We start from the raw sequence: 117,303 nt of genomic DNA, 5'->3' as shown, positions 1-117,303 counted from the left end.
ACAACCAGAAAGGGGGGGGGGTAAATGCATTATTGCTTGTTTCTTATGATGTTTGTTTTTATGAGAAGTAGATTAAACTAATCACAAGATCAACCACACACTCTTTGATAATATGGACACACCACAATTTTTTTTTGCCAGTGATCTATTTCTCAAGGTTAAAAATAAGGTTGTAGGTGATCTTGGTAAAATGTCAATAAAAGGACTATAGATTTAATACTCAAATCTGTGTTTTGCTCACTGCACCTTTGATACTTTTTAATATTTTATCAGTGCTACTTCAAGCACTGAAATTATTCATAAAAAAATTTGCTGTTGCAATAACTAAGGATAAAATAAATTCTTACCATAGTTCAGTGAATTTCTACTAATTTGCTATTGGCCCACTTAACACAGAGAGAATGAATAACTGTTGATACATGTATACATATTTACATATTTTCGTCAACATGACGCAATCCACTTTCAAGGACAACTATGGTAAATACTGAAATTCTTGCATTCACTGGTGAAGGCTTTTTCATCAGTGAAAACAACTGACAATGCTTTTTCATCAGTGAAAACAACTGACAAGCATTAACAAGATGATTTGAGAAATGTTTCCAATGTATGTACCTTCATAATTTGGACTTAAAGGACAATATTAAACAGTTGAACTACATGTAGATTCTTCATTTTCTTTCTTCATCCTGTTGGATTGAATAAGTGGAACTTATCTGGGTTTTATCGCTTTCTTTCTTTCTTTGATATATAGAACATTGTCTGAAATCAGAACTCAATATTTCATCCATTGCAAAAGCAATATCATCAATCCTTTGATGTTTGAAGTCACATTGGTTCATTATCTTCAATACATCATGCAGCCCTATTAAGAATTAAGAGGACAGGTCTATTTGAGTATTAGCGAGAGATGAAGTTCCAAGGACTGCTATTATAAGGTGGTTTTAGACCGCCTCGAAGTTTGTCATTTCCAGGTATTTTCTGATCGGGAAATTCACCTCGATCAGAAAATACCAGGTAATTTTGGCAGTGTGACAGCAAATTACAGGAACTTCTAGCCAAGCGTGTAGTTGGGCACGGGCACAACGGGAGGCTGCTGAGCTAGCGATTTTGAATCTCACGCCTTGCTTGCTTATGAGACCATAATGCGCATGATAGTAACTTCAAGAACTTATCCCAAAGGGTATGTTTCAGGGCAGTTTGAATGCGAGAATAATAGAATATTAAAAAAATTTCTTGTAATCAGAGATTCTTGTGATTGAGGGCTTCAAGGGCGGTTTGAAACCACCTATATAGGACCTCATAGGCACATCACGAAGAGGTTTACGGAATCATTATCAAAGAGTCTTCAGGGAGAGATTGATGGACTCATTACACTACAGATCATAGAGGGATTCATAGGCATCTTCACCAAGAAGTTTGATTTTCTTACATGCCTTCAACATGGCAGACACAGTAGCTTTTTTCCCCTGACTGCACTTCCACTTGTAGAGCATTTCAAAGATCTGCTGCTGGGTGTTGTATCTATTGTTCTCTTTGCACTGATAGATGACAGCTCTGCTCATGCCAAGGTTGAGGGCCAGCATTTCCCAGTGTTCCCCGAGTTCTTGGGCGAGATCTAACAGATCTGGATCATTCAGAACCTTGTTGGGGTGTCTAGGCTGACGGCCAATATCAGCACCACGTAAGGGTAAGATCCCTATGTGGACCTTCACATCTTGACTCACTGCACTGATCATATCCGGATCACTTGGCGGCATGCTAATAGAGTCAATACCCTCTGAAAAGTAAGAAGAAAATGGGACAAATCAATGAATGGGTAATAAGATGCTTAAGACATACCATGGAGCTACTAATGGAGTAGCTCCATGGACATACACTGTACATGTATGTATCTAAGTGCTTTCCAAATTCACTACTTCCCCGGTCACCAGATTCAATCAGTCATTCCTGCACATAATGTATGCATATCCTCCACTCCATGGGGAGTATTTAAATGATGCAATGTGCTCATAATCCTAAACAAGCTACAATATTCTTTACGTCCTATCAAGCGCCTATTTAGCAACTGGGTGTAGAGGGAGAAGGTGTAGATCGACGCCTTGCCAAAGGATGCTTGGCTGCAGTGGGATTTGAACAAACGGCACTCTAGTTACAATGCGAGAGTCAGAACAATCTAACGTTTACACAAAGTTTGTACTAATTGGGGCCCTAATAAGCCAACAAAGTAGGCGTATACTGAAAAGCATTTTCAGTATATCTATTTTCATTACATATAGTAATTGTTCCCGTGGAACATGTCATTTAAAAGAATTAAAATGAATTTGGCCATTCCAAAACTACAGCTCAAAGAAGACTTCTATTGCATACCAGATAAATCTTCCAAGCTTCACACATTTTGTAATTATTCAACCAACTGCTTCACATTCTTAGAGAAAGGTCATGACCAATACACACTGTTAGTTTTATATGACTGATGGTTCTTGATCTACATGTTAGACTCAGAAACTGAAAAATCAGAAAAAAAAACTTACCTGGACTTGCTGGCCTTTCATTTTCGATTTCTTCTTGACGCTGTTGTGCTATCACGTCTTCACATTTCTTCAAGACCTCATAAAGATGTTGGCTTCCTTCTATTCTTGCAATGGCGTTCGAAAGAGAGACGTATGCTCCATCCCCTCTCATTGGTAGGAGGTCCAGCAGGGATGCTACTTTGTCCCTTCTTATTCCCTTGGCACCGATTCTCTCAACATCATTTCTCGTTAAAGCTTCATCACTCAACAAATATGGTAATATATCATCGCAATCAAGATCATTTAAAAGGTCAGGACCAGCCTTATCCAGAACTCTTCGGTGAAATTGGGTCATACTCATAGACATTGTGCTCTAGTATCTGTGACAATGATAATATGACAAAGAAAAAAAATATGTTCATAATCTATCAATTCAAAATGGCTTTATACATAGGCTAATGGCTTAATACACATAGGCTTATGGTTTCACAAGGTGTTGATAAAATGAAACTCCCTGCATTCGCAAGCACCTTGTAGGCTAAATGGGAGGTTCTCCTGCAAGGACCAAAAGTAAGAAGACTTGATCTGATCACAGACAGAGAAGGACTATAACACCGCAAGTGTTTAATACATCCTGACCATCCCCCTTTTTATGGTTCTTTGGTGGTAAAAATGCTATCTAGCATGGCCATTTTATCTTTAATAAAAAAACCTTTATACAGAACTACATGTATGTATTTGAGACATCCATGTACATAATATACTCTCATTGATGAAGTATACATATGTATATTAGCAGGCTGAGGATTCCTGCTAATATATACAACACATAGCTACATTAACTGCATTCATGCATACCAAAAACATGCATGCATTTAACGTCTTCTACCTGACTGGCATGTTTTTTAACCAACACATGCAGATCAAATTACATTCCCTTTTACATCCTAGTTACTGGGTATCTATTCAAGTCAAAACATCGTGCTGAGGATATAGCATGCAAATCAACATCTTTTCTAGTCATTCTAGAGCTATTCATTTTCTCAATATTTATTCATTATTAAGAAGACAATTGGACTATTAACACTTTATAGGCAAGTTATAATATTTCAACACAAAAATGCCAACTTTTAGTCTTTTACACTTTCAAATTAAAGTTTTTTTAAGATTTCATTAGAATCCAAGGTTGTGTTGTGACAGTCATTTAATCTCGAAATGAATAGTTGACATTACAGCATAATCAATGGCCTTATCATTAAATGCTAATATCAAAGTATTGGTTCGTTCAGAAAAATAGCATAACAGTATGAGTGCAATTTTCCATCGGCAGAATTATATTTCAAATGTAAGATAAGTGTATAAATTAATCCTGGGAGTTAGTTCCTGAAATACAGTTTTGTAACTGCCATAGGTTTATTCCAGGGAAGTGTTACAGAACACTTCCATGTTTATTCTTATGTGACAGATTTAGTCTTTAGAATTGACTGTCAGTGTATGTTGCCTATGGTTTGGAATTATGTCAAGCAACTCATAGGGAAAATTCTGGTTTGATGTAACATTATTGTTGCAATTCAGTTTTAGTCACGAAACTACATGTACATGTATGCATGGGTGGAAATTGGATACATATTATTGAATTACATCCAAACGGGTCATGTCACACTTTTTGATATTTAATTTAACACAGACACCTGTACATTTTAACCATGCAGCTTGCAGGGCACAGGCCTACATGTAGCTGCCTATAGGCCTAAAGTAGATTATGATGATGAAAATTTCACATTTAACTATCATGTAAAGTCTATTGCTAGGAGTTCACCTACATGTAAAGTTTGACTAATCCAGGTTTCAGGATACAGTATTGTTATAAAATAAAAATGCCTACCGGTACATAAATTTCTGATTTCATGTTCTGAAACTGAAAGTTTGAAACTGATGTACATGTATAGATCTATTTAGCTTATACATCTATACTTTAATTTCTTAGTTTCAGATAATTTACAGTTGAGTTCATTTTCAATAGATTCTTTTTTACCATAATGGTTGAAAATAGTGCTTTGTTGGAGTCTTGAAACTGAAGTGAAGCCACTCACTGAGTCACTGACACTGACTGACTCAGAGAAGTGTAATTGTCATGTCACAAAAACAGTGAGTGGGACTCAGTGAATGCTGTTAAACCCTTTGCACGCTGATGTTGCAATTTTGCACATTCGTACAATTAATTTCAACAATTATAATAATTATTTTTCTCCCTTAACTTACATGTATTAAAATAGCTATTAAAGAAACCCAATGCGTTTAAGCCCAGGAGAGCCCTGCATACATCCAGGTCCAGCTCTAATAAATGGCATTAGTTTTTGGACAACATCTTGATCTAGGCCTACATAATAATTATCAGTATCAATGGTTCAAAATGAAAATTCTTGCGCTTGATTATGGTACAAAAATAACATCATGGAAACAATAGTCAATTATCCCCCCCCCAAAAAAAAAAAATAAATAATAATAATAATATTATAATTCAGCATGCAAAGAGTTATGAAGAAAAGATGAGAAGCTGAAGAACAGTAGTAAAGATCGAGGAGAAGAGGGCAATAAGAGTGGGCTGAAGGACTGGGGGATAAGAAGAGTTAGATCGAGGGTGCTGTATATATGTAAGTATAACAGGAAACAACTCACTGTGGGATCAGACGGACGTAGACACGAAACCAGCGCAAGCGTCAGGAGCTCACTCACTCAAACCGACCTCGCCCCAGTGGCTCGGGGAGCCTGTACGGTACCGTACGGTACGGTAAAAAACAGCAGTCGAGCAACGTCTCTTCAACTCGAGTTCCTAAATGATTTGGTCCTTTCTACATGCTTTTAGTGAAACTATGGCACATATTTAGTTCCACAATTGATTAATTTATAAAATCTTAATGAGAATGAGTGAATTCACGCAGTCATCACCGTACAAAAACTGAAAAAGGGAAGAAAATCCTAGCAAGTCGATCTATGATGCGATGTAACCATACCAGTAAACGTAAGCGCAAAGCAAACATACAGATTATGAAAAAGGGGATTCCCATTAACCTCATTGCGTCATCGTATTTTTGGTCATATTTTGTTGTTGATGTTTTCGTTAAATTTTTTTTGCGGAAAGGGGTGGGGGGGGGGGGCTGGTCGATGTGCTTTTAGAAGAATTATCTAGGCGATCGCTTCTTGGAGATTTGACCTTAAAAAAGTTAAAGGTCAAGTCCATCCCAGAAAAGTGTTGTCTGTTGATTTGAATGAATAGAGAAAAATCAAACATTTTCAAAAAACCTGCAAATTAAGTCTTCCAATCATGATGATCTTATTTTATTCACTCGTCTTCCTCCTATGTTTTCCCTTCTTTTTCCTCCCCTCTTTTCGCTTCTTTTTCTTTTTCCCCCTTTTTTATTTATTTTTTTGCTCCTCCAATAGGGGGAGGGGGCCCGGACCCTATTCGCCTATATGAAAACCGTCCAAAAAAATGTAAATTTCTGACTTTTTAAAATACTTTTGCCCCCCCCCCCAATCAGGAACATGCTGGATCGATGCACCTGATCACTAACAGGGTGTGTATATCTATTAAACAAAACTAATTGTTTCATACCCCCCCCCTTTTTTTTTTCTTTTTCTCTTTTTTTTTTCTTTCACACTTTGCGCTGCAAATTGGTCGGCTCCTTCACCCTGTGCAGTGGATCCGATTTATAGGCCTGGGGGGTGTTTCACAAAGATTTAAGTATGACTTAGGTCGCACTTAAATGTCGACGCGTACATTATATGCAACCCGCAATCTTATTGATCAATACGCAGTAGTGCGCGTCCTCTTGGCATGATCTGGCCAATGCTGTCATGCCTTTTATACTGCGTGCAACAAGACATTTAAGTGCGACTCTAATACTTAAATCTTTGTGAAACACCCCCAGGCATGGTTTAACCAATCGGATAGTGCTCAAGGTCTCCCCAGAACATAATTTTCAAAGGCCTATTACAGAGTAAAAAAATTATATAACGCTGTTTACTATGAACTTACAGTAATTGTTTAAACAGTTTAAACAAGTGTTTTAACCTTAAGCAACAAAGCTAAATTTTCAATATATAATCTTCAATAAATCAAACATGATTGTTTAAACGGTCAAACAAATACTGTAGGGTTCATAGAGTAAACAGCGTTTTTGTATACCCATATGGCCATGCGTGAAACAAATATCGTCAGGAATACTTTTTATAATGACCCTCGACCCCCCCCCCCACGCACACATTAGGCCTATATTACTGCCATGTGTCAATATTGTTTGGGGGTTACCGTCATAAAAACCATACATCAAATTAATAATGAAATATGATAGTTTACAGGATAATATGAAACAGAAAATAACAGAAATGCTAGTCGGGTCTGGTATATACCTTTATATATTATATAAATGCTCAAATACAAAATATTTGTTTTGTTGAAAAAAATAAAATTAATATACATGTACACTTTGTATGCTCACATAATTACAGACATAACGATACAAATAAAATTTATATTATTGGTAAGAGTGGATTGACGACTATGAATACAAATGTACATGTAATTTGCGCGCCATTAATTAATTAATTCATTCATTCACTCATTCAATAGAATGAAATTTTTAGTAAAATATTAAGCATCATGTTTATGTCAATATCTACGCCCATTTTCAATTTTTACTACAACTTACAAATAGGGTATTGCCTCTTCACTATCTGAATACCCGATAATGTCCAAAATGCTTATAAAAGGATTGCCAGATCGCTTGTCTTTCGACCATTCTTAATATTGCAGCTGAATATACAAATTGTCTGAGCTTCTGAGGGGATTATTAAAGGGATGGTCCGGGCTGAAAATATTTATATCTAAATAAATTTAGTAAAATTCGTAAAAAAAAATCATCAAAATCGGATAACAAATAACAAAGTTATTGAATGTTTAAGTTTATCAATATTTTGTGAAAACAGTTATATTCATATATGCAAACCGTCATGAACATTCATTAGGTTGGCTGATGATGTCACATCCCCACTTTCTTTTTTTATGTTATTACATGAAATCATAAATCTTTCATTTTTTCATACATGACTTGTGTAAATGATGTGTCTCCATTATGATGAAATAAGTTGCGGCACTAATGCACTTAATCAGTTGTCAATCCAATTGTTTCAGTTCTTGGTAGAAAATTTTTGAATGAACCTAATTTCATATAATAAAATACATAAGAACAAGTGGGGATATGCCACCAGCTCTAGGTGACCAGATTTCACAAAATGAAATACGGGACAATCGACAAACATATTTCAAAAAAGAAGGCCACACACAGCGTTAGACTTGTGAAATAAAATATAATTCCAATATAAATATTGGAAGGGAGGTTGAACGAAAGAATGAAGGAGAGAAAGAAAATAGATGAATTGAGAAGGAAAGAAAATGAAGGAAAAAAATGAAAAAAAAATAAAAAGAAAAAGTTAGAATAAAAGAAGGATGAAAGAAAGGATAAAAGAGATTAAAAAAGGTTTCCATCATTCTTTGAAATGAAGAAAGAAAGAAAGGAAGAAAGATGAATAAATGTGTGAAAGACAAAATAAAGGAGAGAATTAAAGGGAAACGGTAAAGGAGGAAGAAAGAAAGAATGAAGGAAAGAAATATGTTTCCTTCATTCTTTGGAAGAAAGAAGAAAAACAGGAAGGGAGAGAGGGAGGAAGGGAAAGAAAGAAAGAATAAGGGAAAAGAATAAGAAGGAAAAAATGAAATAAAGAAAAGAAGAAGAGAGGGAGGGAAGAAGAATGAAGGGAGGAGAGAACGAAATAAGAGAAAATAATGAAAGGAGAGATGGAACGAAAAGAAACAGGAGAGGAAGGGAAAAGGAAGCCAAGGAAATTTTAAGGAAAGAAAGAATGAAGAAAATAAAAACTGGAAATTTTGATAAAGAAGGAAAGTACGAGAAAGAAGGAAATAAAGTAAAATAAACAGAGAGAGAGAGAGAGAAATGCTCAGGATAAAGAGATGGAAATAAAGATAGATGGAACAAAAAAGGACAAGCAGGAAGGAAAGGGTAGAAAAGAAAGAGGAAAAAATTTCAAACTTCATGCAAACAAAAAAATCAAATTATCTAACAAAAATCATGTTATTTTTTTAAATGTATTTAAAAAAAATTAAAAAGTAAAATATTTTAGAAATTAATGAAATTTCAAAGTGAAACATATTGACAACTTAAAAATTAGATGAAACATCGCGGCATTGTACACACCAAGACTCAAAACGAAAGCTGAAACAACTAGATCTAGTTAGGAAAAATCGATAATTTGTTTGTCCGATTACATCTCCAAAATCAAACTGAGAATCTATAACATAATTATTAGAATTTCCCGCCGAATTTGTGATTATTTTGGTTTGAAAAATTGTTTATCAAGTGAGATTGTTTGCACTATTGAGAATTTGCTCCTATCCTACATGCCTATCTAGTAGCCTGCCACACACAGGCAGGAGGCCAGTCGAGGCCACTTCGCTTGCAATGTAATGGGTTAGCAAGAAAATCACCGCAGAACTTGCAAAATTTACAGTTATCGATTTAATTGTTGTCTCTGCTTCGTCATCTGTTGGTTAATTATTTAATAAAAATTCCTCACTTTTGAATGTATAAACCAGGCGCGGATCCATGGGGGGGCCGAGGGGGCCTTGGCCCCCCCTTCGGCTAAAAAAAAGAGAGAGAGGGAAAGAAAGAGAAAAAAAGGGGAAGAGGGGAAAGAAAAGAAGAAAAAGAAGAAGGGAAGAAAAAAGAGAGGAAGGGGGGAAAGAAAAAAGGAAAAGAGAGAGAGGAGAGGGGGAAAGAAGAGGGGAAAAGAGAGAGGGAGAGGGGAAGGAAGAGGGGAAAAAGAGAGAGGAGAGGGGGAAAGAAAAGAAGAAAAAGGGAAGAGGGGGAAGGAAGGGAAGGAAAAGAGAGAGGAAAAGGGGAAAGAAAGAGAAGGAAAAAGAGAAGGAAAGGAAAAGGAAAAAAAAGAGAGAGAGGGGAAGAGGGGAAAGGAAGAGAAGAAAAGAGAGAGAGGAAAAAGAGGAAAGAAAAGGAGGAAGAGAAGAAAAGAAAGGGGGAGGGAGAGGGAGGAAAAAAGAGAAGAAAAAAGAGAGGGGAAAGAAAAGAAGAAGGGAAAGAAAAGAGAGAGAAGAGGGGAAAGAAAGAGAAAAAAAGAAGAGGGGGAAGGAAGAGAAGAAAAAGGGAGGGAGAGGGAGAAGAAAAAAGAGGAAAAGGGGGGAAGAGAGAGGAAAGGAGAAAAAAGGAAAAAGAGGAAGAGGGTGAAAAGAGAGAGGAAGAGGGGAGGAAAAGGAGAAAGAGGAAGAGGGAAGAAAGAAGAGAAGAAAAAAGAAAGAGAGAAAGGGGAAAGAAGAGAAGAAAAGGTGAGAGGAAGAGGGGAAGGACGAGAAGAAAAAAAAGAGGAAGAGGAGGAAAGAAAATGTTTGAACCAAAAGGGCGCTGAAATGATGTTCGAAGGAATGTCAAAATGCTGTTCGAACTGGGGGCAGAATTGATGTTTGAACTGGGGGGGGGGGGGCAACTGATGTTCGACGTAGGGGCGCCAAATTGATGTTGGAACTAGGAGCGCCATATTGATAATCGAGCTAGGGGAGGGCCAAATGGTATTCGAACTAGGGGCGCCAAATTGATGTTGGATCTACATGTAGGGGCGCTGAATTGATATTCGAACTAGGAGGGCGCCGAAATGATGTTCGAAGGGATGTTAAAATGAGGTTCGAACTGGGGGCCGAATTGATGTTCGAACGGGGGGGGGGGGGCCGAAGTGATGATCGACCTACATGTAGGGGCGCCGAATTGATATTCGAACTAGGAGGGCGCCGAAATGATGTTCGAAGGGATGTTAAAATGATTTTCGAACTGGGGGCGCCAAATTAATACTCGAACTGGGGAGGGGGGCGCCACTTGATACTCAAACTAGGGGCGGGCGCCGAATTGATGTTCCCAACTAGGGGGGCGCAAAATTGATACTCGAGCTAGGGGGGATGATATTCGAACTAGGGAAGGCAAATTGAGTTCGAAGGGATGCCGAAATGATGTTCGAACTGGGGGCCGAATTTATGTTCGAACGGGGGGGGGGCGAATTGATGATCAACCTACATGTAGGGGCGCCAAATTGATGTTGGACCTACATGTAGGGGCGCCGAATTCATATTCGAACTAGGAGGGCGCCGAAATGATGTTCGAAGTGGGGGCGCCAAATTCATACTCGAACTAGGGAGGGGGGCCGAATCGATGTTCGAGGTAGGGGGCGCCAAATTGATACTCAAACTAGGGGGCGCCGAATTGATGTTCAAACTAGGGGGCGCAAAATTGATACTCGAGCTAGGGGGGCGAAATAATATTCGAACTAGGAAAGGCAAATTGAGTTCGAAGGAATGCCAAAATGATGTTCGAACTGGGGGCCGAATATTGTTCGAACGGGGGGGGGGGGGGGGGGGTAATTGATGATCGACCTACATGTAGGGGCGCCGAACTGATATTCGAACTAGGAGGGCGCCGAAATGATGTTCGAAGTGGGGGCGCTACATTGATACTCGAACTATAGGGAGGGGGGCCGAATCGATTTTCGGGGTAGGGGGCGCCAAATTGATACTCAAACTAGGGGGCGCCGAATCGATGTTCAAACTTGGGGGCGCAAAATTGATACTCTAGCTAGGGAGGCGAAATGATATTCGAACTAGGGAAGGCAAATTGAGTTCGAAGGGATGCTAAAATGATGTTCGAACTGGGGGCCGAATTGATGTTCGAACGGGGGGGGGGGGCAAATTGATGATCGACCTACATGTAGGGGGCGCCGAACTCATATTCGAACTGCCGCCTTGTTGTTGGCTCATTGTTCCATATATTGAAAGTTTGAAATTCCTTGGCCTTGAGGTGTTTAGGCCTTGGGTTTCCATGCCTTGGCCTTGGGGATTAAAGCCTTGGTCTTGGGTATTAAAGCCTTGGCCTTGGAGGTTTGAGCCTTGACTTACAACACTGATGAATATATTGACAGATATTATTTACAGAAATTTTGAAGTTTACTTGCACACACTAAGAAATAAATGTTCAGAATTGAACCCCGAAAGGTTGATGCAAAATCAGCACCCTATGGGTTCAAAAATTGAACCCCTGATTTGGGGTTCAAAAGTTGAACCCTGCGGTTGGGGTTCATTTTTGCACCCTGCGGGTTCAAAATTGCACCCCTAGGGGTTCAATTTGAAATTTAGGGGTGCAGTTTTGAACCCCAACCGCAGTGTTCAATTTTTAAACATAATTCTAGCAGGGCCTACTCTGATGAGAATTTAAACGAAATTGAAAGCATCAAATGGTTAAAATAGAAATCGATCGAGTTTCCCGCTCGCATTCATTATTTTTTAAAGTGATATTACATTATTCATGAACACATCATTTTAAAACCATTATTCAATTGCCTCTTCTTCATGCATAGGCGGATCCAGGTGGGGACCCGAGGGGCCCGGACCCCCCTATGGGTAGAGCAAAAAAAGGTGGGAAAGAAAGAAAAAGGAAGGAAAAGAAAAGAGAAAAAAGGAAAGGAGGAAGACGAATTCATAAAATAAGATGAGAGGAAGACTTGGACAAAATATTTCATGTCACTATATAAAATTTTCGCTCGCGCTTAGCGCTCGCATTGCCTGTTAAGTGATCCACATATCTTGTTCAACACGGAGCTTAAATATCAAGTTTGGAAGTCAGTATACAAAACATATTTCTCCTTGGAAATCGAACTTTCATTAATTTTTTTGATTTATATATTGATTTTTAAAAAGTGCTCTGTAAAAATGTCAGTTTTATGGTCTGAATATTAACATTTTCCAATTGCGCTGCGCGTTCGCGAATTGTGATGTATCAGGTACCTATTAATTTTCATGTATTCCATAAAGCATTCAAAATATCCCTTTTCAGGTCTGATTGTCAAAACGCATCAGCTAGCGCTGCTATGCTTGCATTTTGATTGGCGGGTTATGTATGTCTCAATATTGATTGTATAACAAACTACTTAAAATCCCCTTTTCATGACAGTTTATCAAAAAAAATTTCGGCTCGCGATTTGCGCTCGCATTAATGGTTAAAATATATCAACTAATTAATGATGCATCCTATTCATAAATAAAAAGGTGCTTGAAATGTTCAGTGTTCAGGCAATAATATCATCAGATTCCGCGCCCTCATTATGCATTAATACTAATATATCAATTTGATAATTAAATTGTCACTTTTGTGTTATCTCGCGCTTAGCAAGATGAATAGGAAGATATATAGTCATCATATTCATATGATAACATATCCTAAGGATGTCAAGGTCCTATGTCTCAAAATTAAAGTAATAATGAAACATATCAGCTCTTTATCAAGTGTGATTTATATCCACCTTACAAGTTTCCTACAAAGTGTTTGAAATATCAGATCGGAATATCAAATATTTTAAGCTCGCGCTTCGCGCTCGCTTTTATTTTCATGATAAAAGATTGTTTAGAATGCCTAGATTCTAGGTCTAAATCTGAAACACGCGCGCGCATTTTCATTCAGTTATCCAGTTTCAGATCACAATATCAAAAAATTCTGCTCGCCCTTTGTGCTCGTATTATTAATGTAGGAAGATCCCCTTTCTCATCCCTTTCATGATTTACAAAACATGAATAGAGTATCCCGTTCAAGGTCGAAATCTCGACTTTTTTTACGTTCGCGCTTCGCGCTCGCATAATTTGATTGTGAAATATGTCATGTCTTCATGGCTAAATGCAAGCAGTCCTTAAAAGGCACTTTTCGATCAGTTTTTTATGTAGAAATGTCAAAAAAATTCAGCTCGCGCTTCGCGCTCGCATTATTTGATTGATGAAATATGTCACGTCTTCATGGCTAAATGCAAGCAGTCCTTAAAAGGCACTTTTCGATCAGTTCAAAACGTATATAAACATTTTCTGCTCGCGCTTTGCGCTCGCATTATTACTGTAGGAAGATCCCCTCTTTTTCATGATTTAGGAAACATGAATAGAGTGTCCCGTTCTAGGTCTAAAACTAGAATTTTTCCGCTCGTACTTCACGCTCGCATCAATTGTTTAGTTATATCTATCTTGTTCATGATTACAAAAACTGATTAAAGTTTTCCATTCTTTATGTAGAAATGTCAAAAATTTTCAGCTCTCGCTTCGCGCTCGTATTATTTGATTGTGAAATATGTCATGTCTTCATGGCTAAATGTAAGCAGTCCTTAAAAGGCACTTTTCGATCAGTTCAAAACGTGTACAAACATTTTCTGCTCGCGCTTTGCGCTCGCATTATTAATGTAGGAAGATCCCCTCTTTTTCATGATTTAGGAAACATAAATAGAGTGTCCCGTTCTTGGTCTAAATCTAGAATTTTTCCGCTCGCACTTTCGCGCTCGCATCAATTGATTTGATTTATTGTTTTCTTCTGCATGACTGCATCCATAACATTCGCATAATACATTTTTCACAACATATTATGTTTATTATGTTGTGAAAAATGTATTTTTCACAACATATTTGTTAGCATTTTTGGCATGAATCATAAATAAAGAGTACTAAAAAATAATTCCAGACAAAAATAATTAACTATATGATATTCACAATTTGCAGGAGGATTGTCATCATAAGCAGACTGCTTGAAAAAATGACAATCCCAAACTTATACTAATTGAATTAATACATACATTTATAAAGCAGAATTGGCATATATTTTCAAATACGAAACATGAATTCATGCAATATTATAGTATGAAGATGAAGACGGTGATATGATGATGTTGATGATGATGATGATGATTATGATGATGATGAAGGCCATGGAGATGATGGTGGTCATGATGAAGATATTGGTAATGACTAAATCGAAGGAGGAATAAATTCACGATAATAAGGATACGACACAGAAATTTTACTTCAAATATTCTGATAATAACATAGATTTAACGTTTGCCTTAAATGAGTGAAGAGACGAAGATTGTTTTACAGACTCTGCTGGTAGAGAGTTCCACAAATCTGGACCATGGTGTCTTATGGATCTCTGCGCAATAAGCAGTTTTGGGTTGATTAAATGGAAATTTGAAGAGTTACGGGTAGGGTATGAATCAATAGATGTATTCAGAGAATAAAAATTGTGGAATGAAGGTAGGTGGGAGCATGTTATTTACGTACTTAAACATAAGTAGTAAACTTTGATGTTAGTCTTTACTGTTAGTGTCTTTAGTTTAGGAATAATGGATTTGTTTGTGAATTATATTTGGGTTTCATACAAATTCGAATTTTTTTTCTGTAATTAAGTAAATTGTATTCAAGTTTTCCATTCTTTATGTAGAAATGTCAACAATTTTCAGTTCGCGCTTCGCGCTCGCATTATTAATTGATGAAATATGTAATGTCTTCATGGCTAAATGCAAGCAGTCCTTAAAAGGCACTTTTCGATCAGCTCAAAACGTATGCAAACATTTTCTGCTCGCGCTTTGCGCTCGCATTAGTAATGTAGGAAGATCCCCTCTTTTTCATGATTTAGGAAACATGAATAGAGTGTCCCGTTCTAGGTCTAAATCTAAAATTTTTCCGCTCGCACTTTGCGCTAGCATAAAATTGTTTAGTTATACTGTATAGCTATCCTGTTCATGATTACAAAAACTGATTAAATTTTTCCATTCTTTATGTAGAAATGTCAAAAAAATTTCAGCTCGCGCTTCGCGCTCGCATTATTTGATTGATAAAATATGTCATGTCTTCATGGCTAAATGCAAGCAGTCCTTAAAAGGCACTTTTCGATCAGTTCAAAACGTATGCAAACATTTTCTGCTCGCGCTTTGCGCTCGCATTAGTAATGTAGGAAGATCCCCTCTTTTTCATGATTTAGGAAACATGAATAGAGTGTCCCGTTCTAGGTCTAAATCTAAAATTTTTCCGCTCGCACTTTGCGCTCGCATAAAATTGTTTAGTTATACTGTATAGCTATCCTGTTCATGATTACAAAAACTGATTAAATTTTTCCATTCTTTATGTAGAACTGTCAAAAAATTTCAGCTCGCGCTTCGCGCTCGCATTATTTGATTGATGAAATATGTCATGTCTTCATGGCTAAATGCAAGCAGTCCTTAAAAGGCACTTTTCGATCAGTTAAAACGTATACAAACATTTTCTGTTTGCGCTTTGCGCTCGCATTATTGATGTAGGAAGATCCCCTCTGTTTCATGATTTAGGAAACATGAATAGAGTGTCCCGTTCTAGGTCTAAATCTAAAAATTTTCCGCTCGCACTTTGCGCTCGCATAAAATTGTTTAGTTATACTGTATAGCTATCCTGTTCATGATTACAAAAACTGATTAAAGTTTTCCATTCTTTATGTAGAAATGTCAAAATTTTTCAGCTCGCGCTTCGCGCTCGCATTATTTGATTGTTGAAATATATAACGTCTTCATGGCTAACTGTATGCAATCTTTAACAGCACTGTTAGGCCTAGCTTTCCGATCAGTTCAAAACGTTTATCAAAAATTTCTACTCGCGCTTCGCGTTCGCAGTAATTATTGCAGGCACATCTTTTTTCAGAATGTTCAAATTTTAAGAAAAAATAAATACAATTTCAAAAAAAATTGCTCGCGCTTCGCGCAGGCATTATAAAATAAGGATTATGATAGTATACATTTATGTTGATTTAAAGAATAAAGCTAAGAAGTGACTTATAGGACTACCCCCTTCAAAGAAACAAACGAAAACAAAAACATCTTCGAGCGGCCGATCGGGGAAAATATGGCTGAAAAAAAATCAGAAGGCTGGATCCGCCCCTGATTCATGTGCCTATGAAATAAGATAATTTAACATGCATTTAAGGCACATATGATTGCCTGGGAGAGGGAGGGGCCGCCATTTTTCCGAAAAGTACACAGGGGCGCCAAAATCAGGTCGAATTTGGGCCCCCCTCCCTACGAAATCCTGGATCCGCGCCTGGTATCACCTACATCATGTTCAATATTCTGAAATACGGGACAAACAGGCGTCCCGGGAAGGATTTGTCGGGATCGACGCCGGGACAAAGGAGAAAAATACGGGACAATCCGGGAAATACGGGACGTCTGGTCACCCTGTATGCCACATCAACCCACCTAATGAAATAAATGAATATACCTAGAACTGTTTCCAACGGAATAATGCAAAACTTTAAAATTCGATAACTGTTATTTGTTATCCGATTTTTATCAAATTTACAGCATTTAGTTCTGTGAATTTTATTGTATTTATTGAGATAGATATTTCCAGCCTGCATGGACCATCCCTTCAAGTTCACGCCGGAGTTTTAGGCCTACTTTGACTGCAAATGACAAGTATTATTGAATCGGATGCATTTCTTTCGAAAAATTCCCTTTATAACATTGGATGACCTATTGACTCCTTCCTCCAACGGCATGCATTTACGCATTATACAGTGCGTCCCAGAAAAAACGAAACCGAGATTTAGCGATCATTTATCATTACTTAATCATAAATAAAATAGACAAATGACCTACCAATTTAAAGCTTAGAATCTCCTCTTTCATCTGATATTACTTAGGTTATTTCTTATTTACGCATGAGTGAGCAAAAACAATTTGAAGAAAGGATACCAAAAATTCATTTGGCGGGGGGTATCTGGGTTTCAAAGAGAAAACCACATTTCTGAAAAGTTCAATATCTGCTCTTTAATTTGGTACCTTAATTACAGAAAATGGTCAAGAAATAAAAAAGTTCTGGTCATTTGAAATAAGGCTTGTATTTCCATAATTTCATGAGATAAACGTGTTTTCACCGGTTTCCTACAGAAGCTTCCGCATGGTGAACAAAAGATTTAATGCGTGGCTGATCGTCAACAAAACGGAGTGTCGAGTGAGTTTGAAAGCCAGCCTGGCGAACCTCTTCATTTTATGAAATTATTGAAATTCAAGCCTTATTTTAAATGACCAGAACTTTTTTATTTCTTGACCATTTTCTGTAATTTAGGTACCAAATTAAAGAGCAGATATTGAACTTTTCAGAAATGTGGTTTTCTCTTTGAAACCCAGATACCCCCCGCCAAATGAATTTTTGGTATCCTTTCTTCAAATTGTTTTTGCTCACTCATGCGTAAATAAGAAATAACCTAAGTAATATCAGATGAAAGAGGAGATTCTAAGCTTTAAATTGGTAGGTCATTTGTCTATTCTATTTATAATTAAGTTATGATAAATGATCGTTAAATCTCGGTTTCGTTTATTCTGGGACGCACTGTATTGCATTCAATCATTTTTCCTATAGAGAGAGGTCATTGCCCCTTTCCTGCTGCTCTTGATCCCGTCTTGACCCACCTTTGGCATTTTACTTTTCGTTCTCCCTTTAAAGGACAAGTCCACCCCACCAAAAACTTGATTTGAAAAAAAGAGAAAAATTCAACAAGCATATAGCACTGAAAATTTCATCAAAATCGGATGTAAAATAAGAAAGTTGTGACATTTTAAAGTTTCGCTTCAATTGACAAAACAGTAATTATTATGCACATCTTGGTCGGTATGCAAATGAGGGAACTGATGACATCACTCACTCACTATTTCTTTTGTATTTTATTATATGAAATATGAAATATTTTGATTTTCTTGTCATTGTCATGTGAAATGAAGCTTCATTCCTCCTTGAACACGTGGAATTCCATTATTTTAACATTTTGTGGTTCAGGCAAGGAGGTCCTAATCGTCAAATTCATAAAAATTGAAATATTGTATAATTCAAACAATAAAAAACAAAAGAAATAGGGAGTGAGTGACATCATTGACTCTCTCATTTGGATGTAATACTGGCTCGTTAATATATTTATTTTGTTAAAAATAAGCGAAACTTTGAAATGTCATAACTTTCTTATTTTACATATCAATTTGTTGTGTACAAAAAACGCTCCTTTTATAAGGCATAGAAATGGGACGTTTATCGCACAGTCACTAATACGCGCCGCTGTCTTCGCATCGTGCAGGCAGTCTACGTGTATAGTGGCGGGCTGCTACATTGCGGTGCAGGGGTGTTCAACTTACATATCGTGAGCGCACTCAGCTGCGTGTTTTCACTTCTTCTCCTTTCTCTCCTTTTCTTGTCATTTTTCCTCGCATTACTTGTTTTCATAAATTTCCCTCTCACTTTCCTTGTTTTCTCACTCCCTTCAGTTTTGTAACTCTTCTTGATCACTTGCATTCATTGGCACACCCCCCGGTCAAAAATGGTACGGTCCTATCCAACATACACTCAAGTCGTCGCTGTACGAATAAATGAAAACGTGCAAAATTCTTCACGCGCTGCGTTGCCTAGCTATGCGTGTTTACTGTGTACACACAATGCCATCGGCTGAACCCGCCAAACTATAGTGACCAATTATTGCAAAAGCTTTTGCAAATGTGAAAAGTGACAGAGGTTTTTTTTATCCAATCAAAATCATTCTTAGGTATTGGCAATCTACAGCATTTTCTGCAAAATGTCTTTTTTTGATAGGGTCTATTGTGACGTATATATTTTTTTACAACAATGTGAAGTCGCACCAAACGTTTCGTTTCCCGCACTTGCCCATTGGCTCATGTACAAATGGATTTCCAAAATCATCAAGAAAGGTTCCACAAACCTCAAAAGTGACAGAACTTAATTTGACTAAAATTAAATGAAAATCATATCATGTTCAAGGTGAGAATCTGCTCTATTCTATTCTGTTTTGATAGATCACCTTGTTGACGCGTTTGGGAGATATCTTAGCAAATCCCTCAAAAACGGCGTATTTTCTATTATTCTCCATAGGGAAATAATTTAACACGCTACGCACTGCAAAAAAGGAGCGCAAACAAATTGATATGCATCCGATTTTGATGAAATTTTCAGCATTGTGCTTGTCTGATTTTTCTCTATTGATTCAAATCAACATTTTCTTAGGTGGACTTGACCTTTAAGGACGTTCCAAAGTTAATGTGAAATCCATGTCATGTTCACGAATCTTTGCACATAATGTTCAAAACATGCAAAAAATTGCATGTGCTTGATTTGTTGTTATAAAGCTTAAAACTTTACTCGAATGGATGCTCCTTACGCATTCAAAAGAAATTGGTATTTTTAAACCTCAGGCTCACGAGACCAATACAATGAGATTAAAGCAGGGGCGGATCCAGGGATTAAAAAATAGGGAGCACATTTTTCCGAGGAAAATTTTGACAAGCAGAAAAAAAAAATTAATAAATGGATAACGGGCCGGCTGTGCCCCCCCTCCCCTGGATCTGGCAGTTGTTTCATTTCATTTCATTCGTTTATTTCCATTTTCAACAATTACAGTTTCTTCTGTATATACATGTTGACATATATAAATAACAAAACATATTTCAAATATTCCTGTACAGAAAATTTATATATTTAAACCGTTACTCGGTAAAAATCCATAAAATTCAACACATTTCGCAATATAGTTAATATGTATCCTTAAGATAAAGAATCTATTTATGAATTTATTATTGCTACCAGGTATATTAATTTGTTTGCTCAATTAGGCCTAACCGCCTGTCATTTCTTTAAAAAAATAGCGTGAAACTAACATAGCCCAATCTAAAAATATGAAATTTTCATAACAAACTTGAGAAATACAATAAATGCTGCACTTTACCCCATGTCATTTTCTCATAGGCGGCGGAGCAGAGGATCTTTTGTGTTGGGGGGGGGGCGGGGGGACGCAACAATAGCCGTCTACCCCCAAACACAAAAGATAATCCTCTGCTCCGCCACCAATGCATTTTCCCTCAACTTTGTAAAGTTGTAGAGGAAAGGCGCAAGCACTAAAAAATAGGGGTCCATGTGCTTGTTTTCAAAATAACTGTCAGCACTTCATGCGCTTTTTAAAACACCCACAAAAAACCGCGCCAATATTTTGTATCTAATTTATGTAAGGAAAATTCTAAACCACTCTTTATTCAAACTCGGGGTCATATTCGTCATACTTTGCAGCACTGCAGAGTAAAGTATTTTGAAATTGTAAAGACTAAAGTTATTAAAAAAAAGGTCCATGGAATAATTCCATTAGCTTCATAAGATTTTGCAACTTTTATTATGAACAAAACGGGAGATGGGGCTATTTGCAAATTCATTTCAAGAAAACCGGTGCTTACGGGTATCCGGCAACTTGGTAACGAGATGCGAGATTTCTGCGTTATCGCATTTTTGTCGCAACTTGCCCATCGTATCTAGCGTGAAAACCTCCCCGGCTGGCTGGCGTAGCTAGCCGCATGACACCGCTCAGCTATCCGGCGTTAGAATCCGCAAGCTAGTATACGGTTGAGCCCCCAACCTCAGCAAGCTTGAAATCTTACAAAAAATAATCAGATAGATGGTGAGTTTTCCATGATGACAGTGCATACGTTATTCTTAAGTTCATGTATCAAATAGACTGGATCTAACGTTACACAGATCTGTCTTAATTAACTCTAATCCGAGGCATAAAATAGGCGTAGGCCTAGGTCGAACAGATCATTCATGACATTCACAATGCAATTTCAGTTGTGTGTTGAGCCCAGGCAAGCTGGAAATCTTGCAAAAATTTTATCATAATTATAGAATCTAGAAGGTGAGTTTTCCATGATATTGATAACGATGCTTTCATTATAATACCGAATGTTATTTTTAAGTTTATCATGTTTATGATATGAAATAACTTAGGCAGTGTATACAGCCACACGCGTGTGTCTTTACCATCCAGCCACACGCGTGTGGTTATATCCAGAACACCTATCTGTGGATACCGCCACACGCCGCCAGTAATAACAGTAAAACACGTATGTAGGTCTGACCGTTCATTAAATTCTTACATTCTAAACCCCTTTGATATCCTTAGATCGTTTCAATTTCATTCTCACCGTCTTCTCTCCTTGCTTTTCTTGTCTTGTTACAAACGGTCGTCTGTTTAACAGCAAATTCTCTTTTTCTACTTGTGTCGATTCTGGCTTCCTTCGCGGTGGCAGACCCATACAGCGTTAGCGCAGCGCAGTAGTATACACAGTTTGGGTTTCGTACGTACGCGCACGTAGCCTAGAGTCAGTAGAGAATCGACACAAGTAGAAAAAGTGTGGAAATTTGCTATTTAACAGGCGGCCTTTTGTAACAAGACAAGAAAAGCAAGGAAAGAAGACGGTGAGAATGAAATTGAAACGATTTAAAGAAATCAGAGTGGTTTAGAATGTAAGAATTTAATGAAGAAATGAGGTTATTTTGATCGTGATATAGACGGTCAGACCTACATACGCGTTTTACTGTTATTACTGGCGGCGTGTGGCGGTATCCACAGATAGGTGTTCTGGATATAACCACACGCGTGTGGCTGGATGGTAAAGACACACGCGTGTGGCTGTATACACTGCCAATAACTTATGCTTAACAAAGTCACTCATCATACGAACAAGGTCGAGGTTATAATATAAGTTAGATAGATCTGTCTTAAATTAAAGAGAAATTCCAGTAGTTGCAGTTAACACTGATTTCATGAGAAAGTCTGTAAAACAAGGCTTAATTGCCAGTATATCATCGAGGATCTAGATCTGGTACAGTTACATTAACTGGACTTTGTGAAATCTTGAAATCTACGCTGAAAATGTTCACACCGAAAATCCCCAACACAGATAAGCGCACGTGGGACAATGTATAATTACTGCTTAGGGCGTCGGGCCCGACGCCCTACCCGAATCCCGTGCTTATTTGCTGATTTCTCAGCAATTACACAATTTCTTTCAGAATCCTTTGGCACATGCGTTTTATTTATACAAACAGACACTTTAGTGGTCATTTCATTGGATTCTGTAAGAACTCATTTTGATATCGTTACCAAAACTAGCATTTACCTTTAACTTAAAAGTTGAAAGTAAAACTGAGAGGCAATAAATAGAGTAAGTTAAACTTAAGTCAAGACGTTAGATTTAGCCTTACTAAGGCTAAATCTAATATCGTGAAGGCCGACATTTTTTTCCAAGTAAATTCCATATTTCTTTCCAATTTTTTATGAGATATTTTGTACACCTATTTTTATGATAATAAAGGAACATTATTTACTGATAGCTAGTGTTAGTTACTTCGACCTAGGCTAAGGCCCTTAAGTTAGGTCGAAGTAACAGCTAGGCCTGTCGCCAAAGAATCCGTGATTCTCACTCTTAGTCTTTGACTGAGTATTTTATGTTGAGCCCATGCCATGGCAGCTGGAAATCTTACAGTTATCGAATCTTATAGTTATAATGGTGGTCCACATGTGCGCACCTACCATTTGAGATAAGATTTAACATGAATTTCTTTTTATTTCACAAAATCTTTCAGTTAATATTAAAATAATGTTCCTTATGTTATTATGAATAGGTGTACAAAATATCTCATAAAAATTAGAAAGAAATGGAAAAAAGGAAAAAAACCATCGGCCTTGTATTACCGAACGTGCGCATCGTATAATTAAAATGATTTCATATGCTCAAAACTTTGCAACATTCTTCCAAAGGGAACTTGAATAGAAAGATGATGAAAAATGGTCAAAAACATGTTTTCAAAGTACTAATATTTAAAAAATAATCAAATATGGTAAAAATAGCTCATCAGTAATTTTGTTGTTTTCCCACGAAAACAAATGTTCGTCAATACGATACGATGTAAAAAAATTTTTACATGCGAAGAGGGGTCTGATTGGAAGCTAATATTTTAAAAGGAAAAACGATTTCTGCAAAATTTTTGCATATTAATAATTTGTAGGTAATTGTGTATTTATGGTGAAAGTTTGGTGAATTTTTTTTTAGAATAATGTGTTTGATATGATTGAATTCATGAAAGGTAATACGATCCACTACCGTACCCCATGTCTGCGCACCCATTCACTTTGCACACGATTTGGGGATTTTGATGAGAAAGGCTGTAGCCTGTACATGTATTTTGAGGCCGTCACATGAAATGCCCCAAATTCATTATTTTTCCACCATTTTGACTTTTTTGGGGTCAGATTTTTTAATGAATATCTGTCTACATGTATATATTGCATAAAAAGTCTGTGTTCGTTGCGTATCCTCTTTTACTAGAATCTCGTAGATCCGCATGTGCACAGACTTGGGTTGTTGATAACAGTGCTTACATTACTCTTTTAATAATAATAATATATAGCATTTATGAGGCGCCGATCTATCTAGTTGCCTATTCAGTGGCGCACTATATACTACCCCGGCCATAGGCGGCGGAGCAGAGGATTATCATTTGTGTTTGGGGGGGACGCAACAATAGATGTCCCCCCAAACACAAAAGATAATCTTCTGCTCCGCTGCCAATGACCCCAGCTGTAGCTCCAGCTGCTAAAGGCGCTTGGTGCATTCAAGGAATTAATCCTGCCGGGTACCCATTCACCTCACCTGGGTCGAGTGCAGCACAGTGTGGATGAATTTCTTGCTGAAGGAAAACACGCCATGGCTAGGATTAGAACCCACGACCCTCTGTTTGAAAGGCGAGAGTCAGAACCACAAGACCAAGACGTGCCATGGATGGGGGGGGGGTCCGCTGTCTGGACACTTAAGCAGATTATCATTTGTTATTCTGAATTTTCTCTAACGCAGGTGGGCTCGCTGCCACAGGCAGTGGCCCAGGATAATGGAGGTATAGTGAGTCCACCACATATCGACCACCTCTTTAGTTTTAAAACCAATCTTAAATTGTGTATAAACTAAAATGGTGGTCGTGGTCCCCAAGTTTGCGCACCTAACAATTTGAATTAAGATTAGATTAACATGAATTTTGTTTTATTTCACAAAAATCTTTCAGATAAAAATGTTTTTTATATTATTATGAGTAAGTGTACCAAATATCTCATAAAAATTTGAAAGAAATATAGGATTTTCTTGGAAAAACCTCGGGCACTCATTTTCCGATTGAAAAAAAAAAATGGTACCCCATGTCTGTGCACCCTTTCACTTTGCACACGATTAGGGGATTTTGATGAGAAAGGCTGCATTTTGAGGCCATCACATGGAATGCCAAAATTTATTATTTTTCCACCATTTTGAGTCTGATTTTTTTAAGATGAATATCTGTCTATGTATTGCATGTGTAAAGTTTGTATTCATTGCGTTCATCTTCTTTTACTAGAATCGCGCAGATCTATACGCATGTGTGCAGACAAGGGGGACTGGGCAGACTTGGGGGAACTTGACATACTGGGGAGTGTTTCATCAACATTTTTGTCTGACAAGTTGTCAGATCTGACATCTTTCTCTGACTCTGATTGGCTATGAGGCACTGTTACTATGGTAACTGTCGGATAAAATGGGACTTGTCGGATAAAACGTCCGACAAGTCCTTTCATGAAACGCTCCCCTGGTATTACAAGTTACACTATGCATGGGAGAGTAGGCGCAGTATGGCCATATAGGAACACTAAGAATAAATTTTACGAGAGAAAAGTAATGTAGGTTAAAAAAGTAAAAATTTTGTAGAATTTATCATAAATGGATTGACCAGACCCAAACCCAGCTTCAAAACAATTTTGTCTCACCTGCATAGCAGAGTGAGACTATAGGTGCCGCTTTTCCGACGGCGGCGGCGTCAACACCAAATCTTAACCTAAGGTTGAGTTTTTGAAATGTCATCATAACTGAGAAAAATAAATGGATCTAGTTCGTGAAACTTGGACATAAGGTTAATCAAGTAGTACTGAACATCCTGCTTGAGTTTCAAGTTACATGACCAAGGTCAAAGGTCATTTTAATAGGATCAATGAACTGAGGCTAAATTGGGGGCTATCTGTTGAATTACCATCATAACTTTGAAAGTTTTTTGATCTGATTCATAAAACTTGGACTTAAAAGTAATCAAGTATCACTGAACATCCTGTGCGAGTTTCAGGTCACATTATCAAGGTCAAACGTCATGTAAGGTTGATGAACTTTGGCCAAGTTGGGGGGTATTTGTTGAATTACCATCATAACTTTGAAAGTTTATTGGTCTCGTTCATAAAACTTGGACATAAGGTTAATCAAGTATCACTGAACATCCTGTGCACATTTCAGGTCACATGACCGAGGTCAAAGCAAGGTCAATTAACTTTGGCCATAATGGGGTATCTGTTGAATTGCCATCATAACTTTGAAAATTTATGGATCTGATTCAAGAAATTTGGACATAGAGTAATCAAGTATATTTGAACATCCCAGCCGAGTTTCAGGTCACATGACCAAGGTCAAAGGTCATTTAAGGTCAATGAACTTTGGCAATATTGGGGGTATTTGTTGAATTACCTTCATATCTCTGTAAGTGTATTGGTCTAGTTCATAAAACGTTTACTTAAGAGTAACCAAGTATCACTGAACATCTTGTGCGAGTTTCAGGTCACATGACCACGGTCATAGGTCAATGGACTTTGGCCATGTTGGGGTATTGGTTGAATTAACATCATAACTCTGTAAGTATATTGGTCTAGTTCATAAAACTTGGACATAAGAGTCATCAAGTATCACTGAACATCCTGTGCGAATTTCAGGTCCCATGACCAAGGTTAGAGGTAATTATTAGATTGCTGTAATAACTTTCAAAGTTTATAGATATAGTTTATAAAATGTGGATAGGGGTAATCAAGTATTACTCACAAGTCTTAGGTCGCATGATCAAGGTCAAATGTCATTTTTTGTCAATGAACGTAGTTATATGAATGGTGTTTCTTGTGAATAATTATTTTATAGTAGTTTTCAAAGCCAGCACTGCTGCTATATTGAATTGCGCAGTGCAGGTGAGACTGCCAGAGGCGCTCCACTTGTTTATATCAAGAAATTGATAGGATCTATACCGATTTGCATGTGCCGAAATCGCAATTACTTGTGTAGTCTTAAGAGCGGAGCAAAAATAAGGGACATGCGACACTGAGATGGGGAGTTCCCTTTTTTAGCTCACCACAGAAACACACACAGTTCCTGCACTTGCAGCTACAGGTACCAATGCACATTTATGAAAGAGATATGAATATTCTGAATCAGTTCTAGATCTATATCATCTTGCTGGTTGGTTTTCTTGCTGTTTCCACATTGAGTTATGGAATGATGAATTAGATCTATATTGCACATGAATTGACAACTTGGGGATATTTGTTCTACGTCCACGAGGGAGACCACAGTACAGTTTGATTTGTCTTCCAAATGGTGTTTAATGATGACCTATAAGTGGTCATTTTTTTTCATTGCCAGTCTGACAGTTGCTCCTGATTGTTTTTAATTATTTTTTTTATCATGTAAAAGAGTAAATTCTGGTCTTTTTTTATACAAACCTGCATGAAAAAAAATATTTGGAAATATTTGGGAAAATTGGAAATACTTATTTTTTTCAAATTCATGGTTTTCCCATGAATTTTAAATAGGAATCTAAACTCTGATTTTTTTTTCTTTTTAAAACTAATAGTTGATTATGGTTTTCAATTTCACTAAATATGATATCATTTGAAAGAGAAAATGTTATGGTAACTTGTCATTATAAAAGTCCAAGCCTGGAACTAAATATTAACACAGCTGTTTTGAGGTTTGGTCGGGTCAATAAAATTTTGATAATTTGTTCCTCTTTTCTTTTGTGTTTAATCCATTGACCTCATTTCAACACCAAAGTCCAGAGCTATTTAAATGGACTTATGCCAAACCACATTGGTATCAGTAATTTTGAAGTTAATTTAGATGCCTCTAACTTTCTATAATTTGATCTTGCAGAAATCCAGTCATTAGGGCAATGTCAGATCTACATGTAGACTGCAAGTTGATCACTTCTGATACATTTTCTTAGCTAATGGGACTTCAGAGTGGAAATAGTTTAAACTAAAGATGTTCAAGAATGAATTCCAGGTAAGTAGATCATAGTGACATGATTCATTTGACTTTACTTTAAAAAGAATATATAGGCTATGTTTTTCATTAAAAAAAATTGCTTTAACATAACACCACACAAAAATGTATGTTCCAATTTTTAGATACAAATCAAAATCCTATGGTCAATTCTATTTTCTGTCATGAACAGAACAGATTCATTCATTTTATAACCTACACATGGGTTAAATCACTTTGTTTATTCTTTTAATTGATGTAATTATACACTGTATGTGTTTTCTAACACATGCATCATGAGAGATGGTATGTCCTGTTAATACACATATGTACAATATCCAATATTATTTCTTGTTGACATTTTAGTTTGATTTTTATTGTTCATTTCCTATCAGCAATGAGCATTATCAACAAAGTTTTTTTAAATCAGGAATGCCACTCTGGGTAAAAATCCCCAATATTCAAGCAGGCCCCAGCAACTTATTCTTTTTGCACTAAATAATATAGACAGATTTTTTTATTATTCTAATTAACAATTCTTATTGGTTTCCCTATGTGCAATTGATCATACAAGGGGGGGGGGTAAGGTTTCAGAGAATGGTAGATTTGATGTAATGTAGATGACAACATTGGCATTGCATTCAATTCAATATTAAAGATGTTTTATCTTTTCCTTTTAAAGGGTGGTCCCTTTGTGGAAGTATTCAGCTCACAGGGTAAAGAACCCTTATCTAAATGGAAACTGTCAGGGCAGACTTCTATTCAGAAGGTAAGAAAACAACAACATAAAAAACACATCTACATTTATGACTTCTGATTTTTAATTAACCTTTGTTAAGAAACATTGTGTAGATGCAGTTACATATATTTCTTCTAATGTAAAGTTGATTAAATCAATATGGATTATGGGTATAAGCTAGCATTCAAAATCTTAAATGCTATCGGGTCATTCCATAAAGGTCGGACGTACATTCGGACACATTTAAGAGCTGTATCTCCTTTAATTTGATAGCAGTGTTTTATTTATTTTAGTATATCATAACATGTGACCTAGGTTATCATTACACCATGACAGGACCAGGCTGCAATATGAAGAATAGAAAATATGGGCAAAAATGTGAGGGGTCGGACGTACATCAGACGAAAGCAGGTTTTATGCTTTTAGATTTCATGTCAAAATCTCTGTGATTTTTGTGTTGCAGGTACTAAAATTTTAATATGAGCTGATAGCTAAGGGATGAATCTTACAAGAAATGAAGCAAAGAAATTGATAGGCATTGCCTTGTTTTAGTTACAGGCTGATCTATTTGGGGTCGGACGTATACTTTGAAGGGGTCGGACGTACATTGTGCAAAATATTTGCACACTGTACGTCCGACCCCCTTTGAAGATCAGTTACACAAAACATAGACATTCTAAACTGGATTTTTTTAATAAACATACTGTTTGGTTAGTTGTCTTTCACATAAGACGGAATTAACAAATGAATCTGATGCTGGTGAAGAGTTATGGGTTATGATTAAAGTTGACATGCATTCAGACAGTGTACGTCCGACCCCCATACTGATTTTCTTAAAGTCAAGCAAAATGCACCTCATATCTATTACAAATGAGTCAGTGGGTTTAAACTGTTTCCATTTTGATATCTACATTTTTAGATCACATCAATAATGAAACAACTCAACTATTTACACAATGCATGATACTGTTAAACTTCAAGTAAAATGTATTTTTTTAATGGTTTGCAAAAGACATGACAAAGAATTTCTTCAACATTAAAAAAACTTGTTCTGTTACAAACTTTGTTTTTACAAGGTGGGTTACGAACCATGAGTCTTCCCTGATGTTGCAATAAAAAAAACATGCAATATGACCTTTTGACCCCTAGATGACCTTTGATCTCTCCATCCTCAAGAACACATGTAATTTTTCCCACTGATCATTTTGTTCCAAGTTTGGGCAAAATTAATGCAGAAATATGTCATTTGACATTTTTACACCTAGATGACATTTGACCTCTCCATCCTCTTTAACAAATATGTGGTACTACCCACTGATAATTTTTTCCAAGTTCGAATACATTTGAATACAATACACATAAAAAAAACTACCGGTATCAAAAGTTAACTTTTGACCCCTAGAAAGCTTGAACAATTGACCTTGAATAACAAAATGAGCAAAAGTGACCTTTTGACCCCTAAATAACCTTAGAAATTATCATCTTCATCAACAAAAATATTGTATTACCCTCTGATTTTGTATTTCAAGTTTGAACAATATTGATGCAAACAAAAAAAATGATTTAAACAAAATCTGTCAGAAAATGACTATTAATGGCCTCCTATCTTTTGACCTTTTGACCCCTAGATGACCTTTGACCTCATCAACACACACATGGTATCAACCAAGGATCATTTGTACCAAGTTTGAACAAGGTTGATGCAGAAATAAAGAAATGAGAACAAGTCAAAATTAAATGAATAACCCTTCACATTTTCTTAACTTACACCCTATAGGCAAAAGTAGAATAGTCTAGACATCCATGTATCATTATAGCAAATGGGCAGATCTATTTCTCATAGAGGGGCAATTGCTGTACCTGAGATTGAGGGGAAGGGGCAATTTCTACTTTTATATGGAACTTCTTTGTTTATTAAATTTCTCATGTATTTGTAGGTTTTTAATTTTTATTTTCTTTTTTTAATTTTCTGCAGGCTATTATTCAGTCATAATTACCACTAAATTCATTAAGTTACATGTATGTGATAATTTGAGATGAAGGAAGGCAGTTTCCATTGAATATGCACACAATACACAAATAAATCACCATTTCTTGAAGATGATATCATTTAAAAATCTACATGTTGTCAAAAATGTGAGGTATTCTTTGTGAAATTTGTCTCAAAACTTGTGCAAGACTTCAAAGAAAAACCAATAAAACTATACAGCGATATCAAGGTGTGTTAAAGAACTATCATGCAAAATGTTAAAGATGGAAGGTGAATTTTGCCCCCAGTATTTGTTGGGTTAAGAAATACAAAAAAGGTCATTTTAAACTAGATTGAAATTGAAATTTGTATTCAATTTTGAAAGATTGATATGAGTAAAAGATGTTATGATATTAAACTTTTGCAAAAAAACATCTGAGCAGTGAAAGATAACTTCATAAAAAAAAGTTTCAAAGGGGTCGGACGTACAGGGGGTCGGACGTACAAAAAAGTTGTACGTCCGACCCCCACTTAACTTGAAATCCCGGACTAGTGGTGAGCTACCTTCTGGTGTATATATTAAACAAACCAAGCTTGCTTTGCATCTGACTTTGGGAAAATTTATCTGCTTTTGTTTTGCTTGTAAGAAAAAAAGTGTATGTGAAAAGGGGTCGGACGTACATTTGAAAGTGCCTGCTTTTAATATATTCGGTTTAAGAAATTTAAGAAAAATAGAAAAACCTAACTTATTTTTTAGAAACCTGACATAATAACAACTTGGACAACATCCAACTTTAATTATTTCAAAGCTTATAAAAGGTTTAAAATTTGTTGCAAACTTGACCTTTGAAAATAAGTAAAATTATGTTTTGTTGCTATGGTGATTTCAATGCCTTGTCAAAATGAAACGATACATTGTTTGAAATTATTTCTTTCAGATTTATACATTTCAGTTTTTTAGCTTTCATGTGATACCTAATTTGTTTTGTTTGTAGGATTTTGAAATTTTGACCAAAAGGTTTACTATTTTATGGAACTGCCATATCATTAATATACAGTGTAGAATTATGAAAAAGTGCCATGTCAAGTCATAACTTCAAATTAAGGTTAAAATACAACTGTTGCTCATCATATAAGTAAATATGAAAATACCTGCATCCCACACATACTGAAATTAGAATGTATCAAATTTTCAGTAGTAATCCCGGTGAGGCATTTTCTTTTAAATTGCTCTATGATTTATTTTTCCAGTTATTTGACAAGGAATGCAAGAGTTACATTCACACTCTTGAGGGAGCATCAACAACCACCAAGATACAGCTGCCTAAAGAAAGCAAACAAGCTTGTGAGTTATATTTCATTCTAACAGTTGGGTGAACATGTATACATTCCAGACATTGGTTATGTTTTTATCCTATATTATGAGCTCGGCATACTAGGTAAAATAGGTCGCTCAATGCGAATTGTTTTAGTGATAGCCTTGTGCAGCTATGACATCAAGACTGTGTTGTGAGTTGCTAGCTGTATTGGATAGCAGCACAGTGAAAAGACCATGTACCAATATGAGTTGGGTGACCCAGTTACCAATAGAGCCGTGTGCATCATGTAGACACTCTGCAATATGTGCATGTGTTAATATAGGTATTGAAGGAAATAATTCAAACATAGTCATTGATGGATGTGGGAGTATTGGTATTGTCATACATTGCATAATTATTAGAACCACTATGTGAACTTTGAGGAGAAATAAAAACTGTTTGGAGACTTGTAATGAGGGGATCTTGAATTGACTAAAGAAAGAGAATTGAAATGTTAAACAGAAAGGTTATGAACTAGACTCTTAATGAAAAGCTTGGGAATGTAAACGATGTTATTCTTCCAATAATTCCTTGAGAGCCGTTTTAGGACATCAAATCACTGCTTCTTTACCTTAAACTTCAATGCTAATGGATTGCTGTACATGTATGTTTTCTGTCAGATGTAAACACTATTTCATTGCAATATTTTCAGCTTACATGTATGTAGTGTCTTTTTGAAGCCAAATGTACTTTTCTCCAAAACAGTGTTGCTTATTCAACGGTATCTGGTAATACAGTCATTCATTCCTCTTGGTCAAGACTTCTCCATGGAACTAGGGTAAGTATTTCCTTGTGATTAAACAAGTAATTCATGTCAATGGAGTATAATCAGATAATATTGACAGGTTTGTTAGGTTCACAGGTTTGAATGAAAGTTGCTGGCTCTACCCCCTTTGAGCTTGAAGTATGAAATCATTACAAACTTAATTGTGTAAATTCATAAAATGAAATATTTGTTAAAAATGTGTATAAAAAGTGCTTGTGTATTACGACTACATTGTTAATAGTTATGTATTGATTTTTTTTATTGAATTAATTGCAGATTTTAAATGCAATTCCTTGTATATCTCAATATAGTTATGAATTCTTTTTTTTATATTCATTTGTAGAAGGACCCAGCTACTGGTATGTGTATGGGTCCTGTTTCATAAATCTAATTATTGATGATAAATCCTGAAATTCCAAATAGCTATTGGCCTTTGAAATTACTGGATTTCATTAATAGTAGTTTACAACTTGCTATTTAAAGTGTTAATAAAGCAAGGCCCTGTTCTTTCATTAAGTTTAAAGATGATGTACAATCTGGTTATGTTCTCAGGGTCACTGATATGGGCAACAACAAGAGACGATTGTTTTTCTCAACTGCTCAGAAGGAGACTTCTGCAACACCACTTCATGCTAAAGTACCTCTCACCATTATTAAGAGAGCAATTGTGAGTACAATCTCAAACTGCAAGGAATTTTGATTATTGCCAATTATAGAGAGAATTGAAGATGTTATAAAGAATGCCGCTTTTCAAATTAGGATAATTGTGTGTGCTTTGGGATATGTAACTGCTGTTCCACAAGCTACAGTTATCCATCCATGAGCAAAGGCTGTGGGCTGCTTTCTTGATGGATTTGAAAGTGACAAATGAACTTGCTTGCTGGTGGGTGTTTCATGAAGCTGTTCGTAAGATAAGAATGACTAATGAACCTTTCTTATGCACTAAAACAATCGGCAATGAATATTTAATGGTGAATATCATTTACCACAAGAAAGGATCACCAGTCATTCTTGAAGTCACTCTTAACTTTAATATGAACAGCTTTATGAAATGGCCCCCTGATCTAGAACTAATTGATTGTGATTTGGGGATGGTGCCCTCTTTATTGTGTTGTGTATTAAGTTTAAAAAAATGAAGAGAATTACTGTCAAGCTTTGACTCCATGTGCTGTTGAAGATTAGAATTGTGCTAGTATAGTTACATTTCATAATTTTTGCATAATTTTTTATGAGTATAGACTATTAGGTAAGACTGAAGACCAATAATTATCTAGAGATCAGCTTTATTCAGATCATGATGTGAGATCATAATGTGATGTGTAACCTTTCCATTTACTGCAGTGGCTAAATCTTACTATTGACATGGTGTCACTTGTTGGTGAGATGTTCAGGGGTCAAACGTTCAAGTCACTTGATACCATCATCATCTCAGCATGCTGTAAGCTCAGGAAGATATTCACCTTGAAAGACCAACCTGGAGATACCACTGATGATGACGGTAAGCAACTCTAAGATAATTAATCTTTCGTATCTTATTAAAGAAACCCTTCGTTGATATGCTGAGATTGCTACCCTCACTCTAGGGGACCTGTCAAAGCCTTCCAATTTAGGACCATTCTTTCTTTGGACCTTGTTTTATCTCATCAAATATATTGGGAGAATACCAAATAAGGGAGTATTGTCTCTTACTGATCTGACCAATATGATGATGTGGTATACACCACAAACAACTAGGAACTTGACAAAAACTCTTTGTGTAAACAACCCTGTAGTGAGAAGTAAAGTGAGACCAGAGTCCTGTTTTCTTGTAGATATCTAAGTCAGTATGCTGTATTGGTAAGTGACGCTTCTTAATAAACATTCATGATTTTTCTATTCTACAGAATTGTATGATTGTACGCCATTAACCAACAGTGCTTCAGATATTTCACCTGTACCAAAAGCTTGCCAATTTACTTCAGATGTTCCCTATCACACCCAGGTAAAACTCTATGATCAGTAAGAATGATCTTACTCATTGAATTGTAGACAAGATTTGTTGTTAACATAACTACAAAGTGATTTCTTTTAAGATTACATATATGCCAGTATTTGTGTAAGTTGCATGTTATCTGGTATGTATTAATAGTTTTGAATTGATAGTTGGTTTGGTTTTTTGTTTTTCAAATTTGTCAGCATTTCAAAATGCCTGGATACTTGAGCATTCAGGTTAGGAGAGGTGTGAGGGAGTTTTAATGATATAGTTGAAGTTTCACTTGACATCTCTGTTTCTCAATTTGTGCATGTTTTGTGCATGTGATAGTGGTGTTGTATGATGATCTGATTAATTCACCTTTTCTTACCCATTATTTATTCTTTTAATTTTCAGATTTTATGCTAATGGTCTCCATTATGAACAAATGAAGAAGTACTTAAAGATGTTTGTTTAACACTTAATACTCATATGTCTAACACTGCCATTGCTTTTTGGAAAAAAGCAAAAACATGCATCTCTTTGAAAGCACCATTACCATTACTTGACATGGATATCATACGTTTCATTCCTTAGATTCTTTCAATGTCTAAGTTAAGACATGCTGAATTCAAATTAAGAGGAGACGGAAGCAGACCTTCATCATCCAGTGAACCTGGTAAGAAAAAATATTTTTTTTTTTTTTCTTCAACATTTCAAAAGTTAGTTTTACGTTCGTGGTTTATATGCAAATGAATTTTAGATCTCCTCCTCTTACAAAGGTAGGGGTTACAAATGTTTGAACAGACAGAATTAAGATGTTGCTGGGTTTAATTAAACCAATCTCATGAAAGGCAGAACAGATTTAGTAAAGTCAGTTGAATGGAATCATAGTATCACACATTAGAGACATTCTACTATGTCTTCCATTGTGTAACAAATGATTATCCACATGAATTCATACATTAGGGAGAATACTTTCAAGTGTAGACCTACTGGTACTTCCATGATTATTTGTTGCTACAGATATTTAGAGGCTATGGCAACCCACTTAATGCTGTATATAAGTAATATCTGAACCTGTTCTTGTTGATGTTTTTTTTTTTACAATTGTTTATATTTTCTATTGAAAAAGATGTCACCAAACTTTTTTTGGAGATTTCAATATTCACATGTGATGTAATTTCCAGATTTGAATTCCAGTCTGAGGGCCAAAGATGATAGACCAACACACATAGCATTTGGAACTAAAGTATATGCTCCTCAAACATCATCTGGAAGAAAGGTATCTGCAAGAGAAAGAGAGGTAAGAAGTGGCTAAATTATTTTATAGATCATGATATATCATGGGAGATAAAGGAAAACATAAGAACCAGTCTGTCTCAGCAGGTTTTTAAGGAAAATCCTAACTGTCCAAATGAGAGACCATATTCAAAGTATAGAGAATGTGGTTTAGTAGTTTAATCTCCAAAGGAAATAGAAGAAATGTTACAATATTTTGAGCTCCATAGAGCAAGGGTTTTTCAATCAATCTATGCATGACAGTAATCAATAAAGATAACAGTTCCATGTACATCTTATTCAGAACACTGACCAGGAACCTATCGGAAAAGTTCTCTCATATTTCTAATCCAATGTAAACCTTTCTATTACAGCCCCTGGCCTGGCTCTGTTTTATGAAAGTTATGTATATGGCAACTCTCATCCAATCAGCTAGGATTTCTATAGCCTTTAAACTGTCATTGATTACAGCTCATGTCATTTCTAAATTTCATTTGATATTTTCAGGGTTCAGGTCACAGTGGAAGTAGATCAAGTCGATCATCACATTCCCGGTCACAGGCATCAGATGGTGAGCTCTCCTGTTAAAATTACTTTAATGGAAATATATGAACAATGAATAAGAGCAAGATCATTGAGTTTTGTACTTCTGACTCTCAACATATACAGTCTCATGTCTGCTTTTCCCTTTTATTTTCCATTTAGCTTAATCTAAGACGGAAGTAGAATGTGATGTACAGTATTTTGCATTGTTATACTTTGAAGGGCCCATCCTACGGGGAGAACCTTACCATGTTTTACCATGACACTTTTGGTAACTATAGATAAAAAGGAGTTATGCTTCCACTGATGCTAACCATCTCCAAAATGTGTGCCTTTAATGTGAATAGATGTTCGCTATATTCAGTGACTTCTGCATGCTAGCGTGTAGGGGTTTCACGGTACACCATGTATTGGGGGGGATGTATTGGTGCGTTGTTTTTTTCATCTTCAGAAGAACATGCTTGTTGAAACATCAAGTTTTGGTGGTCTTCAGGACCAACACATGCCCACAAAAGAATACATGGTGTACCATGAAACCTCTACACTCATTTTCTTTCTTGCCATGGAATCCTTCAGAAATGCTGCATACTAGTAACCTATTGAGACCTTCTGATGATAGGTTAAAGTGTCTAGAGATTTCTCTGACTTCCTGGAGACCTGGATAAATTTCAGGAGGCATCTCTGAAATACACAGAGACTAGAGTTTCAACAAGATTGTCATGTAGTCTACAGACAATTTGATGTCTTTACAGTGATTAGGTGACTCTAATACACCTCTCATTCTTACTACATTGCTGAGATGAAAGTATTTCTTGTCACTTATACAAATATAGATTCTTCAAACGATAAAATACAAATATTACACATTTTCTTATCTATTCCTCCCTAGATCCTTTACCTAGTGCACGAGGTGTAGCTCCCTCTATTGGTGAAAAGGTAGACAAACTAGTTGTGCATGGCCACACTCGTCAGCAGTCAGATCCAGGAACTGAGATTGACAATCCAGACAAAGTTGATAAAGGTGCCTTTTAGTTGATACTCTTGTTAGACATACTGTATGATGATTAAATACCTGCTGTGTGAATCTTATTGTATTTTTAAAATTATCTATCACAAGCATCAACAACACATGAACAGCAGTCTGTCATAATATACCCTGGGTGTTATTTATAAAGCTCATTGTAAAATTATACATGACATTACTGAAAACTTTAATAGGAGGGGCCTAAAGGCATACCTACAAATTTAATTATATTCTGATAATCTCGATGGAGATTAAGAAAAAAACATGTCATTGGCTCCATAAATGTTGGCAAAGTATTAAAATGTCAATTTACATTTGTATACTGTCATTTTAACAAAGAGATTGAGAATATTAAGAATGCTATGCTGAAGTTTTTAATACCATCATAAAATTCACTCCCTCCAAGGTGTGATATTTCATTGATTGATATTCTGTCTACCAGAATAGAGCTTTGCTAAAACCTTACTTTATAATCTGTAACTCTTTTAAATCAAAGATACTTTAACTGGGAGTAAGACTTGGACAGCACCTGTGATCAGGGAGGATTCTGCAAGGCATCCACACCCACCCAGGGAGAATTCGGGTGGAAAGTCACGCAGAGTTGTCAAGGTTCGTCCAAGCAGCGGGAAGAAAAGCGATGCCTCGGAATCAAGCGATGTGGACCTGACATCAGCCAGGGGGAAGCAAAAATTGAGCTCCAGAGGCAACACCTCAGGTGCTAATACCTCAAATGCCAGTAGGAGTGATTCAATGGCCGCTTTGTCCACTGGCATGCAGAACATGAACAGCAAATCAGCAGGAAGAGGTAGGACTCGTTTAGATAGCCTGTCTGAATCGGACGATCACCAAGAGGCCATTGGAGATGGGCGCAACGGAAGACTTGCCTCTGGGCGCAGTAAGATCCCTCGGAGAAAGAAGAAAGACAGAAGCAATGGTAGCAGTAAAATGACTGGTGTGTCAGAAAAGGAAGAGTTGGTAGGAAGTGATAATGTTGGCTCAAGGACTGCTAGATCAAGAGAGAAGAAAGGGTCATCAGATGGAGTTTCTTCAGTGCAATCTGTGGAAGGGAGAGTTGTAAAGAATGGTGATGATATTAGTGTGAAGATGGGAGAATCAGGTAGAACTATTGTTTTGTTTTTCTCTGTATTTGTTATTATAAATTCATTTCAAGGAACCTCCTCTACAAAGGAAAATTGTTGGTGCTCAAAAATTATATATTTTTTCTTTGATACAAAATTAAATTCGGAGTTTACCTTGTTAGTTTTTGGAAATTTTGAAGTTAAGTGTGTAACGTGTGTGTTAACGTGGAGCGTTGTGGCCCAGTGGATAAGTCTCCGGACTTTGAAACAAGAGGTTCGTGGGTTCGAATCCCAGCCATGGCGTAATTTCCTTTGGCAAGAAATTTATCCACATTGTGCTGCACTCGACCCAGGTGAGGTGAAAGGGTACCCGGTAGGATTTATTCCTTGAACGCTTTAGCGCTTATCAATATGGCGGCTTAGCTACAGCCGGGGTAATAATATGATACCCAGTATCAAGTGCAGTTGAGTATATGCACATAGTAACTGCACTATATAAGTGGACATATTATTATTATTATTATTATATACATGTATATTTCTGATTAAGTGAGGGTTGAGGCAAAAGTCAAGAATTAGAGTGTTATAGTGCAACATGTAGAGTATCCTTATATTCATCACTTACATTGACCAAGGAAAGTGCAAGCCAAGTGATATTCTTGTGATTCTATTAAGAATATATTTTGCGTACAATAATATTGAACATTTGACCAAGGGTTTTCATTTATAGACCAATTCAAAACTTAATGGATTTGTGATGTTTTCCACTATTCATTACATCAAAAGTTTTAATATAAATATAACATTTCCTGTCTCTTTGTCCCCCCTTTTTCTTTCCCTCTCTCTTAGATTCAGGTGTGGCATTCTCAGTTGAAATGTCTGATCCTGAAGGCAGTCATTCTGTTGTGTCTTCAAGCAGGTAAAATATAAAGCCTGGCTTTCTCACACATTTGACTACATGGAAATTGTGTTGGTGTATGGTGCAATTTCAATCAACAGAAGTTTGTAAAATTCTGTGCAAAGTATTTGGCACATCCCATATTTGAATTTGGTACTGTTTGTATACAAACCCAAAAAATTGTGGAAATTGTTTCTCTAATTCTTTTGTATGATAGAGCAAAGAAAATTTTATCTAGGCCAATTAAAGATCTGAATAAATCTAAAGAAAAAAGGAAAGGAAATAAAATATGAGACTGCTTGTTATAGAAACATCCATGACCAGTAAATTTAATCAGAGGTTCTTTTGAAGATTTTTTTATCAAGATTTCTATCGCAATGGTTATGTTCACTCTGTGATAGCCTCAAAATATCTTATTGTTTGCATGGAGATTCTACCCACATTTTGGGGGGCAGAAATAAATTTTTCCTCAGAATTGTAGCAAAGAAAGTTGTATTGAGATGAAGACACATCTAATTGAAGTTTGTGTTGATTGTCATAGAATCAGTGATAGGTTAAAACTTTTAAACTTGATATCTGTTCCAAACTATAAGCATCTCATCATACAATTGAGTTTCTGACTGATTTTTTTAACAATAATTTTTGTTTGTTCTGCAGATCAATTAAAACAGATGGTAAAGATAAGAATGCCCTTTATACATTCATGTCACCTCCTCATACTGTTCCAGTTCGAGCACCAGACAGTTCAAGACAACTAGATCCAAGTAAACTTCAGGTAAGTAAAGTTGGCTTTCTGCTTTATATATGAATTCATAGATAGGCTATGAAGCTTAGATCTATATGTTTTCAATTAAAAAATGTCAATTATTTAACAAAATAACTTTTCTCTGCCTTTCTTTCCATATATATTTCCTCAAAGTTGTTGAAGCCAATTGGATTGCTTTTGAGATCGTCACTAACACTATAAATAACTTGAAAGTTAGACAAAATTATATTCTTATGTAGATGCTGATTATTGATTTTGCAGAATATATCTTTGAACAAGAAGATTTATGGTGGCATCATCAGTTGAATTAAAAAAAAAAAACAACCCACATACATCTGAATTTAAGATTTTCTGTAGTATTTACCCAAGAGAGGAGTATTGTTTATGTAGAGCTTGATAAAATGTGACATTGTTGCGTGGATATCTAATCATATTTATTTCAGTAATATCTCCATGGAATACATGTTTCATGATATGTATATTTCAGATGAAAATGCAAGCCATCCTAGATAGTTCAACTCCAAGCAACCTCAGTGAAGACAAAAACAAGGACAACTTTGACACTGTGAAACAATCATCCAGAGAACTTATCAGTCCCGAGACGGATTTCTTGAGACATGCCCAGCTGAACGATGACTCTGATCTCGAAGACGATTGGCAAGGGAACGGTAGATTGAATGTCAATAGAACGATTGAGCGTTCCCGGTCACGTTCCCCGAAGAATAGGACGGGTGATGATGATGGAAATGAAAACATCAGTTCAATGCCTGAGAGCAGTAGATCTAATCAACGTCAACAGCCGTCGATGAGTTTATCACCAACGTTACGTCGGAGTAAGCTTGCTTCCTTGGCTCAAAGCCAAGGAGGGGCATCACAGCAAGCTGCCAGGCTTTCAGTATCAAGGATGAGTATCAGATCAAAACACCTCAAAGAAATACCAAAGGATGATCCAAGGGTGTCTGATGTAAGTAGTAGTTTTGATTTTATAACTTATGTGAATGTTTTTCAAGTGTCAAATAAATGATTAAAGAAAATGAGTACTGTGTGATTGTTGTGTGAATAAGATTGCATCAATAGAAGAGGTTTTTTTAATAAGTGCCTTTTGAATTTTATCATATTGATTAGTAAGAATATCACAGTAAAAACTGCTTTACAAAAAGTTGAATAATCACCTTGCACATGACTCATATTGGATATATTATTAAAAAGATGAAATGTTGGCATAACATTCATGCAAGGTTGCTTATGAGTTGATGTACTCAGTTATGTTGGTAGTGCCATCGACAGAGAGTTTTTAAGTGATGGTCCAAGCTGAAAATATTTATATCTAAATAAATAGAGGAAAATTCACAGAGCAAAATGCTGAAAATTTCATCAAAATCGGAAAACAAATAATGAAATTTTTAATGAAGTTATTGAATTTTAAAGTTTATCAATATTTTGTGGAAATAGTTATATGCACATTGACATGAATATTCATTAGGTGGGCTGATGATGTCGCATCTCCACTTTCCTTTTTCTGATGTTATTACATGATATACTGTAATTGTTTCATTTTTTCATACATGTGTAAATGGTGTGTCTCCATTATGATGAAATAAGTTGTAACAATAAATAACTAGTGCACTTAATCACTTGTCAATCCAATTGTTTTAGTTCTTGGTAGAAAATTTTTGAATGAACCTTATTTCATATAATACAATACAAAAGAACAAATGGGGATATGACATCATCAGCCCATCTAATGAGTATTCATAAAGACATGCCTAGAACTGTTTCACAGGAATATAAATGCAAATCTTTAAAATTCAATTTTTTTTTACTTATCTGATTTTGATTAAATTTTCAGCATTTTGCTCTGTGAATTTTACTATATTTATTGAGATATAAATATTTCCAGCCTGGACCATCCCTTTAACAAATTTTGTTAAAATATTTATAATCATCATATCTCACACTAAGCAACTATATTCTTAAACAACATCTTATTTTCCCAGTGAATTTGTAATTATCCATTCATTTCATAAGCACATAAACATCAACTGTTTATCATCAAAGCTCATTTTGCCTCCTTTCCTGAGATCTAGATACCACTGGCATTGAGAAATGTTTGCATACTAGACCTAAAACTTCTAGTGATACTGTCTTAGACTGTCTCAAAAATCATATCAATGTAAGTGAATTATGTAGGAACAAAATGAAATCATTTACAAAACATCACTGGAAGAAATACATATAAACATTACGGTATTCAATTCTATTCTGATTTTCAGTGAACCATTGGTACAGCATCTTTAAATGTAAACACATTTAAACATCATATGTCACCCAACTGATATAATGTTTTAGAGAAGAATCATGTTTTGTCAACCAGGATCTGAAAAATGACTCGAGCATTGGTCTCTGCCATCACAAGGTTGTTGATAGAAAAGCAATCTAATCTTAAGCAGCCAAGATAATAAGAAAGAATTTCATATTTTATTCTTCATGCTTTGCTTCAAGATCAAACAGAGCATTTGATTCTGAAGGTTTGAGCACCTCCCACAAAATAGGAGGAAAAAAGAGTAAGAATAGAAGATTTTTGTGATTTTATTTTCTCATTTCATTTATTGAAAACAAAAATGTAAGAAAAAATAGCTTTAAAAACATACGAAATAGAAAAACCCATAGGCCTGAATTCACAAAGGTGGTTTTGAAAACCCACGGTTGAGTCCATGGTTTATGCAGATTTCCTGTATAAATTACGCTTAATTTAGCGCGTATATTAAAAATTGTCCATTGCTGATGAGCACTTTTGTCACAGTACGCCAAATTGACACCTGTTGCTGTGGTTATCCACGCTATTTTATACACGAGTCCACTATTATGAATTAATGAGTCCACTCATCAAACAGTAGACTCATGAATAAAATAGCGTATCTAACCATGGTAACAGGCGTCAGTATGGCACACTGTGAGAATAGCGTGCATCAGCTTTGGACATCTTTTATACACATGCCCGATATGCACTAAGTTAAGCGTAATTTATACAGGATATCTGCATAAACCATGGATTCAACCGTGGGTTTTCAAAACCACCTTTGTGAATTCGGACCATATGGTCAAGACCAAAATGCATCAAATTTTCTCTAAATGGATCCCCATACTTAAAACAATACCATGTTATAAATAGTATGTTAATAGCTTGGAGAAAATCAAATCTTAAGCACCAAAATACACATTGCATCATCAAATAGAATCAAATGATTTCTCCACAGGACTACGACTGGAGGAAATACCAATCTAATAACAGTTCGCTGGCCTCCTCACTTGAAGCCAACATGCTGGCAAGCCTTAAGAGACAGCAGCTTGAAGAGCTGTATGAAGATCGTAATGAGGGAGCAGCGAACAATAGCTTTGAGATTCACAACTATGGTGACGATGATGAGAGCAGCTCCAGTGATGATACCAATACAACCATTAGCACTTGGAAACCTCCGGTAATAATTCATCTCATTTCATTAGATACAAACAGATATGTATTTTACAAATGTCAAACTGATCAATTGTAGTATAATTATTTAGATTTTTTTTTATCATATTCGTATTTGCAAACAAAAATGATGAATTAAAGCATTTAGACTAGAACACATGCTATAAATATAGGTCACTCATGGTGTACAGTATGTTTGATAGTTATAATAGACTGAAACAGGGCAGGAATTGGGCAGAGCTTAGTAAATACAGCATGCTTGTATTTGCAGTGGACAAATGCTTAGTGACGCATCATAAATCACAATGCTACCAATGAAGAGAGTAAAATGTGTTTCCTATTGCAAGTGTTGATGATGTGTGAATAATGTGCTATAATATTTAGCTGATCACCACTGATGATTGATTGTGCTATCCATCGTGAGTGGGAACAATGCTTGATTTTCTGAGAGTCAATTTGTCGTATAAATTTTGCATTTGTTAGCAATTTAATCTATGAGAAGTTTCATGCATCGGAGTGAAGATTGTGGAGAATTATCACCAATGTGAATTTGAGTTCGTTTCATGACGTAATTCTAAACAGCATCTTTTACTTTCAAAACATGAGATATGAATTCATAAATCTTGTTAACTGCCCTCAGAATCTCCAATATGCATGCGTTCCATGTGTCCTTCAACCATTTTAAAATCCAGGTGGGTGTTTCATAAAGCTGTTTGTAAGCTAAGAGCGACTTTAAGAACGACTGGTGTTCCTTTCTAAATGGTAAATGATATTCACCATTAAATGTTCATTGGTGATTATTTAGCACATAAGAAAGGATCTTAACTTACGAACAGCTTAATGAAACGGCCCCCAGTTTGTACAGTGTACATATTCTGTACGTAATCCATTTAAGTAACTATTTTCCTTTTATTCATAGGATAATTTGAGGAGAGGCAAAGGCTATCAAGAAGAAATGAATTATGCTCCAACTGGCAACCCTCTTATGCAGTCAAATCCAAGGTGAGTACCAAGTAGTATGTAAATTTTCATGCCTCTGCCCACCATAGGTAGTTGCTATAAGCATTACTGAACTTTTGATTCTTATATTCACAAGTCGACTGTAACAAACAGATGACGTAAGGAGCCCACTCTGAAGAAGTATGAAAACGCATCTCGGCTCATGTGTAAGAGATTTCTCGAACCAGTTCACTCTCGTTTTGCTGTTTTGACTGTAACAAGTCAACTATGCAAAATACACGAAGTGGATCCAATTGACTTTATAGAGTGTAGGTAGTTGAAATGTAAGTTGTCTAAAAGTAACACATGCTCTTGTCTTTGATTTCCTTATGTCAAAATTGTCACCCACAAAATCCATAAAAGAATCACAGTTTAGTCATGTATAAATAGTCTGTATTTATCCCCATGCCTCATCTACCATGCTTTGTAAATTTGTTGTAGTCCACTAGAGAATGTGCATATTAATTTCTCACTGTTATCTTTTGGGGTTGTCCCTGTGTCCGTCTATCTATCCAGGGGGGCTTGAACATTCCGACCCGACAAGCTTTAATATGAAAGGCAAACTTTTGTGTGTAAATCTTAATGTTTCCGCCCCACTGTATCTATCCCATTTTTTACTGATGAATTGTTTAAGGGAACAACTTAAAACTTGTGTCATTTATCCATATAGGAGTGGCAGTTATCTGATCAGGCGACCTGGGACACTCAGCAGGAGTTGCATTTAAATATAACCAAAAAAGAAAGAAAAGTGCATCTGATTGGCTAAAAATTTTCATTTCCCCACTAACCATTTGATTATTGTTTGGTACTTCTGCAGAGACTGGTCCAATCTCTTTAGTCCACCCATTGTGCTACCTAGTGAGAAGAAGCTTCAGAATGAACAGTCTCAACTCTCACCTGTCAATGAGTTTGGATCAGGTAAGCATCTCAATCACAACTGTCTTGCAATGGACCCATGATGCTAATTGGCCTTTTTAACCCCAATGTCACACACAAAGTTTGCATGCACATCATGCTCCTTGAACTTGATATCCCCCATTGGACACTAAAGCTATCCTCACTTCTGTCATAAAGATTTTCATAAAAATTTTCCCCACTCACATCACACCGTAAGTTGCCATTTTGAACTGTAATTATGTGCACGATTGGATCTAAGTCCTAATAATACTCAGGGAAAGCCCCAATTATTTTTGTGGAATAGCGCCATCTGGTATTTTGATTTCTTGATTTCAATATTATATATTGAACTGTAGAATATGATAGTGGTCCCAAGTCTGCGCACCTAACGTTTTGAGTTAAGAATTGATATGAATTTCTTTTTGTTTCACAAAATCTTTGATAATGTTCCTTATATTATTATGAGTAAGTGGGCCCAAATATCTCATAAAAATTTGAAAGACATACATGATTTTCTTTGAAAAAACCTCAGGCAGTCATTTTCAGTTTGAAACAAAAAAATGGTGCCCCCATGTCTGCTCACCCATTCACTTTGCACGCGAACCAGAGATTTTGATGAGAAAGGCTGCATTTAGAGGCCGTCACATGAAATGATCAAAATTCAGTATTTTTCCACCATTTTTAGTAAGATTTTTTAATTCATATTTGCGCTATGTATTGCATGTGAATAATTTGTGTTCATTGCGTATCTTTTTTTTTACTAGAATAGCACAGATACGCGTATGCGCAGACAAGGTAGACTGCGCAGACTTGGGGGAACTTGCCACATAAATAGCGCAGTGCTGACGCTTTAAAACAGACAATAGGAAGAGCACATACTACATGCTCCATGCATAATGGACATTCACCAAGTGCATGTATGTTATTTATACCCATTCCACAGTCAAGTGGTTAAAGTCAGTTATCATAAAGTATCAATCTTCTAAAATCCTGCCATTTGATTAACTAAGAGCAACTGATTGCAAATTTCAACTGATAATATGCAATAAAAAGATTAATTTGATATTAAAGGTCAAGTCCACCTCAGAAAAATGTTGATTTGAATCAATAGAGAAAAATCAGACAAGCACAATGCTGAAAATTTCATCAAAATCGGATGTGAAATAAGAAAGTTATGACATTTCAAAGTTTCTCTTATTTTTAACAAATAGTTATATGAATGAGCCAGTTACATCCAAATGAGAGAGTTGATGATGTCACTCACTATTTCTTTTGTCTTTTATTGTTTGAATTATACAATATTTCAATTTTTACGAATTTGACAATTAGGACCTCCTTGCCTAAAGCACAAAATGTTGAAATAATGGAATTCCACATGTTCAAGGAGGAATGAAACTTCATTTCACATGACAATGACAAGAAAATAAAAATATGTCATATAATAAAATACAAAAGAAATAGTGAGGGAGTGATGTCATCAGTTCCTCATTTGCATACTGACTGAGATGTGCATATAACTGTTTTATGAAATGAAGCGAAACTTTAAAATGCCATAAATTTCTTATTTTACATCCGATTTTGATGAAATTTTCAGTGTTATGCTTGTTGAATTTTTCTCTTTTTATTCAAATCAAGTTTTTGTGGGGTGGACTTGTCCTTTGATATCAATAGCCTAGCAGATCATTTCTACTGTATTTTATTAGAAACAATCAGCAATCAATTGTAAGTTTCCACTTTAATAACAATAATAATACATGAGGTTCGTATCGTGAACTTTCCATCTTGATTAGATGCTTGAGGCACCTCAGAGCAGAACAGCAAATTATTTACATATAATACATGTCTGAACAATAAGTCGATGTCTATCAAAAAGAACTTTAAGCAGGTATCTTTTCAGGTTGCCCTTGAAGGTGGTCACTGAAGTTTGGGTTTTCAAACACTGTGGAAGAGAATTCCACAGGTTAGGCCCTGCATGAGCAAAGGCCCATTCCCCGCATGATTTCTTAGCAACTGGAATTTCTAAGAGATTAGATTATTGCAATGCTTCATAAGAATACTAGAATTTGTAGTCACACATTTCATGAAACCAGCCCTTTTTTAAGTGAGAATGAGTTCAACTAGGTGTATAAAAAGACAAATTGTGAAGTTGCTGAAAAAAATCATTGTACATAATTTTGTACCTTTTTTAAGTGTTATTTTTTCCTATGTCAGATTAAAGCTGTCTTAGTTGGTGCATAAACAATTTTGAGAGAATTTGTTTGATATAAAGATTTTTGGAGCTTGCACCATTTAAAGTAATGATTGATTGCTCTGTGAAATTGTAAAGTAGAATCACTCTTAAAACCAAATGAATCTGAGCCTATTATCTGTTTCTTGCTGGGCAAGAGCTACACCGCCAGACCATTCATAGACCTTGCCACAGTCTTAATAACATAAAATAAAATGAACTTTGTAGCTCTCCTGAAAAAAAATAGGAAAATTATCCTTGCATCAATTGAAACCTCAATCATTGTAAAGATGATAGAGTTCTTGTTTTCCTTTTCTTTTAAACCACAATAATCTTTACTGACTAATCAACAATTTGAACAAATGCAATGCATGCTCCTTTGTCCCTATCACACAATGGTAAAGAGAACACATGATACACATTAACTCAATCATCATCCAATTTCCGGTGTCCATTTCATATTGCAGACCTCATTTTTCAATGCTGAAAAACAAAGAATAGGGAATGTGATTGTCATGTGCGCAACAAAGCATCCACAATTGAATCATGAAATTGGCAATGACAGCAAAACACTGATACATACTCTGGAATAGACATCAGAGTTTCCATGAGAAAGATATGTGTCGAGAAAGTGTTTAAAGTACCATCCTGGGATACTTATCGGAATGGTGTTTACATACTCTTCAAGGAGAATAATCAAGCGCAGTTAGATGCCAAGGGGAGCTATAACCATCTGCCGAAGAAAATCCCATTATCACTTGTTATCTACACGTGATGTGTAAATATGCTTTTCTATATGACGGGGAATGTGAACTGTGACTACGCCCAAGAGAAACAGGTTTCATGTGTGGAGTGATTAATGATTTAAGCATCCCCTACTGGAAAATGGTTCTCATGCCTCTTTGGAAATTTTTCCTATACCTCAAATTCATTTGTTTACAAGAAAGTTTCTGGTATTTTTCGTAAATATTATTTTCATGTTTGTTTGATTTGACTCATATGTAATTGTAAACAATGCCAACTTTGCTGGTATTTGATGTAATAATTTAAATACATAAAATTTCAATAAAGTATTTTGGCTCTGTCCCAGAAGTTCAGAACCTTACTTTCCTAAAGGGGCCCTGCTCCTGGACCATGCTCAGGGCTTTGGCTCCTGACCTTTATGCATTTTCAGACTAGGAAACCTAGTGGCATCCCTGAATATATAGTCATAAAAACTAACAAATGATTTTTGACCTAAAATTTGAGATACCCACAGCAACAATGTGACCTATAAACATGAATTTCATCTAAATTTCATTAATCATTATGCTGTATGAAATGATATTTGGTGATTTCAAGTACGGTGTTAAAATTTGGTGTTTGTTACGTGACAACACCAACACTAGCCACAACACCGTACTTGAAATCATGCTGGTGTCGGGATTGACATCGGAAAATATGATATATTTCTGGCAGTTTGTGTTGAGCTCTGGTGTTGAATGCCGTCTGCTGAACTGAGCATCACAGCTGGTGTTGACGATCTACGTGTAATTCTCCAATTTACCAACACCAACCTCCAGGGAATTTGAAAAATCATGAATTCATGTTCGGTGTTGGTGATTTGACGCCCACGAACATTTGGTGAACGAGATGAAATATCCCCGTGAAATTAGATTTTTACAGTTAAGATAAGTGCAAATCATTAAAGCCTTCAACAATTTAACGGACAATAATGTTTACGCTTTTGGATTCTTGAAGTGATTTTAGCCATTGCATTCTGTACGATGATATTGTACTGTAATTTCTACCCGATTTCACACTCGTCAAGAAGTTTTCGCCTAAAATTGAGATGATCGACAGGACAGCGCATAGGCATGACGTCATAGGGTATCGATAGCGCAATCGGTATCATACCTCTGAACCCAGCTCGGCGTAGGAGCTTGGTTTAGCAGCCTTTTCATGCTCTCAACACAAACACCTAATCACCCATTTAAGAATCATATTCAGTTTGTCTTAAAGGTCAAGTCCACCTCAGAAAAATGTTGATTCGAATCAATAGAGAAAAATCAGACAAGCACAATGCTGAAAATTTCATCAAAATTGGATGTAAAATAAGAAAGTTATGACATTTCAAAGTTTCGCTTATTTTTAACAAAATAGTTATATGAAAGAGCCAGTTACATCCAAATGAGAGAGTTGATGATGTCACTCACTCACTATTTCTTTTGTTTTTTTATTGTTTGAATTATACAACATTTAAATTTTTACGAATTTGACGATTAGGACCTCCTTGACTGAAGCACAAAATGTTAAGATAATGGAATTCCACGTGTTCAGGGAGGAATGAAACTTCATTTCATATGACAATGACGAGAAAATAGAAATATTTCATATAATAAAATACAAATGAAATAGTGAGTGAGTGATGTCATCAGTTCCTCATTTGCATATATCGTCCGAGATGTGCATATAACTGTTTTGTGAAATAAAGCGAAACTTTAAAATGCCATAACTTTCTTATTTTACATCCGATTTTGATGAAATTTTCAGTGTTAGTGTTATGCTTTTTGAATTTTTCTCTTTTTTATTCAAATCAAGTTTTTGTTGGGGTGGACTTGTCCTTTAAAGACAATATCTCATAAAAGCTTTGATGAATAAACTCCCATGAATCTGAAGGAAAGTCATGAAGCAAATACAATTTTAGAGGATATCTTTTATCATCATCTTGAGGTGCCTAAGGTGCATGGCTGTACATGGAAAGTCTGGGGTTGGGCACCTATGCCCATGAGCAAGGCATTCAATCTACATTGCTCTATTATCCTGCTTTCAAATAAATGGAATTGCTATATGCATTATTGAAGAAAAAAAATCTTGTAATAAGGATAACAAAGACAGAAAATTGGAAGAAAGGTAGAGGGTTGTTAGGTGGAAAGTGGATAGGGAAAACAGCAAAAGGGAAGGTTGGAAAAGGAAGCAGGGAATCAAAAATTAAAAGAACACTTGAAGGTTGCATACTTTTTTTTTGCAGTATTTCATACCTTGGGGCTAAGATTCCACAGGATACTGATCTGTTTAAAACCTCAATAGCATTACAGGTTTGAATCCTACCTACATCCATTGGATGAATGAAGCCTAATACATATCTATTACCTGTAGATGCTCTGTATAGAAGCCTTTATTTAGTCTTTATAGTCATTTGGTATACCATAAATTTTGTTAAATTTCAATTTAGTTCTTTACCCATTTGAACATATTGTAAATTTTCTAGTTGCCATTTCAGCTTTATGATTTTCCTTCATTCTGTGTAACGATCTTTTGATTTAGATTATTATTTGTTTGGTACCAATGTAGTATGAGACGGTCAGTAGAGGAACTGGAGATTACTGGAAAAAAGATGAAATAGCAATATGTTGAATATTGACCAAATAATTCAGACCAATTATTATAGTCTTAATGTAAAGCTGAAGAATTTGCAGCGGTTTTTCTTGTTGCCAATTTTCACAATAAATGTGCACAACAGATTTTACTCTCTGGTATATTTGTAGTATAAGAGAGCCATGAAATTGCAAAAATAACTCTTGAATTTCCACTCTTGAAGCAAAATTGTGAAACAGCATCATGAAGTTTGAAGTATATGGTGTATAGAGGATGAATACATGTATGAAAGTTTGCTTGTATGATCCACTTGGCCACACTTAGTCATCTACATATACCACAAGGAAAAAAAATGAAGAAGTTTGGGTGATTCAGCTTGCTTTTCACCTCCCAGGCACATATGAGGTCAAACACTTTGCTTCAAATTTACAAGTGAGACTTAAAGCTTATTCTTTTCTAGGTCACTTTCAACAATGTGGAAACAGAGACAGTCTGATTTAAACTTTTTTTAAATATTTATACATGATTTAAACTTTCTTTGTAAATCAACTTTGTCTTTTTTCAGTCTTTTTCAGCCATGAATTCAGAAATATAAGAGATTAATCCCCCTCCCCTCTTCACTCTAAAATAAACTTTTTATATCTGATTTTTTTTTTCTTTGTAAATTGAGACTTTCAAAGTAAAAGTAAAAGTTTTGTGAATTTTTAACATTATGACAAGCTTTGTGCAGGTTGTGAGTTATTTGTTATAATTACAGTATAGATTAATTGAAAATATCCAGGGTGTACCAACCACAAACATTTGTTTTCTGTGAGCTACGCCCCTTATCCCATTAATCTAAATAAGTTAAAGCATGTGATCTACAACAAAATTGATGTTTTTAACACAAATTATGGAATTTGAATTGGATGTTTTAAAGGAATATGCAAGACCACACTGTAAATTTCTCAGCAAGAGTTGTATGGTTGATATTTACCGAGCCCTCAGCAAATGAGAGATGACAGCTACTCCACATGGTCAAGTCATTTAGGGTTTTACTATTCCTCTAATACCTGCGTCATCCCTGGGACGTGATGCATCATAACAATCGCCAAAATTATCTCATACGTTATCGCCACTTGTGGGATTCCAATCTTTCCGGTCGCTCTTCCAGTTGTTTTACCTTTTCTTCTCTGGAATACAGGAAGAAATTAACTTCCCAATCAGGCACTGTCCTTCATTTACTATTTTTTTATAGAATTATTTAGTAATATATTTTTTTTTTTGTGCTATTGTAAGGGGAGGGGATTTGTAAACTAGATTTATCAAAGTTGAAGGATATACCGTATGAATTTTGATTTATGGACCTTGTGGAAGAATAGCCCTGTGATAAACATTTCATCCAGTAAAGTTGTCTAGTACCAGTACTGTCTGGTACTTCTACTACTGCTGCTTCTTCAGTTTATGTTTTCATTTTTTAGAATTGTGATTAATCATACATGTATGCAAATTTTCAGAGGTTTTTTCCCCCCTATTTGGGCCGTTTTATTCAGATGTTGGGATAGCTTGCATCAGCAAAAAATAAATAGATAAAAGAATTCAAAAGGCTTGGAAGAGATGGCTTGTGTCACTCGTCTGATCACCCTTGATGCTGTTACTGCGGCTTGGAAGATAACCTTATTGCGATAAACACAAGGAGGGAGGCTGTCAGTGATTTGCTTACCTCTATTCAATGGTCAGTGCCTTCTTGTATGGTGTCAAAAACTTGATTCTTGAATCTCAAATAGCTTTGAGCTTTCTCAAAAGACAGCTCAAATAATGAAGCAACCCCCCCCCAAAAAAAAAAAAAAAAAAAAAATCTGAACACTGAGATACCAAGGTATTATTTCCTATGATACCAGAAAATAATTGTGGCATGGTGCCTACATGTATGTCTTGTGTGCCTGCACAATTCAAATCAAATATATGCAACAACTCTAATCTTAACATTTACAAATCATGGACAGATAGAATAAAAAGTCTGAGTCAAAATGGTGAAATAATATAGAATTTTAGTCATTTTATGTTAAGACTGAAAAATCCCATTTCCATCCTCTGAATCAAGTGTAAAATTTATTGGTGTGCTGACATGGGGCACCATTGATATATTCATATATTTTGTTGAGAATTTCAGCACACTTATCATATTATAATTTTGTGGAATAACAAAGAAATTTAGGTCTTAGTGTTAAGTGCACAGACTTGGAGGCCCACTTCATATATATTAATTCACATAATGTGGTAGGAATGTACAGAACAAGAAAACATTAAATTTAATTGCAAAAGTATGAAATATGATATCTTAATCTAATTTATATTTCTCTGTGCTTTGTTGTAATAGTGAAGATGATCAAAGACTTTTAAGTGATGAGATTATTCATTTCAGTTGAGAAAGGTTCCTTAGTTTTAAAATAAATTATATTATTTACGTTCCCACACAAGATCTAAAGCAAGTATGTAGCAGGCTACTTAACAGGATATGCAACTTTGACAAAACAGTAAAATGACAGTTTTCTTCGTTGATATGTCATTAGCATAGCAAGTGCCAAGAAGCTATGAAATCTTTGTAAAAGGTGTTAGAATCATGCATCCTTTGGCAATGGGCCTGCTGTTTATCAAATCACTAACCTCTTAAACTATATCCTGACCTCCTCGGTATTATTTGCAAACTTTGCATCATTACCAAACGATAGCTATGTTCAGACACTCCCAAAGTGTTGTTATCAGGCCCCCCCCCCAATTTTTTTTTCATTTTTGGGGGCTATTTTGGACAACATTCTGCATAAATCTGCAACATTGGATGAACTTTAACACTGCAGTAAATGGGGGTTTCCGGGGCTCTTTTAGCATTTCGGGGGCAAAATCGCCCCGAGCGCCCATGTAATTTTTTCCCTGGTTGTAATTGTGAACATGACGGCTTCTTGTCCCACAACTCATAACCGTGTCACTAGTTTGCCATACCAAAACTGTGTAATCGTGTGATGGATTTGTGCGTCTGAATGTTTATGGATTAATTATTGAATAAAATACATACCCCCCCCCGTATGGTCATAAAAATAGGGTCTGAGCATTGTTTTACATTTAGAGTGTGCCTTGAAAGTATGGCAACTGCTGAATTGTATATAAACTGGTGTGGGCTTACCACATGTGTGGGTGAAATATCGAATTACCCATTTTTATCTGCCTCAAAACGTTTGCACCTATACAATTTTTGTTGTGACAGGTTGGGGTGTGTGCCTGACGCTTGATAATGTACATTAAAATTTTAGATATACTGTTTTTTAAGTGTCGGTATATACATGTATATATACACTGTATCTTGTCTGAACAGGCTAACATAGTTTGAAAAGATCCCCTGATTGCATTGAGCTTCCATTTAAACTTGATTTTTCTCTCATCGATTGATGCCCCGAGCTATATATGCTTTGGAGACAGTGACCTTTAATGGCATTTTCAGACTGAAGTGACCCTTATCAGATTAAAGGTCACTTGTTACAAGGTGTAAAGGTCATTGTATCAAGGTTTAATAATGGACCCTGTCAAGTGTAATTGCTGATGTATCTTGTATGCATTTGTCTGTTTTTCTTTGAACTTTCTTTGGATTTTCCTTGGAGGAGATATATTTTTTGGAGCATACCATTTAAAGTATTGGAAAACCTGTTTTAAAAGTTACAAGCTACTGTTAAAAGTTACAGAAATCCAACTATTTGAGTGACTTGGAACAAAATTCATTTGATTATGTTATATGTTATGGACCACAACTTATTCTGAAATGAGACCCGGGACTTGCAGCTACATGACATTTTGTGTGTGTGTGTGAATTAAAGACAAAAATTGAATACTTGTTAATTGTCATGTAATGTTGCAAGTATTAGAATATAGGTAAAAGGCAAGTATTAGTATGTAGGCAAGTATTAGAATATAGGTAAAAGGCTATCAAAAATATGATAAAAATAATAGATTTGAAATGTATGTTTGATAATACTGTAAAAGGGATAATATTCTGGATGATATTTCAGCTATATAATACAATGTTTTATAAAATAGATCTGAATCAAATTATTGGTTGAAGGTGTACTTGTGATTATGCATTCATTTTTTGCCAGACTCCAAATTTTAATCAGTCATGACTGGTCATAAGCAAATTCAGTTATGAGAGGGCATTTGTCCAGAGAATTGTCCCAACTTTGTGTGCATCATTGGTTTATAGTTCTGTAGAAAATTCTGCAGTGGAGGCTTATTGGGACCATACCATTTTCTGCAGGATTAATTCCTTGAATGCACCAAGTGCCTTTAGCACCTGGAGCTACCACCAGGGTTATAGTCCATCAGTGAATAGGCAACAAGATAATTGGCACCTCATAAATGATATTACTATTAACGGGGGTGATGGTAAATATGCACTAAGGTCCTCGCAGTATGTTATAATGATGTAACAATCATCCAGTATCCAGCAGGGTAATCATAGAATTGAGAGGTTGCGAGAAATGAGGTGATAATAAATAATAATAATAGCGGTATTTATAAAGCGCCTTTTGCCTGAGGATACAAAGCGCTGCTATTATTACCCCGGCTTTAGCTCGAGCTGCCATCACCAGCGCTCAGTGCATGCAAGGAATTAATCCTGCCGGGTACCCATTCACCTCACCTGGGTCGAGTGCAGCACATTGCGGATAAATTTCTTGCTGAAGGAAAACACGCCATGGTTAGGATTCGAACACATGACCCTCTGTTTGAAAGGCGAGAGTCAGAACCACTAGACCACGACGCACCCACAGGTGATGCGAGGATGGAGGGTAGACATCTCACGAATGCGCACAGCAATACTTTTTGCCAAATAAGCTCATCAAAAAGAAGTTGCATCATGAATATAAAAGTCCACATAGAGTGAGATATACAGGTACACATCCCATCTATTCACCTAGAAATAAATTTTCCTTGTTATGTTTGATGCAGGGGTGCTGAATGATGGTGGTCGACACAAGTCAACAAGCAGTGATGTCAGAGGAGGAGGAGGGGATACTGACGGAGAAGAAGAGCTTGATCTACTCTATGATCCTTGCCTTAATTGCTATTTTGACCCAAGGACTGGCAAGTATTACGAATTAGCATAAAGGTACTTTTTAATAATCGTTTCATATTATATAAAGGATTATTTTGAGTATGTTGTATTCATGTCATGATGTCATGTATGTTTGCAGACTTAATAAGGATTCAACTGCCGGCAGCTGAGCTATATGCAGCTTTTTTTTACAGTCACAGGATTTTGGAGAATTTGAACCCCCAATTTCTCAACACATGCACATAGTTGATCAGTAATCTTTCTTGTGTAACTTTTTACAAAATTATTGAATCACTGTTAATATTTATTTTGTATCACAATCAGATATTTGATTAAGGTACAGTCCTCAGTTTTCCAAGGTATGGGAAACAAAAGTAAAATCCCAGAATTCAAAGAAATTTACAGAAAACATTGTTGACTATGAAATTTGAATCAGAAATTCACAATGAAAATCCTGAAAATCAAAGTCAAATCCTATAAAAAAGAAAATTCTGCATCCTTATAAAATCTGCCAATGTGCTATTAAGAGTATTTATTTGTTCCCAAAGCTTTGCATGTTGGAACTATGATTGAAAATTGATTTCAAAGATTGTCACTATTTATCGCATTATCATATATGTTTTGTACATGTCACCAAAGAATATAGAATTTGATTTTCAAAACGAGGAAGAATGCAGAATTGCTCTTTCGAAAATGGAAAACCTGGGACATAAGGTTAGGGTGGAGGGACCGAATCAACCTCATAAATATTTAAGCGAAGCTTTATCTATGCAGAATTTATAACTAATTAAAATTTTATATGAATGCAACCATGAATTGATAAGGTCAGTCTGTATCAAGTTTGTATTGTATTGCTTTTTAATACCCAGCATAATGTATGGTTTACTACAGTCTACACAGAGTTTGTATTTTGAGATCTTGTAAATTTGGGTTATAAAAGAAAAAAACTTCTATAATGCAAAAGTTCAGCACTATGTATGTTGGTGTAAGTTCATTCTATGTGCCAAATTTTATGACTTTTGTTTGAGTCATGATCACGGTTTTTAGATTTTTTTATGCAGAAAAGATTTAAATTAAGATGCTTTCTGAGATTTTCATCATCTGCAAATAAGACATTTTTGCCTTTATTCTTAGCTTTTTGAAATGTTTCCATTCCACTTTGTTCTGAAAAAAATTTATATAACAGGCATTTTGAAAATGTAATGTATCGTTTTCATGCTTTTCTTTGTGTGTGACTTCATTGTGATTTTCAAGGAACTCTTTGTAAAAAGATTATTAAAGACTAAAAGATATTCATTCTAAACTTCTTTCTTATTTATAGAATTGATTACTAACAAGAAAGTGTGTGATTGTTTCATTATAGCATTGCCTTCAGAATTCATTGAAATAAAATACTGTTTGATATGATGGCAATAACAAAAGATTGATTTTCATATCTACAATATTAGGACTATTTTTAAACATTGTATGTGCGTGCATCAAATTCATGCCTCATTACCTTGGGATTACATGTTTGTTTGCACTTTGACATGATAGAGTTATTTTATGACTCTTCAACTTTTGTCTTTTGTTATGTTTGGTAGTTTGTGTGAGGAGGTATGGAAGCCACAGTCTTAGATACTTTCATTATATTCATACATATTATCCATTTAATGATCATAAGAATGTGTCTTTCCTGTGTAATAACTTGATTGAATTGATTTAAATGGTCTATTTAATTAAAAAAAGGTTAATACCTTCTGTATGAATAAATGAACCTCGCATTTAGCCTAGGGATATGTTGATTAAAGACCATATCAGAACCAGAAACAAACTTTACATCAGTGGAAAGCTTTATAGGGAGGTAGAGTACTGCAATGCAAATTTTAATTAATTGTCAGTATCTGCTTATGAAAGGTAAATGCTAGTTTTGGTAACAATATCAAAATGAGTTCGTACAGAATCCAATGAAATTACCACCAAAGTGTCTGTTTGTATAAATAAAACGCATGTGCCAAAGGATTCTGGAAGAAATTGTGTAATTGCTGAGAAATCAGCAAATAAGCACAGGATTCGGGTAGAGCGTCAGGCCCGGACTTGACTATGTCGGACTTGACCATGTGGGACAATTATACATTGTCCCACGTGCGCTTATCTGTGTTCGGGATCTTCGGTGTGAACATTTTTCAGCATAGATTTCAAGATTTCACAAAGTTCAGTTAATGAAACTGTACCAGATCTAGATCCTCGATGATATACTGACAATTAAGCCTTGTTTTACAGACTTTCTCATGAAATCAGTGTTTACTGCAACTACTGGAATTTCTCTTTAAAGACAAGTATTTTGCTTTGAAAACGCTCGCGATTCTGCAATCTACAAAACAAAGTTGTGTTGCACTCCCTACCAGCCTTACAAATGTACTCAACTGTTAAGAAGTGAAAATACAAAGCTTTCCATTTAATTTTCTTGACTTCTAACAAGGCGTTTAATTAAATAAACGTAGTCAGTGAGCTAACAATCATCAATGGCATTTTCTTTCCTTACCAGGAAGTTGAATTCAAAATATTTAAGTGAACATTGTCACTGTTTATAAATTCAGCTGATCATAGTGGTATGTACCTGTTGTATCCCAAAATCTGGCCCATGGGCACGTAACACAAAGCTTAGCAATGATCGTAGAACATTTTTCTACCATTGATTCCATTGACTACAATGTACAATCAATTGTAAAAATCAAGTGTACGATTAATGGCTAAACTTTGTTTGACAGGCCCCAGATTTACAAGCATAATTGGTCTCCATTCTCCAGGAATGGAACTACAGGGAGTGTAATTCATCATTCAAATATACATGTATTGTGTGCAAAACTTCACTTCGATCTCGTGAAACACGGATTATAATGTACCACATAAAATTATTATTCATTCACTTTACTGTGAAATTTTTTGCTGAAAACTTTTCTTTAAAAATACTGTAGTATCAGTATCTTAACTTTTCCATATTCCAGTATGTATTCAGCTCTCACAGAAAGCCCTTAAGGAGGGGAAGACATTTTTTCCCACTTGTGTTAACATCAAGGCTGCATATGTAAAGTGAGCATGTGTCATAATGTACTCGTACATGCATGCCACTCGAACTAATAATAATAATAATAATTGGCATTTATATAGTGCTTTATCAATCTACGACTGTTCAAAGCGCTTCACAATTATTATTACATCACTCCTTTATGAAGTTTTGAGGTGGGTAGAACTTTTATTCTTTAACAAAATTGGTAAAATTTTTGGGGCTAGAAGAGGTGTTTTTGAATAAGTTTAGTTCAAACAGGGTTAATTAAAAAGCAATACTAATTTATAGATGCATTTAGATGAAATACATGTTTCTCTCCACAATCTCCCTATTAATATTTCATTATGTAGTCTCACTAGTTTCTTGTCTGATAACTAGCTTTCCCTTCAGCCTTTGAAAGATGAGCATTAATGACATTTTAATTTCTAGTAAAACATTTCAAAACACGCATTTTGCCTTAAAAACGTGCCCAAATGATAGAATTTTATAGATTGTGTAGTCTCTGCAGTATGTTCATTATCATTACTCAAAATTTGAAATTATATTTTGGCATTTCAAGAAGTTTTCTGGCTGATGTGTCTTAGCTTTTTTACATTAATGTGCAGTGTGTATGTTGTGGTTTGATTCTTAAAGGTTTATTTGTAAATACAAGAAAATACTATTTATCCTGCATAGGTCAAGTCATTTAGCTACGCCTACAGATGTATGTGCACATTCCACTACCTACCTACCGTCCATTTTATCTGTGCGTAGTGGCTGTACAACTTTCAAGTACTTATTTGGTATGAATGAACCCAAGTGTCTGTCTTGTGGTAGTATTTCACATTAGCTAAATATACTGAGTTGAAAATCATTTTTGGTTGTTGCTGTTATTTTGGTTGATTCAATACATGTTACTAGACTATTTCACTGCATCATTATTTATTTATCTTGCAGTATGCTATATTGTAATATGCTCAATTGTTTAAAACTTGTTTAAGCTTTTTGCACTTGCTATTGAAAATTACATAAAATATATAATTATTGGGGGTATAATTGTTGATGTTATATATTTCAAATGTGATTTTCACCCTTTTTTGATCAGCTGGCCTGAGTAAAAATAAATATCTCTGTATGAATATTGATATGTATATATACTTGTTGCTTGACTATGCTAAAACATGATCGATATATGATTAGCGTTTTACTGTACTTAAACTTTGTCTTTCTGTTGAGTCTCTGAAATTAATATTCAATGTTCTCCAGCCCATGCTCGCCTATAGAGAGGGCCTATATATTTAAGTCTGTAAGCACAAGTAACATGTATGTGAAGGGGCTGTCACACCGTAGGGGCATTTCACAAAACAAATAATCAGTGATCTTCACCAATTATTGTTATAAGCTACTGAAATCTTTGCATCTGACTAGCCTTGAGCAAATTGGTGAAAGTAAGTAACTAATTGACTCTCCTTGTCCGGGATATAATTTAGAGTATGCCAGTGTAAATACCCGGTATGGCTAGCTATTATATCAATTAATTCTCTATCTTGATATCAATTATTAATTTCATGATTTGGTTTTCCACTATTTTATGTCAAAAATCACTTTGTGTTTAACAAAACACAGTTTTAGGTTTGAAGAAGTATACACTATAGGGTTAACTGTTAAATCTGCTTTGATAAAGAGCCTTCACCAGTAAGAACAGCAATTAGTTCTTATGGTGTAAAGAATTCTAAATAAAAAAAATTGAAGGATTCTTCACACCATCAAGAATACAATAGGTTGTATAAATAACTTTAACAGGTTCCTTGATGAGCTCAAAAGGGTTATAAAGAACTGACATTTTCTTCTTCTTTGGAGAACCTCAACACCACAATGGTTGTTCATAAGATTTCAGTCATATAAATGCTTTTGTTTTTAACTGCATTTATTTTTCATATACATTGTAGGCCTCCTCCCGTTTCTCCAGTGTAAGTCAGTCTAAATGTGAAAATCAGTAGAGACATATTTGTTTGGTGTTAACTGTAATAAAAACAAATCTCATTGTTATAGTTTACGGTATGAGATGAAATCTGTGACATAAGATACTACTCTCATTATAAAAGGAAAGGAAAAAGTGTAGAAGAGCATCGAATTGCAAAGTTACTTGTTAATCTCCTTTAACTACAACATACGTGGTATTTTTAGGACAATGCAACTTTGATTGTGAATCATTTGCCAATGTCATAACCTGTATTCTCAGTTGACTTCAGTTGTTTTGAGACCTATGCCTCTTTGATATATGGAAAGTTTTCCCAAAGTCAGTAATCATTTACCCCCATAGAGAGCATTATTGTATCTATTTCAAACCAGCAGGGGAGATCATATCATCCAATAATTCATGGGTCAACTCATGTTTCATTGTCATGGTAACTGATAACTTTGCCATTAAGTTATATTGTCATCCAGTCTTGGAAGAGGAGGACTTGAATTAGAGTTTCAATTTTCTCTTCTTCTTTTGGGATAGGAATGGTGCTCAGTAAAGGATAATGAAGACTTCACCTAACCTTAATTTGACAAGTGCATGCAAATGAATTCAAATAATTCATGACATAAAAAGTTTCACATGTTAGTCCCATACGTTTATCGTGATTCATGGTAGCTTGTACAAATGAGGAAATCATCATAGGTAAACTACGCTAGTGAAGATTTGGAAGATGATAAAGATATATTGTTTATGAGATGCAAGTGTCGAAGAGTCCAATCCTAGAAAGACACACTCTCCCAGATCTGGGACAAGCATATGCCTGGTCACGAGAGGCATCCTGGTTTTGAGGAAATCGCTTTGAAAGAGAATCCAGAATATGGTTCTTTTTGTATGAAGAATGTGTAATGAATCACACAAAATTTGTCAACCTCTTAAAACAAAAAAGATACCAGAATGCTTCAAATTTGAATTTGTAAATGTTTTTCTTCAAATTTGTTCTATGCCGATGCGTAATGATGGTATATAAAATGGAGTTTGAATTAGCAGGGTATTTGTGATGGTCTTTATACAATATATTAAAAGAACAACTGGTTAAATACGAGTAGGCCTATTTGAAATGAGTTAACGTATTACATGTAAGTAAATAATATTTTAAGAATCTAATTTTTTCTTGAATTTTCAGATAAAATCATAAAACTTTGTGTCTTTTTTAACCAGATATTGAAATAGAAATAACAGGAAACTAAAGAAAAATAACCACACAGATGTCCTTGTCCCGTTTAAAACCGTCAGATTTAAAATGAACCAAGGTGGATTTTTCTACTATCAAAATTACTGATCTATATATCACATATTTCACATATCATGAATGTACTATGGGTGTGTGCGAGTTAGTTCATTTTTACAATTGCTCTGTTAGCTTTGAAGATTATTGATACTTCAGAGGTCTTTTTTTTGTTTTATTATATTCATTACCATGGTTTCAGTGCTGCTGTTTTATTTTTTTACTGTTCTCTTATATAATGATAATAATATTCTACTTTATATAATGTGCTTTAATCATATCAATGTCTCTATAAAGCGCTTTGTGGATTACCCCGATCATCAGATCCTTCGATTGATTCATGTAGACCTAGTCCTTTTTGATGTGTAACCAATTTGGACCAATTAATTCTAACATTAGACCCAGGCCAGAGCTAATGCTAACCAGTTCCTGGATAGGCTTCTATCCTACTTCAGTTTATAAGAGGTCTTGAAAGGACATATTGAAAACTATTTGGAGCTGTTTGCAGATGTTTTTTCTCATTGAAATGATACTTTATCACAAGATAACGAATAATTTCACCAGTCGTTTATCTACAATACTCATGAATATTCATAAGAGGGATGTAGCAAAAATTGTACTTAGATGTATATTCCATTTTTCTCTTTAAATAACAATGGTAATTTGATGCTTGATTTGTCCCCTCGCCCAATGATAAAAGAAAAGATATGTAAGATATGAATAAATATCTAAGCTTGTACTTTTTATAGGATACCCCCAAGCAGTAGAATTCATGTTTTCTTTGAAGTTCTTGATAGCTTGTTTTCTATTTTGATATCAGTTCCATGAATATGAGTATTTGACAATTTGGTGAACCTATTTTTGAGGGAGTTGAGGATATGACTTTTGTATGATTAATGGTCAGGGATCAGAGGTCCCATATTATATGGAAGAGTTACAACCTCATATTCTGTATTTATAGTAATATGATCTTTTTTTACCTCTTGGATCCATATTATGGTTCAAAAGTAGAAATATGGAGAGAAAAGTGAGGTAAAGAAAGGGGGAATTTGATCATCTTGATGATACAACCAAGTACATGCTTTTGTGATATATTTTTCTTGAACTACCAGCCATACATCCTCTACCCTTAGTCTGTAGGATACATTTTTACCACCAATTGGTCATCGATTTTTTTTTTCTTGTTGAACTTTTTTTAGGATGAATATGATTAGTAAAGCATATTATTAAGTCAACAATTACCGCAACTGTATTTTTGCCATTAACCTGATAAAATCTTTGCAAGTATTTGGAAGTGCTTAATAACTTAATATGAAATATTTGGTTTAATAATGCATTTGTTTGTTTCTAATCCTGCCAAGCATAATGTGTAAAAAGCATTGTTATTCATGATATGAAAAGTCATTCATTTTAAGTACTATTTAAAATGCTAACTTAAATTGTGTGTGGTACTATTTTGAAGTGATTCTTGTAATGCCGATGATTTTTTGTATAAATGAAATGTAATATATATATTTACCTTATAAATAATATTTTGCACTACTTAAAACCATGCCACACTATGTATGATAAAGATATCTCACCCATTCTGTGAATTTCATGTAAATAAATGCATATTAAATGATGATGGATGATGAAAATGAAAATAATGTAAGAGAATTTTCATTTCTTGTGTGGAATGTTTTATAGTTATCAAGCGTTCAAGTTTGTCTTCTCAGGGTTTTTTATGTAGTCCTACAACTTTTTTATCTATATTTTTTCACATAGATTTTATTAATAAAATTTGTCTCACACTCTGAAAAAGGTTGGGCAAAAAGGCAAATTTCTTAACCATCACTGGGCAACATACTGTCCACACAACTACTGGTTAAAATATGTCCAAATTTGGTAATAAAACTAATAATTGGGTAATAAAATTGTAATGTATTTTTTTTTACCAACATACATTACCCAACACAGTGGAGAGTATGTTGCCCAACATTTGAAGTATGCAGTGATCACACTTGCATGACCCTATGCAAATCAATCTTACCTCCTGGAGAACTGCTATATCTCCTCATTATGTTGTATTGTTGTCTTCATTATTTTCATTTTTGGTATTATTTATATTATTATTATTATTAATATTATTATTACTATTATCAATATCATTATCATCATCATCATAATGAGTGTTATATATTTATTTTATTTCTATCAGTTTATTTCAACAGTGTAGCTCCTCAGTGATAAAATGCTATCACTATCATGAGGGCCCTGCATTATAAACAATATGTGTGTATATCATAATCATTATTATCATTACTATTACAAATAGCCACAGATAAATGTATTTTTCTATTCATTCATTACTTTATGGGGAAAATAATATGTGATAGTCATGAAGGTGCTTATGATGTGGCAATTTTTTTTTTTTGGTCAGAGTGTATTTAATATCTTTGATATTTTTGCCGCCGCTTTAAATTTCTGCATGATTTGTGCACCCTGACATGTTAGTGCCCATGATCAGTGTTGTAGTCAAGGCTCAAACCTCCAAGGCTAAGGCCAAGGCCAAGGCTTTAATACCCAAGGCCAAGGCTTCAATAACCAAGGCTGAGGCCAAGGCATGGAAACCCAAGGCCAAGGCCAAGGCCTGAAAACCTCAAGGCCAAGGCCAAGGCATTTCAATTGTACAATATATGGGAAAAAAAGACAACAATGCTTAGGCGGCATACATGACACACAGGACCAAATGTATAAAAGGTGTGAGCGAGCAAAAATTTTTACCCTTGTACATTTAAAAACGAAAATAATTTTATGATAGATCATGTAGATTTAGACATCAAATTAAAATAAACATATATAGTTACATTTGTACAATTCATTATTGTTCTAGGCGATTCACATTGCAATAATTATTATTACCAAGGTGATCTGATCATGGCATGCCCATTCTCAACATGTCTTTCTCCTCTACCTGGGACAGGGGAGGCAGAATGTATTTTTTTGGGGGGGAGGTCAAAGCCAAAATGCACTTACAGTATAAGTCAAAATGAGAATTTTGGTGCAGTTCAGCAAAGCTTTTTTAAGTGATTTCTAATTGATAAGACAGATGTTTTGATTTAGGCTTTAATTTCCCGCTATAGAAAGCATAGCGAGCAAGTGGTTTGAAAAAAAAATCAATTTTGAAGTTGTAAAACTCGATTTTGGTCAATTTAATGGTGCCAATCACTGTTAAAAGGGCATCCTTGCGAGATGTTGTAATAAGAATGAAATTTAAATATTTTGAGCTGTTTTTGTAATCATGAAAAAGGTGTGCATCTTACTAAACAAATTAACGCGAGCACAAAACACAAGCAGAAATTTTTAGTGACCAGAAAAGGAAGCTGTTCTGGACTGCATTTAGTGACTCATAAATAGGATACATAACTCACCAATCAAAAAAATGCGAGCGTAAAGCGCGAGCCTCAAAAATTTGTATTATTCCGATCTAAAAACTAGACGTTCTAAGCATTTTTTGTGTAAATTGAATGCGAACCTTACTTAACAATAATTTATGCAAGCACAATCCAAAATTTGTTGATTTTGAAACCTAAAATTTTGCTCTGTATGCCATGCTTGGCCCCTCAAAATTTTTGGCTCATCATGCCATTGATACCATAGCCCATTTGGAAATGACGAAATTGAAGTTTGTGTTCAAGTTTACCGAATCTTTTCAGAATATCATTAAGACTTAAAACATTCTTGTTGGTCAAAGAAAATAATAGAAGGAAAACCTAATGGATAGAAATCAACCTTGTTATCATTCTTTAGAGTAAGCTATTTTTAGAGTATGAAATTGTTGTCAAAATTGTAGTCAGATCTGTCAGAATTATTCCTGTCATAAAATCACTATAATCAGTGCGTACCGTGGGTCACGGCATTGGGGGGCACCAGCAAAAACTTGGAATTGCCTAGTGAGCGCGCAAAGCGCTCCCAGTTGCCAGGTATTCTGAACTAATAGAGATTTTTATAAGGACAGTGCCAATAAACGGACATGTATCTCACTAGTCAAATAATGCGAGCGCGAAGCGCGAGCTAAAATTTTTGATATTCAAACCTAAAAAGGGACATTACAATCAATCTTTTGTAATCATGAATAGTACCTGTCTCGTTAAATAATGCGAGCGCGAAGCGCGAACTGAAATTTTTGTAGATATTGACCCCAAACAGGAAGATTTTAAGGACTATATTTTAGGAATCTTTTATCTATTAAGATTATACACATCTCACCATAGTCATCTAATGGGAGTGCCAATAAGCGCTTGCTGATTTTGTTAGAATTACATCTAAACATGCACATAAAGCACTTGTAATCATGATTAACAATTAACATACCCATCTCACTAATCAAATTTTGCGAGCGTGAAGCGCGAGCTGAAAATTTAGGAAATTCAGACCTGAAGAGGGGCATTTAAGGCTTTTGTAGGAATTCAAGAAGGACTTACATAGTTCACTAACCAAATGATGCAGCGCGAAGCGCGAGCTGAAAATTTTTGATATTCAGATCAGAAAACAGAAAAAGGAACAATTTAAGGACTCATTCTAGGAATTGATGGAGAGCAGACATCTTTCACCAATCCACTACTTCGAACGTAAGCACGGACAGGAAATGTTTTATATTAAGACCTTAAAATGGGACAATCACTTACAGTATTCGTGAAAAAGAAGCATACTTTTGTACATGTAAAAGAATAACTCGAAGTGCGAGGAAATATATTTGGTAGTTTGGTGTATATTGACTTGAAACGGGGGTTTTTAGTATAACAGGATTATATATCTCGGTAAACAGACAATGGGAGCACCAGGAACAATGAAGACATATGCCCTGAGCAAATTATGTTTCATTTATATAAAAAAAATGTTTCTTATGTAATGTAACATAACATAATTATAACATTATAATGAACATTGTCTTCTTTCCCACTACGTTTCTCTTCCTTTCTCCCTCTTTCCTCCTTTTTTAGTCAGCCGATGGGGGGGGGGCACGTGCCCCCATGCCCCCCTGTAGTTACGCCACTGACTATAATCCTAATCGTATTATTATCATTATTATTGATATTGTCATTATCCTTATTAGTCATGATTACGTCATATTACCAATAAATAATATTAATTTTCATCACTTCTCTTTGTTACATAATTATGTGATGATAATTGCAATTGATGGCACTGCTAAGTACACATACTGCTTCTGCTGCTGCTGACTGGTAGTATTTAGTGTCATTAGATGTACAGAACAATTGAAACATTTATAATTACTTGTATAAAACAAATGAAAAGTACAAAATACAAAATGCCTTGAAAAAGCCTTGAAAATGCCTTGAAATTTCAAGGCTCAAAATCCTCAAGGCCAAGGCCAAGGCCTCTCAAGGCCAAGGCCTGAATGTTCAAGGCCAAGGCTTTGAAAAATAGGCCTTAAGGCGCCTTAAGCCAAGGCCGAGCATCAAGGCACCCTTACATGATGTTAGTGCCCATTGATAGATATCATTTCTCTTTAGTTTTATCATCTGTTTTTATCTGTAAATTCACCAATATAAAGTATAAACATTCTCTGATTCTGTGTTCATACACAGCATACGAGATAACACGTGCATTAACCAAAGGTCGAACTTATCTAGGTTCTCTTTGGCACTCGGTCTTCTGAAGATAAATGGTGAGATAGTTATACGAGTTTTGTATCCCAGGCAAATAGTATAGCGCATTCATGAGATAAACTTGCAAGATAAACAATTTATTGTCCCCATAAATGCATTTTCATCCACATGTAAATTAAATCATTAGCACTATAGAGCTGTATATCTGGCTTTCCCGAACCATGCTTTGAATATTCCTTTAATGAAAAACACCAGCTTTTATGGGGGGGGGGCGTCTGATATTCTAATTGTTTGATAATATCAAGTCAAAGAGAATACACTATTCGCATTTTAAAATGTTGTTTAATCAATGTTGTTGCTATATATGAATAGGAAATATGTTTCACAAATCTAAATAATACAGCTTGAATATTTGAAAGCGAATTTGGCCACTCAATTAAAATCATGCATGCCAAAAAACTTGTATACATATGCCCCTATAATTGTTTGAAGCAAAATCCTTTCAGAGTGCATTTTCTAGCTCATAAACTTCATCGAATTTTCTTGAATATGTGGCCACATCGGCCTTTAAATTTTCCAAATCTTTGAATGAAGTTATAATTCATATTTTATGATGCTCACTTGTTTTGATTTCTCACAATTGTTAGAGGAAATAGCGCACCTTATCCATGTACCCTCTTCAAAATAGTTGCTTTTCTAGACAGGCCTATTGTGGATTCTGGACCGTTATGGCATTAGACCAAAAGTATATACAATTATCAAGAACGTCTACAGAGTTGTCACATTTGGTTAATGACGTATATCTAACCGGTTACAACTTCAAATTTTCACATGTGTGAATATATAAGTGGCCAATGTAAATATAAGAAGACAAATCTTTTCATACTGCAGGTGCCAAATTGACAATATAACTCTAAAAAATGTTTTTATATATAATGTTCAAGATGTTTCAAACTGAAGGCTTTTATGCGACCGTGCATGGTCATGTTTGAAATATTGAATTATTATCTTTAAGTTATGGAAACCTCATATTTTCTCTGTACTCATGGTACTTAAAACAAGAGTCGTGCAGATTCAATGCTGTGAATGCTGTGATTTCTTATACAATGTATGACGTAATATCTATTCTTTTACATCGAATATATTTGACAAAACGGTAGCAAGATATAAGAACGTTTAAGCCATATATCTTTACGATGTATACAAAACCTTTGTACTGTTTGCGAGTGTCGTTAATCCAAAAACAGAAGGTTTATTAGTCTTTTGGCAGTACCAAGGGTATTATCAAACATGGACTATATTACAAAGTGTTCATAGACGTTTGATTTTTTTCCCTTATTTGCATTTTGTGAAGGAAACAATGAAAAATACAGTAATAATAAATGGACGTCGCTGTAAACCATTGTGATTTCTTGTACCCTTATACCTGACACCCTTAAAAATTATGATAATAGATCACATATTATCATACTTTTTTGCCTTCATGTAGTTTACTTGCAAACGGTAATGCGATCATGGCGATGAAAGAACAAGATAATAACAGCGCTTCCAATTTGAAGAGAGCATTTTACAGTTGTTTGAATTCCATACCTAATTATCCATTCACTGATTCTTATCATGTACAAAGTGCGAGACCCTAAACCGACCTTCAAAATTGTAAAATATGGATTTTGTGTGCGTTAGACAGATTGATTTTCATCATATTTTACATCGCCCTATTCCTGCATATTTTTTACAGGCCCATGTGTCTTGTGTGTGTTATATGCCCGTGTTATAAAACAACAAACAACTGTTGAATTATAGGAGATGACTCCCGCTATAATTTTGATAGGTTGATGTGATATGATTTATATATACAAATGCACCCATCGCCATTCAAAAATGAAAATTTTCACTTGTTTTTTTACCGGTTTTTCATCACACTATTGCTAATTTATCATGTCTGTAATTATCTGTTAAATAATTATGTGCAATGTGTGCTTTTGGACTGCATGAGATTGCAATCCAAATTAAAAAGGGTGATTTTATTGACGATAATCGAGCAATCACGGATTGACTATCTTGACTATGAATTGGGTATTAGTTATAGGCATCTAAATGAATATTGATAATTGATGGTAATTTCGGTCATTATCGTAAGTCTCGTGCGCCCAGAAAATGTCAAGCTTGATTGAGCATTCAGTTATGAGCAAGTGTACGGCCTCGGAGCATTTGGTGGCAGTTACTCTTTATAATGAGTGAAATTGAACGGTAGATTTAATTCAAAAGAATAAGAGACTGCAGAAAACATTTGACAAAATACTCGATTAGCACTATTATTAAATGTTTAAACTTTATCAATTACAGCTTGAAAAAACTCAAACCCTCCACTTCATTGCTGTTGCATATACGCCATCTCTTCGTCAGATTATTTTTATAATAAAATAAGAGACAGTCAAACAGATATACGGATTTCAAAGTACCGTATAACAGGCGCGGATCCAAGTGCGGGGGGGGGCGGGCGCACCTGTAAAAACGAGTGATGACCTTTTGGGGAGGGGGTTGTCGATTTTTTTTTCTTCTGGAGACCAACGCCATTAATTTTGAATGATGACCTTTTTTTTTGGCTTGGGACAAAATGGAACCCCCCCCCAAAAAAAAAAAAATAAATCCTGAAACCACGAATGATTGTCCGCTGGGAATAAAAGCCGCGACCTGAGATGGACACACTGACCACGGGACCAACTAGGCCGGTAGCTATCAACAGATATAATGGAGATTGTTACGCTCTGTAGTCTGGAAGGAATCGGTAGAGTACTCTCTTGGTAGCAGGAACTATTCGATACAAACTCTTCATCCAATCAAAACCAGCCGTCTGGCAAACAAGCCCTGCCTCCGTTAGAGATCTCATCGAGTGTCACACACAAACAAGCACGTACTAAAACATTCGGCCAATCAAATCAGATGTACAGCGAGCGAGTCCCGCCCTCCGTGAAGGATCTAACCAATCATCGAGCGCTATACGCGCGCACATAAAGCACCTGCTAATATCTTTCCAGTCGCAATCATGCAATTCACCAATGTTTCTTTTTATTTTGGCAGAACTGATTGGAAATGAAAGTTTGGCATCGTGAAAAGAATAATATCTTAGGGATTGAAACTCTAAACCCAGCCAGGACGAAACGGTAAACTTGCATTGTTATCCATTTTAAAGGCACAGTCCACCCAAATGTGAGTTCAGTATCTGACACATTCTTTGAGGAGCCGATTGTTATCCACTCTTAAAGCGCCCAAAATTTGACACGTCTTACAATGCACACAATAACATATAAACAAATACATCAATAAATAATAAAAAATCGATAAACAAAGAAATGAATAAACGACTGAATACAGAAATATATCGACTAAATAATTAATATCAATTAACAAAGCATGCCACGATATCATAAACTCCTTCCTGATCGGATGCAATGATTTTTTAAAAAAATATTTTCAGTTTCTCATCTTGTGAGAAAGCTAGGCTCGATGCGTCATGCTGGCTCATTATTCATTGGCCTCCATGCCCACTTGTTGGAGCTGGAATTTCGATCCAGAGCCTAAGTTAGTAGGCCATATATATATATATTGTAAAAAGTATTATGTTATGTCTAGACAATTTGAAGGCTGAAGCAGTCATAACATTCTGGGGGAAATGTATTAGTTCATTAAAAATATATTAATTGGCAACGGACAAGCTTCTATGATCAGATGATACCGAAATAACTATTAATAAGAAAACAGGGGCGGCGGAGCGAAGTTGAAAGTGTGGGGGGGGGGCACAGGAAGGAAAAGGGCAAATTTCCTTTCGAAAAGGGTACTATCTCGGGTAAAAGAGGCACTGATTTGAGAAAGGGCACTTACAAGAAGGCAAGGGGCACTTGCTAACACATAAAACAGTCCTAAGGGGAAAGGGGCACAGTACGTGTTCATGAGGGGTATTTTTTCTTGCGTAAAAAGGGACACTTTTTCAGTGCCTTAAAAGGTGGATAGGGGCACTGCCCCAGGATCGCCGTCCCTGATAGAAAAGTTATGTAAATATCATGTCCTGCAAGTTGATAAGACAATACCAAACTAAACCAAGATAAATTATATTATATAAAACAAAATCCTGTCGATTTAATGATCAAGGCATATATATTATATATCTGATTCTGGCATCGTTGTTTTGTAAAGAAATGCGTAGGTTAGACAAAGTGATAAATATGATATCAAATTATAAAACAGGACGGCCGATATGATTTCTATTTATGAAAGTTATTTATGGATAATATTTTCTTTTGTATAGCTATTCATTCAAGTCTACCTTTTGTATATTTCTGGTTGAAATAGATTATTATTACACCTTCTCTGCAGAACAAAATACTATTGACAGAAAAGGAAAAAAAATCGAAGGACAGTTGCACTTCACATTTCAGGGACATTGTTACTCTCTCTCTCGCTCTGTCTGTCAATTTCTCCCACTCTCTCTATATATCTCTCATAGTCATGCACAGTCTATCTTTCTGCCGTCCGTTCTTTTAATGTCTCGTCTGTCTCTCACTCGAATGATTCCTCGTCTCGACAGTTGTTTTTTGTCAAATTCATCCTCTCTCTTCTGTTTTACTTTCCCTTACTCCCCTTGTCCATCTGTCTCTGTCTATATATTTCAGTATGTACATGTAAAATCTCTGAGTCTCTCCCATATTTTGAAGCTTTTCTCTCCCTCTCTTTCCTCTTCTATTCAGGAAGAGAGTCAGTGAACCGTCAGAATCGTCCTCGGTAAGCTTTGATAAATGTTTCACGGACGCTCGAATACCTGAGCGAGCCGTGCATATGCGTGTCCTATTGTCTTGTTCATTCGCTCTTTTCATGTCTACTGCTGTCAACGTGTCTTCCTTGTCTCTATTGTACCATATTTCTCTGAATTTTCTTTACTGCATGTTCTTCTGATCACGAACATAATTCTCGCCAATTTTAGATTTGATTTATGACTTCGTTTAGTGCGAGAGGCACCAGTTCTATTTTCTAGCGAATACCCACTCGATTCAGGCAAACCAACTTTGTGACCTCTGACGTATACCCTCGTTGAGTGACAAATTACTCCTCTACCATTGGACCTTCTACCCGTCAGAACGATAAGGACCTAAAACAACCAACTACACACCTGACCATTCAGCTCTCATCTGAGTTGAAAGGGAATGAGTGAATATATCAACTTTTTTTCTATACTACATCTGAGAATTTTTTTCTCTTTCATTTTTTCCATCTAAGCATGCACCGGGGACTGCCTGGTACGAGAAGAGCCTACAAATCTCGGTGGACTTCTGGCGGCGACCTGTTGATCGGATTGCTACATCTGTATACACCATTCTCATAACTCTGAACTATTACACAGACCTCAATCCACGTGATACCTAAATACAACACGTCACACGGCTATCTCGTCAACTTGGTATTTAAACGATCGGCTGCTCGGGAACCAAATCATATCAATGCGTTCGATGCGCTTGAATCGCGTCGACCCTTGTTTATTCGGAACGTTTTTATTTTCATTTTCTCCCATTTTCCCTGGATTGGTCTGAGGTATTTTGTTCGAGCAAGACTACCATGGCTTTTATCTAGACCAAGGACATCCACCTCTTTCTATTATACGGGTAAGGACACGGCAATTCATTTAATATTTAATCGACCGTATAGGCATTTAGGATCTGTTACAAGCTACCTATATGTTTCCCATGGTGGGACAGATTAATTTTGAATTCTATTTTAAACTCTGATTTTTACGATGCAAATACATTCTACATTTTCTTCTTTCCCTCTTCTCTTTCGTTCACAGAACACCACAACAATTACTCTCGGCTAGATCATCTTGCTCTGTTTGCATTTTGAATTGTGGATATTGAATCCGCCACCAGCCAGGGTAGCAGCAAACCAAACACCAAACATTGAATCAGTCGGGGTTTATTCAGAGTTTTCTCAACAAGTGTTTATACAGAGAGGAAAGAAGAGTAAATCTGTATTCATCCTCGGAGTCTTGGCTCTGTTGACAATGCTCGACTATTATCGCACCCAGTCCAGTGTTGAACGTGAAAGCTGGACGTTACAGAGACTCAATTCGGCTGGAGGTGAAGACGAGATGGATTCGACGAGTACCAGCTCCATGTCTGATATCGACATGAGTGAACATTCCAGCCCCCTCAACTCTAACAGTGATGATGATTTGTTTCTCGATTACCTCTTCTCTCGTGGCATCGTCGACTCCATCGACGACCGATCGGAGGATGTTTCACCAAGCGGCGTCGATGTGCCTTCGCCGGTCTTTCCGCCTCCTACGTCACCCATGCGAGCTGTTACCCTGCGCCCTGCTCCGAATCAGACTTTGGGCAACTTGAACCAATTTAACGATGTCATGAAAAGTAATGACGCATTCCTAATACCGAACCCTGCGGATCCTTCCGGGACGGGAAATCCGTTGTTAGGACAAAATGATACCAGTTTGGATGAACTGCTAAAGTCAACCAGCATGGATGAATTTGCTGGGTTATGCAGCAGTATTCTCAGTGACCTGGACAACGGATACTTGTTGAACACTGAAACAGACGTTAACCTGAATGGATGTGCAAGTATTTTATCTCTGCTGCCACAGGATCCCCTTGCCTCCGACCACCAGAACAGCTTCCATAACCTGGAGCCCTTCAACGGACGCACCGCAAACACTAGCACTACCAGCACCACTCCTGCCCAGCATCCCGCTCTCATTCACAACTATGCTGCAAACCAACTGACGGTAGCTAAAACATCTGACAATCAAACAGATCCCAGAACTATCTTTAATTCATCAGGGACCAACAATAGGCTCCTGGTGTCTTCGGAAAGTCCGCTCCTTTCTGTTGTGGAAGGACAGACCAACCTCCTTGACCGCAGCATTCTTCCGCCATCAGGAGTGCGCATCACGCATATTCCTGTGAGCAAGACAAATGTAAGTGACAACAAACGTGGAAACCCCATGCAAAACCCTTCTCCCATCTTAACAACCTCGAACTCATCACCCACCCCTTCGGCAACCACCACGACAACGACCGTCAAGACAGGACGTGGCGGTGGTCGCGGTCGGGGACATGGCAACAAGATTGCCGACGAACTCAAAATTCACAAGTGCACTTATCCCAACTGTGGCAAGATGTATTCCAAGAGCTCACACCTGAAGGCCCATCTTCGACGTCATACAGGGGAAAAACCCTTTATCTGCACTTGGGAGGGGTGCAAGTGGAGGTTCTCTCGCTCAGACGAACTTGCGCGTCACAAGCGATCCCATTCAGGCATCAAGCCTTATAAATGCACGATATGTGAGAAGCGATTTTCTAGATCGGATCACCTTTCCAAGCACATCAAAGTACATGCCAATGGGGTTCCAAGAGGAATGCGTAACAATCATGCCTTTGTGTCAAACAAGTGAAGTTAATGCAAACCAGTTTGCTATACTACAGAAGAACTTGTGCCTTTACTGCATGGTTTCAACTTTCATATTCAACAGATCTCATGCAAGATATTTGATTTTTATCATACGATCACACGAAAAAATATTGTTCAATACAAATGTCGCTTTATCGATACAATGGAGTTCTAAAGTTATTTACAACTTTAAACAATCTGATAACAAAACGAGAGACTAATGATAATTTTGTATGTTATTTCGATATTTCAAACCTTTATATTTTTATCATATTAATGATATGCTGTCGATGATTGGCCAGTACTGTACAAGGCTGTGTCTTTACTAGTCAAACATAACAATACTGTCCTAATCACGTTATCACCAAGCTATAATCAGCAAGTTTACTCTACCTCCCTTTGAAATCAGTAACAGTCTTATTTCAGAATCCAACACCATTTCATACTACCAATGTGGGTAAGGCACCTCTGAATTCGGATATCAGGTAAATATACATATTATATCTGATCAATGCCAAGAGAGCTTATCTGTAAATAGATTCAGGTTGATTTACTCCTCTGGGCCAGATCCGTTTAACTTAAGTATGAGACTTGGAACGGTAAGACACAACGTCTTAAAATCACTGCATTATCTTTTTTGTACACACGGAAAGCTGCAAGTCAAATATTATAGCTGCTTTATTACCTCGAGAACTGAATATCAAACGCCGGTATCTTTCACAGAGAACAGAAAGAAGACAGTCTCAGATTTATTATTGTATGTACCTATACAGACCTCTACTTTCAGTTCGCTTTTTAGGGAATGGTTATCATGACGAAGCATTTATTACCTCCAAGATATCTGAGAAGTTGATTAGAACATTCGTGGTGGATATAGGATTATGTAAAACGAACAGATCAAGATAATGTTCGCTGATCACCAAACTATCACAGACGTGAATCTTGTTTCTAATTGCCAAAGTATCTTTAACTAATCATTTACAAAGTAAAATGAAGTAAAGTGACACGATTTACTTGATAGATTCAGAAGTAATCGTTCATAAGTAAAGAATGGTATGTTTTAATACCGCAGTTTGACATGTTTGAACTCTTAATTTGTATATAGAGTAATGATCGTTTCTTTTCTACACCTTGCTGTAATATACTGAAAACATTTCCATTAAAAAAAAAAATTGCTATGTACCAGGTCTGATAGACGTGAACATCCTTCTATCCGAAAATGACCCATGATCCTGGAACATTGAAGATAGATTCAATTATATAATTAAGTCTATGACAAACCGTGTACAAAAAGTTGCAATCAATTTTAAAGATGAAATGTATCTCTATGTGTTACAACACACAGGTCAGAGAAGATAAAAAGGGAATGGTGTCAATGATTCCCTTGTAAACATTGCCTTCTAATCCTGTCATTGGTTTTATTCTTTGACATAAGTGATTGGAATAATTTGATTATCGCTTTAATGGAAGTGCCTAATGCTAAATTTCAAGATTTATGATTATATTTTTTAGTCAAATCAATCTCAGGCCCGAAATAATCTTAAATCAGTTATATTGTGGTGTGTTTCTTTTTCATCAAGGTATGATTTAATCCATGTCTTGACCTGATCTATACAAGTGGTAACCAATTACGTTTCAAAACTTGTAAACAATTTCATGTGGTCAGTTCTTTTTAGAATATTCGGGGGGGGGGGTTGTCTATAAATTTTTTAATTGAAGTTCAAATAGATATGTTAATATATAATTTTTGTTTCATTTTTTAAATGATTTTAAATATTGAGTCATGTAGAAGTTATTATCAGGAGGGGAAATTATACAGATAAAAGAGCACAGAAAACACATGAAGTGCAGGGGTAATAATTAGTGTTTGGTCGCTATATTTGTTATACCATTTAGAATATTCAAGTATGACTGTTGCTCTGTTGGGCTGTTTGAAAATATATTTCCTCTAAAATTTCGAATTATGTTTTCAAGTTAGAATCGTGTCTTGACAGGTTAAAAGATTGACGGTACACTGAGATCACAAAGTTCGAGAAAAAAAATCAAATCATTGCGTCAAGGTATTTTTGGTGGCTCTGCAGGCCGAATGAGTCTCAAGATCTTGTCAAACAGTATTATGGACTTTTTTTTTTACTTAAAGAAAAAACCTTATCCGAACTTTGATCATGAATGCTAAGTTCTAAGTATGACCAGAAGTCAAATTTCAGAAAACTAATTACCTCTTGTTCAAATGTTTGAAATGGAGTAAGAGGACAAAAGGATCTGGAAAGAGAGGAAGAAAATCGGTCGAACTTGACAATTCTCTGCTGGAAACTGAAAAATATATTTGAATGGAATGATCAGGTTTTCTGCGTACCCAACCGTGCGTGATCTGTTTACTAGATTGAGGTCAATAACAATCTAAATAAAGTTTACTCACGGAGGTAGACTCCAGAAGTAATGAATACGGTTGTAACCAGATTTTTTTTTATAGTTCTAGAGATGATTTGTTGTATTTAAAGGAGGATTCAGCATATTTTTCATAGTTTTTATAACGCTGAAGAGGAGTATACTCCCCCCCCACAACCCCTAAAACCAGTTCGCACCACGAATCGAACAATGTGAATTTGACTAAGGAGAATGATGAATAGGACTCGAAGTCCTATCATTGTGTTTTATTCTTCTGTTCGTCTTACACGTGATTTTAAATATTTGTGTTATTCCACGATAGGTCCTTTCTCGAAAGAAGATCAAATAATGGTGTCCCCGTGATGAAATGAAGAATTTGTAATAATCATTTTTTGGTGTTTCAATTTGCTTTGTGCAATTATCTCCCTGCGGAACATTTACATTCAAAAGAAAATTCAAAGCATTAATAGTTCCTTGAACCTTTATACAATGTTTCATAAAACGCTATCTATTTTTTCCAACCCCCGTTTTAATCTTCTCGGAAAGCTTATTGCCAACTGTTTTGCTTCAGTGCATAAACTTAAAATCTAGGAATGCTTAAATCACTGATCATAATTTCGTATTGAGAAAATTCAGGTTATGTAATAAATATCTAAATAAACGGGTTTGCAAAGTGTACACTAATCAATTTTCATCTATACTTGGAGACCTTACATTTAACTTCCATTCATGAATGGATTTTAATCTGATCTCGGTACAATGTATTTCTTTCGTATCGGACTCAACAAGACTACTCTTGTAACATCCTGCAGAAAAGTTTATAGCATTTGGCAAACATTGATTTTTGGTTACCAGTTTATTTTGCGTTATGCATCATTTTACATGGGTTTATAGGGACATCACCTTTTTTGTGGGAGTGAGGGAGTCTATTATTGTTTTGCATGCATGGGAATTCGTTATGAACATGTGAACAGATATTCCCTGTATCAGTCAGTATTTAGTGCATAGCCTTGGTGTGAAAAGGAACGTAACGTTTGTCCGTTTCATGCGGTTGCAAGCTTAACAAGGCGTACTCTGACTAATTTTATGAAAGTCATTGACGGTGATTCAAGTAGGTTTGTCACAACGCCATAAAAGGTAGCAACGAAAATGATGAGGTTTTGCATGGTAGCTTGAATGACTGAAGAACAAAAGGTTCTAATTCTCGTTACTCAGACATTTGTTGAACAAAATTAAATGCTTAAATTACTGTAATGTCCTCTATTACCCCAAAAATGAGTAATGTGTTCTTTTACATCATGCTTGGCTGAGCACTCGTAATTTCATACTGTTCTTTCATTGCACACCCATTGGTTATGACTTTGAGAACATTTGCTTTCTTGAGGTTTTTATTTTTTCCCCTTTTCCTAAAATCTGCGGTTTTTAGCTAAAGTCACGGTCATGATTTTGGATAGTATATAGTCAAACCAAGCAAATCACGATCCACTGGCATTGTCCTATGATATAAACCTGTGTGCCCTACTCACAATTATACTGTAAACCGGTGCAATTTCATACTGGATTATAATTGTTTAATATCTTGCACTTTAATTTGGGAAGTATATCGTCAGAGAAATGCGACTTGGGGATTTAAGAATCGCTGCAAGCATTCCAGAGAGTACCGATTCTGAATTGATTCATCGAAGCAGAAGATTCCTCTCCCTCACTCTCTCTCTCTCTCTCTCTCTCTCTCTCACACACACAAACACAATCTTTCTCTCCCTTTTTCCTTTTCTTCCTCACTTCATTTCTCTTTGACAATTAAACTATCTCTCTTCATTTTCAACGCTATGAGCTGATAAAATGACGGACAAAAATAGTAGGCAGACACTAGACAGTATTCATTCACCGGCAATAGAGTCAACTTTTGGCTTTTTGTCAAAGAAAATATCTGTTCATTGTGAAATAAGAATAGGTAAAAGGCATGGTATTTTGTTTGTAATATGACTTCAGATATCGTCGTGATAATTTACACGTGTTGACATCATCATGAAAGTTTAGAATTAGATTTGGAAGAACTGCGTCGTATTAAAAAAACGGCATCGTTTGAGTAATCTCTTTAAATTTCTAATCATACCATTACATCTACAGTTACAGAACATCGTGATGTCAATAAGATCTTCGGGCGTTCTGTATAATTATTATTCATTCATGTCTTATTCACCCTTTTTTATTTTTTATTTACTCTGTTTACTTCTGACAAGGGTTTAAAATGATTCACACATAAGTGCCCTTTTTAAAAAAAAGAAAGACACATTGCAATATTCTTGTTCTATCGTACAACTTCCATGCGGAATTATCATTACCCCCGTAACCCTGTCCCGTCTCCGTCATTTTCTGAATTTCCCATCCCTTTGACTTCCCCAAATTAAAGCTCAAAGCCATCTTTACCCTTCTTCTTTGACCTCTTTTAATCTTGCCGAAAACTGAATTTCGAGTTCCCAGTCTCTTCCCCGGGAAAAATAATGTCTATGGAGGGACGAAAAAGAACGCTCATGGTTATTGAATCAACTTGTTACCATTAATTTGTAGTTGAACCATTATGATGGGGGTTATATGTATCGATCCGAACTTTTCCTCCAGTGTTCGCAAGTACTTTATTTGTGTCCCCTATAAAAGCTTGCCATTATTTTTTATTCGTATAGACAATGAGATTTGTTGATGACGTCATTCAGTGTACTGGCCATCTTATTATAAATATGAATATTTTCTATCGTTCCTTTGCTTGATCATCAGTGATCGGTCATTTTTCATTGGCGAATTATCCCATATCCAAACAGATACAAAGATATTGGTGGCTAATAAAGTTCTCACTAAAATTAAACCTCTACAAGACTTGAACCCCACCACCTCATTACTATATTTTAGGCCTTATAATGAACCAATATTTTTGTCGCCGAAATAAACTTATAAAGAGGACGATATGTCTCATACTTTGCATAGTGCTTCATTGTATAATTATTTGAGACGCAAATGTTTTATTTTTACTACTGTACGATATTGCCTGTTTGTTCATTTTTTTTTCATGGTCAAGCTTGAAAGAAGTACTGTTTTGTATTTTATTACATTTTATCCATTACATTAATTTTGTTAAAAGGTTGTGTTTTATAAATATATGTAAATACAATTATACGCAAGAGAGAAGAGAGATTATTATCAGATATATGCGAAATGCATGTATATTACAAACATTTTATGTTTACAGATATTTTGATAAAAGAAGAAAGTTTGAAAAGAAAAGAAATCTTTGTCGGATCGATTGATTTATTGCTGTACTTTATAGCGTTTTGGCTGAGAGTTCGGGACGAAAAATAGACTCAGAGAATTTGATGTCGTAATGTAGGGCCATAATATAGCGAGAACAGCTTGAATAATCTTGTTTTCTTCATCTTTGCATATGAATGATTTGAAGTAAGTAAATCTTTTAAAATCTTCATTAATGCTCTTTGGGCAGGTTTGATAGTCGGAGAGGCAGGTGAATGGTATTGTGTCAGACAATGCAATGCAAACACTAAAGAAAGTATTACAGTAAGTTTGAAAAAAAATACCTTCATGGCGAGACGTTTACTATCCGCTACTTTAAAATGGAAAGTGATTCAACGGGGTTTAGTCTATTTAGAATAACTACTTTTAGAATGAAAGTGAGAGAGAGATAGAAGGAGAGATTAAACGAATTAATGTTTACAATTGGGTAAAGGAAAAGAGAAAGCGAAAAAGAGAGAGTTGGAGAGGGACCAAAAAAGTGGTAAACTAAGAGAGAAGGAAAGACGAAGTAATTCAGTTACGGCAAAAACTTTTTTATTTTAATGGTAAATTTGCACGATTTCTTGATAAAAACTGCAACAAATTATCATTGTACAAGAAATGTAGAAGTGTTCTGGATAAGTGGATAGGACTTCTTTTTTTTCACGAGAACAAACGAGGTTCAAATCTTGATGCAACACTCGTGTCCATTATCAGCAAAACATTGGTATACAAATTTGCCCCTTTTTACCCAGAAAGAAATTACAGCCAGATACGGCCAATAATATATTAAAGAAAATATCAATTCAAGTCGTGGAAGCTTGAACTAGTGTGATTCAACATTTTAAGTCATCCATATTGTCATCGAGTTGGAGTAAATACCTTTTCTTACATGTCTTAAAATACCACTCTTGACATAGAGAGGGGGGGGGGCGATAAGAATAATCTAACTAGGACAAGGGAAATTTCTTGATCATGTCGTTGATATGCTTTAATATTTACCAACATTTTGTGAGATCTTTGAATAGTGTAACCATGCAGTAGTGAATGAGCATGAATTTAACCTAGTAATTTAAAAAGCCGCTCTCGTTTTGTTTTCACTACTATTTCCGATCCCCGGTTATCACTTCCTATAGAGTGTAGAGTGGAAATCACAAAACCACAAAATAAAATAGGGTTTGAATTAATGAATGGATCTAGTAACCATCAAGGTCAATTTTCCTTCTTTTTTTTCTTTTTTATCTTTTTCCACATCCGCATTGTCTAAGTATTACCTGGATATTGAATTCTAAAGTTATCAAACTGATCAACCGGAACTTTGACAAGAGGTTCGATTTCCTGAATTCCATGCCTCAGTGGATATGAGCAGGGGCCCGTTGCAGAAAGAGTTGCAATCAAACGCAACTCTAAAAATCACGCGCAACTTGATTTTCAACCAATCAACAGCGCGCATTTTGGACTTGCGATTGATTTTTTTGTCTTGCGTTTAAACGCAACTCTTTCTGCAACGGGCCCCAGGTCATGTGCAGAGTTGATACTCAAACATTTTCTTCACAAACGTACTTACACTTTAGGCTATATATATCATTAACACTTTCTCCATTTGTTATATAGATCACCTTCAAAGTCTCCAGTCGTCTAATTGTCTAAACAAAATCTGTTTTCCTTTCAGTGTCTGATGGAAGTCTACCATTTTTGGTGATAATCATGAACAAATCTATGAATGAATAAATGAAAATGAATTAATTGCTTATCAATTGAATATCATTATTCGCATATTGTAATCGCTTATAATGATATTCAATTTTGGAGGAAGCGAATAATTGAAAATACACTTTCTTTCCTATTACTGTCGTTTTTGTTTTTATTCGGACCCTACATGGCTTAAGTCTCCAAAATTAGGCATATAGGTCTACGCTTTCTTTCGATTGATATTGCTTTCCATAATACATGAGTGAAATAAAGATGATTTGACAAAACGAAGGCGGTTTGAAGCGCTGATTGGATGTTTGCGAGTTGTGTTTTGCATATGGTGTGTGTGGAAAGATGTGGAGGGTGATTGCGCGCGCGTGTGGGTGTGCTATGGGATGTGTGCGTGGGTGTATGTTATCTTATAATTATTCAACTGAGATAAGAACAACTCTAGTAACTCATTTCTTGTCTTCCAGGCCCAATATATACACGTAAATACGATAATAGGAAAATAGAGGGAAATAGATAACATGTTTAGATCTTCATCTGATGTGACTCGCATAGTTTATCACAGGTATATTATGCGCGCGACACTGGCACCGGTACGACTGTTCCAGACCTGTATAAATTGCTGTCGGGCCAGTAACTTTTCAGATTTACTGGTCCGATATGACCAGTGAAAAAATGATACAAATGATATTTCTTCTCGAATTATGTTGTGTGTATGTACTGTTTGTTTGATTTTGATTTTTTTTTTGGGGGGGTGGATAAAAATAAGCAGTAAAAGACAGCAAAATGAATCCAAGCCTTTTAAAATGTTTTTCTTTATTTTTGGGGACCAGTAAATTTTAGGTTCGGAACAGTAGAAATTGAAATACTGGGTATCTAGTCCGACACTGGCAGGTTAGACCAATAAAAAAAGGATTAGTGCGGATGGGCATTATTGTTCCCCGAGTGTGCACGTTTATAAAAGCATCCAACTTAATAAGATTGGGTTTTTTTTTCAACGTGCGCATGCGGTTACTAATAATTATTATTACATATTTTCATTCATTTTGAAGAGAATGGTAGATAGCATGCCTTGCTCACGGTTATGATATAAGAGCCGTTCCGGAATTGGAACCTCGCTCCTCTATGCCTTGGACCACTCGATCACGTGCAGTATACCGTTTTCTTGACAAATGCCATAGGTCTCATAATAGTCATTGATACCTCTAACATAATACATGACGATTGTTTCCCAGGCAAACCTCGGCAGAAGGGATAAAACATTCTTAGGACAAGCAAGCAACAAATTTCAAACGTCATAGCGCTTTAATATTGCAAGCAACTTTGAAAGCATTCCCTCAACTCAAGAATTTGAAATCAAGTCCTTTATTGTATTTGAAGGCTTCAAAAACTGTTTGTGTTTGATTTTGGGGCGAAAGACCACGGGTGGTATTTAGATTGAAGTTTATGCTGAGTTATCAAGTTGAAATTAATGATGATGGGGGCTATATTGACTGAAGTGATATAGAGCGATTATTCTGTCGAACTTTTGTAACAACATTGTGTACAATAATAATCTATGTCTGAACATGGAACAAGAGGTAAAGGGCGTCTAGTAGGTAAAGGATACTGCCAATGATAAATATTTCGGATTTGTTGTCATAATCTTCCAGAAACGATTTTTTTTTTCGTTTTGAAATCTGTATGATATGAATCTAATCAATATTGATATAAAGCGAATTTGTTATTGCTCATGCAAAATTAATTGTCTGATGTGCCCCAAGGTATATGTTCACCAGCAAGTAACACTTTTATTTGACAGTGATTTTTTTTTCTTGATAAACTAATATACAAAAGCCACCAAATCACATGGTAGTGCTTCATAATTACGTTTCACCATAATGTTGATCATGTACAAATCAAAAAGAGTGTCCACCTCGCAGGCCCAAATGACAAGCCAAACTGAGAGCCGCCGCGAAGCTATGGTTACTACCTCGCTCACCCCCCCCCCCTTATCAGCTAACTGAAAAATTGAAGTGGTTTCACCGAAAGACGGTGTGTCCAAGTTGATAAATAAAACAGACAATTGAAAATAGTCATGTAAATGAAAAAAGTTTCAAACCCCACAAACCTCCCTTTGATTTTGCTTCGTGGATCTTTTATTTTTCTTTCTTTAAGGGGGCCAGTGATATCGTGTGATTTCCATTTCCATATCACTATCATGTTTATATAACATTAGTATATGTGTGGCACGTACCAACACTCGCATTATCATGATTGTTTAATACTTATTTTATAGGTACAACAATCGATAATCAGGCTAGGGAAAAACTTAATTCTGGACTTTGTGCCAAATTCGGTTCCAACCATATATCCTTTTCTGTTGTCATGGTTGTTATTGAAGTTTTATTTTGATTCTTTCAATCCAAGTAACCAAAGTTGCCATATGATGTATGTTTTGATCAGAGTATACTTGCACTTTTTCATTCGATTCACTTTTGGTTTGTGGTAACTCCCGTTGGAACTCGGCAGTATTTTTATTTAAAATATGTCTTACGGTGTTCAAAACTCTCGTACATGAGGGAAAGATGAAACAAAAAGGGGAAGGGTTAAAGAGGATGGATAAGGAGAAACGTTCATAGTTGTGGAGCAGGCCTGTAACTGTAGAAATGAGAACCAACGAACATTTAAATACACTTCTTTCCTTGTTAGGATGTATTATAAATTTGGTCATACTACTAGATCAGCTATCATAAAAACATTTGACATTTATAACTTCCCCACATTGTCAACGTCTTTCTTATCACGAACGTGATATACAGATAAAATATGTATATTACGATCTATTGTTTATACGTTGAAGTCCTCACATCCTCCGAACTTGGTTTACCACCTAACTAAAGGAACACCGAACACACTAATGACGTAAATAATTGAAGGGGTACTCTGGGCTGAAAATATTTATATCTAAAGAAATATAGTAAAATCCAAAGAGAAAAATGCTGAAAATTTCATCAAAATCTGATAACTCATAACAGAGTTATCGAATTTCAAAGTTAAGCATTTTTTGAAAAAGTTATAGGCAAGTGTTCATGAATATTAATTAGGTAGGCTGGTGATGTCACACCCCCACTTTCCATTTTCTTTTGTTGTTATACATGAAATCATTATTGTTTCAATTGTTCATACATGTGTGAATGATATATCTCCCTAATAATGAAATAAGTTGCAGTAATGAATATTTAATATACTAAATCATTTGTCAATAGATTTTTTTAGTTCTTCGTAGAAAAAAAATGAATAAACCTAATTCCATATAATAAGATACAAAAGAAAAAGTGGGGATATCCATAATTTATGACATCATCAGTTTGCTCATTGAATGTTCATAAAGTAATGCCTCGAACCGTTTCAATGAAATAATGCAAATCTTTCAAATACCATCGCTTCGTCATTCCTTGGCTGATTTTGAACACATTTTTTCTTTATCTGTTCAAATCTTATTAATTTTAGCCAAGGAATCCCTTTAATGTGATTTTCATACCATTATGAAAATTGCACATTTGTCATGTCCACACACTTGCAGGGATTCGATACTCGTTATCTAAGCCTATATTAGTTTGCTCCTATAATGATAATATAACCCTACTACTACTTCTACTACTACTACTACTACTACTACTACTACTACTACTACTACTACTACTACTACTACTATTACTACTATAATAATAATAATGATAATAATGACAATAATAATAATGATAATAATGATAACACTAATAAAAAAACAATAATGATAAAATGATAATAATAATAATGATAATAATAATAACAAGTGGTTACCATACCTGACGCACCTTGCGTCACTTATTGCATAGCATTGAATGATAAATACTTTTTGATTGATTCAGATATCTTTTTCTGTATGTGTAATTGAATGAGCAATACTCTGGTGAACTATATGAATGATTCATCGTACTATAGAATGCATTTCATTGTCATTTGGACCATACTACGAATAGCTATAGGTATGAATTCGATATTTCTATTGCCTGCGTGTGTTCTCTCATTTCAATAGAAGTAATATTCTGTGAAAATATAGTCACCTTAATTTAGAAAGAAAACAGTGCTTTAACCTTGTTTACGTTAGGCTTGTATTCTTCTTTTCTAGTCTGCAATGATATGGGGGGGGGAAGGTTGGTAAATGTTGAGGATTCCATAGGTAAATTAAAGATATTGCTTAAATTCACCGGAAGATATTGATCAATGTAAACGATCAAAACAAGTCATCAAAACATGTAAATATAAAACTGTCAGTCCCGCATGTTTCATGATTTCACAAAGTTTATGTTAATGTACTGGGACAAGGGCCCTGTCTTACAAAGAGTTACTATTGATCCCAATCGATTGTAACTCTATGGAAATCAATCAGTGTCATAATTTTTTTCGAAGAAAATTTGAAAATGTCCATTGTAAAGAAAGGCGAACACACCAAATTGTCAAGAAAACAATGGATTTATGCATATACATCATAATCTAGAAACATTTTGAACAAACATGTAATTTAAGATGTTGATGTTGCTGGCTTTCCATAGTAGCGATTGATCGGATAAATCGCTACTCTTTGTAAGACGGGGCCCTGATCTACCATGGTGCAGTGACAAGTACATTGATTTTAAAGAATTGCTCATGAAATAATAAGTTTTGTTGCAACTACATTATCTTATCTTTTAAATAAATGAGTAAATGAGATCATATGTGTGTTTCCATTTTTTTCTTTTTTTCCCTTTTGTTTCTTGTTCTTTGATTTGTTTGTTCTGCTGTTCTCTGTTTTGTCACCTTCGTGTCTGTCTTCGTAGGCAATTCTAAAATAATTATTTAGAGGGGTCCACACAATACAAGCACTGCTTTTTAGTGGATCCCTCCATTTTCTCAGAATTTTATTTTATAATGGTTATGATATTTTGCTTATATATATTACTATGTTTTGTTTTACTTCTACTTATAGATAAATATCATATACTGTACATGCCTGAATTTATTTTGTCTGTATGTAACTATTTTGACCTCATTATTTTGTTCTTCTGTTGAAAATGAAATAAATAAAATTGAATTGAATAATTGAATAAATATCCCCTCAAAAATATGGAAGTTCGTCGAGGTCGAGGATAGATATATAAAGACATATTTTGTTAACAAGCTAATGAGTTCCTGACATCACCGACCATTATCGGCAACCTACAACCCATGAGCACATTGAGTGCAAACTTTTTAAGTGGCGCAAACTTTCTTACTTTTCGCGAAATACCATTTCTGGCCTTACTCCTATCATTGACAGTCATTTAACATGTTTAATGTAATATAGAAACAGTTAGTCTATCTATCTATCTATATATCTATCTGTCTGTCTGTCTGTCTGTCTGTCTGTCTGTCTGTCTGTCTATCTATCCATCCATCCATCCATCCATCTATCCATCTGTTTATCCATCCACCGATCTATCTATCTATCTATCTATATATCTATCTATCTATCAACCGGTGTGTTGACTCAGTTGGTAGAGCGTCCGTCTCACAACCGGGAGGTCGGGGGTTCAAACCCCGGCCGCGTCAGACCAAAAGACGTTAAAAGATGGGAGTTGCTGCTACCCTGTTTGGCGTTCAACAATTAAAGGGATAGAGCCTCGTCGATCTGGCGCTGCACGGTGGCTGCCGGGCCCACGATCAATTGGGCAAAGCAAATTTTCCAAGTATTTCATTTCATGTCTATTTCAAACAATAAATTATGGATTTGATTTTTATTTTCATTTGTCATCTATCTATATATATCTATCTATCTATTTCCAGTGGGCATATTTACTTTGCTCACTCTCATTCATCAGCCCTTATACCTTTCTTGTCCGAACTCTATAACCTATGACTTTTAGAACCAGACCTAGTTTCACCCCGAGCTATAGCTAATATACAGCAAACACAGAGGAGAGAATGGAATGAACAGTATAGGCATAAGATTTGCGATGGTCATGATGGTGTTACGACTTGTGAAAATCACGAATTTCTAATAAACATGATAGAGTGTTATTTAAAGTGATGAGAAGTATGTTGCATGTGAACGTGTTTAGAATAATGAATGAGACGAAATAATCCCTCAAAGGAAGATGAGACGAGTCGGTAAGATGCTCAGTCATCATCACAACAGAACTTTTTACAATCTTCTTTCTTTGATTTGCCGGGGTGCAAATTTGTCGAGTCTCCTCAGAGATTTTTTTTAGTAGGAAGGGAACAAAGCTCAAGTAGAGTCAACTATACAATGTGCCATCTTGGTCAAGATAAGACCTGCCGTCTTATCAATATTTAGACTTCTCACTGTCTATTTGAACAGACGAATCATCATCAACTGTTGAGATTCTTATAAAGATATGTATGTCAGGACTGGAATATGATTGATGTGATTTATGAATTCGGACGCTATAATACCCGGTTTAGTATCCCATAAACTGTGTTTGACTCACAGGGTCGTTTTCATTTTCATTGTGAGCAGTGGATATCAAACAGGTTAAGATTATAATTTAACAAATTTAACAGAGATAAGAATTCTCTTCGTTATTTTGTTGATGAATATGATAATAAATTAATAATAATATGTTCTCGAAAACAATGAGAATATAATACCCGTTATAACAAATAGATGTACAATATCGTCACATACACAGTCGTCGTCGCCCCCCCCCCCCACCGAAAAAAAATCTTTTGAACATAATTATTTTCTTTATCGATGAAGATCAACTTTTCAAGAGTATATTTGAAAATGATGGCTTTTTAATATTTTCTAAATGATTACTGATATCCAACATCATTCCTCTCTCTCTGGCGAAATCGCAAACGATGTGTTAAACTGCAGGTCATTCAATAATTAAGGCGCTTATGCAAGTGGTTGACACTAGCAGCATTTCTTTTTTAAATGACATTGTTTTCTTTGCATCGCAGACAACTAATTCAATTCATCAGATTATTATGATTTACCATATTCCACTTAATTACTCAATGAAACAAACATTTTATCGCAAAAATACTGTCTTTGATAAAAGCTCAAACAATATAAAAATGTCTTGTCAGTGGTCGTCGGATACATGCCAAGTTTCTGTATATTCATGAACAATCTTTCTCTAAGATCTAGATCATCAAGAGCTCAAAGATTCGAGCTAAAATTATTCCTCGGGAGGATTCGAGGGAGCTTGACTTTTGACATGATGAAGGTTCACCGCTTGGGATCAAATCAAGATAGGCTTATATATTTCTATTCGAGGAGGCTTTCTTTGAACTGACAGTCGAATATTTTGAAGCAATGCATCAGTCTAAAATGTAATTTCATTTTTGTTTTATTTTCCAAATGTTACCATAAAATATTGAAATATATACCTTAAAATGTCGTACAATTTACATTGCAGACAATTTGAAGAGATACAAAATGTTTCCGGTTTAAATACAGGTTATGAATTCACCCTATAAGAAAGTGTTATCTCTTTAACGACGTGTATTCTTGTCAACTTTACCCCCATCATTAAGGCTAAATATATCGCAAAGAGAGAAAATAATAAGATAATCTTTCACTAAACGAGTAATGTGAAAAGGTTACATTTTGTCAATAAAATATTTTTATATACCCCAACTGGCCTAAACATCGTTGGTTGTGGGGGGGGGTCTGGGAGTCGGTCCTATGTTTAAAGTTTTTAAGTTCCGGCAATAAAAGATTGAAATTAATTGCAAGTTTATTTTGCACCCATCAATCTTCCCATTAAAAATCGCATTTTTTATAACACATTCCCTATATCAAATTAAAACTTGACGTTTCCTAACGGGAAAGGGCGAGGGATAATTTATCTAACAATCACACCTTAAAACATTGAATAAAATTTAACACAACGTTATTTACTACTGTATATATATGAACCTTACAGTAGTAGTTTGACAGCTTAATCATCTTTTAAGGATTGAATATTAAGAATTAAACTTTATTGTTAAAAAATTTTAACACTTGTTATAAAACTGCTGAAAGGTTAATATAGTAAATGGGGTTGTAATAGCGGTTTACTGTGCATGATATGATGTTGATCATTTAATATTTTTCTTCATAATATCTTAATAATTAGGAAAGTCGTTGTAAATTTAAAGAATTGATAATGTTGGTTGAAAAAATCTTCTGTCTCAGAAAGGATCGACCGCGAGTGAGATCGCCGATCGATTTCGTATGAAATTGCATGACGTCATTGAGCTCTATATTTATCTTTTCGAAGTCGGCTGCACGGGTACGCCCAAGTTTCTCTGTAGTTTAAGTCTGATGACGTTGAATCTTATTTTCAACATTTTCATAATGTTACGTTTCTTTTCTTTAATGATAGGCAAATTCGTTGAAAGTAAGAGACTAGATGATGACCATATAATGCAATTTTTGAGTTCTCTGAAAACAGGTTAACCATTTGATTTTTCAGTGTAGTATTGTTGCGACACTTTGGAAGAAATTGGAGCAGGGGGAGTTTTCCGTAATTTACGAATGATTTTACGACGGTTGGATAATGCAGAATACTGCGAACACGCCAATGTACATGAGACAAACAGTTCTTTTGGAGCCCCGTGACTTTTGATGAAAAAACTCCCCCTACACGTAAGGCAATTCTTCACAATTATGTTTTAAACTGATAATAGAAACTATTCAGATGTTTAGTGATTGAAAACTGCGGTGCACTCGTGTACAAGAATATCACTGCACTCTACAAATTAACATTATTGATATTGTCATTTCATAACATGTTCTTCTGATAAATCACATTGTCAATCATACTTTAACGGTGATATTTTTCTACAAATTAAAACTCTTGTTAACAAACATTAATTTTGAATGCAATTTCGTCTTTTGGGGTTTAACAGATCACGTTTTATTAATAACTAAAGGGAAACAAGCATGACAATTTTCTAATCGAACAGACAATATACTGAGAATTCAGATGGCAGATCATATACATACCCAAAATAAAAGGATTGATAACCTTTTATTGTTTAGGATTAATGGACATTCATTAAGAACAATCTTATAAAAAAATACCCCCTAATTTTTATCAGCATTCCTATTTTTGCTTCTAAGAAAACCAAGTTAAATTATATACATCAAAACAACAGAATCTTAGGACTCTAATGGTAATATTGAAATGGAAATAATACATCTTATAGAAGAATAAAAATAATATATGCGAAGAAAGGAAAAATATTTTGGTTTGCACACGTCAGGTTTATTATCTGGACCCTTCGGAAGAATAGCCACTTTGGGCTGAGAGGGATTCAGCTCATTTTTATGAAGATGAAATAGATAAGAATTAAATTAGAATGAAACACATATTATTTGTAGGTACGTTTGGGTAGATAAAGCACAATTTTTGTGATAAGAGGGGGGGGGGTTCTACGAAATTGCTTTTAGAAAAATGTGAAGACGGAGAGAAGTGGCGCGTTGGTCGTTTTCCAGGATTAGTTTCCAAGATTATCTTGAGGATTATGCGAAATTTGCGAAATTTATGTTTCTTACAGAAAAATGAATTATGATATTGAATCATTATAAGATTAAGGAGGGGATTGCTATACGTAGAGCATGCCATAAAACACGAACATATCCATACCATTAGCTTTTTCTCAAATTTCAAATTTCGTTTTTATTTTCAGTGGTAATATGAACTTTTAGCACATTGGCAAATATACCTATTGAGAGGAGAGAATGTAGAATGGAAGACAGAAAGAGAGGATGAAGAAAGAAGGGAGATATGATATGAGAAGCGAAGGAAATGCGGAAAATCAAGAAGAGAAAATTAGTAAGAGCAGAAAGGAATGAATAAGAGAAAGAAGAAAAATAAGAGACAATCTTAATTTGCTCTGAGCATTTGGATCGGTTAATGGCAAGGTACGCTGAGGTGGTGATTGAGCCTAAAAGCTTCAGATCGACGTCGATTTTAACCATGGACCTATACATGTTTTAACTGAGAAGAAGCCTAAAGAAACAAAGTCTTGGGGGGGGGGTAGTCTGGGGACTGACATAGAGGTACAGTATGGAAAATTAGGGGGTTGCATTTGGAATTAACTAAAAAATGCTACTTGTTTCAAAACTGTTTTCCGTTGCAAATTTTCCTAAAATGTTCAACCTAGAGAATCATCCCACTCGCTTTTCTCCATCTCTTAAGCCCAGCGCATACGATCCGATATCCGGGTTCTTTTAATAAATCGCATTTGTAAATGTGGAAGTTCCAAGAAGTAAAACTATTTCATTTGAAATTCGGCATAATGTTAGTAATAATAAAATCATAATTTTGCTTTGCGGCAAGCCCAGTGGCCGGAGTAAAGTAAAAATCGGCTTCAAATCGCAAGCCGATGATGACGTCTTTATCGATCTGGATTTGACTTAGCTTGTATTCCTGTCCAGGGAGGCTCGAACTAGACTGAATTTTGATTTCAGTAGTCCTAACATTATTCTTATCTCTGATCGCTATTATTTTATCGGTTGGAATGTTCATATCAAATGTTATATATCATAATTTCTTTGAAATTCGGATCGCAACGAATCGCATAGTGTTCGCCGGGCTTTATATGCAACATTAAACATCTACCCCCCCTCCCCTATAGGGAATGAATTTCTGCATGGGATCGTGCCATGAGGTAAAAATTCGAGGGAACTGCGTTGAGGATATGGTTCGCTATTTTATTTTCATTTGATTATTTTTTGGAAGAGTGTGCTAACGAGCAACTGGAAAGAGTTAGAAAAATCCGATGGAAATGTATTCATGGATCTAAATAATTTGCGAAATATACCATCATACTGTTGAAAGAATTTGGAACAATATCAAAGAAAATGACAAAAGGGGAACCATCATCCATCCCAGTGAGAGGATATCTTCATACTGATGCGACAAATATTTATTACCGATTTTATGAAGGTTCCCTCATATTTCACCATATCTCGAATCGTCGTATTGTTTAATTTAGATGAATGATGCCATGTCTGATTTATTATGATTATCATGTTAAATCTCCTGTTATATTGTTTTCTTTCATGTTCACTTGTAAAATATGTAAAATAATTATAGTCAAATTAAATTTGACATATTCATCAATATAACAGATTTTTTTTTTGTCATACAACAGTATTGTAAGATAATCAATAGGCAAACCAAAATAGAAACACTATGCTAAAATACATGGGAATTTATTTTATTCGTTGACTATGATGTAAAACTGTGGTATCATAAGCCTATGCAACAAAACGAATATATTCATGAAAAATAGCAATCAAATTTTATTTATGCTTTCCTATTTATAGTGATGGAATTAGAAGAAGAGGATTTTAGTGTACCATTTATCTAAGATATCCGTCCAAAGTGGAAAAGAATGAGAATGACTAGAAATAAGTTTAATTCTGTTGACAAAAAGCCCACCTTATCCTTATTTGCTGAAGCAACGGACAGGCCGGGGCGATCGGGACAAGTGTCGGACCTGACAAACGGATATCATGCGCATTGATATTCCCCGCTAGATTGTTATATAACTGTCCCCATCCCCCTTGATAAGTCCTGAAGATGTTGCTTTACTTGAAGCCATTTTATCAATTTGTCAATAAAATGCTCAACCATTACACAACGCTATTAAGCAGTGTGTAGTGATGCTGTTTGCAATTATGTAAGACAGAAACAATCTGAATTGGGGGTCACTTTGTAAAATCACGACAAATTCACCTGATTTGTATCTCATCAATATTCAACGTTAGCAATACTCTTATGAATATGATTGTCACTAACGCTAATTTCACACCGATGACACGATTTTTCGTCCTACAAATTGTTTAATATGACAATTTTCTTTATTTTGACTGGTTGAGTGGCACTGTTACTATGGTAACTTGCTTGGTCAAATTCACAGAAATGTGTTCATGGTAAAAATCAATACACATATTTGCCACTAGTTCTAACACTATGAAAATAAAAATCCAGGTAAAATTCTTTAGGAAAAGTTTTTGATGAATTGAATTTGATTGAATTGATTTCATTAACAAACTTAATTCACTTGACATGAACATTTTGCTTTACGATATATACAATGATACCCTAAAAATATCTATAATAGTAGGCCTATATCGTATATATCAGTAATACATCAATACATTTTCCATAGATTTTCAATTCTCTCTTTGTATGAGATATGTTTTTGAAATATGCTATGAAAAAATGGCATAGAAATTTCATCGAACGATTAACCTATACGACTTGACCCCTTTATTCAGGGCCAGTAATTTATAGCACATAAAATGGGCTGATCATCAATGCCAAATACAAGCGTATGTCCGCTGTTAGGGGGGGGGCTATGCAATGAATGAAAACAAAAATCAAATATTAGAATATATACAGATCACGAGTATTCTCACTTTCTGTTTTTATTGTTAATTTCATTTTCACCCTCTTCCATCCTCCCACCCATGTCTTTCTCGGCTTCTCTCCCTCTTTCATCCAGTGGGTTTGGGGGTGCCTACCCCTGACTACCCCTGACATTGTCTTCAGAATGTACGTAACTTTACGATCATTGTGACAGAGGTCTAGATCTCAATTTATTAGACGGATTACCACTTCAGCACTTTCTGAATATTTCGGGGGGGGGGGGTTTCCAATGGCATTCTGGCTCCGAAATCTTTTTTCATCATACACGTTATAACATGTTTCCAAAATAATTGGAGTCGGTTACGGTCCGATTTGCATTCCAGTCTCGTATGCATTCCCTGATATTAAACGCATTATATCACCTTGTCAATATTTAAACAGAAGTCCATCTAAACTTTGGGTTTGTTTGATTTGATCTTGCTTGGTATATATATATACCCGAAGGTCCCTAGGAATTATTGGGGGTTCTTATCATCTTCAATTTGTCTACCAGGGTTCATGTAGTTCACAATACTTTAAGGGTTTAATAAATGGATCATTAAGGCCCGTGATTTCTTGTCTTTTTTTTTCTAAACCAGGGTCACAACAAAAACAAGAGGTCAGTAACATCACATATCCATTAATGGTTACAGAAAGATCAGGTCATGGCAATTCAAACTTCTGTCAGATAATCCCAATGTGATACTCTTGGCAGTAGGAACATTTTAACTATCGGTTGGTCTAATGGAATTACTTTTTGGTCGATGATGATTACTAGAATGACTGAATTTTCACTTTATTTTTTGAAGCGACGTCAAAGATTGATCACCCAGTCTGGAATGAAATTTTAGTGAACATACAAAAAGTTTTACACAAATTTCACTTGAAAAAGAGTGAAATTCTCTCGACATCAAGTGAAAATCTCTTTTAATCTAGTGAAATTCATTCACTACCGGCGGGGAGTAAATTATTCGCTCGATCTTTAGAGACTATACCGACTGCTTAATTGGAGAGTTGAATGCTTATAGGTAACCAAAGAATCAACGGCTTTAGGTCCTGTCTGTGGAATTAAGAAATGATCGAAGGTAAATTCAAAAGGGTAAATGGAGGGTGGCGCACTAAATGGGATTCGAACCTGACTTGCGGAATTCTGAGACCTCTGCTACCAGCTGAGCTATTGCACGTCATCATATTTCCCCATAAAGGATAAAAGAGCCATTTTGATAATCATCTTTATTTTCCTTATTCTTGAGTCTCAAGTTGATCTTCAAACCAGATCCGAAAAAAATCCAATATCCTATCTTTTAACTCTGTCATGACGATCTGTGTATAGCAAAAAAAGAGAAGATTTTGATGGATGAGCTCTTTTGTGATTCTGTCAACACAAGATTCGATCGTCCATTCGCAGTGAAGAATTGAGGAGGGGGTGCCAAGGTGGATCCAGTGGAAGGGACCGTGTTTTTATGTGCGAGATACACCAGGGATTCATGAGATACTAGAGGAGGAAAGAGCTCAAAGAGAGATATCAAGGGGAAAGGGAGAGATGAGTGGGATCAAGAAGAAGAAGAAGAGGAAGGATAAGAAGAAGATAATGAAGAAGAAGAAGAAGGAGGAGGAGGAGGAGTGGAAGGAGGAGTAGGAGGAAGATGAAGAAGAAGAAGGAGGAGAAAAGGGAGAAGAAGACGATGAAGAAGAAGAAGAGGAAGAAGGAGAGGAAGAAGGAGAAGAAAAGGGAGAAGAGGAAGAAGGAGGAGAAGAGGAATAAGAAGAGGAAAAAGACGAAAGAAATAAAGACTGAAAGAAAGAAAGACTGAAGGAAGAAAGAAAGAAAGAAAGAAAGAAAGAAAAAGAGAAAAGAAATAAAGAAGAAAAAGGTGAATAAAGAAGAAAACTAGAAAGGAACAAGGCATGCTAGGGGGAGGGAGTCACAACCATTGCTGAAAAACTATTTCTATCCATTGACCCTACTGTACATTGACGTCAAATTGGTATCGTTTTCCAATTAATGCAGCGATAGTTTTTCTTTATTTTCTATTCTTTTTCTTTTTGGCTGAGAGTGATACATATCTTTTTACCTCATTGTTCTTCATTTTCAAAGCAGTATGCCTTGAAGGAAAATGTTTTCGATTTTAAAGTATTAAGAGAACGAGAATAGCAGAGAATATTGGTGTATCGAGATCGTATATAGGGGTCCTTTACGTCACATGATCGTGCATTACTAAGAAACTGAGAACCATACGACCAACATTCGCATTATTTAGTTTCTGCAACAAGAACAAAATGGGGACTTTCTTCAGAAAGAAAATGAAAATAGATATCGGAAGATCCTAAGGGGGAGGTTAGAATTCATGATAAGTATCTTGGCTCCTGGTCGACCAAGCTCCCTTTGTGGATGACAACCTTAACTTGCATCTATATACGGTTTCAGTCTCACAAGCAAGTGTCCCTGGCCCCTGGTTATATGTGGCCCGGATATGTGGTCTGGGTTAATTGCCTTTTTCATCTTCTTATATGTTGTCTTGGTAGAAATGGGCCACTTTTCACCATCAATCCAAAACAAAAGGCGCGGATCCAGGATTTTGTAGGGAGGGGGGCCCAAATTCGACCTGATTTTGGCGCCCCTGTGTAATTTTCGGGAAAATGTCAGCCCCTCCCTCCCCAGGCAATCATAAGTGCCTTAAATGCATGTTAAATTATCTTATTTCATAGGCACATGAATCAGGGGCGGATCCAGCCTTCTGAATTTTTTTCAGCCATATTTCCCCGATCGGCCGCTCGAAGATGTTTTTTTTTTTTTTAGTTTGTTTCTTTGAAGGGGTAGTCCTATAAGTCACTTCTTAGCTTTATTCTTTAAATCAACATAAATGTATACTATCATAATCCTTATTTTATAATGCCTGCGCGAAGCGCGAGCAATTTTTTTTGAAATTGTATTTATTTTTTCTTAAAATTTGAACATTCTGAAAAAAGATGTGCCTGCAATAATTACTGCGAACGCGAAGCGCGAGTAGAAATTTTTGATAAACGTTTTGAACTGATCGGAAAGCTAGTCCTAACAGTCCTGTTATAGATTGCATACAGTTAGCCATGAAGACGTTATATATTTCAACAATCAAATAATGCGAGCGCGAAGCGCGAGCTGAAAATTTTTGACATTTCTACATAAAGAATGGAAAACTTTAATCAGTTTTTGTAATCATGAACAGGATAGCTATACAGTATAACTAAACAAGTTTATGCGAGCGCAAAGTGCGAGCGGAAAAATTCTAGATTTAGACCTAGAACGGGACACTCTATCCATGTTTCCTAAATCATGAAAAAGAGGGGATCTTCCCACATTAATAATGCGAGCGCAAAGCGCGAACAGAAAATGTTTGTATACGTTTTAACTGATCGAAAAGTGCCTTTTAAGGACTGCTTGCATTTAGCCATGAAGACATGACATATTTCATCAATCAAATAATGCGAGCGCGAAGCGCGAGCTGAAAATTTTTGACATTTCTACATAAAGAATGGAAAAATTTAATCAGTTTTTGTAATCATGAACAGGATAGCTATACAGTATAACTAAACAATTTTATGCGAGCGCAAAGTGCGAGCGGAAAATTCTAGATTTAGACCTAGAACGGGACACTCTATTTATGTTTCAAATCATGAAAAAGAGGGATCTTCCCACATTAATAATGCGAGCGCAAAGCGCGAACAGAAAATGTTTTTATACGTTTTAACTGATCGAAAAGTGCCTTTTAAGGACTGCTTGCATTTAGCCATGAAGACATGACATGTTTCATCAATCAAATAATGCGAGCGCGAAGCGCGAGCTGAAAATTTTTTGACATTTCTACATAAAGAATGGAAAAATTTAATCAGTTTTTGTAATCATGAACAGGATAGCTATACAGTATAACTAAACAATTTTATGCGAGCGCAAAGTGCGAGCGGAAAAATTCTAGATTTAGACCTAGAACGGGACACTCTATTCATGTTTCCTAAATCATGAAAAAGAGGGGATCTTCCTACATTACTAATGCGAGCGCAAAGCGCGAGCAGAAAATGTTTGTTTACGTTTTGAACTGATCGAAAAGTGCCTTTTAAGGACTGCTTGCATTTAGCCATGATAACATTACATGTTTCATCAGTTAAATAATGCGAGCGCGAAGCGCGAGCTGAAAATTTTTGACATTTCTACATAAAGAATGGAAAACTTGAATACAATTTGCTTAATTACAGAAAAAACAATTCGAATTTGTACTGATTCCCAATATTTATCACACACAAATCCATTATTCCATAAACTAAAGACTCTAACAGTATTTGACATAAATACACTTCAAAGTTTGCTACTTATGTTAAAGTACGTAAATAACATGCTCCCACCTACCTTCATTCCACAATTTTTATTCTCTGAATACATCTATTCATTCATACCCTACCCGTAACTCTTCAAATTTCCATTTAATCAACCCAAAACTGCTTATTGCGCAGAGATCCATACGACACCATGGTCCAGATTTGTGGAACTCTCTACCAGCAGAGTCTGTAAAACAATCTTCGTCTCTTCACTCATTTAAGGCAAACGTTAAATCTATGTTATCAGAATATTTGAAGTAAAATTTCTGTGTCGTATCCTTTTTATCGTGAATTTATTCCTCCTTCGATTTAGTCATTACCAATATCTTCATCATGACCACCATCATCTCCATGGCCTTCATCATCATCATCAACATCATCATATCACCGTCACCCTCAGATTTATCATCTTCATCTTCATACTATAATATTGCATGAATTCATGTTTCGTATTTGAAAATATATGCCAATTCTTCTTTATAAATGTATTAATTCAATTAGTATAAGTTTGGGATTGTAATTTTTTCAAGCAATCTGCTTATGATGACAATCCTCCTGCAAATTGTGAATATCATATAGTTAATTATTTTTGTCTGGAATTATTTTTTTAGTACTCTTTATTTATGATTCATGCCAAAAATGCTAACGTATTATGTTTATTATGTTGTGAAAAATGTATTATGCGAATGTTATGGATGCAGTCATGCAGAAAAAAACAATAAATCAATTGATGCGAGTGGAACAATTCTAGATTTAGACCAAGAACGGGACACTCTATTTATGTTTCCTAAATCATGAAAAAGATGAGTAAGAGGGGATCTTCCTACATTAATAATGCGAGCGCAAAGCGCGAGCAGAAAATGTTTGTACACGTTTTGAACTGATCGAAAAGTGCCTTTTAAGGACTGCTTACATTTAGCCATGAAGACATTACATATTTCACAATCAAATAATACGAGCGCGAAGCGAGAGCTGAAAATTTTTGACATTTCTACATAAAGAATGGAAAACTTTAATCAGTTTTTGTAATCATGAACAAGATAGCTATATAACTAAACGATTGATGCGAGCGCGAAGTGCTAGCGGAAAAATTCTAGTTATAGACCTAGAACGGGACACTCTATTCATGTTTCCTAAATCATGAAAAAGAGGGATCTTCCTACATTAATAATGCGAGCGCAAAGCGCGAGTAGAAAATGTTTATATACGTTTTGAACTGATCGAAAAGTGCCTTTTAAGGACTGCTTGCATTTAGCAATGAAGACATTACATATTTCACAATCAAATAATACGAGCGCGAAGCGAGAGCTGAAAATTTTTGACATTTCTACATAAAGAATGGAAAACTTTAATCAGTTTTTGTAATCATGAAAGGGATGAAAAAGGGGATCTTCCTACATTAATAATACGAGCACAAAGGGCGAGCAGAATTTTTTGATATATATTGTGATCTGAAACTGGATAACTGAATGAAAATGCGCGCGCGTGTTTTAGATTTAGACCTAGAATCTAGGCATTCTAAACAATCTTTTATCATGAAAATAAAAGCGAGCGCGAAGCGCGAGCTTAAAATATTTGATATTCCGATCTGATATTTCAAACACTTTGTAGGAAACTTGTAAGGTGGATATAAATCGCACTTGATAAAGAGCTGATATGTTTCATTATTACTTTAATTTTGAGACATAGGAACTTGACATCCTTAGGACATGTTATCATATGAATATGATGACTATATATCTTCCTATTCATCTTGCTAAGCGCGAGATAAAACAAAAGTGACAATTTAATTATTAAATTGATATATTAGTATTAATGCATAATGAGGGTGCGGAATCTGATGATATTATGGCCTGAACACTGAACATTTCAAGCACCTTTTTATTTATGAATAGGATGCATCATTAATTAGTTGATATATTTTAACCATTAATGCGAGCGCAAATCGCGAGCCGAAATTTTTGATAAACTGTCATGAAAAGGGGATTTTAAGTAGTTTGTTAGACAATCAATATTGAGACATACATAACCCGCCAATCAAAAATGCAAGCATAGCAGCGCTAGCTGATGCGTTTTCGTTTTGACAATCAGACCTGAAAAGGGATATTTTGAAAACTTTATGGAATACATGAAAATAATAGGTACCTGATACATCACAATTCGCGAACGCGCAGCGCAATTGGAAAATGTTAATATTCAGACCATAAAACTGACATTTTTACAGAGCACTTTTTAAAAATCAATATACAAATCACAAAATTAATGAAAGTTCGATTTCCAAGGAGAAATATGTTTTGTATATTGACTTCCAATCTTGATATTTAAGCTCCGTGTTGAACAAGATATGTGGATCAATAACAGGCAATGCGAGCGCTAAGCGCGAGCGAAAATTTTATATAGTGACATAAAATATTTGTCCAAGTCTTCCTCTCATCTTATTTTATTAATTCGTCTTTCTCCTTTCCTTTTTTTTTTCTCTTTCTTTTCCTTCTTTTTCTTTCTTTCCCACCTTTTTTTGCTCTACCCATAGGGGGTCCGGGCCCCTCGGGTCCCCACCTGGATCCGCCTATGCATGAAGAAGAGGCAATTGAATAATGGTTTTAAAATGATGTGTTCATGAATAAATGTAATATCACTTTAAAAAATAATCAATGCGAGCGGGAAACTCGATCGATTTCTATTTTAACCATTTGATGCTTTCAATTTCGTTTTATTCTCATCAGAGTAGGCCCTGATTATGTTTAAAAAATTGAACACTGCGGTTGGGTTTCAAAACTGCACCCCTAAATTTCAATTGAACCCCTAGGGGTGCAATTTTGAACCCGCAGGGTGCAGAAATGAACCCCAACCGCAGGGTTCAACTTTTGAACCCCAAATCAGGGGTTCAATTTTTGAACCCATAGGGTGCTGATTTTGCATCAACCTTTCGGGGTTCAATTCTGAACATTTATTTCTTAGTGTGTGCAAGTAAACTTCAAAATTTCTGTAAATAATATCTGTCAATATATCCATCAGTGTTGTAAGTCAAGGCTCAAACCTCCAAGGCCAAGGCTTTAATACCCAAGACCAAGGCTTTAATCCCCAAGGCCAAGGCATGGAAACCCAAGGCCTAGAAACCTCAAGGCCAAGGCATTTCAAACTTTCAATTTATGGAACAATGAGCCAACAACAAGGCGGCAGTTCGAATATCAGTTCGGCGCCCCTACATGTAGGTCGATCATCAATTTGCCCCCCCCCCCCGTTCGAACATCAATTCGGCCCCCAGTTCGAACATCATTTTAGCATCCCTTCGAACCCAATTTGCCTTCCCTAGTTCGAATATCATTTCGCCTCCCTAGCTCGAGTATCAATTTTGCGCCCCCAAGTTTGAACATCGATTCGGCGCCCCCTAGTTTGAGTATCAATTTGGCGCCCCCTACCCCGAAAATCGATTCGGCCCCCCTCCCTATAGTTCGAGTATCAATGTAGCGCCTCCACTTCGAACATCATTTCGGCGCCCTCCTAGTTCGAATATCAGTTCGGCGCCCCTACATGTAGGTCGATCATCAATTTGCCCCCCCCCCCCGTTCGAACAATATTCGGCCCCCAGTTCGAACATCATTTTGGCATTCCTTCGAACTCAATTTGCCTTTCCTAGTTCGAATATTATTTCGCCCACCTAGCTCGAGTATCAATTTTGCGCCCCCTAGTTTGAACATCAATTCGGCGCCCCCTAGATTGAGTATGAATTTGGCGCCCCCTACCTAGAACATCGATTCGGCCCCCCTCCCTAGTTCGAGTGTGAATTTGGCGCCCCCACTTCGAACATCATTTCGGCGCCCTCCTAGTTCGAATATCAATTCGGCGCCCCTAATTCGGCCCCCAGTTCGAACATCATTTGGCATCCCTACGAACTCAATTTGCCTTCCCTAATTCGAATATCACCCCCCTAGCTCGAGTATCAATTTTGCGCCCCCCCCCCCTAGTTGGAAACATCAATTCGGCGGCTCCCCCCCTAGTTTGAGTATCAAGTGGCGCCCCCTCCCCTGTTCGAGTATTAATTTGGCGCCCCCAGTTCGAACATTAACATCCCTTCGAACATCATTTCGGCGCCCTCCTAGTTCGAATATCAATTTGGCGCCCCTACATGTAGGTCGATCATCACTTCGCCCCCCCCCCCCCCCGTTCGAACATCAATTCGGCCCCCAGGTCGAACATCATTTTAACGTCCCTTCGAACATCATTTCGGCGCCCCTCCTTGTTCGAATATCAATTCGGCGCCCCTACATGTAGGTCTAACATCAATTTGGCTCCCCTAGTTCGAATACAATTTGCCCCCCCCCTAGCTCGAGTATCAATTGGCGCCCCTAGTTCCAACATCAATTTGGCGCCCCCGCGTCGAACATCAGTTCGCCCCCCCCCCCCCCCCGTTCAAACATCAATTCTGCCCCCAGTTCGAACAGCATTTTGACATTCCTTCGAACATCATTTCAGCGCCCTTTGGTTCAAACATCATTTTCTTTCCTCCTCTTCCTCTTTTTTTTTCTTCTCGTCCTTCCCCTCTTCTCTCACCTTTTCTTCTCTTCTTTCCCCTTTCTCTCTTTCTCTTTTCTTCTCTTCTTTCTTCCCTCTTCCTCTTCCCCCTCTTCCTCTTTTTTCTTCTCCCTCCCCCTCCTTTTTCTTCTCTTCCTTCTCCCTCTTCTTTTCTCTTTCTTTCCCCCTCTTCTTCTCTCTTTTTTTTCTTTCCCTTCTTCTTTTCTTTCCCTCTCTTTTTTCTTCTTTTTTCCCCTCTCCCTCCCCCTTTCTTTTCTTCTCTTCCTCCTTTTCTTTCCTCTTTTTCCTCTCTCTCTTTTTTCTTCTCTTCCTTTCCCCTCTTCCCCTCTCTCTCTTTTTTTCCTTTTCATTTCCCTCTCTTTTTCCTTCTCTTTCTTTCCCCTTTTCCTCTCTCTTTTCCTTCCCTTCCTTCCCCCTCTTCCCCTTTCTTCTTTTCTTTCCCCCTCTCCTCTCTCTTTTCCCCCTCTTCTTCTCTCTTTTCCCCTCTTCTTTTCCCCCTCTCCTCTCTCTCTTTTCCTTTTTCTTTCCCCCCTTTTCCTCTCTTTTTTTTCCCCTTCTTCTTTTTTTCTTTTCTTTCCCCTCTTCCCTTTTTTTCTCTTTCTTTCCCTCTCTCTCTTTTTTTTTAGCCAAGGGGGGGGGGCCAAGGCCCCCTCGGCCCCCCCATGGATCCGTGCCGCTTTTCACCATCAATCCAAAACAAAATACACAATGTTAAGCACTGGAAGTAAATCAACTTTCTTTTTGTTGAATTTAGGATATCTTCATTCTAAAGTGGCAACAAAAATGGGAACTCCGGAATTGGTCTCATTAACTTTCCGTGGACAAAAATGAAAGTGAACTTTATACACTTTATTAACGTCAATGCAAGCATTCTACATATTCAAGGCAAACATTTTTCCGAACATTTTGTGAGAAAGGAAACGATGTGCATTTTGCTCGTCTGTTCAAATAAAACGGAGGATCTACCGTATGTTTGGTAATGCATGTGCTAACATTATTTTGTTCGCCGCCAGTCTTATACATGAACTTTACAAATTATACAATCTGTTATTTGAATAGTTCACCTGATTGGATTCTGGTAAATAAGGCCCACATAGTTGAATATCATTCATGCATGGTTGGAAAATGTCAAAAGAATTGTGACTATAATACCTTCTTCTTCCTTGAGTAATTATGCAAGTTTTTTTGTAACATGAGTGTTTTTTCCCCACCTATTTACAATCCAGAGACCTATTCTTAATTGAATTATTCGTATATATCCATGAATGATTAATATGTGCATTAAAATGGGTACTTGACACTGTGGTAGGTTATTTATTCATCATAACATGGAATTGTTTCTGAATAATACGGTAAACCCAAGATTAAAGCACTCGTGCGAAAGGTAAAGGTAGAATTTAGCGATCAGCCCTGTGATTTTCAGCTTAATATCCTTTTCAGAATTTCCTCATAATTTCCACATAAAATTATATATAGGAGCAATTATAATGTCATTTTTAGCAATTTAAGAGGGCGCGTCGTGGTCTAGTGGTTCTGACTCTCGCCTTCCAAACAGAGGGTCGTTGGTTCGAATCCTTGTTAAGGCGTGTTTTCCTTCAGCAAGAAATTTATTCACACTGTTCTGCACTCGACTCAGGAGAGGTGAATGTGTACCTGGCAGGATTAATTCCTTGAATGCACCGAGTGCCGGTGATGGTAGCTCGAGCTAAAGCCGGGGTAATAATAGCACTGCTTTGCATCCTCAGGCAAGATCTACTATTCCTACTATTATTGTTATTTTGATTAGTAATTGACATTCCACTACTATATACTACCACCACTGTACTACTACTACTACTACTTCTACTACTACTACTAGGAGGCGCGATAGCTCAGTGAGGAGGCGCGATAGCTCAGTCGGTAGAGCGGGGGATTCGTATTCCGGTGACCCGGGTTCGAGTCCCATTTGGTGCGCCAGTGCCCTTTGGTAAGGCATTAATCCTCTGTACCAGGTCCTTCGGAGAGGACCTTAAGCCGTCGGTCCTCTGGTTGCTTGCTTACAAGCATTCATGCTTTCTTAGCAATCAGGTAAAAAATCATTATCACTATCACTACTACTACTACTACTACTACTACTACTACTACTACTTCTACTACTACTACTACTACTACTACTACTACTATACTGCTGCTACGGCTATACTGCTGCTACTACTCCCACTCCTCCTCCTCCTCCTACTACTACTACTACTACTACTACTACTACTACTACTACTACTATACTACTATTACTTCTACTACTACTACTACTATACTACTACTACTACTACTACTACTACTACTACTACTACTACTACTATTACTACTACTCCTACTACTACTACTACTACTACCATGACTACTACTACTACTACTACTACGGTTCACCACCACTACTACTATTTCTTTATTGTTGGAATATGGAGTATGGAGCCGAGAAAGCAGAGCGAAAGAAAAGTGGAAAGGTGCTATTTGTTTATCTCTGTATTTGTCTGCCGAGTTTATCTATTCAATCAATAATTGTTCTCTTTTATTATACAGAAAATTGTTCAATTTTGTATCATGTCATATAATATTGTATCATATTCTCTCTACAAAGTGATACATAGTTTATTATTTTGTTATTAACTGTACATTAAAGTCATTATACACATTCATGCAATGGAGTGTTGTTGTTTTTTTACTGACTTTATGGTACGCGGTGTGATTTTTCATTAAGTTTGTTTTACTACCATGTCAATAATTTTTTTCACACAAAGTTCATCATGACACAGAAAAGAATGCCTTAACAACAAAGGAAATTAATTTAAAAAAAATCAACTATTCGTGTAAAAAGGAACAGTATTATGACAAATAAGCATTGCTGAAATAAATGGAAATAGTTGAATCATGATTATAATCATCTCTATGAAACCCACGTGCATGATACCCATCTACGAATCACATTATTCAGATTATTTTCACCGCTCTCACCAGAAATTTATATATTATGTAAATTCGTATGTACATCAACGCTATTATTACCAGAAAATAAAGGAAATGTATATCACCATTTCTCATCAGCAAAGTTTACCGAGCACGAAATGCATAATATATTGAGTTTTATATCGTGTATTGTAATTATAATCTGCGATAATGGCATACACACATGAATTTTGGCCACCAGTTCCCCCTATATCAATCGGATATGAGTATATAAATGGACACAAAAAAAGAAATAGACCATGATAAAGAAGAGATATGAATACTTTCATGAGGAAGGAACAGATAAGAATCAAACCGGCTGAAAAGATGGGAAATGGCTAACGGAAGATATAACAGCGCTGTCCTCCTTCCTGCATGACTATATGGAGAAAGAAAGAGAGAGAGAGGGAGAGAGAGAGAGAGAAAGAAAGAGAGGGGGGGGGAGAGATTTTGTCCAACTAGAAATTTAAACAATGTGACACAAAGCCTAACGTTTGATTTTTTACAGTTCTAAAACCAATCTATTGTACACTACTCAAATAACTATTATCATTATAATTATAAAATGAAACAAAAATCGTCTGGAAATGAAGAGCGACAATCAGGACAATTACAGAACACCATAACTCAAATGGATACTGATTGAAAGTTTAGTTTGTATCAACCAATTCTATTAATGATTAGATATTATACATGCATGTCACGTTACCCAACATTAGGAAAATAACAGCGAGCAAAGAAAGTTTTGTAACATTAAACTAAAGTTGCTAAAAACCATTGCTCGAAAACAGTAACTGTTAGTACATAAATATAGAATTGATATAAATATCAGTCTAAAATTGTTATGATGTAATAAAAAAGGTCAAATTATAAGGCAAACGTATTTCTGGCCTGCATGCTCAAAGTAGAAATGAAAATAAGTCAGAAACAAATATTCTAATGAGCGGGGATTATGTTTACTTCATGTATTGGTGCAAGCCGGGAATGTGTTAGCATTGTTGAAACTTCCCCTGTAAGCCTTTGATATTCCAATTTCCAAAAGTCAATGTGAAGAACAAAATAAGACATTTTCATTAAAAAAGAAAACTTTCATTTGTAGATGTGGATATTTACGAGAAGTATCGCATGAAATTGGATGTGACATATAGCTAAATTAGTGACCTTGATAGTTAAAGCTATACACTTGCAGTTCCAAACAAAAAAACAACATGTAAGAATTCAATACAACTTTGTTTAGTATGTGCACTTACATACGATTATTCTTTAGCAGTTTAAAAAAAGTTTAAACAAAATAATGTTTTAAACATTCACACAACAACGTTCAAGTTTTAGGCAATACACGTATTCGAAATTGAATAGTGTTGATTAAAATTTGAACATTTTGATTAAAATCTAAATAATCCCTGATCAGTTCATGTAGTAAACGAGATTGTATAAAACGTTTTTTTAACTGTCTATAATAATCTATTTGTCATGTATACACGCTCACAATTATTTAATCAACCTATAAACCGACCACCTGTTTGGTTAATACAACATTGCTTTCAAAATGAATTGAGACATTTTAAAACCATATTTTAACAAACTTTTGGGCCAGAGAGTGTATCTTACGCTCATATTTTGGTTTTTCCCTTCTTCTTGATCATTATATATTCCGTTCTGAATACGTGATCATGAATACTGGTTGATTTGAGCAAATTTAAACCACTGGATTGAACCAACAATGGCGCCATCAACGTGTACATTATACCAAGAAAAAAATCAAACCAATTCAAATAGAGCTTGGTCCATATATGTCAATATATTTTTTAATTTAGTCATGACAATGATAAACTCACACTATTGACTCAGATCAAGAGAGGCCTGGAGAATCTTTTGAATAATCGGATATTTCGTATTTGCACCCCTTTTGTTGAACTGTCCAATACAAATATACCAATATTGATGGAGTTTATTGTAAACTTTAGTAGATCTCATGCTTATATTTTGTGTCCTATCAATCGCATCGATATAACTTTCATTGTAAATATCGTGTGATGGCTTATCTTGGGATGAAATCCCTCGAATAGACATTGCGGTAATAAGGACTGAGAATTTGATAAACTGACTTTTTTTCGGTAAAAAAAAGTTTCAAGGGAGCGAAGCAAGTTAGCTCAACAAAACGATAATTTTCAAATTATTAAGTTTTATTATAAATTTGTCGTATCGACGTGATGAAATTTAATGGAAGGTATGATGCTGACAATTACAATACATTCGTTTTTACTAACAAAAGTTTCGGAAGGAAAGCTAATTAGGTGAGCTGTTGACAGAATTAATACAAATTCTTTTGAATATCATAGTCTACCGTATATGATGATGGCGAAATAATAGTGCTGTTTTTACAGGAATAATTTTCCTTGCTCACTTCACTCGCTCGAAAAATCTAAAAGTCTAAAAATCTAAAAGGTATACTAGCAAGCAGCATTATCACTGGGCGTTGTGGCGTGCGCCTGTAATCCAAGCTGTGGGGAAGTTACAAATTAATGCAGAGGTTCAAGCCCCGGGTTCGAGCCCTGGTCACGTCTTTCGGATGGTGACGTTAAAGGTCGGTCCCAGACGTAAATAATCATATCTGATTGATACACGTCTGACAAAACTCAAATACACACACACACACTCACTTATGTGCACTTGCCTATTTCGTTGTCATGTTGATCAGTGAGATTCGTTATGAGTACCTGGGCAAGATGCCGGAGACCTTTAATATCACCATTCCTCTTTATCTCTTTCCCTCTTCATTTTGTTATTCCTTTTTATTTTTAATATTAATTTAACTGGTTTTATGCTCGCGTTTTCGCTTTGTTGGACTTGAGTTCTTTTTTTTAATGCTATTTGTAGGGATGCTTTTGACAGGAGATTGCACTCTACAAGCTCCGCCTTTTTTTTTTATTTCCAACATGTTTGAATGGTATTATCTCGCGTTTAGAAATAAAATATTTGTCTCTTGTTTTTATCAAGGTGTACGGAAAACACAAACATTATATTGTGTAGGAACGGAAACAAACGAATAAAAAAAATACATATATCATCGGTACCTTTGAGAACTTCAGCGAATATAGCCTTACACCCCCTCATTCAATATTGCGACGCTCTTGTACATATTTCTGTCATATCATAATATTTTCAGCCTGGATCATCCCTTTAAACCCCCCCCCCCCGCTCCCAAATGACGGAAATTCGGGAACAATATACCTTTTTTTGTCATTTTTTTTCTTGTCAAAATCCCCTTCATCTTCATTTTTTTTCTGAACAAAGTCCCCAGCACTCCAATTCAAAATCGTTCCCATCAGGGCTCCGTCTTACAAAGAGTTGCGATTGATCGGATCAATCACAATTATGGATGGCCAGCAATGTCATAATCTAAAATTCAAATTCGTTCAAAATATTTTCTATGTATGATGTATATTCATACATTCATCGTCATCATGAAGATTCAGTGCGGTTCTTTCTGTTCACTAAGGAGATTGTGCAAATTTCCTGTAGAAAAAAATATGGTATGGATGGATTGCCATACAATTAAGATTGATTGGATCAATCGTAAATCTTTGTAAGACGCGGTCCAGGTGTGACAGCGGTTTCCACTTTGAACACTGACTCCCTCACTATGGCACATGTTTTCTAATAAAAGAATATCTGAATCTAAAAACACATCTAGTATATAAATAAATCAAGCTTCAATGACGTCTGTTCTTTTCCCAAATCAAGCGTATATAAGGCTGTGACGTATTACAAGTGAAGAAGATTTCCAGGAAGAGGAGTACGTGAGAAATAGTCCCTGAAGGGGGGGGATGGGTACCTCCCGGGTTCCCCGAGGGTATTACATGGGGCGTCGTTTTTACTAAACTTGATTTCTGCTCTGGAACCGTTCTCGGTATCATTCACCAACGTCATTTTTTTTCTTTTCACTTCTGTTAGGAATAATGCCAAATAGTCAGCATTTTTCAGCAGTGTGTCCCTCAACATTCAAAACAAGAAAATAACTGCTCTTTCTGCGACCCTCTGATAGGTCCATGGGATTAAAACCTACCGAATTATCGATATCATGTTGATAATCATCGGACTGAATATCATGCTAATAATGTAATTTGTTTTTAATTCAGTTATCCTAGATTATTTTCCCATCTGATCCTTATTTCGTAAGCAAAACTTATCTATAGCTATCTGATGCTACATACCTACGGTAATTTCGTGAATATGTATATATATTTTTTTTATTTTCAATTTAATTTGTTTTGTTTCATTTTCAACAGAACAAAATATTGTGATCGAAAATAATTACAATGACATTTGCAAATGAAATTTAAAGAAAGAATATAAATTGAGGTAAGTACAATTCATCGTTTTTTCCATAAGTAAAACAAAAGAAAGTTCTTGGAGGAGATTGACTCACTCTGGGTGCATATACGTAAATAGTGACGGTTGTAACTGGAAAAGTGATCACATGTCCCTTTGGTCCCCATCAATGTAATTATGTGCCCATGACCCTCTGAGGTAGATGACTCTTGACTCGGAACAAGGGTCATTTAGGTGGCCTGGGAGGTCGCGATGATCTTCAAATAACAGTGATGGTCGACATCCCAGAATTTCCCAGAAAGGACTATTAGGCCTTAGTGCGCACTCGCTCAAAAGGAAAGTATACATCTTATAATGGCATCCACATAATCATGATAATATTGTTTTCCAGTTCTCTGTTCGAAATTGTCTGGGGAATTGTTTTCCACTGCTCATTGCTCATCGGGAAGGGGGGGGGGGGGGGGGGGAGGGGGTCAAGACGACCTAAATGTGACGCTATCTTTTCTCAACAAATTATAAGGATATTATAGAATTTCAGATTTAATTTTCTCATTTACAACAGAACAGTATACAAATCCATAAAAAATACAATTATAATAAACAATTATCACTGTAAAAACTGCGGTGTTAAAACTGACACCAATTGGTGTTAATAGAGAACCACACACTGAAGTGTTAAAATTACACCCTAGAGATTAAACATAACACCAAAGAGTGTAAATGTAACAACAAAAGGTGTTGTAATAACACCTACAGGTGTTAAACTAACACCGCCAATTTAACACCGGTGTAAAATAACTGGTGTGGTCTATGTACACCGGTTAACACCACAGTTTTTGCTGTTTAGAGTGTGATAAACAAACATGTATCACAATAAATATACATATATTCATCATAATTATATACATTTAAAACTTGGATGGATCATGAAATAGCTGAAAGTAAAATATTGGAAATGGAGATGTCCACTGTGAAGCTGTCCTTGTAAATCGTGGACCCCTCGAATGCAATTATTCAATAATACTCAATTACTCAATCAAAATAATGATTGTGGCCAACAGAGTGAAAGAAAAAAAAATGAAATCAACAACATAATACATGAAACTAATAATGTACGAAAAATAGCGAGGAGAGACGATGAAGAGAACATTTCTGCACGTAGACTAGGATGAGAAAAACAAAGAGTTACACCTTCTTATTCTCCGCTTATTCTTTATCCCTTTTTTCACATATCTTGAAGTAACTTTATTTGATATTTCACACGAATGATTCACATTTTAAGGAACTCCAGTGACGGTTGGTGATATGAGACCAGTAGCGCAAGGCAGGAATTTTTAAGGAGGGGGGGGGGTTAAGCTGAATGAAATGTTGATAACCCCCCCAAAAAACAAAGTCTTGTTTCGTACTTCCAAAAAATGACAAGCAAAAAAAATGTTTTCAAATATATTTTAGGGGGATTTTTAATTCTTAGGGGGGGATTGAGGGAGCTCGAACCCCTGTAACCCCACGCCCCGCGTACGCCACTATATGAGTCTATCCTCAACGTGACATCTGGTCGATATGATTTTTCTTATTTTTCTCCTTTCAGTAAAATTGGACGTCTGGACATCTTGCATTTTTTTGTCTTCTTTATTTCATCACTGATAAAGGAAATGATTCAAACCCCCTTTGGAATGGAACCCTCTCATCTGTTGGCCAGTAATCACTGCATGGAACACTCATCATAATGCCGGCGGTTTGTAAATAAAGTAAATATAATGCCATCAATGTGAAAAATACATTATTTTTGTGTGGGAAATTTCGAACTGGTAGTTTGAATGTGGGATTTATATCTTTAATCTTACCCATCCCTTCTTCGGATGTATCTTATTTTCTTGGAAAGCCTTATAATAGTATAAAAGTGAAACCCATTTTTAAATCGCTACGCGTCTGTCCCTCCTGTTCTATGGATGCTATCAAATGAACATATATGCGCCGGAAGGGTGCAACCCCCTCCCCCAAATGGTACGTAAAGGGGATAAAAAAAGAAGATGTTAGAAGATAATTTGGAATATACATGTAATTGTTTGATAGCTTATAGATTGGCGTTTTATATTAAGTATTTTACATTGTTGTAGCTTTTCGAAAGTACAAAATATTTGAAAAGATCAATTCCATAAAGTGAGTAAGTCTCACCCTTCGCACTTATTTATTTTAATAGTGAGATACGTACCCTGTCCATAAATTCAAAATATGATAAAAATGTCCAATTTCTAGTCATATCATCATAAATGAACTGGCGCTTTGAGGTCTAGTGAAATACATAGTACTGTTTATAAAAAATAAAGCAAAAAAGTTTTAAACTGCAGTCAATATAACTCCCCCCCTCATCAACCAAGCTTCAGCTGTTACAGCAGCCGATAGGGGAAAATATTTTCGACCCCCGCCCTATTGGACAATACTGGATGAACTACTTGGGGCATGGTCACTCAACAATACTGTATTAACCCCCCCCAAAAGGGAATGCATGCGGAATAAACCTTTATTTAGTTCAAATGTAACGAAAATATGCGTCACCTCACGCATCTGGCATCGGTATGAAAAGGGGCAGTTTCTTTCCCCCTTCAAATAAAAAAAACATTGAAATTGACAATAAATCCTTCATATTTATCATTAAAAGTATACAAATTCCCTCTGTGAAAAGCTCGGTCGCTTCGCTCCCAATATCATGCGCTCCTCTGTGCATAGCCATAGTTACCTCCGAAAATTCGTGACTTAAGTCCCCCTCGATCCCCACAAATTGATGACCCCTGAGGTGTTTGCCCCCGTCACTACTCCTGGCAATATTTAACTAATTTTGAATGTGGTATCTCCATCTAATTCGGTGAATGTTTTTTGTCGAATTAACATAATCTGCATACTTTCGTACTCTTTCTCATTCCTTTGACTCGATAGTTTTAGAAATCTCAGGTGGCTTTTTAACTCTTTACATTTCACTTGAATGGGCCTATTTTGTACGCATGACGCTTTCTCTTCACCCCCCTCCCCCTCTTTCCCTGATATATCCTAGAATAACATTGGGCAATGATTATTGATACCTTGGTCACATATGCTCTACGGCGGCCGTACGGCGGCCGTAGATACATATAAATTCGAGAGATTTCTGCGGCGGCCGCAGAAAATCTGCGGTGGCCGCAGGGTGGACGTACGGCGGATTCCTACTTTTTACAGGCCGTAGGGGTGGCCGTAGAATTTTAACTCGGAGTTATAACATTTTTTCTTTTCTACGCTCGCCGTAGAAATTAGACTAGCCGTAGAACGGTCTACGGCGGCCGTACGTTGAGCGTACGGTGGCCGTGCGGCTGCCCTCGTGTTTTTCTTCCCTCCTTTTCCCTTCTCGTATTGTATTATCTGCTCGGAAGCCACCAGGCGCGTATTCAGAATTTTGCACCTCGGGGGCCTGCCCTATAATTTTGGCCCATATACATGTGTACTTTTCGGAAAAAAATGGTGACCCCCCCCCCTCGTCAGGCAAACAGGTGCCTTAAATGCATGTTGAATTATCTTATTTCATAATCACATGAAAAAGGACAACTGCAGACAACTTTTTTTAATTATGACTTAATAAAAAGCAAACTATCCATGAATATGATATACTGTAATACCACTTAAAAAACCACAAATGTGACCAGGAAGCACAGATATTGCCCTTTCACTAGCGGCTAACTTGGGTAAAATATGATGTTACTATCATTATCATTATTACTATTATTATCATGGGGAGTTAAATGCTGATTTTTGTTGTTGTTTCCTAGGGTGTAGTTCTTACTTAAGACAAACGTGTTTATTAACATCTTAACTTTATTCATACAAACAACATGGTTAAGGGACATTTATTTCATAAGTCCAAATAAATAATGCGAACGCGATTTTTGATAGCTTGTGTATAGACCTGAAAATAGAATATTCTGAGAAGTTTTGTAAGCATGAGCAGGATGGGTATCTATCTATCTGTCAGGGCGAGCTGATGATTGTCTATATTCCAAAATGACCAAAAGTTTGGAAATTGTAAGCATTATTGGTAATCATGATCAGGATGGGCACTTAAAAATTATTCGATTATATTCCGTTCCAAAACTAGACATTCTACGCAATTAAGGTAATCATTTGGTAATCATTAACAGGATGTCATCTAACTAAACATTCGATGCGAGCGCGAAGCGCGAATCACCACAAAGGTCGAATTTGCCCCCCCCCCCCTTCCTAGGCCGAACATTACTGATCGTATAATATTCAGATCAGTATCAAACATTAATTTGGCGACCCCCCTTCCTAAGTCGAACATCAATTTGGCGCCCCAGCACTTTTATTACTCCTCCCCCTTTCCCATTTTCTCTTCTCTCCTTTTCCCTTCTTCTTGTTTCCTTCTCTCTTTCTTTTCTCCCTTTTCTCTTTCTCTTCTTTCCCCCTCCTTTTTATCTCCCTTTTCTTTCCCTTTCTTTCCTCCCTCTTTATGGCGCCCCTTTTCGCCTACCCGGGTCCCGAACCCCCCCTCCCTCCCGCCCAGAATACGCGCATGGGCATGGTGCGACACTTTGAAAACTTTCTGAAATGAAATGTCTAATGTAAAATATCATGATGGTATATCTCACTGCATAGTCCCACTGCGGCCGCCGTGAGGGCGCCTTGCGGCCAACTTGCGTCTGCCGTAGTATTTGTCAAAAACCTACGGCCAGCGCAGGGTCGCCCTAGGGCGACCGTACGTCATGATTTCAAGGACATACCTCAGCCGCAGATTTCTTTTCTCCATAAATTGAAAAATACGCCGTGCGGCGACCGTAACATATGTGACCGCTAGAGTAAGTGGCCGTGGAAATTCTGAGGCGACCGTAGAATTGCAACTCTCCGTAGAAATTTTAGAATCTACGGCGGCCGTAGCAAATGTGACCATGGGTATGAGCCATGCACTAACTTTTTAGTCCACATTGTGTGATGGTGATATCTTGTGTCGCGTGTATGCATAGGTTTATTCTCATTCACCATTGCATATGCCAATACTCGCAGATCATAACTGAATTTTATCCATGTTAGAAAGAACATATTGAGATTTCGGGTTGATGTATTAGTCAGGTCATGTCATATCTGTAGGTATATAATTTTGCACAAAAAATAGATAGACAAATATCATGTTGATGGTGTAGATACCATTCGATATAATGTGCTTCTGATTAAAAGATATATACAATAAAATCATACAGCTGAGGTAAAAATCTAGAAAGTTTGGTTGAGAATTTATCATCTCTTTCGATCATCGGCATGTCAAAGAATGCATAATAAATAGCTTTACCCATGGTTCTTTATCTCTTTAAAATCGCGGCATGTCGCTTTGAATAAACAAGATTTTCGTATGACTGTATTGACTGCATTTCCAAAATTAATGCAATATAAGACAAAAATATGCCCAGCAAAATCTCCGCCGGACAATATATTCTGCCTCTGTTGTAAAATACAAGCAACTTATTTTGTTTTAACAGCTTAGGTCTATCATGATATGCGAAATACAATCTAATTTTGTGGCAAACTGTATAGTTAAAGCATCAGACTTTAACTATAATAGTTAAACCATAAGTTGGGTTTACACACAATTTGGGCGAGCAAATTTTTAGTAGTTGGGACTTTGGATATTTCATGGTGTCAAATAACGTATATAAGATGATATAAGTATATGAGTCTAATAGGACCTTCGAATATCATTCCAAAGTTACTATCATTGCAAAGGAGTTTGGTCAGCGAGCCATTAAAAAGGTGATGTTAGCTGTTTCAGGAGAAAATATTGAGTTACATTCATTGATAATAACTGATGCCATTTCAGAAAATAAAATGAATACAAGTATTTTATAGTCAAACATGCAAATAAGAAAGAAACATTCGATATCCACTCGCTCACTATAATATAGTGAGCGAGTGGATATCTAATATTATTAGATGGAAATTATTTTATCATTGGAAGAGGGGACCACACCACGAAGGATATTGGCGGCTAACTTTAGAAAGTTAATTGCTGGCCATTATAGACCAGTCCTCGCTTTGAAGTCCACAATATAATTTCGCACTGGAGGGGGAGGGATCGAGTGGAGGGTGGGTGGCCGGGGGGGGGGGTAGGGCAACAGAGCAGATCGACGTTTTCAGAAAA

At 35.9% G+C, this 117,303-nt stretch overlaps 3 protein-coding genes across 3 annotated transcripts; 2 read left to right on the top strand and 1 right to left on the bottom strand.

The window, feature by feature from the left end:
• Positions 1–1,022: 1,022 nt before the first annotated feature.
• LOC121411326 (death domain-containing protein CRADD-like) lies at positions 1,023–5,535 on the bottom strand. The gene is made up of 3 exons (XM_041603992.1): positions 5,193–5,535; positions 2,535–2,893; positions 1,023–1,780 (listed from the first exon to the last, which is right to left on the bottom strand). Exons 2-3 carry the CDS (start codon positions 2,878–2,880, stop codon positions 1,377–1,379), a joined length of 750 nt encoding a protein of 249 aa, XP_041459926.1. The 5' UTR covers positions 2,881–2,893; positions 5,193–5,535; the 3' UTR covers positions 1,023–1,376.
• Positions 5,536–20,666: 15,131 nt separating this feature from the next.
• LOC121411325 (protein CFAP20DC-like) lies at positions 20,667–57,631 on the top strand. Its single transcript, XM_041603991.1, has 20 exons — positions 20,667–20,917; positions 27,279–27,410; positions 28,072–28,158; positions 31,349–31,442; positions 32,161–32,233; positions 32,774–32,888; positions 33,563–33,719; positions 34,105–34,202; positions 34,770–34,851; positions 35,363–35,478; positions 35,961–36,024; positions 36,886–37,017; positions 37,517–38,137; positions 38,949–39,018; positions 39,655–39,772; positions 40,251–40,727; positions 43,021–43,242; positions 44,155–44,237; positions 45,052–45,152; positions 55,690–57,631. The coding sequence occupies exons 2-20, from the start codon at positions 27,390–27,392 to the stop codon at positions 55,845–55,847; spliced, it is 2,889 nt and encodes a 962-aa protein (XP_041459925.1). The 5' UTR covers positions 20,667–20,917; positions 27,279–27,389; the 3' UTR covers positions 55,848–57,631.
• Positions 57,632–72,492: 14,861 nt separating this feature from the next.
• Positions 72,493–79,798, top strand: LOC121411324 (Krueppel-like factor luna). The gene is made up of 2 exons (XM_041603990.1): positions 72,493–73,343; positions 73,526–79,798. The coding sequence occupies exon 2, from the start codon at positions 73,739–73,741 to the stop codon at positions 75,143–75,145; it is 1,407 nt and encodes a 468-aa protein (XP_041459924.1). The 5' UTR covers positions 72,493–73,343; positions 73,526–73,738; the 3' UTR covers positions 75,146–79,798.
• The last annotated feature ends 37,505 nt before the right edge of the window (positions 79,799–117,303 follow it).

This window comes from Lytechinus variegatus, chromosome 3 (genome assembly GCF_018143015.1).
Source record: "Lytechinus variegatus isolate NC3 chromosome 3, Lvar_3.0, whole genome shotgun sequence".
Classification (NCBI taxonomy): domain Eukaryota; kingdom Metazoa; phylum Echinodermata; class Echinoidea; order Temnopleuroida; family Toxopneustidae; genus Lytechinus; species Lytechinus variegatus.
The sequence above is the reverse complement of the archived record's forward strand: the minus strand, read 5'-3'. Positions and strand labels throughout refer to the sequence as shown.

Bases quoted from the DNA above. Each gene is read 5' to 3' on its own strand.
- LOC121411326 (XM_041603992.1), bottom strand. From the start codon at position 2,880: ATGTCTATGAGTATGACCCAATTTCACCGAAGAGTTCTGGATAAGGCT. The intron at 1,781-2,534 runs GTAAGTTTTTTT...CTTACTTTTCAG, and splicing joins TGAAAGGCCAGCAAGTCCAG to AGGGTATTGACTCTATTAGC.
- LOC121411324 (XM_041603990.1), top strand. From the start codon at position 73,739: ATGCTCGACTATTATCGCACCCAGTCCAGTGTTGAACGTGAAAGCTGG.
- LOC121411325 (XM_041603991.1), top strand. From the start codon at position 27,390: ATGTTCAAGAATGAATTCCAG. The intron at 37,018-37,516 runs GTGCCTTTTAGT...TTTAAATCAAAG, and splicing joins TCCAGACAAAGTTGATAAAG to ATACTTTAACTGGGAGTAAG. The intron at 39,773-40,250 runs GTAAGTAAAGTT...TGTATATTTCAG, and splicing joins TAGATCCAAGTAAACTTCAG to ATGAAAATGCAAGCCATCCT.